A 137632-nucleotide genomic window follows, 5' to 3' on the forward strand; every position below is an offset into this window, starting at 1 on the left:
CACTGACTGGTGTCTCTCAGTCCCCTCACTCTCAGGGAGATATCTGTACACTGACTGGTGTCTCTCAGTCCCCTCTGTCAGGGAGATATCTGTACACTGACTGCTGTCTCTCAGTCCCCACTCTCTCAGGGAGATATCTGTACACTGATTGGTGTCTCTCAGTCCCCTCTCTCTCGGGGAGATATCTGTACACTGACTGGTGTCTCTCAGTCCCCTCTCTCTCAGGGAGATATCTGTACACTGACTGGTGTCTCTCAGTCCTCTCTCTCTCAGGGAGATATCTGTACACTGACTGGTGTCTCTCAGTCCCCTCTCTCTCAGGGAGATATCTGTACACTGACTGGTGTCTCTCAGTCCCTCTCTCTCGGGGAGATATCTGTACACTGACTGGTGTCTCAGTCCCTGTCCCTCAGGGAGATCTCTGTACACTGACTGGTGTCTCAGTCCCCTCTCTCTCAGGGAGATATCTGTACACTGACTGATGTCTCAGTCCCCTCTCTCTCAGGGAGATATCTGTACACTGACTGGTGTCTCTCAGTCCCCTCTCTCTCAGGGAGATATCTGTACACTGACTGGTGTCTCTCAGTCCCCTCTCTCTCAGGGAGATATCTGTACACTGACTGGTGTCTCTCAGTCCCCCCTCTCTCTCAGGGAGATATCTGTACACTGACTGGTGTCTCTCAGTCCCCTCTCTCTCAGGGAGATATCTGTACACTGACTGGTGTCTCTCAGTCTCCTCTCTCTCAGTGAGATATCTGTACACTGACTGGTGTCTCTCAGTCCCCTCTCTCAGTGAGATACCTGTACACTGACTGGTGTCTCTCAGTCCCCTCTCTCTCAGGGAGATCTCTGTTCACGGACTGGTGTCTCTCAGTACCTGCTCTCTCAGGGAGATATCTGTACACTGACTGGTGTCTCTCAGTCCTCTCTCTCTCAGGGAGATATATGTATACTGACTGGTGTCTCTCAGTCCCCTCTCTCTCAGGGAGATATCTGTACACTCACTGGTGTCTCTCAGTCCCCTCTCTCTCAAGAAGATATCTGTACACTGACTGGTGTCTCAGTCCCCTCTCTCTCAGGGAGATATCTGTACGCTGACTGGTGTCTCTCAGTCCCCCCTCTCTCTCAGGGAGATATCTGTACACTGACTGGTGTCTCTCAGTCCCCTCTCTCTCTCAGGGAGATATCTGTACACTGACTGGTGTCTCTCAGTCCCTCTCTCTCAGGGAGATATCTGTACACTGACTGGTGTCTCTCAGTCCCTCTCTCTCAGGGAGATATCTGTACACTGACTGGTGTCTCTCAGTCCCCTCTCTCTCAGGGAGATATCTGTACACTGACTGGTGTCTCTCAGTCCCTCTCTCTCAGGGAGATATCTGTACACTTACTAGTGTCTCTCAGTCCCCCCTCTCTCTCAGGGAGATATCTGTACACTGACTGGTGTCTCTCAGTCCACTCTCTCTCAGGGAGATATCTGTACACTGAGTGGTGTCTCTCAGTCCCCCCTCTCTCTCAGGGAGATATCTGTACACTGACTGGTGTCTCTCAGTCCCCTCTCTCTCAGGGAGATATCTGTACACTGACTGGTGTCTCTCAGTCCTCTCTCTCTCAGGGAGATATCTGTACACTGACTGGTGTCTCTCAGTCCCCTCTCTCTCAGGGAGATATCAGTACACTGACTGGTGTCTCTCAGTCCCCTCTCTCTCAAGGAGATATCTGTACACTGACTGGTGTCTCAGTCCTCTCTCTCAGGGAGATATCTGTACACTGACTGTTGTCTCTCAGTCCCCTCTCTCTCAGGGAGATATCTGTACACTGACTGGTGTCTCTCAGTCCCTCTCTCTCAGGGAGATATCTGAACACTGACTGGTGTCTCTCAGTCCCTCTCTCTCAGGGAGATATCTGTACACTGACTGGTGTCTCTCAGTCCCTCTCTCTCAGGGAGATATCTGCAAACTGACTGGTGTCTCTCAGTCCCTCTCTCTCAGGGAGATATCTGTACACTGACTGGTGTCTCTCAGTCCCCTCTCTCTCAGGGAGATATCTGTACACTGATTGGTGTCTCTCAGTCCCCTCTCTCTCAGGGAGATATCTGTGCACTGATTGGTGTCTCTCAGTCCCTCTCTCTCAGGGAGATATCTGTACACTGACTGGTGTCTCAGTCCCTCTCTCTCAGGGAGATATCTGTACACTGACTGGTGTCTCTCAGTCCCTCTCTCTCAGGGAGATATCTGAACACTGATTGGTGTCTCTCAGTCCCTCTCTCTCAGGGAGATATCTGAACACTGACTGGTGTCTCTCAGTCCCTCTCTCTCAGGGAGATATCTGAACACTGACTGGTGTCTCTCAGTCCCTCTCTCTCAGGGACATATCTGTACACTGACTGGTGTCCCTCAGTCCCCTCTCCCTCAGGGACATACCTGTACACTGACTTGTGTCTCTCAGTCCCTCTCTCTCAGGGAGATATCTGTACACTGACTGGTGTCTCTCAGTCCCCTCTGTCAGGGAGATATCTGTACACTGACTGGTGTCTCTCAGTCCCTCTCTCTCAGGGAGATATCTGTACACTGACTGGTGTCTCTCAGTCCCCTCTGTCAGGGAGATATCTGTACACTGACTGCTGTCTCTCAGTCCCCTCTCTCTCAGGGAGATATCTGTACACTGACTGGTGTCTCTCAGTCCCCTCTCTCTCGGGGAGATATCTGTAAACTGACTGGTGTCTCTCAGTCCCCTCTCTCTCAGGGAGATATCTGTACACTGACTGGTGTCTCTCAGTCCTCTCTCTCTCAGGGAGATATCTGTACACTGACTGGTGTCTCTCAGTCCCCTCTCTCTCAGGGAGATATCTGTACACTGACTGGTGTCTCTCAGTCACTCTCTCTCAGGGAGATATCTGTACACTGACTGGTGTCTCTCAGTCCCTCTCTCTCAGGGAGATATCTGTACACTGATTGGTGTCTCTCAGTCCCCTCTCTCTCAGGGAGATATCTGTACAATGACTGGTGTCTCTCAGTCCCCTCTCTCTCAGGGACATATCTGTACACTGACTGGTGTCTCTCAGTCCCCTCACTCTCAGGGACATATCTGTACACTGACTGGTGTCTCTCAGTCCCCTCTGTCAGGGAGATATCTGTACACTGACTGCTGTCTCTCAGTCCCCACTCTCTCAGGGAGATATCTGTACACTGACTGGGGTCTCTCAGTCCCCTCTCTCTCGGGGAGATATCTGTACACTGACTGGTGTCTCTCAGTCCCCTCTCTCTCAGGGAGATATCTGTACACTGACTGGTGTCTCTCAGTCCTCTCTCTCTCAGGGAGATATCTGTACACTGACTGGTGTCTCTCAGTCCCCTCTCTCTCAGGGAGATATCTGTACACTGACTGGTGTCTCTCAGTCCCTCTCTCTCGGGGAGATATCTGTACACTGACTGGTGTCTCAGTCCCTGTCCCTCAGGGAGATCTCTGTACACTGACTGGTGTCTCAGTCCCCTCTCTCTCAGGGAGATATCTGTACACTGACTGATGTCTCAGTCCCCTCTCTCTCAGGGAGATATCTGTACACTGACTGGTGTCTCTCAGTCCCCTCTCTCTCAGGGAGATATCTGTACACTGACTGCTGTCTCTCAGTCCCTCTCTCTCAGGGAGATATCTGTAACTGACTAGTGTCTCTCAGTCCCCTCTCTCTCAGGGAGATATCTGTTCACTGACTCGTGTCTCTCAGTCCCCTCTCTCTCAGGGAGATATCTGTACACTGACTGGTGTCTCTTAGTACCCTCTCTCTCAGGGAGATATCTGTACACTGACTGGTGTCTCTCAGTCCCCTCTCTCTCAGGGAGATATCTGTACACTGACTGGTGTCTCTCAGTCCCCCCTCTCTCTCAGGGAGATATCTGTACACTGACTGGTGTCTCTCAGTCCCCTCTCTCTCAGGGAGATATCTGTACACTGACTGGTGTCTCTCAGTCTCCTCTCTCTCAGTGAGATAGCTGTACACTGACTGGTGTCTCTCAGGCCCCTCTCTCTCAGGGAGATATCTGTACACTGACTGGTGTCTCTCAGCCCCTCTCCCTCAGGGAGATATCTGTACACTGACTGGTGTCTCTCAGTCCCTCTCTCTGAGGGAGATATCTGTACACTGACTGGTGTCTCTCAGTCCCCTCTCTCTCGGGGAGATATCTGTGCACTGACTGGTGTCTCTCAGTCCACACTCTCTCAGGGAGATATCTGTACACTGACTGGTGTCTCTCAGTCCCCTCTCTCTCAGGGAGATATCTGTACACAGACTGGTATCTCTCAGTCCCCCTCTCAGGGAGATATCTGTACTCTGACTGGTGTCTCTCAGTCCCTCTCTCTCAGGGATATATCTGTACACTGACTGGCGTCTCTCAGTCCCTCTCTCTCAGGGAGCTATCTGTACACTGACTGGTGTCTCTCAGTCCCCTCTCTCAGGGAGATATCTGTACACTGACTGGCGTCTCTCAGTCCCTCTCTCTCAGGGAGATATCTGTACACTGACTGGTGTCTCTCAGTCCCCCTCTCAGGGAGATATCTGTACTCTGACTGGTGTCTCTCAGTCCCTCTCTCTCAGGGAGATATCTGTACACTGACTGGTGTCTCTCAGTCCCTCGCTCTCAGGGAGATATCTACACTGACTGGTGTCTCTCAGTCCCCTCTCTCAGGGAGATATCTGTACACTGACTGGTGACTCTCAGTCCCTCTCTCTCAGGGAGATATCTGTACATTGACTGGTGTCTCTCAGTCCCTCTCTCTCAGGGAGATATCTGTACACTGACTGGTGTCTCTCAGTCCCCTCTCTCTCAGGGATATATCGGTACACTGACTGGTGTCTCTCAGTCCCACTCTCTCAGGGAGATATCTGTACACTGATTGGTGTCTCTCAGTCCCCTCTCTCAGGGAGATATCTGTACACTGACTGGCGTCTCTCAGTCCCTCTCTCTCAGGGAGATATCTGTACACTGACTGGTGTCTCTCAGTCCCCCTCTCAGGGAGATATCTGTACTCTGACTGGTGTCTCTCAGTCCCTCTCTCTCAGGGAGATATCTGTACACTGATTGGTGTCTCTCAGTCCCTCTCTCTCAGGGAGATATCGGTACACTGACTGGTGTCTCTCAGTCCCTCTCTCTCAGGGAGATATCTGTACACTGACTGGTGTCTCTCAGTCCCCCTCTCAGGGAGATATCTGTACACTGACTGGTGTCTCTCAGTCCCCTCTCTCTCAGGGAGATATCTGTACGCTGACTGGTGTCTCAGTTCCTGTCCCTCAGGGAGATATCTGTACACTGACTGATGTCTCTCAGTCCCCTCTCTCTCAGTGAGATATCTGTACACTGACTGGTGTCTCTCAGTTCCTCTCTCTCTCAGGGAGATATCTGTACACTGACTGGTGTCTCTCAGTCCCCTCTCTCTCAGGGAGATATCTGTACACTGGCTGGTGTCTCTCAGTCCCTCTCTCAGGGAGATATCTGTACACTGACTGGTGTCTCTCAGGCCCCTCTCTCTCAGGGAGATATCTGTACACTGACTGGTGTCCCTCAGTCCCTCTCCCTCAGGGAGATATCTGTACACTGACTGGTGTCTCTCAGTCCCCTCTCTCTCAGGGAGATATCTGTACACTGACTGGTGTCTCTCAGGCCCCTCTCTCTCAGGGAGATATCTGTACACTGACTGGTGTCTCTCAGTCCCTCTCCCTCAGGGAGATATCTGTACACTGACTGGTGTCTCTCAGGCCCCTCTCTCTCAGGGAGATATCTGTACTCTGACTGGTGTCTCTCAGTCCCTCTCCCTCAGGGAGATACCTGTACACTGACTGGTGTCTCTCAGTCTCCTCTCTCTCAGGGAGATATCTGTACACTGACTCCTGTCTCTCAGGCCCCTCTCATTCAGGGAGATATCTGTACACTGACTGGTGTCTCTCAATCCCTCTCTCTCGGGGAGATATCTGTACACTGACTGCTGTCTCTCAGTCCCCTCTCTCTCTCAGAGAGATATCTGTACACTGACTGGTGTCTCTTAGTCTATCTGTCTCAAGGCTCTCGCAATGGTAGTACACAGTTGATGGGAAATAACCTGAGTTCATGGTTTTGTTTAATTATTAATGAATTTAATTTAAATTTTTCGTGATGTTTCACTGCTCAGAGTCTTCACAAGACGTCCCGAAACTTCACCGAGCTTTGTCCCATCTGACTCTCATAATCTTCATCGAAAGCTTCATTCTGTGCAACAGTGAAATGGTTCTTCCAGTCTCCGACCTCACCTGGGAGACGGAGTGAGGGATGGAGAGAGAGAGAGAGTGAGTGAGTGAGTGAGTGTGAGAGAGAGAGAGTGAGAGAAGTGAGACAGAGTGAGAGAAGTGAGAGTGAAAGAGAGTGAGAGCGAGAGTGAGAATGAGAGAGAGAGATCGATGGAGAGAGAGCGTGAGTGAGTGAGAGTGAGTGAGTGAGAGAGTGAGAGAAAATTCAACACATCAAGAAACATATTATTCAACAAGCTAAGCCAAACAACCCCAGATTTCAAGGAATTGGATGATCTGTCAAAATTGAGATTAGTCCTAGGAGAAGGAGACAGACCATACCTTGGGGCTAAATATGTAACAACATGTCACAACCTGAGGACTGTTTAAAAGTAAGACTGTTTAAAATTAATATTGAACGTACCAAATGAAGTAGAAAGACTGTTTAAAATTAATATTGTTTAAAAGTAATATTGTATATACCCAACAAATGTCAAATCGATTGACACCTACAGAATGTTGGAAAACTGTACCTTTTTGCTATGTAAGCTTTGGCAATATGGTTCTCTGTAAACTTTCATGCCAATAAAGCATTTGAACTGAACTGAACTGAACTGAGTGAGAGAGAGAGAGTGAAAGAGATAGACAGAGAGAGAGACAGAGAGAGTGAGAGAAGTTAGAGTGAGAGAAGTGAGAGTGAGAGAGAGTGAGAGTGAGAATGAGAAAGAGAAAGAGTTAGACAGAGAGAGACAGAGAGAGAGTGAGAGAATGAGAGAGAGCAAGAGTGAGAATGAGAAAAAGCGAGAGAGATAGACAGAGAGAGTGAGAGTGAGAGAGAAAGAGAGAGTGAGTGAGAGTGAGAGCGAGTGAGAGAGAGAGAGTGAGAGTGAGAGTGAGATTGAGAGAGAGAGAGAGAGATAGACAGAGAGAGAGTGAGAGTGATGGAGAGAGCGAGTTTGAGTGTGTGAGATGGCGAGAGAGTGAGAGATGGAGAGATGGGGAGATGGAGAGGGAGAGACAGAGAGAGAGAGTGAGAGAGAGAGAGAATGAGAGAGAGTGAGACAGAGAGAGAGAGAAAGTGTGAGAGAGAGTGAGAGAGAGTGAGAGACGGAGAGAGAGAGAGTGAGGGGCGATGCGGAGACAGAGCGAGAGAGAGAGACAAGGTAAGTACATATCACGGGTAAGTGCAATGACTGTGGGGGTGAGCGGAACTCCTTCCCCCTCCCCTCCCTCGGGAAATATCAGTCTCCCAGTGGGGGGAGTAACAAATTCCACAGGTCGCGGCACTGTCTAGCGGGTGGGCGGACGAACGGGGGTTTCCCGGGAGAGGGATCACTTTCACCCAAGAAGCCCTGCCCTGCCATGTGAGGAGCTCATGGATTTCTTTGTCTCTAAGATTGAGACCATCCATTCAGCTGCCTCTGCCACTTCCCTTCCTTCCCCTAGCCCACTGGGCCAAACTTCCTCAAAGGTTCCCCCCTGCCCTAGCCCTGAACTCACATCTTTCTCCAGTTTCTCTCCGATCTCTCCTCATGACATCTCTGCGCTAATCTTGTCCATGTGACCCACCTCTTGCTCCCTCGACCCTATCCCCACCAAACTGCTGACCACCCAACTTCCTTTTCTGGCTCCTATGTTAGCTGATACTGTTAACGGTTCTCTCTCCTCAGGTACTGTCCCCCTCTCCCTCAAATCTGCCATCATCTCCCCTCTCCTCAAAAAAACAACCCTTGATCCCTCCGTCCTTGCAAACTACCGCCCCATCTCCAACCTCCCATTCCTCTCCAAAGTCCTTGAACGTGTTGTCGCCTCCCAAATCCGTGCCATCTTTCAGCAGCTCCATGTTTGAATCCCTCCAATCAGGTTTCCATTCCTTGCCACAGTACTGAAACGGCTCTCATCAAAGTCACAAATGATATCCTTTGTGACTGTGACAAAGGTAAACTATCCCTCCTCGTCCTTCTTGACTTGTCTGCAGCTTTTGACATGGTTGACCACTCCATCCTTCTCCAACGCCTCTCTACCGTTGCTCAGCTGGGTGGGACTGCACTCGCCTGGTTCCATTCTTATCTATCTAATCGTAACCAGAGAATCACCTGCAATGGCTTCTCTTCCCGCTCCCGCATCGTTACCTCTGGTGTCCCCCAAGGATCTATCCTCGGCCCCCCTCCTATTTCTCATCCACATGTTGCTGCTTGGTGACATCATCAGAAGACACAGTGTCAGTTTCCACGTGTACACTGATGTCACCCAGCTCTACCTCACCACCACCTCTCTCAACCCCTCCAATGCCTCTAAATTGTCAGACTGCTTGTCCGCCATCCAGTTCTGGATGAGCAGAAATTTCCTCCAACTGAACATTGGGAAGACTGAAGCCATTGTCTTCGGTCCCCGCCACCAACTCCGTTCCCCAGCCACCATTTCCCTCCATCTCCCTGACCACGCTCTGAGACTGAACCAGACTGTTCGTAACCCTGGTGTTGTGTTTGAGCCCGAGATGAGTTTCCGACCACATATCCGCTCCATCGCCAAGATCGCTTACTTCCACCTCCATAACATCGCCCGTCTCCGCCCCCTGCCTCAGCTCATCCACTGCTGAAGACCTCATCCATGCCTTTGTTACCTCCAGACTTGGCTATTCCAATGCACTCTTGGCCGGCCTCCCACGTTCTACCCTAAGTAAACTTGAGGTCATCCAAAACTCGGCTGCCCGTGTCCTAACTCGCACCAAATCCCGTTCACCCATCACCCTCTGTGCTCGCTGTCCTACATTGGCTCCCGGTCCGGCAACGCCTCGATTTCAAAATTCTCATCTTGGTGTTCAAATCCTTCCATGGCCTCCTCGCCCCTCCCTATCTCTGTAACCTCCTCCAGCCCCACAACCCTCCGAGATCTCTGCGCTCCTCCAATTCTGGCCTCTTGAGCATCTCCCGACTTCCATCGCTCCAGCATTGGCGGCCGTGCCTTCAGCCGCCTGGGCCCAAAGCTCTGGAACTCCCTCTCTGAACCTCTCCGCTGCTCTCTCCCCCTTTACGATGCTACTTAAAATCATCCTCTTTGACCAAACCTTTGGTCATTTTTCCAGATATTTCCTTTTACAGCTCGGTGTCAAAAATGTTTTTATTGATATCGCTCCTGTGAAGTGCCTTGGGGCGTTTTACTACGATAAATGCACTATATAAATGCAAGTTGTTGTTGAAGGGCCCAGTGTGTTCTAGAACCATATGGCACAGAAGGAGGCCATTCTGCCCATCGTGCCTGTGCCGACTCTTTGAAAGAGCTCTCCAATTAATCCCACTTCCCCCCTGCTCTTTCTTCATAGCCCTGCAAATTTTTCTCCCTTCAAGTAGTTATCCAATTCCCTTTTGAAAGTTATTATTGAATCTGCTTCCACTGCCCTTTCAGGCAGCGCATTCCAGATCACAACAACTCGCTGTGTTTCCTCATCTCCCCTCTGGTTCTTTTGCAAATTATCTTCAATCTGTGTCCTCTGGTTACCCACCCTCCTGCCACTGGAAACAGTTTCTCCTTATTTACTCTATCAAAACCCTTCATGATTTTGATCACCTCTATCAAATCTCCCCTTAACCTTCTCTGCTCTAAGGAGAACAATCCCAGCTTCTCCAGTCTCTCCACATAACTGAAGTCCCTCATCCCTGGTACCATTCTGGTCAATCTCCCCTTTAACCTTCTCTGCTCTAAGTAGATCAATCCCAGCTTCTCCAGTCTCTCCACATAACTGAAGTCCCTCATCCCTGGTACCATTCTGGTCAATCTCCCCTTTAACCTGCTTTGCTCTAAGGAGAACAATCCCAGCTTCTCCAGTCTCTCCACATAACTGAAGTCCCTCATCCCTGGTACCATTCTGGTCAATCTCCCCTTAACCTCTGCTCTAAGGAGAACAATCCCAGCTTCTCCAGTCTCTCCACATAACTGAAGTCCCTCATCCCTGGTACCATTCTGGTCAATCTCCCCTTTAACCTTCTCTGCTCTCAGTAGATCAATCCCAGCTTCTCCAGTCTCTCCACATAACTGAAGTCCCTCATCCCTGGTACCATTCTGGTCAAATTTCCCCTTAACCATCTCTGCTCTAAGGAGAACAATCCCAGCTTCTCCAGTCTCTCCACATAACTGAAGTCCCTCATCCCTGGTACCATTCTGGTCAATCTCCCCTTAACTTTCTCTGCTCTAAGGAGAACAATCCCAGCTTCTCCAGGCTCTCAACAACAACAACTTGTATTTATATAGCGCCTTTAACGTAGTAAAACGTCCCAAGGCGCTGCACAGGTGTGTTATAAGGCAAAAGATTTGACACTGATCCACATAAGAATAAATTAGGGCAGGTGACCAAAAGCTTGGCCAAAGAGGTAGGTTTTCAGGAGCGTCTTAAAGGAGGAAAGAGAGGTAGCGAGGCAGAGAGGTTTTGGAAGGGAATTCCAGCACTTAGGGCCTAGGCAACAGAAGGCATGGCCACCAATGGTGGAGCGATTATAATCAGGGATGCTAAAGAGGCCAAAATTAGAGGAGATATCTCGGGCGGTTGTGGGGCTGAAGGAGATTACAGAGATAGGGAGGGGGCGAGGTCCACGTAGGGATTTGGAAACAAGGATGAGAATTTTGAAACATAGAAACATAGAAGATAGGAGCAGGAGTAGGCCATTCGGCCCCTCGAGCCTGCTCCACCATTCAATGAGATCATGGCTGATCATCCAAACTCAGTACCTTCTCCCCACCTTCTCCCCATCGAGGCCCTGCTTAACCGGGAGCCAATGTAGGTCAGCGAGCACAGGGGTGATGGGCGAACGGGACTTGGTGCGAATTAGGACAGGGGCAGCCGAGTTTTTGAAGGACCTCAAGTTTACAAAGTCCCTCATCGCTGGTACCATTCTAGTCTCCTCTGCACCCTCTCTGAGGCCTTGACATTCCTCTTAAAGTGCGGTGCCCAGAATTGGACACAATATTCCAGCTAGGGCCTAACCAGTGTTTTATAAAAGTTTAACATAACTTCCTTGCTTTTGTACTCTATGCCTCTATCTATATAGCCAAGGATCCCGTGTGCTTTTTAACAGCCTTCTCAACCTGTCCTGCCACCTTCAAAGATTAGTGTACACATATACCCCCAGGTCTCTCTGTTCCTGCACCCCCTTTAACATTGTACCATTTAGTTTATATTGCCTCTTCTCATTCTTCCTTCCAAAATGTATCACTTCACACATCTCTGTGTTAAATTTCATCTGCCATGTGTCTGCCCATTTCACCAGCCTATCTGTGTCCTCCTGAAGTCTGTTCCTGTCCTCCTCACTGTTTACTACATTTCCAAGTTTCGTATGACCTGAACTTATGCCTGGCGTTCCCAAGTCCAGGTCATTAATGTAGATCAGAAATAGCTGGATTGTCGAAGTCCAGTTACTCAATTCCCGCATGCTATCCATCAGGATTCTCTGGCTTGAGGCCAGGAGCAGGAGCCCTGGCTGATGGTGAGCTCCTCGCCCCCACCCCCCCCCCCACCCAGGGGTACTGAGGGAAAATGTGGCTCGCTGTCACCGCGGCTAACTCAGCACAGGCCGGGGATGGAGCCTGGGCCTTTCCTGCTCTGTGTGTGTGTGGGGGGCTCAGGACTTCCCTCCAGGCCACTTGATATGTATTTTCCATTTTCAATGTTTGAATCTTTGGCCCCCAAGCCGGACACGTGTGCAGTTGAGGGGTCGGGTAACACGGGCTGGTCCCGGGCTACTGGGAAGCCCCTGGTTACCTGGGCCCGAGGAGAGCTCAGAGACCAGGTCCCAGAAGGGTGAAAGCTCAGTGTCTTACCCACTGCCCCACACAGTTGCCCCCCTCCCACCTCACAGAGAGAGGAGCCCTTCACCCCCTCTGTCTGGGGCCGGATTGACACCCAGGTCCGAGCAGGTGAAAGGTCAGTGCCTGACCCCTCCGCCCTCTCGCCATTGACCCTTCGAACTTACCCTTCCTCATGAAGCTGGAGATGCTCTGATCGAAGATGCTCTTTGGGAGGGTGGAGTAGTTGGCCATCGGGTTGTCCTTCATCACACTGAAGGAGGAAAGTTCAACCACCTTCTCGATGACGTCCTCTTCCAGAACCTTCTCCATGAACTTTGCCACCTTCAGGATCTCGCGTCTGGGGTTCTAGGGTGAGAATGCTGGCATTAGAGTCGCCCTGGACCAGCTCCCTCTCTGTCTCTCTCTCCTGTCTCTCTCTCCCTCTCTCTCTCTCTCTTTCTCTCTCGCTGTATATCTCCCACTCTCTCTGTCTCTGTCTCTCTCTCCCTCTCTGACTCTCTCTCTCTCCCTGTCTCCCTCTCTCTCTCTGTCTCTCACTGTCCCTCTCTCTCTCTCTGTCTCTCTCTCTCTTTTGCTGTCTCTCTGTATATCTCCCACTCTCTCTCTCTCTGTCTCTGTCTCTCTCTGTCTCTCCCTCTCTGACTCTCTCTCTCTCCCTGTCTCTCTCTTTCTCCCCCTCTCTCTGTCTCCCTCTCTGTGTGTGTCTCTCTCTCACTGTCTCTCTCTCTGTCTCTCTCTCTCTATCTCTGTCTCTCTCTCTGTCTCACTCTCTCTCTGTCTCACTCTCTCTCTCTGTCTCTCTCTTGCTGTCTCTCTCTTTCACTCTCTCTCTGTCTCTCTCTGTCTTTCTCCCTAAGTCTCTCTCTCTGTCTCTCTCTCTTTCTGTCTCTGTCTCTAACTTTCTGTCTCTCTCTGTCTCTCTCTCTCTTTCTGTCTCTCCCTCTCTCTTTCTGTCTCTCCCTCTCTCTCTTTCTGTCTATTTCTCTGTCTCTCTCTCTCTCTCTGTCTCTATATCTGTCTCTCTCTCTGTCTGTCTCTCTGTCTCTGTCCCTCTCTATCTCTCTCTCTCTCTGTCTCTCTGTCCCTCTGTCTCTCTCGATCCTCAATTCACTGTGTGTCCTACGCCCCTGACACACGTCTGCCTTTGCGCTCTGTGCCTCACTTCTCCATTACCTCCTTCATGTCTTCATAGAAGAGGTAGAGAATCTGACGTTTATCTTTCACTTCCCACCATCCTTTCACGTGGTCGTACCAGGAACCCCAGGCCACTGAAACCGAGAAAGTTCATACACAGTAAGATCCCAGTGAGCTTCTCCCTGCTTCCCAACTCCAGGATCGCTGGGACTGGATTAGATGCTAAACTGGAGCAATGTAGAGGGAGCTTTACTCTGTATCTAACCCAAGCTGTACCTGCTCTGGGAGTGTTTGATGGGTCACTGTAGAGGGAGCTTTACTCTGTATCTAACCCGTGCTGTACCTGCCGTGGGAGTGTTTGAAGGGACAGTGTAGAGGGAGCTTTACTCTGTATCTAACCCGTGCTGTACCTGCCCTGGGAGTGTTTGATGGGACAGTGTAGAGAGTGCTTTACTCTGTATCTAACTCATGCTGCACCTGCCCTGGGAGTGTTTGGTGGGACAGTGTAGAGGGAGCTTTACTCTGTATCTAACCCGTGCTGTACCTGCCTTGGGAGTGTTTGATGGGACAGTGTAGAGGGAGCTTTACTCTGTATCTAACCCGTGCTGTACCTGCCCTGGGAGTGTTTGATGGGACAGTGTAGAGAGAGCTTTACTCTGTATCTAACTCATGCTGTACCTGCCCTGGGAGTGTTTGATGGGACAGTGTAGAGGGAGCTTTACTCTGTATCTAACCCGTGCTGCACCTGCCCTGGGAGTGTTTGCTGGGACAGTGTAGAGAGAGCTTTACTCTGTATCTAACCCGTGCTGTACCTGTCCTGGGAGTGTTTGATGGGACAGTGTAGAGGGAGCTTTACTCTGTATCTAACCCGTGCTGTACCTGCCCTGGGAGTGTTTGATGGGACATTGTAGAGAGAGCTTTACTCTGTATCTAACCCGTGCTGTACCTGCCCTAGGAGTGTTTGATGGGACAGTGTAGAGAGAGCTTTACTCTGTATCTAACTCATGCTGTACCTGCCCTGGGAGTGTTTGGTGAGAGGTTCTGATTGGAGTTTGATTCTCACCTTGTCCAATCACGAAGTTTTGTAGAAATTCCTGCCAGGTTCCAGGCTCCGGCATAGCTTGGTTCATGTGAAGGAAGTGAAAGTAGGAGACTAGATTATCCTTGGCATTGCGAGCCACCACGATCACCTGGTAATAGGGCAGAAATGTACATGATAAAGTTCTCAGTGCCCTCTATACCAGGCTCAGATAACCTTCCTATAATGGTTTGCTTATCTACTGCTGATCCGTCAGTTCCCCTCAGTCTCTCTTCTTCGCCCGACTGTTAACTCTTCCTCTTGTAACTTTCCTTGAACTCTTCTTTGTCCAAAGATGTCATACTTCACGATTCTCCCATTGAACTGTATCTGCCACCTGTCTGCCCACTCTGATAACCTGTGGATATATTCACTACCCACAATCCTCATAGTTCCTTCAGCGCCTCTCTTGGATGGTACCATCTGAAGAGCTCGATGTCCACTGCCCTTGCAGCTCCGGTGACATGGAGTGTGTTAGCTGTGGCTCAGTAGGCAACATGCTCGCCTCTAAATCAGAAGTTCATGGGCTGGAGGTCAGGCAGGGCCGGGGGACGATGTTAATGAATGCCTAGTTGGGCTTTTAAAAGTCTGTAGGTTGTAGATGGAAGGGATGAAAGCAGTTGAGGTGTCCCATGGTTTGAGGGGAGTCTGAGGGAGGGGAGCAGTCCCACATTTTAGAGATTGAGGGAGGGGAGGAGTCCCACAGTTTGGAGATTGAGGGAGGGGAGGAGTCCCACAGTTTGGAGATTGAGGGAGTGGAGGAGTCCCACAGTTTGGAGATTGAGGGAGGGGAGGAGTCCCACAGTTTGGAGATTGAGGGAGGGGAGGAGTCCCACAGTTTGGAGATTGAGGGAGGGGAGGAGTCCCACAGTTTGGAGATTGAGGGAGGGGAGGAGTCCCACAGTTTGGAGATTGAGGGAGTGGAGGAGTCCCACAGTTTGGAGATTGAGGGAGGGGAGGAGTCCCACAGTTTGGAGATTGAGGGAGGGGAGGAGTCCCACAGTTTGGAGATTGAGGGAGGGGAGGAGTCCCACAGTTTGGAGATTGAGGGAGGGGAGGAGTCCCACAGTTTGGAGATTGAGGGAGGGGAGGAGTCTCACGGTTTGGAGATTGAGGGAGGGGAGGAGTCCCACAGTTTGGAGATTGAGGGAGGGAGGAGTCCCACAATTTGGAGATTGAGGGAGGGGAGGAGCTCCACAGTTTAAAGGTTGAGGGGGGGAAGGAGTCCTAGAGTTTGGTGACTGAGGGAGGGGAGGTCCCCTAATGTTTGGAGATTGAGTCAGGGGAGCTTTCCCACAGATTGGAGATTGAGGGAGGGGAGGATTCCCACAGTTTGGAGACTAAGGGAGGGGAGCTATCCCACAGTTTGGAGATTGAGGGAGGGGAGGAGCCCCACAGTTTGGAGATTGAGGGAGGGGAGGAGTCCCAAAGTTTGGAGATTGAGAGAGGGGAGGAGTCACACAGTTTGGAGTCCAAGGGAGGCGAGGAGTCCCACAGTTTGGAGATTGAGGGAGGGGACGAGTCCCACAGTATGGAGATTGAGGGAGGGAGGAGTCCCACAGTTTGGAGACAGAGGGTGGGGAGGAGTCCCACAGTTTGGAGACTGAGGGAGGGGAAGAAATCCACACTATTGAGTTTGAGGGAGGGGAGGAGTCCCACAGATTGGAGATTGAGGGAGGGGAGGAGTCCCACAGTTTGGAGTTTGAGGGAAGGGAGGAGACCCACAGATTGGAGATTGAGGGAGGGGAGGTGTCCCACAGTTTAGAGATTGAGGGAGGGGAGGTGTCGCACAGTTTGGAGATTGAGGAGGGGTGGAGACGCACCTTTGGAGATTGAGGGAGGGGAGGAGACCCACAGTTCGGAGATTGAGGGAGGGGAGGAGATGAACAGTTTGGAGATTGAGAGAGGGGAGGAGTCCCACAGTTTGGAGATTGAGGGAGGGGAGGAATCCCACAGTTTGGTGATTGAGGGAGGGGAGGAGTGCCAAAGTTTGCAGATTGAGGGAGGGGAGGAGTCCCACAGTTTGGAGATTGAGGGAGGGGAGGAGACGCACAGTTTGGTGATTGAGGGACGGGAGAAGTCCGACAGTTTGGAGATCGAGGGAGGGGAGGTGTCCCGCAGTTTGGAAACAGAGGGAAGGGAGGAATCCCACAGTTTGGAGATTGAGTGAAGGGAGGAGTCCCACAGTTTGGAGATTGAGGGAGGGGAGGAGTCCCACAGTTTGGAGATTGAGGGAGGGGAGGAGACCCACAGTTTGGAGATTGAGGGAGGGGAGGAATCCCACAATATGAAGACTGAGGGAGGGGAGGAGTCCAAGAGTTTGGAGATTGAGGGAGGGGAAGAAACCCACAGTTTGGAGATTGAGGGAGGGGAGGATTCCCACAGTTTAGAGATTGAGGGAGCGGAGGAATCCCACAGTTTGGAGATTGAAGGAGGGGAGGAGTCCCACAGTTTAGAGATTGAGGGAGCGGAGGAATCCCACAGTTTGGAGATTGAGGGAGCGGAGGAATCCCACAGTTTGGAGATTGAGGGAGGGGAGGAGTCCCACAGTTTGGAGATTGAGGGAGGGGAGGAGTCCCACAGTTTGGAGATTGAGGGAGGGGAGGAGTCCCTCAGTTGGAAATTGAGGGAGGGGAGGAGTCCCACAGTTTGGAGATTGAGGGAGGGCAGGAGTCCCACAGTTTGGAGATTGAGGGAGGGGAGGAGTCCCACTGTTTGGAGATTGAGGGAGGGGTGGAGTCCCTCAGTTTGGAGATTGAGGGAGGGGAGGAGTCCCACAGTTTGGAGATTGAGGGAGGGGAGGAGTCGCACAATTTGGAGATTGAGGAAGGGGAGGAGTCGCACAGTTTGGTGATTGCGGGAGGGGAGGAGTCCCAAATTTTGGAGACTGTGGGAGGGGAAGAGACCTACAGTTTGAGACTGAGGGATGGGAGGAGTCCCACAGTTTGGAGACAGAAGGAAGGGAGGTGTCCCACAGTTTGGAGACTGATGGAGGGGAGGAATCCCACAGTTTGGAGATTGAGGGAAGGGAAGAATCCTACAATTTGGAGATTGAGGGAGGGGAGGAGTCCCACAGTTTGGAGACTGAGGGCGGGGAGTGTTAGATCCGTGGTTCAGTGGATAAAGAATTACACGGATGCTGGACATAAACAAACAACAGGTCTTTACTGGAGGAGGGTCATCTTTAGACTGGAGTACAGAGGCATGCGCACAGCTTATATACCGGTGTGGTTACTGCTGGTACTACAGTATACAGGAGCTGTAAAAAGTAGTTCTAACTTAAAGCACATACACTATAATTCCTCCCTTTTTAGATTAATAATACCCCCTTAATATTCAAATAACAATTACATTTTTACATGTACACCCAATAACAAAAAGTCCATTTATAGATTCAGTCTTTGGGGCGGCTTCCTGACCCTTTCGGGATATCGCCTTTCCGGAGGTTCTTGTTCTTGGTGCAGAGGCGATTCTGACCCCTTTTCATCGGGTAGTTCATCGGGTTCCACTGCTACTGGGTCTGAAGTAGATGCTTCAATCTGCAAACTTTGGCACTCCTCCCCTCCCTCAATCACCAAACTGTGGGATTCCTCCCCTCCCTCAATCTCCAAACTGTGGGACTCCTCCCCTCTCTCAATCTCCAAACTGTTCATCTCCTCCCCTCCCTCAATCTCCGAACTGTGGGTCTCCTCCCCTCCCTCAATCTCCAAAGGTGCGTCTCCACCCCTCCTCAATCTTCAATGTCGGATTATGTCGGATTCATCCCCAGGTACTCGAGACATGGGGTTGACGCCTTCCTGTGACGCTAAGATCTGATCGACGTGGTGTCTCACAACGTTCTCCCCGACATCCACTGTGTACATTAATGGCCCCTGCCTTGTACATATCGTTCCGGGTTGCCACTTCTATGTTCGATAGTCACGGGCCAAGACTGGTTGCCCTACATTAAAGCTCCTTGTCGGCTTCTCATTGATGTGCTGGAATTGTTTGCCCTCAACATTTCTTCGCACATTTGGTCTGAGCAAGTCCAGACGAGATCTCAACCTTCGGTTAAAGAACATCATGGCCGGGGTCTGGTTGGTAACTGCATGTGTCGCGTTTCGGTAGGCTAATAAGAAATTGTCCATCTTATGCTGTAGTGGAATTTCCTCATTGCACATGGCCTTTATCGCCTCCTTAAAGGTTTGTACAAACCTCTCAGCCAATCCATTGGTGGCTGGATGATACGGGGCGGATGTGTAATGCCTTACCCCATTCCTTTTCATGAATTTTTGGAACTCGTCGGACACAAACTGTGGTCCATTATCAGAGCAGATCTGCTCTGGCAAACCATTTCTGGCAAATATGGTCCGTAAGACTGCAATCGTTTTCTCTGTAGTGATTGAAGACATCTTTATCACCTCAGGCCTCTTTGAATGAGCATCCACTGCTATTAAGAACATTGAGTCCATGAATGGACCAGCGAAATCAATGTGCACCCTTTGCCATGGAGAGGAGGGCCACTCCCATGGGTGTAGAGGGGCATGTGGTGGTGCATTTTGGACCTTCTGGCATCCTAAGCAGCTCTTAGTTAGGTCTTCGATTTGTTGATCGATTCCCGGCCACCACACATAAGCCCTAGCAAGGCTTTTCATTTTCACTCCCTCCAGATGACCATCATGTAGCTCCTTTAGCACTCTCTCCCTTAACTTGGGTGGAATCACCACTCTGGATCCACACATCACTGTCCCCTGGCATACTGACAGCTGTTCTCTTCTGGATGAGAATGCTGGCAACAGTGAGTCGCCATGTGTTGGCCATCCCCTCACCGTCAATTCATATACCCGTGACAGCGTCGGGTCATTGCGGGTCTCCTTCTCTATATCCGCGTTTGTTACTGGCAATCGTTCAATTATCGACGAATAAAATATCTCGATAGGGCCCACTGCTGGTGCTTCCTCCACCGTAGGCAGTGGCAGGCGCGATAGCCCATCAGCGTTCCCATGCTGTTTCGTGCCTTTACATTCTATTTCATATTGATTCGCCCCTCGAAACAGGGACCATCTTTGTAACCACTGTGCAGTCATTACTGGCACGCCCTTCTTAGGATTAAAGATGGAGACAAGTGGTTGGTGGTCAGTCAGCAAGGTGAACTTCTGCCCATGCAGATAATGGTTGAATTTTTTTACTCCCCATACTAGGCTGAGGGCCTCCCTGTCAATCTGGGCATAGTTGCGCTCGGCTGAGGTTAGTGACCGAGATGCAAAGGCCACTGGCCTCTCCAACCCGTCTGGGAATTTGTGCGACAGCACCGCTCCAATGCCGTAGGGTGATGCATCACATGCCAAACGAATTGGTAGTGCTGGGTTGAAATGGGCCAACACCTCTTTTGATGTGATCAATTCTTTACACTTCTGGAAAGCTCGTCTACGTTCGTCATCCCACTTCCATGGTACCCCTGTTTGCAGTAGGGTGTTCAGCGGGTGTAATACCGTAGACAAATTTGGTAAGAACTTGTGGTAATAGTTTACCAGCCCGAGGAACGACCTCAGTTGTGACACATTTTCCGGTGCTGGAGCCTTGACTACTGCCTCAATCTTGTCAGAGGACTTATGTAACCCCTCTTCATCGATGAAGTGGCTGCAATACGAGATCTGTTTCTGGAAAAACTCGCACTTGTGGCGATTAGCTCGTAGCCCATATTCCTTTAATCTGGCGAACACCTTCTCCGAGGTGATCACCGTCATTTTTGCCCGTGACCAAGATGTCGTCCAAATAACACTGGGTCCCTGGAATCCCTTGCAGGACCTGATCCATCGCCCTTTGCCAGATAGCCGGAGCCGAGGCTACTCCAAACACCAGCCGGTTGTATTGATGGAGACCTTTATGGGTGTTGATCGTAAGGTAATGTTTCGAAGCTTCTTCTACCTCCATTTGCAAGTACGCCTGGGCTAGATCAATTTTGGTGAAGCGTTTGCCACCAGATAGCGAGGCGAAAATATCCTCAATTCGTGGAAGTGGATATTGCACCGTGTGAAGGACTGGGTTCACTGTCACCTTAAAATCCCCACAAATGCGGATCTTTTTTGGTTCCCCAGGCATATTACTCAACGACCTCTTCATTACAGGGACGATGGGTGTAGCCCACTCGCTCCAGTCCACTTTGGACAGTACTCCTGAACGTTCCAACCCTTCCAGCTCTGCTTCAACCGCTGGTCTGATCGCCTAAGGCACTGGTCTGGCCTTCAGAAACTTTGGGCTTGCATTATCCTCTATTTTAATTGTTGCTGTTATTCCTTTTAGTGTTCCTAGTCCCTCCTGGAACACTTCTTTTGTGTCAGTTAGCATTTTTGACAGTCGTCCAGGTGTGACGTCGTCATCCTTTTTGGCCTCCACCTTCAATGCCTGTATGGAATGCCAATCTAAATGTATCTTCCGGATCCACTCACGTCCTAGCAGTGGTGATCCTCCATTTGGCAATACATATATATCCATTTTAGGTATTTCCTGACCTTTATATGTCACTTTCACCCTTATTTTTCCTTTGGGGTAGACTTATTGCCCCGTATACATCTTCAAAACAATCTCTGTAGCTTTCAAGGGTATGTGTGAAAATAGCCGCTTGTAGTCTCTTTGATTTATGACTGTTGAGCTGACCCTGTGTCCGATTCCATTTCCACTTGGACTCCGTCTATCTTGAGTGTAACCCAGATAGTCAGGTGATCCTCTATTTCGGTTACATTATGTAGTTTCAGACAACCCAGCTCCTTGCTTCCGGAGTCTGTGTCACTTTTCTGTTCGTCTGAACCACTGTCCATCACCTGGTGTACCTTTTTGTACTTCTCCTGTGGAGATTTCTTACTGTTGGTTTTCTTCCCAGACCTGCAGACTCTTGCTATGTGTCCTGCTTTCCCACACTGTCTGCACACTTGGTCCTTGAACCAACAATCTTTCTGGTCATGTGTTGTTCTGCCGCAGCGATAGCACTTCCCTGTTCCATAGGTCATTTCGTTGGTGCCGTATTCTTGCGGTCTCCGTTGTATCTCTGCAGCACCCCTTGCGGCTGCTTCGTGTGATACTGCCATACTGAAAGCTTTGTCCAGCCTAAGGTCCTTTTCTGATAGAAGCCGTTTCTGGGTTCCTTCACTTTGTAGCCCACACACAAACTTGTCCCTTAACGTGTCTGCTAGTCCCGCTCCAAACTGGCAGTATTTCGATAGCTTGCGCAGTTCCGTTAGGTACTCAGCATTGCTTCCGTATTTGTGTTGGTTCCTTTTATGGAACTTAAATCGTTCTGCTATCAGCAGCGGTGTGGGGCTTAAGTGGTCCTGTAGGATTTCTACTATGCTTCCAAAATCCTTGTTTACCGGCTTCTCTGGGGTTATTAGATTCCGCCGTAACCCATAAGTTTTTGCACCCATGGAATTTAACAGATCCAGTGCTTTATTAGCATCTGGCACTTCATTCGCCCAGCAGTACACCTCAATACGTTCCACATATGTCGCCCAATCTTCGACTTCATTGTCGAACGTAGAGATACTGCCACTCTTCGGCATCCTTGGTTATGCGTTAACTATCCCCAATGGCGCCTCCCGCGCTTCCCCTTCTTCTCCGCTGGCACAAAATGGCGTCTCCCGCGCTTTCCTTCCTTCCCGCGCTCGCCCGTCTTCTCCGCTGCGGCTTCGCAAAATGGCGTCTCCCGCGCTCTTCCTTCTCAAAGGCGCCTCCCGCGCTCTCCCTGCTTCTCCGCAGCTCAATGGCGTCTCCCGCGCTCTCCCTGCTTCTCCGTGGCTCAATGGCGTCTCCCCTTGCTTCGCCCCGTGGACCCTGATCAGCCCGTGATCCCTGGTTGTGCTCTGCGCGTTCTTCTCTTGATATTTGTCGACGCCGCTCGGTCTAGAACCCGGCTGTTTCTTACCCTCTCTCTCTCCGGTTTTGCAGTATTTTTCCACGACGCCGCTCGGTGATCAACCCCCGGCTGCGCCCTGCTCTCTTCACCCTTTTTCTTACCCCGTCGACGCTGCCCGGCTCTCTCTCTCTGCCGTCGGTCGGCTCCAGCCGCCGCTGCTCGGGAAGGGTCTGCTCAGGACCTGTCGTCGGTCTCTTACTGCTCGTTGTGGCTGGGGAACCAAGCCCGGCTCTCCACAGCCTCCCCAGCGAAGTTGGATCTCTGCCTGACTGCTGGGCGGTTGCTGGCGGTCGACGCCCGTGTTCCTGGACTCGACTATTTTTTTGTTTTTTTTGTTTAATGTTGCAGGTAGATTCGCATCAACACTCGTCGCCACTGTTAGATCCGTGGTTCAGTGGATAAAGAATTACACGGATGCTGGACAGAAACAAACAACAGGTCTTTACTGGAGGAGGGTCATCTCTAGACTGGAGTACAGAGGCATGCGCACAGCTTATATACCGGTGTGGTTACTGCCGGTACTACAGTATACAGGAGCTGTAAAAAGTAGTTCTAACTTAAAGCACATACACTACAGGGAGGAATCCCACAGTTTGGAGACTGATGGAGGGGAGGAGTCACACAGTTTGGAGATTGAGAGAGGGGAGGAGTCGCACAGTTTGGAGTCCAAGGGAGGCGAGGTGTCCCACAGTTTGGAGATTGAGGGAGGGGACGAGTCTCACAATTTGGAGATTGAGGGAGGGGAAGAAATCCACAGATTGGAGTTTGAGGGAAAGGAGGAGTCGCACAGTTTTGGGATTGAGGGAGGCGAGCAGTCCACAGTTTGGAGATTGTGGGAGGGGAGGAGATGCACCGTTTGGAGATTGAGGGAGGGGAGACGTCGCACAGTTTGGAGATTGAGGGAGGGGAGGAGTCCCAAAGTTTGCAGATTGAGGGAGGGGAGGAGTCCCACAGTTTGGAGATTGAGGGAGGGGAGGGGATGCAGAGTTTGGTGATTGAGGGAGGGGAGAAGTCCCACAGTTTGGAGATCGAGGGAGGAGAGGTGTCCCATGGTTTGGAAACAGAGGGAAGGGAGGAGACCCACAGTTTGGACATTGAGGGAGGGGAGGAATCTGTTAAGTCTGTGTGTCCCAGTTATGCTTATTATAAATCACTGGACACAGACCACAAGAATAACTTTAACAGGTCTTTACTATTCGGAGGTCAGGGCTGAACTGCCCAGCAAATCCCTGAACAACACTTATATACCGGTGTGGTCACCACCGGTATCACAGTATACAGCAGCCAAGAGAAAGTAGTACATCTCTTAAGGTAGTTCTCTTAAGGTGGAACAGGTTACATACACCACAATCCTCCCTTTTTAGCTTAACAGTTATATCCCCATTTAACATAACATAATAACATATATATATACAACTTCATGCAAAACAGTTCAAAGATTCAGTCTCTGAGGAGGCCTCCTGATTTGAGTTGGATAACGCCTTTCAGGGGTCTCTGATTCTCGTTGCTGGGGTGACTCATCTAGTTGGTCTCTTATGGATTGGACAGCATCATCAGGTACATTCACTTCTGAGGTAGATGCTTCAGGTTCACTAACTTCTTCCACGGTTGTCTCTGCCGTAACCATGGGTTCGACCCTTGTTCTCGATTCTACCAGTTGGTCAGCATGACGCCGTATTACATTTTCACGAATATCTACCGTGTACATCAGGGGTCCTTGTCTGGCCCGAATTGTTCCAGATTGCCATTTCTCGTTTTTATAGTCCCGGGCTAACACTGGTTGTCCTATTTCGAAACTCCGAGTTGTCTTGTTATTTATATGCTGGAACTGTTTGTTTTCAACTTCCCTCCGCACATTTGGTTTTAACAAGTCCAACCTGGACCGCAACCTCCTGTTATAGAACAGCATGGCAGGACTTCGGTTTGTCACTGCATGAGTGGCGTTTCGATATGCCAGTAGGAATTTGTCCACCTTGTGTTGTAGTGGAATCTGATCTTCGCTCATGGCCTTTATTGCTTTTTTGAACATTTGTACAAATCTCTCGGCCAACCCGTTTGTAGCCGGATGATATGGGGCAGAGGTATAATGTTTCACCCCATTCTTCTTCATGAATTTCTGGAATTCTTCTGACACGAACTGCGGTCCGTTGTCTGAACATATTTGTTCTGGCAATCCATTTCTTGCAAATATCGTTCTTAGCACCGCGATCGTCTTTTCCGAGGTAGTGGTAGTCATCTTAATCACTTCTGGCCATTTAGAATGTGCGTCCACCGCAATTAAAAACATGGAGTCCATGAATGGACCAGCAAAGTCAATATGTACACGTTGCCATGGGGTTGAAGGCCATTCCCATGGATGCAGCGGTGCAATCGGAGGTGCATTTTGCACTTTTTGGCACCCTGAGCAGCTTTTCGTCAGATCCTCTATCTGTTGGTCGATACCCGGCCACCACACATAAGCCCTAGCAAGGCTTTTCATCTTGACTCCCCCCAGATGACCTTCATGCAGTTCCTTTAGAACTCTCTCTCTTAACTTAGGAGGAATAATCACCCTTGTTCCATACATCAATGTTCCTTGACAGACGGACAGCTGTTCTCGTCTTGCTGAGAATGCCGGTAACAGTGGATCACCATGTGCTGGCCATCCCTTCACTGTCACTTCGTAGACCCGGGACAGTGTCGGGTTGTTCCTGGTTTCTCTTTCAATACTTGCATTGGTGACTGGTAAACATTCGATGATGGTCGAGTGAAATAACTCAACAGGGTCAACCGTCGGTGCCTCCTCCTCTGTAGGTAGTGGCAGGCGCGACAGCCCATCAGCATTACCATGCTGCTTTGTACCTTTGAATTCGATCTGATATTGATGTGCCCCTAGGAAAAGGGACCATCTCTGGAGTCTCTGTGCTGTCATCACCGAAACACCCTTCTTAGGGTTAAAAATGGATACCAACGGCTGGTGGTCTGTCAGAAGCGTAAACTTTTGGCCCTGCAGGTAATGATTAAACTTCTTTACTCCCCACACAAGGCTGAGAGCCTCCCTATCTATCTGAGCATAGTTGCGCTCAGCGGAGGTCAATGATCTGGATGCGAACGCAACTGGCCTCTCCAGGCCATTTGGCAACTTCTGTGAGAGTACTGCCCCAATATCATATGGAGAAGCATCACAAGCCAAACGAATAGGCAGCGTTGGGTTGAAGTGAGCCAACACTTCCTCTGAGGTGATCAATGCCTTGCTTTTGCGAAAGGCCCTCTTACAGTCCTCACTCCACTTCCATGGTACCCCCTTCTGCAAAAGAGCGTTCAGCGGGTGCAGCACCGTGGATAAATTTGGCAGAAACTTATGGTAATAGTTAATCAACCCTCGGAACGACCTCAACTGGGATACGTTATCCGGAGCGGGAGCCTTCACAACAGCTTCGATCTTGTCAGGAGACTTATGAAGCCCCTCCTGGTCAATGACATGACCACAGTACGAGATCCGCTTCTGAAAGAACTCACATTTCTGGCGATTAACTCGAAGTCCATATTCTTTCAATCTGGTGAGCACCAGTTCCAAATTTGCAAGGTGTTCCTCGTCATCATCTCCTGTAATCAGAATATCGTCCAGGTAACATTGTGTGCCTGGAATTCCCTGTAATACCTGCTCCATGGCCCTCTGCCAAATTGCTGGAGCCGATGCCACTCCAAAAACAAGTCTATTATACCGGTACATGCCTCTATGCGTGTTGATCCTGAGATACTGTCATGACTCTTCCTCAACTTCCATCTCTAAGTACGCCTGCGCCAGGTCTATCTTGGTGAAGTGTTTCCCGCCAGACAACGAAGCGAAGATATCCTCAATCCGCGGAAGCGGATACTGCACCATGTGAAGCACCGGACTAACAGTGATCTTGAAATCTCCACAGATGCGAACCTTCCCCGGTTCCCCCGGCTTGTTGCTCGATGAACGCTTCATGACGGGGACAATGGGCGTGGCCCACTCACTCCAGTCTACCTTAGACAGTACTCCTGAACGTTCTAGCCCTTCCAGCTCAGCTTCCACAGCAGGTCGTATCGCATAAGGTACCGGTCTGGCTTTGAAAAATTTTGGGTTTGCATGTTCTTCAACCTTGATGTTTGCCGTAATTCCTCTCAGTGTTCCCAGTCCCTGTTGGAACACCTCTTTAGCATCGTCCAATATTCTGGACAATCGTTTAGGTTTGACATCTTTTTTACCGGAATCTACCGTTAGTGCTTTTAAGGAATGCCAGTCCATATTTATTTTCCTAATCCAGTCCCGTCCCAGTAGTGGTGGACCTCCCTCAGGTAGCACATATAAGTCCATTCCTCGGCTTTCTTTGCCCTTGTGGACCACCTTTACCTCTATCTTCCTGATGGGGTATACTCTTTGCCCTGTGTATGTTTTCAATACAATCTCCGTATCCCGTAGGGGAATATGTGGGAATAACCTTTTGTAATCTTGCTTATTCATGACCGTCAATGCCGATCCAGTGTCCAATTCCATCTTCACTTGGACTCCTGCTATCTGAAGTGTGACCCAAATTGTTTGGAGGTCTGCTTCATTACTAACATTGTGTACTCTTAGACTACCCAGTTCATTACTGCTGGAGTCTGAATTTGACTTCTGTTCGTTCGAACTGTTCTCTGTCACCTTGTGTACCTTTCTGTACTTTTCCTGCGGTGACTTTTTGTTGCTGGTCTTCTTTCCTGACCGGCATACTTTAGCTATGTGACCAAGCTTGCCACATTTTCTGCATTCCTGATTTTTGAAACAGCACTGGTTCTGATCGTGCGTTGTCTTTCCACAACGATAACATTTTACTGTACCCAAGACCATTTGATTGGTGCTGAGTTCTGGTGACCGTAGCTGCATTTCCGCAGTGCCTCTCGCTGCGGCTTCGTCCGATGCTGCAATAGTGACAGCTTTATCAAGCGTAAGATCATTCTTCTCAAGCAGTCGCTTTTGTGTTCCTTCTTTTAACAATCCACACACAAATTTATCTCTCAGCGCATCTGCTAGTCCTGTTCCAAACTGACAGTACTTTGATAGCTTATGCAGTTCAATTAAAAATTCAGCGTTGCTTTCGTCTTTCAGCTGCGTTCTTCTGTAAAATTTAAATCGTTCCGCTATCATCAGCGGCGTGGGGTTTAAATGATTTGTCAGGACAGTAACAATATTCGCGAAAGTCTGATCTGCCGGTTTATCTGGTGACAGAAGGTGCTTCAATAGCCCGTATGTCTTCGCACCCATTGAGCTTAAAAAGGTTAGTGCTTTCTCATCATCTGGTACCTTATTTGCTTTACAATAAACTTCCATGCGTTCTACATACGTGGTCCAATCTTCGATATCGCTATCAAAGGTATTAATGTTCCCATGTTTAGGCATCCTTGCAAGTTTTTAAATTTTTCTTTTTCTCAAAATGGCGGCTTCCCGCGCTTGTCTTCTTCCCCCGCCTACTAAAATGGCGGCTTCCCGTGCTTGGCGGTCTTTCCCGCGCTCGTCTACTTCCCCCGCCGACTACAATGGCGGATTCCCGCGTTTGCCTTCTTCCCCCGCTGGCTGCAATGGCGATTGCCGTGCTGCTGCCGTTCTCGCCTCCCCAGCGGTTCTCAATTCCCCGACGCTGCGGCGCCTCTCAGCCCCACATGCAGCCCGGTCCTTTACACTGGCTGCGTTTGAGTTCTCCGCGGCTCTCGCGCCTTAAGCTGCCCCAGTCGCTGCGCCTCTCGGCCTCGATTGCAGCCCAGCCCTTTTCACCGGCCGTAGTCGAGTTCTCCGCCCTTTTTCCTCCGTTTTCCCTCCCCCACTCCACAGTCAACGCGGCCGACTTTCTGCTCGTGTCGCTGATTGGCTTACCCACAACCATGGTAGAAGGGATGATCACTGCCTGTCGCTGATGGAGGGCTTCGTGGTCAGAATTTTTTCTTTTTAACCCGGGTTCTCGATGCCTCCCGTGCGATGGTGCTCAGCAGGATGATGAGGGCGGATGCCTCTTCTCGACGCCCGTTCTGAGGACGAAGCTGCCTTGGATGTAAAACTGCCGCAGGGTAAGATCGGACTCGTCGCCACTGTTAAGTCTGTGTGTCCCAGTTATGCTTATTATAAATCACTGGACACAGACCACAAGAATAACTTTAACAGGTCTTTACGATTCGGAGGTCAGGGCTGAACTGCCCAGCAAATCCCTGCACAACACTTATATACCGGTGTGGTGACCACCGGTATTACAGTATACAGCAGCCAAGAGAAAGTAGTACATCTCTGAAGGTAGTTCTCTTAAGGTGGAACAGGTTAAATACACCACAGAATCCCACAGTTTGGAGATTGAGTGAAGGGAGGAGTCCCAAAGTTTGGAGATTGAGGGAGGGGAGGAGACCCACAGTTTGGAGATTGAGGGAGGGGAGGAATCCCACAATATGAAGACTGAAGGAGGGGAAGAGTCCAAGAGTTTGGAGATTGAGGGAGGGGAAGAAACCCACAGTTTCGGGTTCGAGGGACGGGAGGAGTCCCACAGTTTGGAGATTGAGGGAGGGGAGGATTGCCACAGTTTGGAGATTGAGGGAGGGGAGGAGTCCCACAGTTTGGAGATTGAGGGAAGGGAAGAAACCCAGAGTTTGGCGTTCGAGGGAGGGGATGAGTTCCACAGTTTGGAGATTGAGGGAGGGGAGGAATTCCACAGTTTGGAGATTGAGTGAAGGGAGGAGTCCCAAAATTTGGAGATTGAGGGAGGGGAGGGTTCCCACAGCTTAGAGATTGAGGGAGGGGAGGAATCCCACAGTTTGGAGATTGAGGGAGGGGAGGAGTCCCACAGTTGGGAGATTGAGGGAGGGGAGGAGTCCCACAGTTTGGAGATTGAGGGAAGGGAGGAGTCCCTCAGTTTGGAGATTGAGGGAGGGGAGGAGTCCTACAGTTTGGAGACAGAGGAAGGGGAGGAGTCCCACAGCTTGGAGATTGAGGGAAGGAAGGAGTCGCAGAGTTTGCAGACTGAGGGAGGGGAGGAGTCCCAAAGTTTGGAGACTGTGGGAGGGGAAGAGTCCTACAGTTTGAGACTGAGGGATGGGAGTAGTCCCACAGTTTGGAAACAGAGGGAGGGGAGGAATCCCACAGTTTGGAGACCGAGGGAAGGGAAGAAATCCACAGATTTGAGTTCGAGGGAGGGGAGGAGCCCCACAGATTGGAGATTGAGGGAGGGGAGGTGTCGCACAGTTTGGAGACAGAGGGAAGGGAGGAGTCGCATAATTTGGAGATTGAGGGAGGGGAGGTGTCCCACAGTTTGGAGATTGAGGGAGGGGAGGAGTCCCATAGTTTAGAGATTGAGGAAGGGGAGGAGACTCACAGTTTGGAGATTGAGGGAGGGGCGGAGACGCACCTTTGGAGATTGAGGGAGGGGAGGAGTCCCACAGTTCGGAGATTGAGGGAGGGGAGGAGACACACAGTTTGGAGATTAAGGGAGGGGAGGAGACACACAGTTTGGAGATTGAGGGAGGGGAGGAGTCCCACAGTTTGGAGATTGAGGGAGGGGAGGAGTCCCACAGTTTGGTGATTAAGGGAGGGGAGAAGTCCCAAAGTTTGCAGATTGAGGGAGGGGAGGAGACGCACAGTTTGGTGATTAAGGGAGGGGAGAAGTCCCACAGTTTGGAGATCGATAGAGGGGAGGTGTCCCGCAGTTTGGAAACAGAGGGAAGGGAGGAGACCCACAGTTTGGACATTGAGGGAGGGGAGGAATCCCACAGTTTGGAGATTGAGTGAAGGGAGGAGTCCCACAGTTTGGACATTGAGGGAGGGGAGGAGACCCAGAGTTTGGAGTTCGAGGGAGGGGAGGAGTCCCACAGTTTGGAGATTGAGGGAGGGGAGGATTGCCACAGTTTGGAGATTGAGGGAGGGGAGGAGTCCCACAATTTGGAGATTCAGGAAAGGGAGGTGTCCCACAGTTTGGAGATTGAGGGATGGGAGGAGTCCCATAGTTTGGAGACTGAGGGAGGGGAGGAATCCCACAGTTTGGAGATTGAGGGAGGGGAGGAATCCCACAGTTTGGAGATTGAGGTAAGGGAGGAGTGTGGTAAACCACTGTTTGTATTCCTGTTTGTCCTGTTTGTATTCCACTGTGTACATGCCTGGACATGCCTCGGCTGACTCCTCCCACAGGTCCTAGTATAAAGGTGACTGCTCCCCAGCCCTTTGTATCCGGGACCGGTCGACCACTCGAGGCAGACCTCCATTCTGTTGTTAATAAAAGCCTTTAGTTACTCTTCTAACTCTCAGTCTTTTATGAGTAATTGATAGCGCATCAAGGAGTCCCACAATTTGGAGACTGAGGGCGGGGAGGAGTCCAACTGTTTGGAGATTGAGGGAGGGGAAGAAACCCAGAGTTTGGCGTTCGAGGGAGGGGATGAGTCCCACAGTTTGGAGATTGAGGGAGGGGAGGATTCCCACAGTTTAGAGATTGAGGGAGGGGAGGAATCCCACAGTTTGGAGATTGAGGGAGGGGAGGAGTCCCACAGTTTGGAGATTGAGGGAGGGGAGGAATCCCACAGTTTGGAGATTGAGGGAGGGGAGGATTCCCACAGTTTGGAAATTGAGGAGGGGAGGAGTCCCACAGTTTGGAGATTGAGGGAAGGGAGGAGTCCCACAGTTTGGAGATTGAGGGAGGGGAGGAGTCCCATAGTTTGGAGATTGAGGGAGGGGAGGAGTCGCACAATTTGGAGATTGAGGAAGGGGAGGAGTCGCACAGTTTGGTGATTGAGGGAGGGGAGGAATCCCACAGTTTGGAGTCCGAGGGAGGGAGGAGACCCAGAGTTTGGAGATTGAGGAAGGGGAGGATTTCCACAGATTGGAGACTGAGGGAGGGGAGGAATCCCACAGATTGGAGACTGAGGGAAGGGAGGAGTCCCAGAGTTTGGAGACAGAGGGAGGGGAGGAGTTCCACAGATTCGACATTGAGGGAGGGGAGGAGTCCCAAATTTTGGAGACTGTGGGAGGGGAGGAGTCCCACAGTTTGGAGATTGAGGGAAAGGAAGAAATCCACAGATTTGAGTTCGAGGGAGGGGAGGAGTCCCACAGATTTGAGATTGAGGGAGGGGAGGACTCCCACAGTTTGGAGATTGAGGGAGGGGAGGTGTCGCCCAGTTTGGAGACAGAGGGAAGGGAGGTGTCGCACAGTTTGTGTTGTGTATGTACCTTTAAGAGAATAACTGGTCTCAGACTGCAGTACCGGCAGTCACCACCCCTGTATAAAAGGCGCTAGAGAGCCTCTGTTTTTTTAGTTTCACTGTTGACTTCCACCAGTAAAGACTTGTTTGTTTTCACTCCTGCTGGTCCGTGTCTCAATCATTCACGGACTTAACACTGGCGACGAGTAAGAAATGAACTTACCTGCAACTCGGCAGCACCTCAGACGGCGTTGTTGAAGGTCGAAGCCAGAAGAAAGAAAAAAAAAATAGAGTCCAAAGAAACTCGAGAAACGGGCGTCGACCGTCAATCATCGGGTTGAAAACTTGCAGGAGAGACTGTCAAGAGCCAGGTTCGGTTCACTAGTCTGTGTTTTCCCAGCCAGTCGGGCTGGTGGCAGGTAGTGCACTGATCCTTCCTGGGCTGCGGCAGGCTAGACCTCGATCGGGTGGTTCTGCAACAGGGCCGGGCAGCGAGTCGGGAGGCAGAGAGAGAGAGAGGGTGGAGCACACAGGGCACGGCCGGTGCATCGCAGCCAGGTAGCGTTCGGACCTAAGAAGAGGGAGGGAAGTGTCCCAGAGGGTCCGCTCCACAACGGGAAAATAATAAAAGAAAAAAAATCAATATTAAACGCGCAAAAAACCGTGGAAAGCAGTGCTAACAATAGCGGGGAAGAAGGCAAAGCGCGGGAGGCGCCATTTTGTTAAATCAGGGAAGAAGGCAAAGCGCGGGAGGCGCCATTTTAGGTTTGCAAGATGCCGAAGACTGGCTGTATCACTGCTTTTGATAATACATTAGAGGACTGGACCACGTATGTGGAAAGAGTCGAGGTATATTTCGAGGCAAACAAAATAGCGGAGGGGAAAAAGGCATCGATATTGCTAAACTTAATGGACGCTAGAACGTACGGCCTATTGCGGGAACTGATTACTCCAGCCAAACCGAAGGCGAAGAGTTTTAACGAAATTGTTGCTGTCCTACAGGAACACTTAAACCCTGTTGATAGCAGAAACATTTAAATTCCACAGGAGAACTCAGCACAAAGATGAGAGCAATGCTGAGTATCTTATGGAACTGCGCAAGCTATCAAAGCACTGCCAGTTCGGAGCAGGACTGGCAGATACCCTACGGGACAAATTTGTCTGTGGACTCCTGAGTGAAGGAACACAGAAGAAGTTACTCTCAGAGAAAGAGCTGACGCTAGATAAGGCTTTCAGCGTGGCAGTATCGTATAAAGCAGCAGCCAGGGGAGCTGCAGAAATTCAACAAAAACCACAGGAATACGGCACCCACGAAATGACACGGGGATTTGCAAAATGTTATCGCTGCGGCAGAACTAACCATGACCAGAAGGACTGCTGGTCCAAAGACAAAATATGCAGACAATGCGGGAAGATTGGACACATTGCACGAGTTTGCAGGTCTGGGAAGAAGACCAACGACAACAAAAAGGCTACTAAGGAACCGTACAAAAAAGTACAAAAGATGATGGACAGTAGTTCCGAAGACCAGATGAGCGATAGTGAATCCGAGAACAGGAGACTAAGCTGTCTCAAACTTTACAATGTAATCGCAAAAGAGGATCACCGAACCATTTGGGTCACCCTCACGATAGCAGGGTCCCAAGTTAAAATGGAATTGGATACAGGATCAGCGCTAACCGTCATGAATCGACGAGACTACGAGCGGCTATTTTCACACATACCCTTGAGAGAGACATCCATCATCTTGACGACGTATACGGGGCAAAAAGTATACCCCAGAGGAAAATTAAGGGTGCCTGTCGAATACAATGGCAAGAAAATACGGAAATTGTATCTCTACATACTGCCAAATGGTGGACCACCGTTATTGGGATGGGAATGGATCAGGAAGATAAACTTAGATTGGCATTCCATTCATGCAATGACGGTGGACGGTAAAAAAGATGAAGACGTCACTCCTGGACGATTGTCAACAATCTTAGCTAACGCCAAAGAGGTATTTCAACAAGAACTGGGCACGCTTAAAGGCGTAACCGCCTCGATAAAAATAGAAGAGAATGCAGTTCCCAAGATTTTCAAAGCAAGACCGGTACCATATGCAATTCGCCCAGCCGTCGAGGCAGAGCTGGTGAATCTGGAGAAGGCGGGCGTGTTGTCTAAGGTCGACTGGAGCGAGTGGGCGACACCCATCGTTCCTGTTATGAAGAAAACGTTAAGCAATAAGTCTGGAGAGCCAAGGAAGATTCGCATCTGTGGGGATTTCAAGGTGACGGTGAACCCAGTCCTTCACACAGTACAATATCCTCTTCCAAGGATAGAAGACATCTTCGCCTCACTGTCTGGAGGGAAGCATTTTACAAAAATTGACCTAGCACAAGCATATTTGCAGATGGAGGTTGAAGAGTCCTCTAGGAAGTATCTCACGATAAACACTCACAAAGGTCTTTACCAGTATCATCGATTGGTATTCGGAGTAGCATCGGCTCCGGCGATATGGCAAAGAGCGATGGAACAAGTCCTGCAAGGGATTCCGGGGACTCAGTGTTACTTGGACGACATCCTTGTAACAGGTGAAGATGACAGTGAACACCTGAACAACCTAGAACAGGTGCTCACTAGACTACGGGAACATGGGCTGCGAGCCAACCGCCACAAGTGCGAATTTTTTAAGAAACAGATATCGTATTGTGGCCACGTGATTGATGAAGAGGGGTTACATAAGTCCCCTGACAAAATTGAAGCGGTTGTTAAAGCCCCAGCGCCTGAAAATATGTCGCGACTGAGGTAATTCCTCGGATTGGTGAATTACTATCATAAGTTTTTGCCGAATTTGTCGACAATTCTGCACCCACTGAACGCCCTGCTACGAATGGGGGTAGCATGGAAATGGAGCGATGATTGTAAGCGTGCTTTTCAGAAGAGTAAGGACTTAATCACTTCAAGGGAAGTATTGGCTCACTACAACCCAGCACTGCCAATCAGGCTGGCGTGTGATGCGTCTCCTTATGGCACTGGGGCGGTACTGTCACATAAATTCCTTGATGGTTTAGAGAGGCCGATAGCTTTTGCGTCACGCTCGTTAACTTCTGCCGAGCGTAACTATGCCCAGATTGACAGAGAGGCCCTCAGCCTAGTGTGGGGGGTGAAGAAGTTCAATCACTACCTGCACGGTCAAAAATTTACTCTACTAACCGATCATCAACCTCTTGTTTCCATTTTCAACCCTCAGAAGGGCGTACCGATAATGACAGCACAACGGCTGCAGAGATGGTCCCTTTTCCTAGGGGCACACCAATATGACATCGAGTACAAAGGAACTAAACAGCATGGAAATGCTGATGGATTGTCACGCCTACCGTTGCCGACGGTGGAAGAAGAAGACCTTGCAGTGGATCCAATGGAGTTATTCCACTCGACCATAGTCGAATGTCTCCCTGTGACGAATGCAAACATAGAAAAGGAAACACGGAATGACCCGACACTATCACGGGTCTATGATTTAACGGTGAAGGGATGGCCAGCACATGGCGAACCACTGCTGCCAGCATTCTCGCCGAGAAGAGAACAGCTGTCAGTGTGCAGAGGAACCTTGATGTGTGGATCCAGAGTAGTAATTCCACCTAAGTTGACGGATAGAGTGCTCAATTAGCTTCATGAGGGTCATCTGGGTGGGGTAAAAATGAAGAACTTAGCCAGAGCGTTTGTGTGGTGGCCGGGAATCGATAGAGAAATCGAAGAGATGACCAAGAGGTGTGCAGGATGCCAGAAGGTCCAAAACGCCCCACCACAAGCTCCTCTGCATCCATGGGAGTGGCCCTCATCTCCATGGCAAAGGGTGCACATTGATTTTGCTGGTCCCTTCATGGACTCGATGTTTTTAATTGCGGTGGATGCACATTCAAAGTGGCCAGAGGTAATATGAATGTCCTCAACCACCACGGAAAAAACTATCACAGTTTTACGAACCATATTTGCCAGGAATGGGCTGTCTGAACAGATTTGCTCTGACAATGGACCACAGTTTGTGTCTGAAGAGTTCCGGAGGTTCTTAAAGAACAATGGTGTTAAGCATTACACATCTGCCCCATATCATCCAGCCACTAATGGATTGGCTGAGAGGTTTGTCCAAACATTCAAGAAGGCTATCAAGGCAATGTGTAATGAAGATATACTCCTACAACACAAGGTGGACAACTTCTTGTTTGCCTACCGGAATGCGACACATGCGGTTACCAACCAAACTCCAGCCATGATGTTCTTCAATCGAAGACTACGATGCCGCTTGGATTTGGTTAAGCCAAACGTCCGAAGAGATGTGGAGAACAGGCAGATTCAGAATATGAATGAAAGGCCGACCAGGAGTTTTAAGATAGGTCAACCAGTTTTGGCCCGGGACTACCGCACTGAGAAATGGCAGCCAGGAACGATTTGTACACGACAAGGACCTCTCATGTATACCATGGACGTTGGGGAGAGCATTGTAAGACGCCATGCTGACCAGATTCTAGAGTCACTGAAAAGCGTCAACTCCACACCATGATCTGATACACCTGTTAATGAAATCGACGTTCCAATTGCAGCTACCGCAGAACCAGTAATATTGGAAGCAGATGAACCAAACAACGACATTGATCCCGACTCAACATTGCCAGAAGAACCTGATGCCCCAAAGAGGCGTTATCCAGACAGAATCAGGAAGCCTCCTCAAAGACTGAACTTATAATTGCTTAAACTTAACCAATGTATCTAGCAACAGTAATTGTGATTGTAATTAGTTATCATTTAGTTCTTAAATGAATGTTATGTACTGTTTATCTAAAAGGGGAGGAATTGTTGTGTATGTACCTTTAAGAGAATAACTGGTCTCAGACTGCAGTACCGGCAGTCACCACCCCTATATAAAAGGCACTAGAGAGCCTCTGTTTTTTTAGTTTCACTATTGACTACCACCAGTAAAGACTTGTTTGTTTTCACTCCTGCTGGTCCGTGTCTCAATCATTCACGGACTTAACAGTTTGGAGATTGAGGAGGGGCGGAGACGCACCTTTGGAGATTGAGGGGGGGGAGGAGTCCCACAGTTTGGAGATTGAGGGAGGGGAGGAGATGTACAGTTTGGAGATTGAGGGAGGGGAGGAGTCCCACAGTTTGGAGACTGAGGGAGGGGAGGTGTCCCAAAGTTTGCAAATTGAGGGAGGGGAGGAGTCGCACAGTTTGGAGATTGAGGGAGGGGGGGAGATGCACAGTTTGGAGATTGAGGGAGGGGAGAAATCCCACAGTTTGGAGATCGAGGGAGGGGAGGTGTCCCACAGTTTGGAAACAGAGGGAAGGGAGGAGACCCACAGTTTGGACATTGAGGGAGTGGAGGAATCCTACAGTTTGGAGATTGAGTGAAGGGAGGAGTCCCACAGTTTGGAGATTGAGGGAGGGGAGGAGACCCAGAGTTTGGAGATTGAGGGAGGGGAGGATTCCCACAGATTAGAGATTGAGTGAAGGGAGGAGTCCCACAGTTTGGAGATTGAGGGAGGGGAGGAGTCCCACAATATGAAGACTGAGGGAGGGGCAGAGTCCAAGAGTTCGGAGATTGAGGCAGGGGAAGAAACCCACAGTTTGGAGTTCGAGGAAGGGGAGGAGTCCCACAGTTTGGAGATTGAGGGAGGGGAGGAATCCCACAGTTTGGAGATTGAGGGAAGGGAGGAGTCCCACAGTTTGGAGATTGAGGGAGGGGAGAAGTCCCACAGTTTAGAGATTGAGGGAGGGGAGGATTCCCACAGTTTAGAGATTGAGGGAGTGGAGGATTCCCACAGTTTAGAGATTGAGGGAGGGGAGGAGTCCCACAGTTTGGAGATTGAGGGAGGGGAGCAGTCCCACAGTTTGGAGATTGAGGAAGGGGAGGAGTCCCTCAGTTTGGAGATTGAGGGAAGGGAGGAGTCCCACAATTTGGAGATTGAGGGAGGGGAGGAGTCCCACAGATTGGAGACAGAGGGAGGGGAGGATTCCCACAGTTTGGAGATTGAGGAAGGGGAGGAGTCCCTCAGTTTGGAGATTGAGGGAGGGGAGGAGACGCACAGTTTGGTGATTGAGGGAGGAGAGAAGTCCCACAGTTTGGAGATCGAGGGAGGGGAGGTGTCCCACGGATTGGAAACAGAGGGAAGGGAGGAGACCCACAGTTTGGACATTGAGGGAGGGGTGGAATCCCACAGTTTGGAGATTGAGGGAGGGGAGGAGTCCAAGAGTTTGGAGATTGAGGGAGGGGAATAAACCCACAGTTTGGAGTTTGAGGGAGGGGAGGAGTCCCACAGTTTGGAGATTGAGGGAGGGGAGGATTGCCACAGTTTGGAGATTGAGGGAGGGGAGGAATCCCACAGTTTGGAGACTGAGGGAGGGGAGGAATCCCACAGTTTGGAGATTGAGGGAGGGGAGGAGTCCCACATTTTGGAGACAGAGGGAGGGAAGGAGTCCCACAGCTTGGAGATTGAGGGGGGGGAGGAGACCCACAGTTTGGAGACTGAGGGATGGGAGGAGTCCCACAGTTTGGAGATTGAGGGAGGGGAGGAGTCCCAAAGTTTGGAGATTGAGGGAGGGAAGGAGTCCCACAGTTTGGAGATTGAGGGAGGGGTGGAGTCCCACAGTTTGGAGATTGAGGGAGGGGAGGAGTCCCACAGTTGGGAGATTGGGGAGGGAAGGAGTTCCAGAGTTTGGAGATTGAGGTAGTGGAGGAGTCCCACAGTTTGGAGATTGAGCGAGGGGAGGACTCGCAGAGTTTGGAGTTTGAGGGAGGGGAGGAGTCCCACAGTTTGGAGATTGAGGGAGGGGAGGAGTCCCACAGTTCGGAGACTGTGGGAGGGGAGGAGTCCCACAGCTTGGAGACTGAGGGAGGGGAGGAGTCCCAAAATTTGGAGATTGAGGGAGGGAAGGAGTCCCACAGTTTGGAGATTGAGGGAGGGGAGGAGTCCCACAGTTTGGAGATTGAGGGAGGGGAGGAGTCCCATAGTTTGGAGATTGAGGAGGGGAGGAGTCCCACATTTTACACATTGAGGGAGGGGAGGAGTCCCACATTTTGGAGATTGAGGGAGGGGAGGAGTCGCACAATTTGGAGATTGAGGGAGGGGAGGAGTCCCACAGTTTGGAGATTGAGGGAGCGGAGGAGTCCCACAGTTCGGAGACTGAGGGAGGGGAGGAGTCCCACAGCTTGGAGACTGAGGGAGGGGAGGAGTCCCAAAATTTGGAGATTGAGGGAGGGAAGGAGTCCCACAGTTTGCAGATTGAGGGAGGGGAGGAGTCCCACAGTTTGGAGATTGAGGGAGGGGAGGAGTCCCATAGTTTGGAGATTGAGGAGGGGAGGAGTCCCACATTTTGGAGATTGAGGGAGGGGAGGAGTCGCACAATTTGGAGATTGAGGGAGGGGAGGAGTCCCACATTTTGGAGATTGAGGGAGGGGAGGAGTCGCACAGTTTGGAGATTGAGGGAGAGGAGGAGTCCCACAGTTTGGGGATTGAGCGAGGGCAGGAGTCCCAAAGTTTGGAGATTGAGGGAGGGCAGGAGTCCCACAGTTTGGAGATTGAGGCAGGGGAGGAGTCCCACAGATCGGAGACTGAGGGAGGGGAGGACTCCCACAGTTTGGAGATTGAGGGAGGGGAGGAGTCCCACAGTTTGGAGTTTGAGGGAGGGGTGGAGTCCCATACTTTGGAGATTGAGGAGGGGAGGAGTCCCACAGTTTGGAGATTGAGGGAGGGGAGGAGTCACACAATTTGGAGATTGAGGGAGGGGAGGAGTCCCACAGTTTGGAGACTAAGGGAGGGGAGGAGTCCCACAGCTTGGAGATTCAGCGAGGGAATGAGTCCCACAGTTTGGAGACTGAGGGAGGGGAGGAGTCGCACAGTTTGGAGATTGAGGGAGGGGAGGAGTCCCACAGTTTGGAGATTGAGGGAGGGGAGGAGTCGCACAATTTCGAGATTGAGGGAGGGGAGGAGTCGCACAGTTTGGAGACAGAGGAGGGAAGAGTCCCACAGTTTGGAGATTGAGGGAGGGGAGGAGTCCCAGAATTTAGAGATTGAGGGAGGGGAGTAGTCCCATTGTTTGGAGATTGAGGGAGGGAAGGAGTTGCACAGTTTGGAGATTGAGGGAGGGGAGGAGTCCCACAGTTTGGAGATTGAGGGAGGGGAGGAGTCCCACAGTTTGGAGATTGAGGGAGGGGAGGAGTCCCATAGTTTGGAGATTGAGGAGGGGAGGAGTCCCACATTTTGGAGATTGAGGGAGGGGAGGAGTCCCACAGTTTGGAGATTGAGGGAGGGGAGGACTCCCACAGTTTGGAGACTGAGGGGGGGGAGGAGTCCCACAGCTTGGAGACTGAGGGAGGGGAGGAGTCCCACAGTTTGGAGATTGAGGGAGGGGAGGAGTCGCACAGTTTGGAGATTGAGGGAGTGGAGGAGTCGCACAGTTTGGAGATTGAGGGAGGGGAGGAGTCCGACAGTTTGGAGATTGAGGGAGGGGAGGAGTCCCACAGTTTGGTGATTGAGGGAGGGGAGAAGTCCCACAGTTTGGAGATTGAGGGAGGGGAGGAGTCCCACAGTTTGGAGATTGAGGGAGGGGAGGAGTCCCACAGTTTGGAGATTGAGGGAGGGGAGGAGACGCCGTGTTTGGAGACTGAGGGAGGGGAGGAGTCCCACAGTTTGGAGATTGAGGGAGGGGAGGATTCCCACAGTTTGGAGATTGAGGGAGGGGAGGAGTCCCACAGTTTGGAGATCGAGGGAGGGGAGGAGTCGCACAGTTTGGAGTTTGAGGGAGGGGAGGAGTCGCACAGTTTGGAGTTTGAGGGAGGGGAGGAGTCCCACAGTTTGGAGATTGAGGAGGGGAGGAGTCCCACAGTTTGGATACTGAGGGAGGGGTGGAGTCCCACAGTTTAGAGACTGAGGGAGGGGAGGAGTCCCACAGTATGGAGATTGAGGGAGGGGAGGAGACGCAGAGTTTGGAGATTGAGGGAGGGGAGGAGTCCCACAGTTTGGAGACTGAGGGAGGGGAGGAGTCCCACTGTATGGAGACTGAGAGTGGAGATGTCGCACAGTTTGGAGATTGAGGGAGGGACTGAGTCCCAATGTTTGGAGATTGAGGGAGGGGAGGAGTCCCACAGTTTGGAGGTTGAGGGAGGGGAGGAGTCCCACAGTTTGGCGACTGAGGGAGGGGAGAAGTCCCACATTTTGGAGATTGAGGGAGGGGAGGAGTCCCACAGTTTGGAGATTGAGGGAGGGGAGGAGTCCCACAGTTTGGAGATTGAGGGAGGGGAGGAGTCCCACAGTTTGTAGGTTGAGGGAGGGGAGGAGTCCCACAGTTTGGAAATTGAGGAGGGGAGGAGTCCCACAGTTTGGAGAATGATGAGAGGTGGGAATCCCATAGTTTGGAGATTTAGGGATGGGAGGATTCCCAGAGTTTGGAGGTTGAGGGAGGGGAGAAGTCCCACATTTTGGAGATTGAGGGAGGGGAGGTGTCCCGCAGTTTGGAAACAGAGGGAGGGAAGGAGACCCACAGTTCGGAGATTGAGGGAGGGGAGGAGATGCACAGTTTGAAGATTGAGGGAGGGGAGGAGTCCCACAGTTTGGAGATTGAGGGAGGGGAGGAGTCCCACAGTTTGGTGATTGAGGGAGGGGAGGAGTCCCACAGTTTGGTGATTGAGGGGGGCGAGGAGTCCCACAGTTTGGTGATTGAGGGAGGGGAGGAGTCCCACAGTTTGGTGATTGAGGAGGGGAGGAGACCCACAGTTTGGTGAATGATGAGAGGAGGGAATCCCATAGTTTGGAGATTTAGGGATGGGAGGATTCCCACAGTTTGTAGTTTGAGGAGGGGAGTAGTCCCACAGTTTGCAGATTGAGGGAGGGGAGGAGTCGCACAGTTTGGAGATTGAGGGAGGGGAGGGAATCTCACAGTTTGGAGATTGAGGGAGGGGAGGTGTCCCACAGTTTGGAGACTGAGAGTGGAGGAGTCCCACAGTTTGGATACTGAGGGAGGGGAGGAGTCCCACAGTTTGGAGATTGAGGTAGGGGAGGAGTCCCACAGTTTGGGTACTGAGGGAGGGGAAGAGTCCCACAATTTGGAGGTTGAGGGAGTGGAGGAATCCCACAGCTTGGAGATTGAGGGAGGGGAGGAGTCCCACAGTTTGGATACTGAGGGAGTGGAGGAGTCCCACAGTTTGGAGTTTGAGGGAGGGGAGGAGTCCCACAGTTTGGCGATTGAGGGAGGGGAGGAGTCCCACAGTTTGGATACTGAGGGAGGGGAGGAGTCCCACAGTTTGGAGATTGAGGTAGGGGAGGAGTCCCACAGTTTGGATGCTGAGGGAGGGGAGGAGTCCCACAGTTTGGAGATTGAGGGAGGGGAGGAGTCCCACAGTTTGGAGATTGAGGGAGGCGAGGACTCCCACAGTTTGGAGATTGAGGGAGGGGAGGAGTCGCACAGTTTGGAGATTGAGGGAGGTCCTGAGTCCCAATGTTTGGAGATTGAGGGAGGGGAGGAGTCCCACAGTTTGGAGATTGAGGTAGGGGAGGAGTCCCACAGTTTGGATACTGAGGGAGGGGAGGAATCACACAGTTTGGAGATTGAGGGAGGGGAGGAGTCCCACAATTTGGAGACTGCGGGAGGGGAGGAATCACACAGTTTGGAGGTTGAGGGAGGGGAGGAGTCGCACAGTTTGGAGATTGAGGGAGGGGAGGGAATCTCACAGTTTGGCGATTGAGGGAGGGGAGGTTTCCCACAGTTTGGAGACTGAGAGTGGAGGAGTCCCACAGTTTGGATACTGAGGGAGGGGAGGAGTCCCACAGTTTGGAGATTGAGGTAGGGGAGGAGTCCCACAGTTTGGATACTGAGGGAGGGGAGGAGTCCCACAATTTGGAGGTTGAGGGAGTGGAGGAATCCCACAGCTTGGAGATTGAGGGAGGGGAGGAGTCCCACAGTTTGGATACTGAGGGAGGGGAGGAGTCCCACAGTTTGGAGTTTGAGGGAGGGGAGGAGTCCCACAGTTTGGATACTGAGGGAGGGGAGGAGTCCCACAGTTTGGAGATTGAGGTAGGGGAGGAGTCCCACAGTTTGGAGATTGAGGGAGGGGAGGAGTCCCTCAGTTTGGATACTGAGGGAGGGGAGGAGTCCCACAGTTTGGAGATTGAGGTAGGGGAGGAGTCCCACAGTTTGGATACTGAGGGAGGGGAGGAGTCCCACAATTTGGAGGTTGAGGGAGTGGAGGAATCCCACAGCTTGGAGATTGAGGAGGGGAGGAGTCCCACAGTTTGGATACTGAGGGAGGGGAGGAGTCCCACAGTTTGGAGTTTGAGGGAGGGGAGGAGTCCCACAGTTTGGATACTGAGGGAGGGGAGGAGTCCCACAGTTTGGAGTTTGAGGGAGGGGAGGAGTCCCACAGTTTCGCGATTGAGGAGGGGAGGAGTCCCACAGTTTGGATACTGAGGGAGGGGAGGAGTCCCACAGTTTGGAGATTGAGGTAGGGGAGGAGTCCCACAGTTTGGATACTGAGGGAGGGGAGGAGTCCCACAGTTTGGAGATTGAGGGAGGGGAGGAGTCCCACAGTTTGGAGATTGAGGGAGGGGAGGACTCCCACAGTTTGGAGATTGAGGGAGGGGAGGAGTCGCACAGTTTGGAGATTGAGGGAGGTCCTGAGTCCCAATGTTTGGAGATTGAGGGAGGGGAGGAGTCCCACAGTTTGGAGATTGAGGTAGGGGAGGAGTCGCACAGTTTGGAGATTGAGGTAGGGGAGGAGTCCCACAGTTTGGAGATTGAGGTAGGGGAGGAGTCCCACAGTTTGGAGATTGAGGTAGGGGAGGAGTCCCACAGTTTGGATACTGAGGGAGGGGAGGAGTCCCACAGTTTGGAGATTGAGGCAGGGGAGAAGTCCCACATTTTGGAGATTGAGGGAGGGAAGGAGTCCCACAGTTTGGAGTTTGAGGGAGGGGAGGAGTCCCACAGTTTGGAGATTGAGGGAGGGGAGGAGTCCCACATTTTGGAGATTGAGGGAGGGGAGGAGTCCCACAGTTTGGATACTGAGGGAGGGGAGGAGCCCCACAGTTTGGAGATTGAGGGAGGGGAGGAGTCCCACAGTTTGGAGACTGAGGCAGGGGAGAAGTCCCACATTTTGGAGATTGAGGGAGGGAAGGAGTCCCACAGTTTGGAGTTTGAGGGAGGGGAGGAGTCCCACAGTTTGGAGGCAGAGGTGGAGATGGTGCGATGAGTCTGGAGTTGAAAATGATGAGGCTGAAGAGTGTACAGGGCGGGTGGACTGGTAGAATCTGCGTCTCTTGGGCACCGTACCTTGCAATCCTGCTCCCAGAATGATTTGGGGATGAGTTGGATCGGGAGGTGGGTTTTAATGATCCTTGGAGACAGCATTTTCTCAATCAGCTCAAGACCTGAAATCACATGGAGACCTTATCAGTTCCCAGCATTCTTGGGCTCTTCCAGCCCTGCTCCCGGGTACAAATATCCGTCTCCACATTGTACATCTGATAGCCCCTCCAACACTCCCCGGGTTACGCATCCCCACGGCCACTGATTCTCATCGGGGTACGGGTCCACACTGGCACCGTCACTCCCCGGGGTACGGGTCCACACTGGCACCGTCACTCCCCGGGGTACGGGTCCACACGGGCACCGACACTCCCCGGGGTACAGGTCCACACTGGCACCAACTCTCCCCGGGGTATGGGTCCACACGGGCACCGACACTCCCCGGGGTACGGGTCCACACGGGCACCGACACTCCCCGGGGTACGGGTCCACACGGGCACCGACTCTCCCCGGGGTACGGGTCCACACTGGCACCGTCACTCCCCGGGGTACGGGTCCACACGGGCACCGACACTCCCCGGGGTACTGGTCCACCCAGGCACCGTCACTCCCCGGGGTACTGGTCCACACTGGCACCGACACTCCCCAGGGTACTGGTCCACACGGGCACCGACACTCCCCGGGGTACTGGTCCACCCAGGCACCGTCACTCCCCGGGGTACGGGTCCACACTGGCACCGACACTCCCCGGGGTACTGGTCCACACGGGCACCGACTCTCCCCGGGGTACTGGTCCACACGGGCACCGACTCTCCCCGGGGTACTGGTCCACACGGGCACCGACACTCCCCTGGGTACGGGTCCACACGGGCACCGACACTCCCCGGGGTACGGGTCCACACTGGCACCGTCACTCCCCGGGGTACGGGTCCAAACTGCACCGTCACTCCCCGGGGTACTGGTCCACACGGGCACCGACTCTCCCCGGGGTACTGGTCCACACGGGCACCGACACTCCCCGGGCTACGGGTCCACACGGGCACCGACACTCCCCGGGGTACTGGTCCACACGGGCACCGACTCTCCCCGGGGTACGGGTCCCCACGGGCACCAACCTTCCCCCGGGTACAGGTCCCCACAGGCACCAACTCTCCCCCGGGTACAGGTCCCACGGGCAACGACTCTCCCCCGGGTAGTGGTCCACACGGGTACCGACTCTCCCCGGGGTACCGGTCCACACGGGCACCGACTCTCCCCGGGGTACTGGTCCACACGGGCACCGACTCTCCCCGGGGTACGGGTCCACACGGGCACCGACTCTCCCCGGGGTACTGGTCCACACGGGCACCGACTCTCCCCGGGGTACTGGTCCACACGGGCACCGACACTCCCCGAGGTACTGGTCCACCCGGGCACCGACTCTCCCCGGGGTACTGGTCCACACGGGCACCGACTCTCCCCGGGGTACGGGTCCGCACGGGCACCGACTCTCCCCGGGGTACTGGTCCACACGGGCACCAAATCTTCCCGGGGTACTGGTCCACACGGGCACCGACTCTCCCCCGGGTACGGGTCCCCACGGGCACTGACTCTCTCCAGGTTACTGGTCCACACGGGTACCGACTCTCCCCAGGTTACGGTCCACACGGGCCGGATATCTGCTGACTAGTTGGTTTAATTTGATGTCGTCTCTCACCAGATGGCAACCCATCTCGAAATAATTCAAGGAAGGGGATCCTCTCGTAGACGGGGGCTCGTTTACACATCTCTGCATCACCGTTGCAGTTGATGAGATCCACAATCTCCTGCATCCAAGTGGTCCCTGTGGAGAGAGAGAGAGTAATCACAAGGGAGAGAGACACACAATGGGAAAGAGAGGGAGAGACAGAGCGAGAGAGAAAGAGACAAAGAAACAGAGACAGAGAGAGAGAGAGACAGAGAGAGCGAGAAAGAGGGAAAGACTCAGAGAGAGGGGGAGAGAGACACAGAGAGAGAGAGAGAGAGACAGAGTGAGGGAGACAGAGAGAGAGTGAAGGAGACAGAGAGAGAGTGAAGGAGACAGAAAGAGAGGGAGAGACACAGAGTGATGGAGACAGAGAGAGAGGGAGAGACACAGAGTGAGGGAGACAGAGAGAGAGGGAGAGACACAGAGTGAGGGAGACCGAGAGAGAGGGAGAGGCACAGAGTGAGGGAAACAGAGAGAGAGGGAGAGACACAGAGTGAGGGAAACAGAGAGAGAGGGAGAGACACAGAGTGAGGGAGACCGAGAGAGAGGGAGAGGCACAGAGTGAGGGAAACAGAGAGAGAGGGAGAGACACAGAGTGAGGGAAACAGAGAGAGAGGGAGAGACACAGAGTGAGGGAGACCGAGAGAGAGGGAGAGACACAGAGTGAGGGAGACAGAGAGTGAGGGAGACAGAGAGTGAGGGAGACAGAGAGAGAGGGAGAGACACAGAGTGAGGGAGACAGAGAGTGAGGGAGACAGAGAGAGAGGGAGAGACACAGAGTGAGGGAGACAGAGAGAGAGGGAGAGACACAGAGTGAGGGAAACAGAGAGTGAGGGAGAGACACAGAGTGCGGGAGACAGAGAGAGAGGGAGAGACACAGAGTGAGGGAGACAGAGAGAGAGGGAGAGACACAGAGTGCGGGAGACAGAGAGAGAGGGAGAGACACAGAGTGAGGGAGACAGAGAGAGAGGGAGAGACACAGAGTGAGGGAGACAGAGAGTGAGGGAGACAGAGAGAGAGGGAGAGACACAGAGTGAGGGAGAGACAGAGAGTGAGGGAGACAGAGAGAGAGGGAGAGACACAGAGTGAGGGAGACAGAGAGAGAGGGAGAGACACAGAGTGCGGGAGACAGAGAGAGAGGGAGAGACACAGAGTGAGGGAGACAGAGAGAGAGGGAGAGACACAGAGTGAGGGAGACAGAGAGAGAGGGAGAGACACAGAGTGAGGGAGACAGAGAGAGAGGGAGAGACACAGAGTGAGGGAGACAGAGAGAGAGGGAGAGACACAGAGTGAGGGAGACAGAGAGAGAGGGAGAGACACAGAGTGAGGGAGACAGAGAACACAGTTACCCAGTAAATATCACCATGTGTCGCAGACATAACCCTGGTTTGGGAAGGGGCTGATGGTCCTTCTCGAGCAGAATAGAAAAACCTGCAACAAGAGGTCGCCAACGTCACACCGTTTCACCCCCCGCTCCTCACAGGCCCTTCCCCTGGCGTTCTGCACCGTAGGGCCTCGACCCTTCCCCTGGTGTCCTGCACCATGGGACCTCAGCCCTTTCCCTACACCGTGGGGCCTCGGCCCTTTCCCTGCACCGTGGGGCCTCGCTCCTTCCGCTGCACCGTGGGGACTCGGCCCTTCCCCTGCACCGTGGGGACTCGGCCCTTCCCCTGCATCGTGGGGCCTTGGCCCTTCCCCTGCACCGTGGGGCCTCAGCCGTTTCCCTGCACCGTGGGGCCCTGGCCCTTACCCTGGTGTCCTGCTTCATGGGGGCTCAGCCCTTCCCTGCACCGTGGAGCTGCGGCCCTTTCCCTGCACCGTGGGGCCTCGGCCTGTTGCGTTTGCAAAGATAATCCAAAGACAGCATGTAGAAATCAACTCATGTCGTTTTTAATGGTCGATCCAACTGCTCTTACAGGCCAAGGCAATCGAGTACCTATCACCAATGTCAGACATGATATATCGAAAGCAGCACTATCAAACTTCATGTGCTCGCAATCTGTAGTGTATGTACCTTTAAGGGGAGAACTACTTTTTACAGCTCCTGTATACTGTAGTACTGGCAGTGACCACACCTGTATATAAACCCTGAGTAGGGATCTGTATGTTCAGTTTTAAAGTAACGCTCATCTAGTAAATACCTGTTGATTGTTCCTGCAGTCTCGTGTCTAGTTATTGAAGGACACACTGCATCAAAAATACACGGATCTAACAGTGGCGACGAGGCAGATTCGAACCTACCTGCAACTCTGCATTACCTCCCAGGGATTCGCTCCTGGAGAACAGTGGAAGAAAGTTGAGGCCAGAAGTACGGGCGTCGACCACGAGCAACCGCCCAGTCATCCAGCAGAGATTGAGCATCGCAGGGGAGGCTGTTGAGAGCTGGGCTTGGTTCTCCAGTCACGGTGGTCCAGCGAAACGGGCTGGCAACAGGTATGGCGCAGACCCTTCCCGGACAGCGGCAGCTAGAGCCGACCGACGGCATAGAAAAGGCCGAGCAGCGTCGACGGGAGAAAAGAGAGGGTGGAGCGTACAGGGCGCAGCTGGTGTTCAGGACCGAACGGCGTCGACGGGAGAAGAGAGAGAGGCGCGAAAGAAAACGCGCAGAGCGCAGATGGTGTTCAAGGGACGAGCAGTCGCAGCGGAGAAGAAGGGAGAGCGCGGGAAAATGCCATTTTGAGCCGCAGCGGAGAAGAAGGGAGAGCGCGGGAAAACGCCATTTTGAGCCGCAGCGGAGAAGAAGGGAGAGCGCGGGAAAACACCATTTTGAGCCGCAGCGGAGAAGAAGGGAAGCGCAGGAAAACGCCATTTTGAGCCAGTCTAACCACACCCAGGGATGCCGAAGAGTGACAGTATCACAGCGTTCGACAATGAAGTCGAAGATTGGACGACATATGTCGAACGCATAGAAATGTACTGCAAGGCGAATTAAGTGCCAGATGAGAGGAAAGTGCTGGTATTGTTGAATTCCATGGGTGCAAAAACGTATGGCTTACTGCGAAACCTAGTAACCCCAGAGAAGCCAGTGGACAAGGATTTTGGAAACATAGTGTCAACCCTACAGAACCACTTGAACCCCACACCGCTGCTGATAGCAGAAAGATTTAAGTTTCACAAAATGAACCAGCATAACGATGAAAGTAATGCTGAGTATTTAACGGAACTGCGTAAGCTATCGAAACACTGCCAGTTTAGAGCGGGACTGGCAGATACCTTAAGGGACAAGTTTGTGTGTGGGCTTCAAAGTGAAGGAAACCAGAAACGGCTTTTATCTGAAAAGGACCTTACGCTGGAAAAGGCTTTCAGCATGGCAGTATCACACGAAGCATGGGGCGCTGCAGAGATACAACGGAGACTGCAAGAATATGGCACAAATGAAATGTCATACGGAACAGTGAAGTGTTATTGCTGCGGCAGAACAACACACGACCATAATGATTGCTGGTTTAAGGACAAAGTGTGCAGACAGTGTGGAAAAGTAGGACACACAGCAAGAGCCTGCAGGTCGGGAAAGAAAACCAGCAGCAAGAAATCTCCACAGGAGAAGTACAAGAAGGTACATAAGGTGACGGAGAGTAGTTCAGACGAACAGAAAAGTGATACAGACTCCAGAAGCAAGGAGCTGGGTTGTCTGAAACGACATAAGGTGATCCAAATGGAGGATTATCAAACTATCTGGGTCACGCTCAAGATAGACGGAGTCCAAGTGAAAATGGAATTGGACACAGGATCAGCCCTAACAGTCATAAGCCGAAGGGACTACAAGCGGCTATTCTCACATATACCCTTGAGAGATACAGAGATTGTCTTGAAGACGTACACGGGGCAAAAAGTCTACCCCAAAGGAAAAATAAGGGTGAACGTTGTATATAACGGCAAGGAAACACCAAAAATGGACCTATATGTATTGCCAGATGGAGGACCACCACTACTAGGACGTGAATGGATCCGGAAGATACAGCTAGATTGGCATTCCATACAAGCAGTGACTGTAGATGCCAAAAAGGATGACGACGCCACACCTGGACGACTGTCAAAAATGCTAACTGATGCACAAGAAGTGTTCCAGAAGGGACTTGGAACACTAAAAGGCATAACAGCGATGATCAAAATAGAGGAAAATGCAAGCCCAAAGTTTTTTAAGGCCAGACCGGTGCCTTATGCGATCCGCCCAGCCGTCGAAGTAAAGCTGGAAGGTTTGGAACGTTCAGGAGTACTGTCCAAAGTGGACTGGAGCGAGTGGGCCACACCCATCGTTCCTTTAATGAAGAGGTCGTTGAGTAATACGCCTGGAGAACCAACGAAAGTTTGCATCTGTGAGGACTTTAAGGTGACAGTGAACCCAGTCCTTCACACGGTACAATATCCGATTCCGCGGATTGAAGATACTTTCGCCTCACTATCTGGAGGGAAACGCTTCACTAAGATTGGTCTGGCCCAGGCGTACCTGCAAATGGAGGTAGATGAAGCCTCGAAACAGTACCTCACGATCAACACTCAAAGATCTCTACCAATACAACCGGCTGGTGTTCGCGGCAGCATCAGCTCCGGCTATTTGGCAAAGGGCAATGGATTAAGTCCTGCAAGGGATTCCAGGGACCCAGTGTTATTTGGGCGACATCCTGGTCACGGGCGAAAATGACAGTGATCACCTTGCCAACCTGGAGCAGGTGCTCACTAGATTGAAGGAATATGGGCTCCGAGCAAATCGCCACAAATGCGAGTTTTTCCAGAAGCAGATCTCGTATTGTGGCCACGTTATTGATGAAAAGGGGTTCATTAAGCCCCCTGAAAAGATTGAGGCAGTAGTCAAGGCTCCAGCACCGGAAAATGTGTCACAACTGAGGTCGTTCCTCGGCCTGGTGAACTACTACCATAAGTTCTTGCCGAATTTTTCTACAGTATTACACCCACTGAACACCCTACTGCAAACGGGGGTACCATGGAAGTGGAATGACGAATGTAAACGAGCTTTCCAGAAGTGCAAAGAATTGATCACATCAAAAGAGGTGTTGGCTCATTTCAACCCAGCACTACCAATTCGGTTGGCGTGTGATGCATCACCCTATGGCATTGGAGCGGTGCTGTCGCACAAGTTTCCGGACGGCTCGGAGAGGCCGGTAGCCTTTGCGTCTCGGTCACTAACCTCAGCCGAGCGTAACTATGCCCAGATTGACAGGGAGGCCCTCAGCCTAGTGTGGGGAGTGAAAAAGTTCAACCACTATCTGCACGGGTAGAAGTTCACCTTGCTGACGGACCACCAACCACTTGTCTCCATCTTTAATCCAAAGAAGGGCGTGCCGGTGATGACTGCGCAACGGCTACAAAGATGGCCACTTTTTCTAGGGGCGAACCAATATGAAATCAAGTATAAGGGCATGAAACAGCATGGAAACGCTGATGGGCTATCACGCCTGCCACTGCCTACTGTGGAGGAAGCACCAGCAGTGGACCCTGTCGAAATATTTCACTCGACTATAATTGAACGCTTGCCAGTAACTAACGCTGATATAGAGAAGGAGACCCGAAATGACCCGACACCGTTTTGGGTATATGACTTGACGGTGAAGGGATGGCCAACACATGCCGACTCACTGTTGCCAGCATTCTCATCCAGAAGAGAACAGCTGTCAGTATGCCAGGGGACCTTGATGTGTGGATCCCGAGTGGTAATTCCACCCAAGTTAAGGGAGAGAGTGCTCAATGAGCTTCACGAAGGCCATCTGGGAGGGGTAAAAATGAAAAGCCTTGCTAGGGCTTATGTGTGGTGGCCGGGGATCGATCAGCAAATCGAGGACCTGACAAAGAGCTGCTCAGGATGCCAGAAGGTCCAAAATGCACCACCACATGCCCCTCTACACCCATGGGAGTGGCCCTCATCTCCATGGCAATGGGTGCATATTGATTTTGCCAGTCCATTCATGGACCCAATGTTTGTAAGAGCCGTGGATGCGCACTCAAAATGGCCTGAGGTGATCAAAATGTCGTCCACCACCACGGAGATAACTATTGCAGTCCTACGGATCATATTTGCCAGGAACGGCTTGCCAGAGCAGATTTGCTCTGATAACGGACCACAGTTTGTGTCCGAAGAGTTTCGAAGATTCATGAAAAGGAATGGGGTAAGGCATTACACATCCGCCCCGTATCATCCAGCCACAAATGGATTGGCTGAGAGGTTCGTACAAACCTTTAAGAAAGCCGTAAGGGCCATGTGCGATGACGACATTCCACTGCAGCATGAGGTGGACAATTTCCTGTTAGCCTACAGAAATGCGACACATGCAGTCACCAACCAAACCCCGGCTATGATGTTCTTTAACCGAAGGTTGAGATCTTGTCTGGATTTGCTCAGACCAAATGTACGAAGAGATGTTGAGAATAAGCAATTCCAGCACATCAATGAGAAGCCGACAAGTAGCTTCAATGTAGGGCAACCAGTCTTGGCCCGCGACTACCGAACAGAGAAATGGCAAACAGGAACGATATGCACACGGCAGGGGCCACTAATGTACACAGTGGATGTTGGGGAGAACGTTGTGAGACGCCATGTCGACCAGATCCTAGAGTCACAGGAACGAGTCAACCCCATGGCTCGCGCACCTGGTGATGAACCCGACATACAGGTAGCATCTACCCCAGAAACAGTAGCATCGGAAGCTGATGAACCAACTGACGACAAGGGGCCTCCGCACCAAGAACAAGACACTCAGGAAAGGCGCTATCCAGATAGGATCAGGAAGCCGCCCCAAAGACTGAATTTATAAATGGACTATTTTTAGTTAATGTGCATGTTAAAAGTGTTAATTGTTAAATGAATGTTATGGTACTGTCAATCTAAAAGGGGAGGAATTGTAGTGTATGTACCTTTAAGGGGAGAACTACTTTTTACAGCTCCTGTATACTGTAGTACCGGCAGTGACCACACCTGTATATAAACGCTGAGTAGGGATCTGTACGTTTAGTTTTAAAGTAACCCTCATCCAGTAAATACCTGTTGATTGTTCCTACAGTCTCGTGTCTAGTTATTGAAGGACACACTACATCAAAAATACACGGATCTAACACAATCATCAGACATAATATAATGGTGACAGCACTATCAAACTTCCTGTGCTAGAGTAACTCTAATGCATCACTGTAACCCAGTGTGCAGACATAACACGGCCCTTCCCCTGCACCATGGGGCTCGGCCCTTCCCCTGCTCCATGGGTCCTCAGTCCTTTCCCTGCACCGTGGGTGTCGTGTATTGATTGCGAGTTTGACACCAGTCAATATGGTAATGTAATGTGCGAGTTTAACACCAGTAAATACGGTAATGTAATATGCATTGCATTATGGGAATTACCCGGGAACGCTGCAGTCGACCATTTTACCAATAAAGAGAAGATCGCAGTTAGAAGCCTGTCTGCCTGACTCTGATTTAATTCGACGTATCTACATGCTTGATTGAACGCATTAAAGCATAGATACAACATTGGCGATGAGGATAACGAAGGGAATCATCTTAAATAGGTAGTTGCCCAAGTTTTAGTTAGCTAGGATGGAGAAGACCGGCATTCAAAATTTTGCATGCTTCGCCGAGCCAGCCACGTTGGGTCCAAGATGGACGAGGTGGTTAACGTCTTTTGAGCTTCATGCTGATGGCAAAGGACTCATCATCGACGATACCTCTACAGGTGCCACAAAGCAGAGGAGAAGAGCTCTACTTCTACACCTAGCAGGACCAGATGTCCAGGATATCTTTTCGACTCTACCGGACACAGGAGAGCCAGCAGACTACACGGCGGTGGTTAGTGCTTTGAATCACTACTTTGTGCCCCAGGTCAATGCAGCATTTGCTAGACAGACTTTTCATAAGTTGTCCCAGAAGGCAGGTGAGACTGTGCAACAATTTGCTACTCACTTGCGGCAGGCTGCTAAAGACTGTGCTTTTGGGGGGGAATGCGGATAATCAAATAAGAGATGCTATCCTGAGTAGGTGCACGTCAGCCTATGTGCGGAGGAAATTGCTAGAGGAAGGGCATGGTCTAACACTCGCCCGCACGTTACAATTGGCCTCACAATGTGAAAATGTCGAGGAGCAGATGTCAGCCATGTCATGTACAGAGAAGGCGGAGACATATACTGTTCGTTGTGTTACACAGAAAAGAGGGTGTTATGCGAAAAGCTCGACAGAGAAACCAAAGGGAAATGGCGATAGGAACAAAAGGAAATGTTACAGATGTGGACACACAGACCACATGGGCAGAGATCCGAAGTGCCCAGCACGCGGACAAACGTGTCATAAGTGCAAGGGAAAGGATCATTTCTTCAAAGTATGCCGCACAAAGGGTACAAAGAAACAGTGTGAACAATGTAGAGGAACAAAATGACTTTGCATTGGCTGTTACTGGAAATAACGTGACAGAGAGACTTACCTTTTGTGTGGGGGGAGTAAACCTGAGAATGTTAATTGATTCGGGTGCAACTAGTAATGTGATAGATGAGAATACATGGGAAGGATTAAAGTCAGAACACATTAAGTGTCAGTCACATGTCCCTAAGACAGAGAGAAAGTTATTCTCTTATGCTTCTAGCCGACCACTGTCAGTTAAAGGTATATTCACATGTGGGATTACAATAGGTAAGAGAACTGAGCAGGCGGAGTTCATTGTGATTAAAGGCCACGGAGAGCCGTTGCTAGGAAGGGAGACAGCCATGAAACTGGGAGTTTTAAAAATAGGCGCAGATGTCTCAGCTGTGGTAGATGTAAGACAGCTACTAGAACAGCGGTATCCAAAGGTATTCCAGGGAGTAGGAAGGCTGAACACAAAATAGATCAGTTTGTATATCAACCCACAAGTGAAGCCTGTGGCCCAGCCACTCAGGCGTATACCATTCAACTTAAGGGGGGCAGTAGAAGCCAAAATAAAACAACTGAGGGACATGGACATTATCGAACCTGTAACTAGTCCCACCCCATGGGTAAATCCTGTGGTTATTATACCAAAAGCGGATAAGGATGTAAGGTTATGCCTAGACATGAGATGAGCAAACCAGTCAATAGTGAGGGAACGATATCCAATCCCCACCGTTGATGAGATACTCCAAGGTATGAACGGCCCGACAGTGTTTAGTAAGCTAGACCTGAAATGGGGTTATCACCAGTTAGAACTGACCCGAGTCACAAGAAATCACAACGTTTGCAGTACATAACGGAGTATACAGGTACAAGAGGCTGATATTCGGTGTATCTTCAGCTAGTGAGCAATATCAGCACGAGATAGCTAATGCCTTAGCTGGAATAGAGGGTGTTGAAAACATCTCAGACGACATTATCGTGCATGCACACGACCAGGAAACGCACGACAGACGCCTGCACGCTGTCATGACCAGATTAATGGAAAGTGGACTGACACTAAACTCAGAGAAGTGTCAATTCAACATGGACCGATTGATTTTCATGGGAATCCTGTTGTCTGAAAAGGGCATCGGACCAACAGCAGAGAGAGTGCGAGCGGTGGCAGGTGCTCGGGAACCAGAGAATGCTACAGAGGTGAGGAGTTTCTTGGGACTCGTTGGGTATAGTAGCAAATTCATCCGCAGTTTGCAACGCTATCAGAGCCACTGCGACGCCTGACGAGAAAAGACACACCATTTAAATTTGGATCACAACAGAGACAGTCATTCAGTCCACTCAAGGAAGAGTTGGCCAGAGCCGGCACTTTAGCATATTTTGATAAGGACGCACCAACCAAGGTGATAGCAGATGCCAGTCCTGTAGGTTTAGGCGCAGTACTAGTTCAGGACCAACATGGACAAGAGGTGCCAATATGCTATGTAAGTCGTTGTTTAACAGACTGTGAGAGGAAATACTCTCAAACAGAGAGAGAGGCCTTAGCTCTTGTATGGGCTTGTGAGAGGCTGCATCCATATGTGTATGGCCGAAAATTTAACTTGGCAACTGACCATAGGCCATTACAAGTGATATACGGCCCACATTGTAAACCCTGTGCCCGTATAGAGAGATGGGTACTTAGATTACAGCCGTATGATTTTAAGGTGATACACATTCCAGGCAAACAAAACATTGCAGACCCACTGTCACGATTGCTGGGGGAGACAGCAAAACAGGAGAGACATTCTCATGGCTCAGATGAATACGTGAGATTTGTAGCTGTGAGTGCGACACCAAAAGCACTCACTACTAGAGAGGTGGAGGAAGCCTCTGCTACCGGCCCAGAGCTGATTGAGGTATGGAAGGCAATCACAAACGGACATTTTGAGAACTGTAAAGCTTATGCAGCAATTGTAAACGAGCTGTGCGTAGTGGGGTACCTAGTTCTTCGGGGAACACGCATCGTGCTACCCACAGTGTTACACGCACAAGCCCTGTTGTTAGCACATGAAGGACACTTGGGAATAGTTGGAACAAAGCAACATCTCAGAACCAAGGTTTGGTGGCCTGGCATGGACAAGGCAGCTGAAAAACACCGTAAAGCGTGCCACGGCTGTCAGATAGTAGCCAGACCCAACCCACCTGAACCGTTGACACCAACACCATTACCGGAGGGCCCCTGGCAGGATGTAGCTATAGACTTACTGGGACCCTTGCCATCCAACCACTCCATTCTTGTGGTAGTTGATTATTATAGTCACTACTATGAATACGGCATCATGACCTCCACAACAACAGAGAAGGTTATTGATAGTTTAGAGTCAATTTTCAGCCGTCATGGTTTGCCAATCACCTGCAAACCTGATAAAGGTCCCCAATTCAGATCTGAATTATTCAAAAAATACTGTGAAAACAACGGGATCAAACACCTGAAAAGGACAGCAAAATGGGCTCAGGCTAAGGGAGAAGTCGAGCGCCAGAATGCATCGCTGATGAAGAGAATCAGAATTGCTCAGTCAGAAGGACTAGATTGGAAACGTGAACTTGGAAAATATGTGACTGTATACAGGAGCATTGACCATGCCACGACAGGAAAGAGCCCGGCAGAGCTGCTCGTTAAACGGAAAATGAGAGGAAAGCTGCCAGACATCACAGAGTCGCGCGCAGACATGGAAGTACGTGACCGGGACGTAGAACAGAAAGGCAAGTCCAAACTGTACACAGATGAACAGCGGAGAACACAATACTCAGAGGTGGAAGTCGGCGACACGGTGCTGGTACGGCAGGACAAAGTGGACAAGTTCACCACTCCTTTTAATGCCACACCGCACAAAGTTTTGAGTAAAACAGGGAGTCAGGTAGTAGTGGAATCTCCAGAAGGAGCACACTACTCGAGAAACACTACGTTTGTGAAGAAATACAGAACCAATGGACCAAAGGAGACACTCCATGAGCAGAAGGAAACACAAGGGACTGAGGACAGTATAGTAGACCCTGACACACATACCACTGTGACACAGGCAATACCCACTGACACCAACATGTCAGACATACCCAATACAACCAGACCTCAAAGGGTTAAAAGAAAACCCCAAAGACTGTCTGATTATGTCACAACATAAACTGTGCGAGAACTGCATGGGTGATGTTAAATGTTTAAATGCGGGAATTATTTAGTTGCGTGGTCAGACACAAGTTTGTAAAAAGTTTATAAATCAAATAAGTTATGCAGTGTTATTGTAAGCAACTGTTTGTAAACTGCAAGTTTGTTTCCAAGGAAAAGGGGGATGTCGTGTATTGATTGCGAGTTTGACACCAGTCAATACGGTAATGTAATGTGCGAGTTTAACACCAGTTAATACGGTAATGTAATGTGCATGGCATTATGGGAATTACCCGGGAAAGCTGCAGTCAGCCATTTTACCAATAAAGTAAAGATCACAGTTAGAAGCCTGTCTGCCTGACTCTGATTTAATTCGACGTATCTACATGCTTGATTGAACACATTAAAGCATAGATATAACAATGGGGCCTCGGCCCTTTCCCTGCACCGTGGGGCCTCGGCCCTTCCCCTGGTGTCCTGCACCGTGGGGCCTCGGCCCTTACCCTGGTGTCCTGCACCGTGGGGCTTTGCACCTTTCCATGCACCGTGGGGCCTCGGCCCTTCCCAGGACCATGGGGCCTCGCTCCTTCCCTTGCACCGTGGGGCCTCGCTCCTTCCCCGGCACCGTGGGGCCTCGGTCATTCCCCTGCACCATGGGGCCTCGGCCCTTCCCCTGCACCGTGGGGCCTCGGCCCTTCCCCTGCACCGTGGGGCCTCGGCCCTTCCCCTGGGCCACTCACCTGCTTTGGGATAAGTAGCGATGAGTAGGTCATCTGACTTTGCCTGGCAGAGTTCCACTTTCGCCCAGTTGTCTGTCACCCAATCAGTCATGGGCACACCTTGAACGGGTTTTATCTGCGGCCGAGTAATTTTGACCTCCAGGAGACCAGGGTGATAATTTTGCGACATCTTAAGTCTCCTGAAACTGTGCATCCAGATGTTAAAGGACTTCGAAGCTCAATTATCCAGAGACACATCTGCTCCTCCCTTTATCCACTGACCCTCGCCCACAGGGACCCAGAGGCTTCTGTCTCAATCAGTACCCACTGATCCTTGCCCACAGAGACCAAGAGGCTCCTGTCTCCCTCAGTACCCACTGACCCTCGCCCACAGTGACCGAGAGGCTCCTGTCTCCCTCAGTACCCACTGATCCTTGCCCACAGAGACCAAGAGGCTCCTGTCTCCCTCAGTACCCACTGACCCTCGCCCACAGGGACCGAGAGGCTCCTGTCTCCCTCAGTACCTACTGATCCTCACCCACAGAGACCGAGAGACTCCTGTCTCCCTCAGTGCCCACTGACCCTCGCCCACAGGGACCGAGAGGCTCCTGTCTCCCTCAGTACCCACTGACCCTCGTCCACAGGGACTGAGATGCCCCTGTCGCCCTCAGTGCCCACTGATCCTCGCCGACAGGGACCGAGAGGCTGCTGTATCCATCAGTACCAACTGACACTCGCCCACAGGGACCGAGAGGCTCCTGTCTCCATCACTAACCACTGACCTTCACCCACAGGGAACGGGAGGTGCCTGTCTCCCTCAATACCCACTGACGCTCACCCACAGGGACCGAGAGGCTCCTGTCTCACTCAGTACCCACTGACTCACCCACAAGGACCGAGAGGCTCCTGTCTGCCTCAGTACCCACTGAAGCTCACCCACAGGGACCGAGAGGCTCCTGTCTTCCTCAGTACGCACTGAAACTCACCCACAGGGATCGAAAGGCTACTGTCTCCATCAGTACCCACTGACACTCACCCACAGGGACCAAGAGCTCCTGTCTCCCTCAGTAGCGACTGACCCTCGCACACAGCGATCGAAAGGCTCCTGTCTCCCTCAGTACCCACTGACCCTCACCCACAGGGACCTGGAGGCTCCTGTCTCCCTCAGTACCCACTGAAGCTCACCCACAGGGAACGAGAGGATCCTGTCTCCCTCAGTACACACTGACTATCACTCAAAGGGACCGAGAGGCTCCAGTCTCCCACAGTACCCACTGACATTCGCCCACAGGGACCGAGAGGCTCCAGTCTCACTCAGAACCCACTGACCCTCGCCCACAGGGACCGAGAGGCTCCTGTCTCCATCACTAAACACTGACCTTCCCCCACAGGGACCGAGAGACTCCTGTCTCCATCACTAAACACTGACCTTCCCCCACAGGGACCGAGAGGCTCCTGTCTCCATCACTAAACACTGACCTTCCCCCACAGGGACCGAGAGACTCCTGTCTCCCTCAGTACTCACTGAAGCTCACCCACAGGGACCGAGAGGCTCCTGTCTCCATCAGTACCCACTGACCCTCACCCACAGTGACCGAGAGGCTCCTGTCTCCCTCAGTGCCCACTGACCGTCACCCACAGGGACCGAGACGCTCCTGTCTCCCTCAGTACCCACTGACACTCACCCACAGGGACCGAGAGGCTCCTGTCTCCCTCAGTTCCAACTGACCCTCACCCACAGGCACCGGGAGGCTCCTGTCTCCCTCAGTACCCACTGACACTCGCCCACAGGGACCGAGAGGCTCCTGTCTCCCTCAGTACCCACTGAAGCTCACCCACAGGGACCGAGAGGCTCCTGTCTCCCTCAGTACCCACTGAAGCTCACCCACAGGGACCGAGAGGCTACTGTCTCCATCAGTACCCACTGACCCTCACCCACAGTGACCGAGAGGCTCCTGTCTCCCTCAGTATCCACTGACCATCACCCACAGGGACCGAGAGGCTCCTGTCTCCCTCAGTATCCACTGACCGTCACCCACAGGGACCGAGAGGCTCCTGTCTCCCTCAGTACCATCTGACCCTTGCCCACTGGGACCGAGAGGCTCTGGTCTTACTCAGTACCCACTGACACTCATTCCCAGGGACCGAGAGGTTCCTGTCTCTCTCCGTACCCACTGACACTCATCCACAGGGATCGAGAGGTTCCTGTCTCTCTCAGTACCCACTGACACTCATCCGCAGGTACCGAGAGGCTCCTGTCTCTCTCAGTACCCACTGACCCTCGCCCACAGTGACCGAGAGGCTCCTGTCTCCCTCAGTGCCCACTGACCCACACCCACAGTGACCGAGAGGCTCCTGTCTCCTCAGTGCCCACTGACCCTCACCCACAGGGACCAAGAGGCTCCTGTCTCCCTCAGTGGCCATTGACCCTCGCCCACAGGGACCGAGAGTCTCTGACCCTCGCCCACAGGGACTGAGAGGCTCTGACCCTCGCCCACAGGGACCGAGAGGATCCTATCTCCCTCAGTACTCACTGACACTCGCCCACAGGGACTGAGGGGCTCCAGTCTCCCTCAGTACCCACAGACCCTCGCCCACAAGGACCGAGAGGCTCCAGTCTCTCTCAGTACCCACTGACCCTCACCCACAGGGAACGGGAGTCTTCCTGTCTCCCTCAGTACCCACTGACCCTCACCCACAGGGAACGAGTGTCTCCTGACTCCCTCAGTGCCCACTGACCCTCGCCCACAGGGACCGAGAGGCTCCTGTCTCCCTCAGTAACCACTGACACACCCACAGGGACAGAGAGGCTCCTGTCTCCCTCAGTAACCACTGACACACCCACAGGGACAGAGAGGCTCCTGTCTCCCTTAATACTGACTGACCCTCGCCCACAGGGACCGAGATGCTCCTGCCTCCCTCAGTATCCACTGACCGTCACCCACAGGGACCGAGAAGCTCCAGCCTCCCACAGTACCATCTGACCCTTGCCCACTGGGACCGAGAGGCTCTGGTCTCACTCAGTACCCACTGCCCCTCACCCACAGGGACCGAGAGATACCTGTCTCCCTCAGTACCCACTGACCCTCACCCACAGGGACCGAGAGGCTCCTGTCTCCCTCAGTGCCCACTGACCCTCACCCACAGTGACCGAGGGGCTCCTGTCTCCCTCAGTGCCCACTGACCCTCACCCACAGTGACCGAGGGGCTCCTGTCTCCCTCAGTGCCCACTGACCCTCACCCACAGTGACCGAGGGGCTCCTGTCTCCCTCAGTGCCCACTGACCCTCAGCCACAGGGACCGAGATTCCTGTGTCCCTCAGTACCCACTGACACACCCACAGGGGCTGAGAGGCTCCTGTCTCCCTCAGTGGCGATTGACCCCCGCCCACAGGGACCGAGAGGCTCTGACCCTCGCCTACAGGGACCGAGAGGCTCCTATCTCCCTCAGTACTCACTGACACACCCATAGGGACAGAGAGGCTCCTGTCTCCCTTAGTACCGACTGACCCTCGCCCACAGGGACCGAGATGCTCCTGTCTCCCTCAGTACCCACTGACACTCGCCCACAGTGATCGAGAAGCTCCTGTATCCCTCAGTATCCACTGACCCTCGCCCACAGGGACCGAGAGGCTCCTGTCTCCCTCAGTACCCACTGACCTTCGCCCACAGGGACCGGGAGGCTATTGTCTCCCTCAGTACCCACTGACCCTCACCCACAGGGACCGGGAGTCTTCCTGTCTCCCTCAGTACCCACTGACCCTCACCCACAGGGAACGAGCACCTCCTGACTCCTTCAGTGCCCACTGACCCTCGCCCACAGGTACCGAAAGGCTCCTGTCTCCCTCAGTATCCACTGACACACCCACAGGGACAGAGAGGCTCCTGTCTCCCTTAGTACCAACTGACCCTCGCCCAAAGGGACCGAGGTGCTCCTGCCTCCCTCAGTACCCACTGAAACTCACCCACAGCGACCGAGAGGCTCCTGACTTCCTCAGTACCAACTGACACTCACCCACAGTGACCGAGAGACTATTGTCTCCATCAGTACCCACTGACCCTTGCCCACAGTGACCGAGAGGCTCCTGACTCCCTCAGTATCCACTGACCGTCACCCACAGGGACCGAGAGGCTCCTGACTCCCTCAGTATCCACTGACCGTCACCCACAGGGACCGAGAGGCTCCTGTCTCCCTCAGTATCCACTGACCCTCGCCCACAGGGACTGAGAGGCTCCTGCCTCCCTCAGTACTCACTGACCCTTGCCCACAGGGACCGAGAGGCTCCTGTCTCCCTCAGTACTCACTGACCCTTGCCCACAGGGACCGAGAGGCTCCTGTCTCCCTCAGCACTCACTGGCCCTCGCCCACTGGGACCGGGATTCTATTGTCTCCCTCAGTACCCAATGACCCTCGCCTATAGGGACTGAGAGATTCCAGTGTCCCTCAGTGCCCACTGACACTCGCCCACAGTGATCGAGAGGCTCCTGTCTCCATCAGTACCCACTGACCCTCGCCCACAGGGACCAAGAGGCTCCTGTCTCCCTCAGTATCCACTGACCCTTGCCCACAGGGACCGAGAGGCTCCTGTCTCCCTCAGTTCCAACTGACCCTCACCCACAGGCACCGGGAGGCTCCTGTCTCCCTCAGTACCCACTGACACTCGCCCACAGGGACCGAGAGGCTCCTGTCTCCCTCAGTACCCACTGAAGCTCACCCACAGGGACCGAGAGGCTCCTGTCTCCCTCAGTACCCACTGAAGCTCACCCACAGGGACCGAGAGGCTACTGTCTCCATCAGTACCCACTGACCCTCACCCACAGTGACCGAGAGGCTCCTGTCTCCCTCAGTATCCACTGACCATCACCCACAGGGACCGAGAGGCTCCTGTCTCCCTCAGTATCCACTGACCGTCACCCACAGGGACCGAGAGGCTCCTGTCTCCCTCAGTACCATCTGACCCTTGCCCACTGGGACCGAGAGGCTCTGGTCTTACTCAGTACCCACTGACACTCATTCCCAGGGACCGAGAGGTTCCTGTCTCTCTCCGTACCCACTGACACTCATCCACAGGGATCGAGAGGTTCCTGTCTCTCTCAGTACCCACTGACACTCATCCGCAGGTACCGAGAGGCTCCTGTCTCTCTCAGTACCCACTGACCCTCGCCCACAGTGACCGAGAGGCTCCTGTCTCCCTCAGTGCCCACTGACCCACACCCACAGTGACCGAGAGGCTCCTGTCTCCTCAGTGCCCACTGACCCTCACCCACAGGGACCGAGGTTCCTGTCTCCCTCAGTACCCACTGACACACCCACAGGGACCAAGAGGCTCCTGTCTCCCTCAGTGGCCATTGACCCTCGCCCACAGGGACCGAGAGTCTCTGACCCTCGCCCACAGGGACTGAGAGGCTCTGACCCTCGCCCACAGGGACCGAGAGGATCCTATCTCCCTCAGTACTCACTGACACTCGCCCACAGGGACTGAGGGGCTCCAGTCTCCCTCAGTACCCACAGACCCTCGCCCACAAGGACCGAGAGGCTCCAGTCTCTCTCAGTACCCACTGACCCTCACCCACAGGGAACGGGAGTCTTCCTGTCTCCCTCAGTACCCACTGACCCTCACCCACAGGGAACGAGTGTCTCCTGACTCCCTCAGTGCCCACTGACCCTCGCCCACAGGGACCGAGAGGCTCCTGTCTCCCTCAGTAACCACTGACACACCCACAGGGACAGAGAGGCTCCTGTCTCCCTCAGTAACCACTGACACACCCACAGGGACAGAGAGGCTCCTGTCTCCCTTAATACTGACTGACCCTCGCCCACAGGGACCGAGATGCTCCTGCCTCCCTCAGTATCCATTGACCGTCACCCACAGGGACCGAGAAGCTCCAGCCTCCCACAGTACCATCTGACCCTTGCCCACTGGGACCGAGAGGCTCTGGTCTCACTCAGTACCCACTGCCCCTCACCCACAGGGACCGAGAGATACCTGTCTCCCTCAGTACCCACTGACCCTCACCCACAGGGACCGAGAGGCTCCTGTCTCCCTCAGTGCCCACTGACCCTCACCCACAGTGACCGAGGGGCTCCTGTCTCCCTCAGTGCCCACTGACCCTCACCCACAGTGACCGAGGTGCTCCTGCCTCCCTCAGTACCCACTGAAACTCACCCACAGGGACCGAGAGGCTCCTGACTTCCTCAGTACCAACTGACACTCACCCACAGTGACCGAGAGACTATTGTCTCCATCAGTACCCACTGACCCTTGCCCACAGTGACTGAGAGGCTCCTGACTTCCTCAGTACCAACTGACACTCACCCACAGTGACCGAGAGACTATTGTCTCCATCAGTACCCACTGACCCTTGCCCACAGTGACTGAGAGGCTCCTGACTCCCTCAGTATCCACTGACCATCACCCACAGGGACCGAGAGGCTCCAGTCTCCCACAGTACCCACTGACCCTCGCCCACAGGGACCGAGAGGCTCCGGTCTCCCTCAGTACCCACTGACCCTCGCCAGAGAGACCGAGGGGCTATTGTCTCCCACAGTACCAACTGACCCTTGCCCACAGGGACCAAGAGGCTCTGGTCTCACTCAATACCCACTGACACTCATCCACAGGGACCGAGAGGCTCCTGTCTCTCTCAGTACCCACTGCCCCTCACCCACAGGGACCGAGAGATACCTGTCTCCCTCAGTACCCACTGCCCCTCACCCACAGGGACCGAGAGGCTGCTGTCTCCCTCAGTACACACTGACCCTCACCCACAGGGACCGAGAGGCTCCTGTCTCCCACAGTGCCCACTGACCCTCACCCACAGTGACCGAGAGGCTCCTGTCTCCCTCAGTGCCCACTGACCCTCACCCACAGGGACCGAGGTTCCTGTCTCCCTCAGAACCAGCTGACACACCCACAGGGACCGAGAGGCTCCAGTCTCCCTCAGTGGCTATTGACCCTCGTTCACAGGGACCGAGAGGCTCTGACCCTCGCCCACAGGGACCGAGAGGCTCTGACCCTTGCCCACAGGGACCGAGAGGCTCCTATCTCCCTCAGTACTCACTGACCCTCGCCCACAGGGACTGAGGGGCTCCAGTCTCCCTCAGTACCCACTGACCCTCGCCTACAAGGACCGAGAGGCTCCAGTCCCTCTCAGTACCCACTGACCCTCGCCCACAGGGAACGGGAGTCTTCCTGTCTCCCTCAGTACCCACTGACCCTCACCCACAGGGAACGAGCGTCTCCTGACTCCCTCAGTGCCCACTGACCTTCGCCCACAGGGACCGAGAGGCTCCTATCTCCCTCAGTATCCACTGACACACCCACAGGGACAGAGAGGCTCCTGTCTCCCTTAGTACCGAATGACCCTCGCCCACAGGGACCAAGAGGCTCCTGTCTCCCTCAGTACCCACTGACACTCGCCCACAGGGACCGAGAGGCTCCTGTCTCCCTCAGTACTCACTGACCCTCGCCCACAGGGACCGGGAGGCTATTGTCTCCCTCAGTGCCCACTGACCCTCGCCCACAGGGACAGGGAGGCTATTGTCTCCCTCAGTACCCAATGAACCTCGCCCATAGGGACCGAGAGGTTCCAGTGTCCCTCAGTACCCACTGACCCTCGCCCACAGTGATCGAGATGCTCCTGTCTGCCTCAGTACCCAATGACCCTTGCCTATAGCGACCGAGAGGTTCCAGTGTCCCTCAGTACCCACTGACCCTCGCCCACAGTGATCGAGAGGCTCCTGTCTCCCTCAGTACTCACTGACCTTCGCCCACAGGGACCGGGAGGCTCCAGGCTCCCTCAATACCCACTGACCCTCGCCCACAGAAAGCGAGAGGCTATTGTCTCCCTCAGTGCCCACTGACACTCATCCACAGGGACAGAGAGGCTATTGTCTCCCTCAGTACCCAATGACCCTCGCCCATAGGGACCGAGAGGTTCCAGTGCCCCTCAGTGCCCACTGACCCTTGCCCACAGGGACCTAGAGGCTCCTGTCTGCCTCAGTACTCACTGACTCTTGCCCACAGAAACCGAGAGGCTCCTGTCTCCCTCAGTACCCACTGCCCCGCACCCACAGCGACCGAGAGGCTCCTGTCTCTCTCAGTACCCACTGACCCACGCCCACAGCGATCGAGAGGCTCCTGCCTCCCTCAGTACCCACTGACCATCACCCACAGCGACCGAGAGGCTCCTGTCTCCCTCAGTACCCAATGACCATCACCCACAGGGACCGAGAGGCTTCAGTCTCCCACAGGACCCACTGACTCTCGCTCACAGGGACCGAGAGGCTCCAGAATCCCTCAGTACCCACTGATCGTCGCCAGAGAGAGCGAGGGGCTATTGTCTCCCTCAGTACCTTCTGACCCTTGCCCACTGGGACAGAGAGGCTCTGGCCTCCCTCAGTACCCACTGACCCTCGCCCACAGGGACCAAGAGGCTCCTGTCTCCCTCAATACCCACTGACCCTCACCCACAGGGACCTAGAGACACCAGTCTCCCTCAGTACCCACTGCCCCTCACCCACAGGGACCGAGAGGCTGCTGTCTCCCTCTGTACCCACTGACCCTCACCCACAGGGACCGAGAGGCTCCTGTCTCCCTCTGTACTCACTGACCCTCACCACAGGGAACGAGCGTCTCCTGACTCCCTCAGTGTCCCCTGACCCTCGCCCACAGGGATCGAGAGGCTCCTGTTTCCCTCAGTAACAACTGACCCTCCCCCACAGGGATCGAGAGGCTCCTGTCTCCCTCAGTATCCACTGACACTCACCCACAGGGAGCTGGAGGCTCCAGTCTCCCTCCGTACCCACTGAAGCTCACCCACAGGGAACGAGAGGCTCCTGTCTCCCTCAGTACTCACTGACCGTCACCCACAGTGATCGAGAGGCTCCAGTCTACCACAGTACCACTGACGCTCGCCCACAGGGACCGAGAGGCTCCTGTCTCCCTCAGTACCCACTGACCCTCGCCCACAGGGACTGAGAGGCTCCTGTCTCCCTCAGTGCCCACTGACCGTCGCCCACAGGGACCCAGAGGTGCCTGTCTCACTCAGTACCCACTGACCCTCACCCACAGGGACCGAGAGGCTCCTGTCTCACACAGTACCCACTGAAGATCATCCACAGGGACCGAGAGGCTCCTGTCTTCCTCAGTATCCACTGACACTCACCCACAGTGACCGAGAGACTATTGTCTCCATCAGTACCCACTGACCCTCACCCACAGGGACCGAGAGGCTCCTGTCTCCCTCCGTACCCACTGACCCTCACCCACAGGGACCGAAAGGCTCCTGTCTCCCACAGTACCGACTGACCCTCGCCCACAGGGACCGAGAGGCTCTGGTCTCCCTCAGTACCCACTGACACTCATCCACAGGGACCGAGAGGCTCCTGTCTCCCTCAGTACCCACTGCCCCTCACCCACAGGGACCGAGAGACACTTGTCTCCCTCAGTACCCACTGCCCCTCACCCACAGTGACCGAGAGGCTGCTGTCTCCCTCAGTACCCACTGACCCTCACCCACAGGGACCGAGAGGCTCCTGTCTCCCTCAGTGCCCACTAACCCTCACCCACAGTGACCGACAGGCTCCTGTCTCCCTCAGTGCCCACTGACCCTCACCCACAGGGACCGAGTTTCCTGTCTCCCTCAGTACCCACTGACACACCCACAGGGACCGAGAGGCTCCTGTCTCCCTCACTGGACACTGACGCTCGCCCACAGGGACCGAGAGGCTCTGACCCTTGCCCACAGGGACCAAGAGGCCCCTGTCTCCCTCAGTAACCACTGACCCTCGCCCACAGTGACCAAGAGGCTCCTATCTCCCTCAGTACTCACTGACGCTCGCCCACAGGGACTGAGAGGCTCCCGTCTCTCTCAGTACCCACTGAATCTCACTCATAGGGATCGGGAGTCTTCCTGTCTCCCTCAGAACCCACTGACCCTCGCCCACAGGGACCAAGAGGCTCCTGTCTCCCTCAGTATTCACTGACACACCCACAGGGTCAGAGAGACTCCTGCCTCCCTTAGTACCGACTGACCCTCGCCCACAGGGACCGAGATGATCCTGCCTCCCTCCGTACCCACTGAAGCACACCCACAGGGACCGAGAGGCTCCTGTCTCACTCAGTACCCACTGACACTCGCCCACAGTGACCGAGAGGCTCCTGTCTCCCTCAGTATCCACTGACCCTCGCCCACAGGGACTGAGAGGCTCCTGCCTCCCTCAGTACTCACTGACCCTTGCCCACAGGGACCGAGAGGCTCCTGTCTCCCTCAGTACTCACTGACCCTCGCCCACAGGGACCGAGAGGCTCCTGTCTCCCTCAGCACTCACTGGCCCTCGCCCACTGGGACCGGGATTCTATTGTCTCCCTCAGTACCCAATGACCCTCGCCTATAGGGACTGAGAGATTCCAGTGTCCCTCAGTGCCCACTGACACTCGCCCACAGTGATCGAGAGGCTCCTGTCTCCATCAGTACCCACTGACCCTCGCCCACAGGGACCAAGAGGCTCCTGTCTCCCTCAGTATCCACTGACCCTTGCCCACAGGGACCGAGAGGCTCCTGTCTCCCTCAGTTCCAACTGACCCTCACCCACAGGCACCGGGAGGCTCCTGTCTCCCTCAGTACCCACTGACACTCGCCCACAGGGACCGAGAGGCTCCTGTCTCCCTCAGTACCCACTGAAGCTCACCCACAGGGACCGAGAGGCTCCTGTCTCCCTCAGTACCCACTGAAGCTCACCCACAGGGACCGAGAGGCTACTGTCTCCATCAGTACCCACTGACCCTCACCCACAGTGACCGAGAGGCTCCTGTCTCCCTCAGTATCCACTGACCATCACCCACAGGGACCGAGAGGCTCCTGTCTCCCTCAGTATCCACTGACCGTCACCCACAGGGACCGAGAGGCTCCTGTCTCCCTCAGTACCATCTGACCCTTGCCCACTGGGACCGAGAGGCTCTGGTCTTACTCAGTACCCACTGACACTCATTCCCAGGGACCGAGAGGTTCCTGTCTCTCTCCGTACCCACTGACACTCATCCACAGGGATCGAGAGGTTCCTGTCTCTCTCAGTACCCACTGACACTCATCCGCAGGTACCGAGAGGCTCCTGTCTCTCTCAGTACCCACTGACCCTCGCCCACAGTGACCGAGAGGCTCCTGTCTCCCTCAGTGCCCACTGACCCACACCCACAGTGACCGAGAGGCTCCTGTCTCCTCAGTGCCCACTGACCCTCACCCACAGGGACCGAGGTTCCTGTCTCCCTCAGTACCCACTGACACACCCACAGGGACCAAGAGGCTCCTGTCTCCCTCAGTGGCCATTGACCCTCGCCCACAGGGACCGAGAGTCTCTGACCCTCGCCCACAGGGACTGAGAGGCTCTGACCCTCGCCCACAGGGACCGAGAGGATCCTATCTCCCTCAGTACTCACTGACACTCGCCCACAGGGACTGAGGGGCTCCAGTCTCCCTCAGTACCCACAGACCCTCGCCCACAAGGACCGAGAGGCTCCAGTCTCTCTCAGTACCCACTGACCCTCACCCACAGGGAACGGGAGTCTTCCTGTCTCCCTCAGTACCCACTGACCCTCACCCACAGGGAACGAGTGTCTCCTGACTCCCTCAGTGCCCACTGACCCTCGCCCACAGGGACCGAGAGGCTCCTGTCTCCCTCAGTAACCACTGACACACCCACAGGGACAGAGAGGCTCCTGTCTCCCTCAGTAACCACTGACACACCCACAGGGACAGAGAGGCTCCTGTCTCCCTTAATACTGACTGACCCTCGCCCACAGGGACCGAGATGCTCCTGCCTCCCTCAGTATCCATTGACCGTCACCCACAGGGACCGAGAAGCTCCAGCCTCCCACAGTACCATCTGACCCTTGCCCACTGGGACCGAGAGGCTCTGGTCTCACTCAGTACCCACTGCCCCTCACCCACAGGGACCGAGAGATACCTGTCTCCCTCAGTACCCACTGACCCTCACCCACAGGGACCGAGAGGCTCCTGTCTCCCTCAGTGCCCACTGACCCTCACCCACAGTGACCGAGGGGCTCCTGTCTCCCTCAGTGCCCACTGACCCTCACCCACAGTGACCGAGGTGCTCCTGCCTCCCTCAGTACCCACTGAAACTCACCCACAGGGACCGAGAGGCTCCTGACTTCCTCAGTACCAACTGACACTCACCCACAGTGACCGAGAGACTATTGTCTCCATCAGTACCCACTGACCCTTGCCCACAGTGACTGAGAGGCTCCTGACTTCCTCAGTACCAACTGACACTCACCCACAGTGACCGAGAGACTATTGTCTCCATCAGTACCCACTGACCCTTGCCCACAGTGACTGAGAGGCTCCTGACTCCCTCAGTATCCACTGACCATCACCCACAGGGACCGAGAGGCTCCAGTCTCCCACAGTACCCACTGACCCTCGCCCACAGGGACCGAGAGGCTCCGGTCTCCCTCAGTACCCACTGACCCTCGCCAGAGAGACCGAGGGGCTCCTGTCTCCCACAGTACCAACTGACCCTTGCCCACTGGGACCAAGAGGCTCTGGTCTCACTCAATACCCACTGCCCCTCACCCACAGGGACCGAGAGATACCTGTCTCCCTCAGTACCCACTGCCCCTCACCCACAGGGACCGAGAGGCTGCTGTCTCCCTCAGTACACACTGACCCTCACCCACAGGGACCGAGAGGCTCCTGTCTCCCACAGTGCCCACTGACCCTCACCCACAGTGACCGAGAGGCTCCTGTCTCCCTCAGTGCCCACTGACCCTCACCCACAGGGACCGAGGTTCCTGTCTCCCTCAGAACCAGCTGACACACCCACAGGGACCGAGAGGCTCCAGTCTCCCTCAGTGGCTATTGACCCTCGTTCACAGGGACCGAGAGGCTCTGACCCTCGCCCACAGGGACCGAGAGGCTCTGACCCTTGCCCACAGGGACCGAGAGGCTCCTATCTCCCTCAGTACTCACTGACCCTCGCCCACAGGGACTGAGGGGCTCCAGTCTCCCTCAGTACCCACTGACCCTCGCCTACAAGGACCGAGAGGCTCCAGTCCCTCTCAGTACCCACTGACCCTCGCCCACAGGGAACGGGAGTCTTCCTGTCTCCCTCAGTACCCACTGACCCTCACCCACAGGGAACGAGCGTCTCCTGACTCCCTCAGTGCCCACTGACCTTCGCCCACAGGGACCGAGAGGCTCCTATCTCCCTCAGTATCCACTGACACACCCACAGGGACAGAGAGGCTCCTGTCTCCCTTAGTACCGAATGACCCTCGCCCACAGGGACCAAGAGGCTCCTGTCTCCCTCAGTACCCACTGACACTCGCCCACAGGGACCGAGAGGCTCCTGTCTCCCTCAGTACTCACTGACCCTCGCCCACAGGGACCGGGAGGCTATTGTCTCCCTCAGTGCCCACTGACCCTCGCCCACAGGGACAGGGAGGCTATTGTCTCCCTCAGTACCCAATGAACCTCGCCCATAGGGACCGAGAGGTTCCAGTGTCCCTCAGTACCCACTGACCCTCGCCCACAGTGATCGAGATGCTCCTGTCTGCCTCAGTACCCAATGACCCTTGCCTATAGCGACCGAGAGGTTCCAGTGTCCCTCAGTACCCACTGACCCTCGCCCACAGTGATCGAGAGGCTCCTGTCTCCCTCAGTACTCACTGACCTTCGCCCACAGGGACCGGGAGGCTCCAGGCTCCCTCAATACCCACTGACCCTCGCCCACAGAAAGCGAGAGGCTATTGTCTCCCTCAGTGCCCACTGACACTCATCCACAGGGACAGAGAGGCTATTGTCTCCCTCAGTACCCAATGACCCTCGCCCATAGGGACCGAGAGGTTCCAGTGCCCCTCAGTGCCCACTGACCCTTGCCCACAGGGACCTAGAGGCTCCTGTCTGCCTCAGTACTCACTGACTCTTGCCCACAGAAACCGAGAGGCTCCTGTCTCCCTCAGTACCCACTGCCCCGCACCCACAGCGACCGAGAGGCTCCTGTCTCTCTCAGTACCCACTGACCCACGCCCACAGCGATCGAGAGGCTCCTGCCTCCCTCAGTACCCACTGACCATCACCCACAGCGACCGAGAGGCTCCTGTCTCCCTCAGTACCCAATGACCATCACCCACAGGGACCGAGAGGCTTCAGTCTCCCACAGGACCCACTGACTCTCGCTCACAGGGACCGAGAGGCTCCAGAATCCCTCAGTACCCACTGATCGTCGCCAGAGAGAGCGAGGGGCTATTGTCTCCCTCAGTACCTTCTGACCCTTGCCCACTGGGACAGAGAGGCTCTGGCCTCCCTCAGTACCCACTGACCCTCGCCCACAGGGACCAAGAGGCTCCTGTCTCCCTCAATACCCACTGACCCTCACCCACAGGGACCTAGAGACACCAGTCTCCCTCAGTACCCACTGCCCCTCACCCACAGGGACCGAGAGGCTGCTGTCTCCCTCTGTACCCACTGACCCTCACCCACAGGGACCGAGAGGCTCCTGTCTCCCTCTGTACTCACTGACCCTCACCACAGGGAACGAGCGTCTCCTGACTCCCTCAGTGTCCCCTGACCCTCGCCCACAGGGATCGAGAGGCTCCTGTTTCCCTCAGTAACAACTGACCCTCCCCCACAGGGATCGAGAGGCTCCTGTCTCCCTCAGTATCCACTGACACTCACCCACAGGGAGCTGGAGGCTCCAGTCTCCCTCCGTACCCACTGAAGCTCACCCACAGGGAACGAGAGGCTCCTGTCTCCCTCAGTACTCACTGACCGTCACCCACAGTGATCGAGAGGCTCCAGTCTACCACAGTACCACTGACGCTCGCCCACAGGGACCGAGAGGCTCCTGTCTCCCTCAGTACCCACTGACCCTCGCCCACAGGGACTGAGAGGCTCCTGTCTCCCTCAGTGCCCACTGACCGTCGCCCACAGGGACCCAGAGGTGCCTGTCTCACTCAGTACCCACTGACCCTCACCCACAGGGACCGAGAGGCTCCTGTCTCACACAGTACCCACTGAAGATCATCCACAGGGACCGAGAGGCTCCTGTCTTCCTCAGTATCCACTGACACTCACCCACAGTGACCGAGAGACTATTGTCTCCATCAGTACCCACTGACCCTCACCCACAGGGACCGAGAGGCTCCTGTCTCCCTCCGTACCCACTGACCCTCACCCACAGGGACCGAAAGGCTCCTGTCTCCCACAGTACCGACTGACCCTCGCCCACAGGGACCGAGAGGCTCTGGTCTCCCTCAGTACCCACTGACACTCATCCACAGGGACCGAGAGGCTCCTGTCTCCCTCAGTACCCACTGCCCCTCACCCACAGGGACCGAGAGACACTTGTCTCCCTCAGTACCCACTGCCCCTCACCCACAGTGACCGAGAGGCTGCTGTCTCCCTCAGTACCCACTGACCCTCACCCACAGGGACCGAGAGGCTCCTGTCTCCCTCAGTGCCCACTAACCCTCACCCACAGTGACCGACAGGCTCCTGTCTCCCTCAGTGCCCACTGACCCTCACCCACAGGGACCGAGTTTCCTGTCTCCCTCAGTACCCACTGACACACCCACAGGGACCGAGAGGCTCCTGTCTCCCTCACTGGACACTGACGCTCGCCCACAGGGACCGAGAGGCTCTGACCCTTGCCCACAGGGACCAAGAGGCCCCTGTCTCCCTCAGTAACCACTGACCCTCGCCCACAGTGACCAAGAGGCTCCTATCTCCCTCAGTACTCACTGACGCTCGCCCACAGGGACTGAGAGGCTCCCGTCTCTCTCAGTACCCACTGAATCTCACTCATAGGGATCGGGAGTCTTCCTGTCTCCCTCAGAACCCACTGACCCTCGCCCACAGGGACCAAGAGGCTCCTGTCTCCCTCAGTATTCACTGACACACCCACAGGGTCAGAGAGACTCCTGCCTCCCTTAGTACCGACTGACCCTCGCCCACAGGGACCGAGATGATCCTGCCTCCCTCCGTACCCACTGAAGCACACCCACAGGGACCGAGAGGCTCCTGTCTCACTCAGTACCCACTGACACTCGCCCACAGTGACCGAGAGGCTCCTGTCTCCCTCAGTATCCACTGACCCTCGCCCACAGGGACTGAGAGGCTCCTGCCTCCCTCAGTACTCACTGACCCTTGCCCACAGGGACCGAGAGGCTCCTGTCTCCCTCAGTACTCACTGACCCTCGCCCAAAGGGACCGAGGTGCTCCTGCCTCCCTCAGTACCCACTGAAACTCACCCACAGCGACCGAGAGGCTCCTGACTTCCTCAGTACCAACTGACACTCACCCACAGTGACCGAGAGACTATTGTCTCCATCAGTACCCACTGACCCTTGCCCACAGTGACCGAGAGGCTCCTGACTCCCTCAGTATCCACTGACCGTCACCCACAGGGACCGAGAGGCTCCTGACTCCCTCAGTATCCACTGACCGTCACCCACAGGGACCGAGAGGCTCCTGTCTCCCTCAGTATCCACTGACCCTCGCCCACAGGGACTGAGAGGCTCCTGCCTCCCTCAGTACTCACTGACCCTTGCCCACAGGGACCGAGAGGCTCCTGTCTCCCTCAGTACTCACTGACCCTTGCCCACAGGGACCGAGAGGCTCCTGTCTCCCTCAGCACTCACTGGCCCTCACCCACAGGGACCTAGAGACACCAGTCTCCCTCAGTACCCACTGCCCCTCACCCACAGGGACCGAGAGGCTGCTGTCTCCCTCTGTACCCACTGACCCTCACCCACAGGGACCGAGAGGCTCCTGTCTCCCTCTGTACTCACTGACCCTCACCACAGGGAACGAGCGTCTCCTGACTCCCTCAGTGTCCCCTGACCCTCGCCCACAGGGATCGAGAGGCTCCTGTTTCCCTCAGTAACAACTGACCCTCCCCCACAGGGATCGAGAGGCTCCTGTCTCCCTCAGTATCCACTGACACTCACCCACAGGGAGCTGGAGGCTCCAGTCTCCCTCCGTACCCACTGAAGCTCACCCACAGGGAACGAGAGGCTCCTGTCTCCCTCAGTACTCACTGACCGTCACCCACAGTGATCGAGAGGCTCCAGTCTACCACAGTACCACTGACGCTCGCCCACAGGGACCGAGAGGCTCCTGTCTCCCTCAGTACCCACTGACCCTCGCCCACAGGGACTGAGAGGCTCCTGTCTCCCTCAGTGCCCACTGACCGTCGCCCACAGGGACCCAGAGGTGCCTGTCTCACTCAGTACCCACTGACCCTCACCCACAGGGACCGAGAGGCTCCTGTCTCACACAGTACCCACTGAAGATCATCCACAGGGACCGAGAGGCTCCTGTCTTCCTCAGTATCCACTGACACTCACCCACAGTGACCGAGAGACTATTGTCTCCATCAGTACCCACTGACCCTCACCCACAGGGACCGAGAGGCTCCTGTCTCCCTCCGTACCCACTGACCCTCACCCACAGGGACCGAAAGGCTCCTGTCTCCCACAGTACCGACTGACCCTCGCCCACAGGGACCGAGAGGCTCTGGTCTCCCTCAGTACCCACTGACACTCATCCACAGGGACCGAGAGGCTCCTGTCTCCCTCAGTACCCACTGCCCCTCACCCACAGGGACCGAGAGACACTTGTCTCCCTCAGTACCCACTGCCCCTCACCCACAGTGACCGAGAGGCTGCTGTCTCCCTCAGTACCCACTGACCCTCACCCACAGGGACCGAGAGGCTCCTGTCTCCCTCAGTGCCCACTAACCCTCACCCACAGTGACCGACAGGCTCCTGTCTCCCTCAGTGCCCACTGACCCTCACCCACAGGGACCGAGTTTCCTGTCTCCCTCAGTACCCACTGACACACCCACAGGGACCGAGAGGCTCCTGTCTCCCTCACTGGACACTGACGCTCGCCCACAGGGACCGAGAGGCTCTGACCCTTGCCCACAGGGACCAAGAGGCCCCTGTCTCCCTCAGTAACCACTGACCCTCGCCCACAGTGACCAAGAGGCTCCTATCTCCCTCAGTACTCACTGACGCTCGCCCACAGGGACTGAGAGGCTCCCGTCTCTCTCAGTACCCACTGAATCTCACTCATAGGGATCGGGAGTCTTCCTGTCTCCCTCAGAACCCACTGACCCTCGCCCACAGGGACCAAGAGGCTCCTGTCTCCCTCAGTATTCACTGACACACCCACAGGGTCAGAGAGACTCCTGCCTCCCTTAGTACCGACTGACCCTCGCCCACAGGGACCGAGATGATCCTGCCTCCCTCCGTACCCACTGAAGCACACCCACAGGGACCGAGAGGCTCCTGTCTCACTCAGTACCCACTGACACTCGCCCACAGTGACCGAGAGGCTCCTGTCTCCCTCAGTATCCACTGACCCTCGCCCACAGGGACTGAGAGGCTCCTGCCTCCCTCAGTACTCACTGACCCTTGCCCACAGGGACCGAGAGGCTCCTGTCTCCCTCAGTACTCACTGACCCTCGCCCAAAGGGACCGAGGTGCTCCTGCCTCCCTCAGTACCCACTGAAACTCACCCACAGCGACCGAGAGGCTCCTGACTTCCTCAGTACCAACTGACACTCACCCACAGTGACCGAGAGACTATTGTCTCCATCAGTACCCACTGACCCTTGCCCACAGTGACCGAGAGGCTCCTGACTCCCTCAGTATCCACTGACCGTCACCCACAGGGACCGAGAGGCTCCTGACTCCCTCAGTATCCACTGACCGTCACCCACAGGGACCGAGAGGCTCCTGTCTCCCTCAGTATCCACTGACCCTCGCCCACAGGGACTGAGAGGCTCCTGCCTCCCTCAGTACTCACTGACCCTTGCCCACAGGGACCGAGAGGCTCCTGTCTCCCTCAGTACTCACTGACCCTTGCCCACAGGGACCGAGAGGCTCCTGTCTCCCTCAGCACTCACTGGCCCTCGCCCACTGGGACCGGGATTCTATTGTCTCCCTCAGTACCCAATGACCCTCGCCTATAGGGACTGAGAGATTCCAGTGTCCCTCAGTGCCCACTGACACTCGCCCACAGTGATCGAGAGGCTCCTGTCTCCATCAGTACCCACTGACCCTCGCCCACAGGGACCAAGAGGCTCCTGTCTCCCTCAGTATCCACTGACCCTTGCCCACAGGGACCGAGAGGCTCCTGTCTCCCTCAGTTCCAACTGACCCTCACCCACAGGCACCGGGAGGCTCCTGTCTCCCTCAGTACCCACTGACACTCGCCCACAGGGACCGAGAGGCTCCTGTCTCCCTCAGTACCCACTGAAGCTCACCCACAGGGACCGAGAGGCTCCTGTCTCCCTCAGTACCCACTGAAGCTCACCCACAGGGACCGAGAGGCTACTGTCTCCATCAGTACCCACTGACCCTCACCCACAGTGACCGAGAGGCTCCTGTCTCCCTCAGTATCCACTGACCATCACCCACAGGGACCGAGAGGCTCCTGTCTCCCTCAGTATCCACTGACCGTCACCCACAGGGACCGAGAGGCTCCTGTCTCCCTCAGTACCATCTGACCCTTGCCCACTGGGACCGAGAGGCTCTGGTCTTACTCAGTACCCACTGACACTCATTCCCAGGGACCGAGAGGTTCCTGTCTCTCTCCGTACCCACTGACACTCATCCACAGGGATCGAGAGGTTCCTGTCTCTCTCAGTACCCACTGACACTCATCCGCAGGTACCGAGAGGCTCCTGTCTCTCTCAGTACCCACTGACCCTCGCCCACAGTGACCGAGAGGCTCCTGTCTCCCTCAGTGCCCACTGACCCACACCCACAGTGACCGAGAGGCTCCTGTCTCCTCAGTGCCCACTGACCCTCACCCACAGGGACCGAGGTTCCTGTCTCCCTCAGTACCCACTGACACACCCACAGGGACCAAGAGGCTCCTGTCTCCCTCAGTGGCCATTGACCCTCGCCCACAGGGACCGAGAGTCTCTGACCCTCGCCCACAGGGACTGAGAGGCTCTGACCCTCGCCCACAGGGACCGAGAGGATCCTATCTCCCTCAGTACTCACTGACACTCGCCCACAGGGACTGAGGGGCTCCAGTCTCCCTCAGTACCCACAGACCCTCGCCCACAAGGACCGAGAGGCTCCAGTCTCTCTCAGTACCCACTGACCCTCACCCACAGGGAACGGGAGTCTTCCTGTCTCCCTCAGTACCCACTGACCCTCACCCACAGGGAACGAGTGTCTCCTGACTCCCTCAGTGCCCACTGACCCTCGCCCACAGGGACCGAGAGGCTCCTGTCTCCCTCAGTAACCACTGACACACCCACAGGGACAGAGAGGCTCCTGTCTCCCTCAGTAACCACTGACACACCCACAGGGACAGAGAGGCTCCTGTCTCCCTTAATACTGACTGACCCTCGCCCACAGGGACCGAGATGCTCCTGCCTCCCTCAGTATCCATTGACCGTCACCCACAGGGACCGAGAAGCTCCAGCCTCCCACAGTACCATCTGACCCTTGCCCACTGGGACCGAGAGGCTCTGGTCTCACTCAGTACCCACTGCCCCTCACCCACAGGGACCGAGAGATACCTGTCTCCCTCAGTACCCACTGACCCTCACCCACAGGGACCGAGAGGCTCCTGTCTCCCTCAGTGCCCACTGACCCTCACCCACAGTGACCGAGGGGCTCCTGTCTCCCTCAGTGCCCACTGACCCTCACCCACAGTGACCGAGGGGCTCCTGTCTCCCTCAGTGCCCACTGAACCTCACCCACAGTGACCGAGGGGCTCCTGTCTCCCTCAGTGCCCACTGACCCTCACCCACAGGGACCGAGATTCCTGTGTCCCTCAGTACCCACTGACACACCCACAGGGGCTGAGAGGCTCCTGTCTCCCTCAGTGGCGATTGACCCCCGCCCACAGGGACCGAGAGGCTCTGACCCTCGCCTACAGGGACCGAGAGGCTCCTATCTCCCTCAGTACTCACTGACACACCCATAGGGACAGAGAGGCTCCTGTCTCCCTTAGTACCGACTGACCCTCGCCCACAGGGACCGAGATGCTCCTGTCTCCCTCAGTACCCACTGACACTCGCCCACAGTGATCGAGAAGCTCCTGTATCCCTCAGTATCCACTGACCCTCGCCCACAGGGACCGAGAGGCTCCTGTCTCCCTCAGTACCCACTGACCTTCGCCCACAGGGACCGGGAGGCTATTGTCTCCCTCAGTACCCACTGACCCTCACCCACAGGGACCGGGAGTCTTCCTGTCTCCCTCAGTACCCACTGACCCTCACCCACAGGGAACGAGCACCTCCTGACTCCTTCAGTGCCCACTGACCCTCGCCCACAGGTACCGAAAGGCTCCTGTCTCCCTCAGTATCCACTGACACACCCACAGGGACAGAGAGGCTCCTGTCTCCCTTAGTACCAACTGACCCTCGCCCAAAGGGACCGAGGTGCTCCTGCCTCCCTCAGTACCCACTGAAACTCACCCACAGGGACCGAGAGGCTCCTGACTTCCTCAGTACCAACTGACACTCACCCACAGTGACCGAGAGACTATTGTCTCCATCAGTACCCACTGACCCTTGCCCACAGTGACCGAGAGGCTCCTGACTCCCTCAGTATCCACTGACCGTCACCCACAGGGACCGAGAGGCTCCTGACTCCCTCAGTATCCACTGACCGTCACCCACAGGGACCGAGAGGCTCCAGTCTCCCACAGTACCCACTGACCCTCGCCCACAGGGACCGAGAGGCTCCGGTCTCCCTCAGTACCCATTGACCCTCGCCAGAGAGACCGAGGGGCTATTGTCTCCCACAGTACCAACTGACCCTCGCCCAAAGGGACCGAGGTGCTCCTGCCTCCCTCAGTACCCACTGAAACTCACCCACAGGGACCGAGAGGCTCCTGACTTCCTCAGTACCAACTGACACTCACCCACAGTGACCGAGAGACTATTGTCTCCATCAGTACCCACTGACCCTTGCCCACAGTGACCGAGAGGCTCCTGACTCCCTCAGTATCCACTGACCGTCACCCACAGGGACCGAGAGGCTCCTGACTCCCTCAGTATCCACTGACCGTCACCCACAGGGACCGAGAGGCTCCTGACTCCCTCAGTATCCACTGACCGTCATCCACAGGGACCGAGAGGCTCCTGTCTCTCTCAGTACCCACTGCCCCTCACCCACAGGGACCGAGAGATACCTGTCTCCCTCAGTACCCACTGCCCCTCACCCACAGGGACCGAGAGGCTGCTGTCTCCCTCAGTACACACTGACCCTCACCCACAGGGACCGAGAGGCTCCTGTCTCCCACAGTGCCCACTGACCCTCACCCACAGTGACCGAGAGGCTCCTGTCTCCCTCAGTGCCCACTGACCCTCACCCACAGGGACCGAGGTTCCTGTCTCCCTCAGAACCAGCTGACACACCCACAGGGACCGAGAGGCTCCAGTCTCCCTCAGTGGCTATTGACCCTCGTTCACAGGGACCGAGAGGCTCTGACCCTCGCCCACAGGGACCGAGAGGCTCTGACCCTTGCCCACAGGGACCGAGAGGCTCCTATCTCCCTCAGTACTCACTGACCCTCGCCCACAGGGACTGAGGGGCTCCAGTCTCCCTCAGTACCCACTGACCCTCGCCTACAAGGACCGAGAGGCTCCAGTCCCTCTCAGTACCCACTGACCCTCGCCCACAGGGAACGGGAGTCTTCCTGTCTCCCTCAGTACCCACTGACCCTCACCCACAGGGAACGAGCGTCTCCTGACTCCCTCAGTGCCCACTGACCTTCGCCCACAGGGACCGAGAGGCTCCTATCTCCCTCAGTATCCACTGACACACCCACAGGGACAGAGAGGCTCCTGTCTCCCTTAGTACCGAATGACCCTCGCCCACAGGGACCAAGAGGCTCCTGTCTCACTCAGTACCCACTGACACTCGCCCACAGGGACCGAGAGGCTCCTGTCTCCCTCAGTACTCACTGACCCTCGCCCACAGGGACCGGGAGGCTATTGTCTCCCTCAGTGCCCACTGACCCTCGCCCACAGGGACAGGGAGGCTATTGTCTCCCTCAGTACCCAATGAACCTCGCCCATAGGGACCGAGAGGTTCCAGTGTCCCTCAGTACCCACTGACCCTCGCCCACAGTGATCGAGATGCTCCTGTCTGCCTCAGTACCCAATGACCCTTGCCTATAGCGACCGAGAGGTTCCAGTGTCCCTCAGTACCCACTGACCCTCGCCCACAGTGATCGAGAGGCTCCTGTCTCCCTCAGTACTCACTGACCTTCGCCCACAGGGACCGGGAGGCTCCAGGCTCCCTCAATACCCACTGACCCTCGCCCACAGAAAGCGAGAGGCTATTGTCTCCCTCAGTGCCCACTGACACTCATCCACAGGGACAGAGAGGCTATTGTCTCCCTCAGTACCCAATGACCCTCGCCCATAGGGACCGAGAGGTTCCAGTGCCCCTCAGTGCCCACTGACCCTTGCCCACAGGGACCTAGAGGCTCCTGTCTGCCTCAGTACTCACTGACTCTTGCCCACAGAAACCGAGAGGCTCCTGTCTCCCTCAGTACCCACTGCCCCGCACCCACAGCGACTGAGAGGCTCCTGTCTCTCTCAGTACCCACTGACCCTCGCCCACAGCGATCGAGAGGCTCCTGCCTCCCTCAGTACCCACTGACCATCACCCACAGCGACCGAGAGGCTCCTGTCTCCCTCAGTACCCAATGACCATCACCCACAGGGACCGAGAGGCTTCAGTCTCCCACAGGACCCACTGACTCTCGCTCACAGGGACCGAGAGGCTCCAGAATCCCTCAGTACCCACTGATCGTCGCCAGAGAGAGCGAGGGGCTATTGTCACCCTCAGTACCTTCTGACCCTTGCCCACTGGGACAGAGAGGCTCTGGCCTCCCTCAGTACCCACTGACCCTCGCCCACAGGGACCAAGAGGCTCCTGTCTCCCTCAATACCCACTGACCCTCACCCACAGGGACCTAGAGACACCAGTCTCCCTCAGTACCCACTGCCCCTCACCCACAGGGACCGAGAGGCTCCTGTCTCCCTCTGTACTCACTGACCCTCACCACAGGGAACGAGCTTCTCCTGACTCCCTCAGTGTCCCCTGACCCTCGCCCACAGGGATCGAGAGGCTCCTGTTTCCCTCAGTAACAACTGACCCTCCCCCACAGGGATCGAGAGGCTCCTGTCTCCCTCAGTATCCACTGACACTCACCCACAGGGAGCTGGAGGCTCCAGTCTCCCTCCGTACCCACTGAAGCTCACCCACAGGGAACGAGAGGCTCCTGTCTCCCTCAGTACTCACTGACCGTCACCCACAGTGATCGAGAGGCTCCAGTCTACCACAGTACCACTGACGCTCGCCCACAGGGACCGAGAGGCTCCTGTCTCCCTCAGTACCCACTGACCCTCGCCCACAGGGACTGAGAGGCTCCTGTCTCCCTCAGTGCCCACTGACCGTCGCCCACAGGGACCCAGAGGTGCCTGTCTCACTCAGTACCCACTGACCCTCACCCACAGGGACCGAGAGGCTCCTGTCTCACACAGTACCCACTGAAGATCATCCACAGGGACCGAGAGGCTCCTGTCTTCCTCAGTATCCACTGACACTCACCCACAGTGACCGAGAGACTATTGTCTCCATCAGTACCCACTGACCCTCACCCACAGGGACCGAGAGGCTCCTGTCTCCCTCCGTACCCACTGACCCTCACCCACAGGGACCGAAAGGCTCCTGTCTCCCACAGTACCGACTGACCCTCGCCCACAGGGACCGAGAGGCTCTGGTCTCCCTCAGTACCCACTGACACTCATCCACAGGGACCGAGAGGCTCCTGTCTCCCTCAGTACCCACTGCCCCTCACCCACAGGGACCGAGAGACACTTGTCTCCCTCAGTACCCACTGCCCCTCACCCACAGGGACCGAGAGGCTGCTGTCTCCCTCAGTACCCACTGACCCTCACCCACAGGGACCGAGAGGCTCCTGTCTCCCTCAGTGCCCACTAACCCTCACCCACAGTGACCGACAGGCTCCTGTCTCCCTCAGTGCCCACTGACCCTCACCCACAGGGACCGAGTTTCCTGTCTCCCTCAGTACCCACTGACACACCCACAGGGACCGAGAGGCTCCTGTCTCCCTCACTGGACACTGACGCTCGCCCACAGGGACCAAGAGGCTCCTATCTCCCTCAGTACTCACTGACGCTCGCCCACAGGGACTGAGAGGCTCCCGTCTCTCTCAGTACCCACTGAATCTCACTCATAGGGATCGGGAGTCTTCCTGTCTCCCTCAGAACCCACTGACCCTCGCCCACAGGGACCAAGAGGCCCCTGTCTCCCTCAGTAACCACTGACCCTCGCCCACAGCGACCAAGAGGCTCCTATCTCCCTCAGTACTCACTGACGCTCGCCCACAGGGACTGAGAGGCTCCCGTCTCTCTCAGTACCCACTGAATCTCACTCATAGGGATCGGGAGTCTTCCTGTCTCCCTCAGAACCCACTGACCCTCGCCCACAGGGACCAAGAGGCTCCTGTCTCCCTCAGTATTCACTGACACACCCACAGGGTCAGAGAGACTCCTGCCTCCCTTAGTACCGACTGACCCTCGCCCACAGGGACCGAGATGATCCTGCCTCCCTCCGTACCCACTGAAGCGCACCCACAGGGACCGAGAGGCTCCTGTCTCACTCAGTACCCACTGACACTCGCCCACAGTGACCGAGAGGCTCCTGTCTCCCTCAGTATCCACTGACCCTCGCCCACAGGGACTGAGAGGCTCCTGCCTCCCTCAGTACTCACTGACCCTTGCCCACAGGGACCGAGAGGCTCCTGTCTCCCTCAGTACTCACTGACCCTTGCCCACAGGGACCGAGAGGCTCCTGTCTCCCTCAGCACTCACTGGCCCTCGCCCACTGGGACCGGGATTCTATTGTCTCCCTCAGTACCCAATGACCCTCGCCTATAGGGACTGAGAGATTCCAGTGTCCCTCAGTGCCCACTGACACTCGCCCACAGTGATCGAGAGGCTCCTGTCTCCATCAGTACCCACTGACCCTCGCCCACAGGGACCAAGAGGCTCCTGTCTCCCTCAGTATCCACTGACCCTTGCCCACAGGGACCGAGAGGCTCCTGTCTCCCTCAGTACTCACTGACCCTCGCCCACAGGGACCGTGAGGCTCCAGGCTCCCTCAATACCCACTGACCCTCGCCCACAGCAACTGAGAGGCTATTCTCTCCCTCAGTACCCACTGACACTCGTCCACAGAAACTGAGAGGCTATTGTCTCCCTCAGTACCCAATGACCCTCGCCCATAGGGACCGAGAGGTTCCAGTGTCCCTCAGTGCCCACTGACCCTCGCCCACAGGGACCTAGAGGCCCCTTTCTCCCTCAGTACTCACTGACTCTCACCCACAGAATCCGAGAAGCTCCTAGCTCCCTCAGTACCCACTGCCCCGCACCCACAGCGACCGAGAGGCTCCTGTCTCACACAGTACGCACTGACCCTCGCCCACAGCGATCGAGAGGCTCCTGCCTCCCTCAGTACCCACTGACCATCACCCACAGGGGCCGAGAGGCTCCTGTCTCCCTCAGTACCCAATGACCATCACCCACAGGGACCGAGAGGCTTCAGTCTCCCACAGTACCCACTGACCCTCGCTCACAGGGACCGAGAGGCTCCAGACTCCCTCAGCACCCACTGCCCCTCGTCCACAGAGACCGAGAGGCTATTGTCTCCCTCAGTACCCTCTGACCCTTGCCCACTGGGACTGAGAGGCTCTGGCCTCCCTCAGTACACACTGACCCTCGCCCACAGGGACCAAAAGACACCTGTCTCCCTCAGTACCCACTGACCCTCACCCACAGGGACCGAGAGGCTCCTGTCTCCCTCCGTACCCACTGACCCTCACCCACAGGGACCGAAAGACACCTGTCTCCCTCAGTACCCACTGACCCTCACCCACAGAGACCGAAAGACACCTGTCTCCCTCAGTACCCACTGACCCTCACCCACAGGGACCGAGAGGCTCCTGTCTCCCTCCGTACCCACTGCCCCTCACCCACAGGGAACAAGAGGCTCCTGTCTCCCTCAGTGCCAACTGACCCTCACCCACAGGGACTGAGAGGTTCCTGTCTCCCTCAGTACCCACTGACACTCGCCCACAGGGACTGAGAGGTTCCTGTCTCCCTCAGTACCCACTGACCCTCGCCCACAGGGACCGAGAGGCTCTGACCCTCACCTACAGGGACCGAGAGGCCCCTGTCTCCCTCAGTACCCACTGACTCTCGCCCACAGGGACCGAGAGACTCCTGTCTCCCTCAGTACCCACTGACACTCGCCCACAGGGACTGAGAGGTTCCTGTCTCCCTCAGTACCCACTGACCCTCGCCCACAGGGACCGAGAGGCTCTGACCCTCACCTACAGGGACCGAGAGGCCCCTGTCTCCCTCAGTACCCACTGACTCTCGCCCACAGGGACCGAGAGACTCCTGTCTCCCTCATTACTCACTGACCCTCGTCCCCAGGGACTGAGAGTCTCCAATCTCTCTCAGTACCCACTGACCCTCACCCTCAGAGACCGAGAGGATCCTGTCACCCTCAGTACCCACTGCCCCTCACCCACATGGACTGAGAGGCTCCAGTCTCCCTCAGTACCCACTGCCCCTCACCCACATGGACTGAGAGGCTCCAGTCTCCCTCAGTACCCACTGACCCTCACCCACAGGGAACGAGCATCTCCTGACTCCCTCAGTACCCACTGACCCTCACCCACAGGGACCGAGAGACTCCTGTCTCCCTCAGTACCCACTGACACACCCAGAGGGACCGAGATGCTCCTGCCTCCCTCAGTCCCCACTGAAGCTCACCCACAGGGACCGAGAGGCTCCTGTCTCACTCAGTTCCCACTGACCCTCGCCCACAGTGATCGAGAGGCTCCTGTCTCCCTCAGTATCCACTGACCCTCGCCCGCAGGGATCGAGAGGGTCCTGTCTCCCTCAGTACTCACTGACCCTCGCCCACAGGGACCGAGAGGCTCCAGGCTCCCTCAGTACCCACTGACCCTCGCCCACAGAAACCGAGAGGCTATTGTCTCCCTCAGTACCCACTGACCCTGACCCACAGGGACCAAGAGACGATTGTCTCCCTCAGTACCCACTGAAACTCGCCCACAGGGACCGAGAGGCTCCTGCCTCCCTCAGTACCCACTGACCCTCACCCACAGGGACCAAGAGGCTATTGTCTCCTTCAGTACCCACTGACACTCGCCCACAGGGACCGAGAGGCTCCAGGCTCCCTCTGTACCCACTGACCCTTGCCCGCAGAAACCGAGAGGCTATTGTCTCCCTCAGTACCAAATGACCCTCACCCACAGGGAACGAGAGACTCCAGTGTCCCCCAGTGCCCACTGACCCTCGCCCACAGGGACCGAGAGGCTCCTGTCTACCTCAGTGCCCACTGACCCGTGCCCACAGGGACCGAGAGGATCCTGTCTCCCTCAGTACCCACTGACCCTCGCCCTCAAAGTCCGAGAGGCTCCTGTCTCCCTCAGTACCCACTGACCCTCGCCCACAGAAACCGAGAGGCTATTGTCTCCCTCAGTACCCACTGACCCTCGCCCACAGGGACCGAGAGGCTCCTGTCTCCCTCATTACCCACTAACCTCAGCCACAGGGACCGAGAGGTTCCTGTCTCCCTCAGTACCCACTGACCCTCACCCACAGGGACCGAGAGGCTCCTGTCTCCCTCATTACCCACTAACCTCAGCCACAGGGACCGAGAGGCTATTGTTTCCCTCAGTACCCACTGACCCTCACCCACAGGGACCGAGAGGTTCCTGTCTCCCTCAGTATCCACTGACCCTCGCCCACAGGGACCGAGAGGCTCCTGTCTCCCTCATTACCCACTAACCTCAGCCACAGGGACCGAGAGGCTATTGTTTCCCTCAGTACCCACTGACCCTCACCCACAGGGAACGAGAGGCTCCTGTCTCCCTCAGTACCCACTGACCCTCACCCACAAGGACCGAGAGGTTCCTGTCTTCCTCAGTACCCACTCACCCACATATCAGAACAACTCGCTGCGTAATAATAATTCTCCTCATCTCCGCTCTGGTTCTTTTGCCAATGAGCCCAATCCTGTGTCCTCTGGTTACCGACCCTCCTGCCATTGGAAACAGTTTCTCCTGATTAACGCCATCAAAACTCTTCATGATTTTGAACTTTTCTAACGTCCACCATCAACATCCTGGGGATCATCATTGACCAGAATCTTAACTGGACCAGTCACACAAATACTGTGGCAACAAGAGCAGGTCAGAGGCTAGGTATTCTGCGGTGAGTGTCTCATCTCCTGACTCCCCAAAGCCTTGCCACCATCTACAAGGCACAAGTCAGGAGTGTGATGGAATACTCTCCACTTGCCTGGATGAGTGCAGCTCCAACAACACTCAAGAAGCTCGACACCATCCAGGACAAAGCAGCCCGCTTGATCGGCACCCCGTCCAACACCTTAAACATTCCCTCCCTCCACCACCGACATACCGTGGCTGCAGTGTGTACCATCTACAAGATGCACTGCAGCAACTCGCCAAGGCTTCTTCGGCAGCACCTCCCAAACCCGCGGCCTCTTCCACCTGGAAGGACAAGGGCAGCAGGCGCATGGGAACACCACCACCTCCAAGTTACACACCAAACTGACTATCAGCCATTTTTTCATTGTCACTGGGTCAAAATACTGGATTTCCTACCTAACAGCGCCGTGTGACTGCATAAACCACACCTACTGCAGCCTTTCAGGGAGGCGGATCACCATCACCCTCTCAAGGGCAATAAGGGATGGGCAATAAATGATGAAATTGCCAGCGACACCCACAAGCGGGGGGCGAGTAAATCAGAACCAGATTAAACATTAACCAGTCTTGTGTGAATGGAAAATCACTTGCCCAGTTAACCCTGAGAGGGATAGCTTGGGAAAAATCTGCACACTGCCTGAAATCTCTCATTCCCTCTCTCGCAGGGTGATATCTGTACACTGACTGGTGTCTCTCAGTCCTCTCTCTCAGGGAGATATCTGTACACTGACTGGTGTCTCTCAGTCCTCTCTCTCAGGGAGATATCTGTGCACTGACTGGTGTCTCCCAGTCCCCTCCCTCTCAGGGAGATATCTGTACACTGACTGGTGTCTCTCAGTCCCCTCTCTCAGGGAGATATCTGTACACTGACTGGTGTCTCTCAGTCCCCTCTCTCTCAGGGAGATATCTGCACACTGACTGGTGTCTCTCAGTCCCCTCTCTCAGGGAGATATCTGTACACTGACTGGTGTCTCTCAGTCTCCGCTCTTTCTCTCAGGGAGATATCTGTACACTGACTGATGTCTCTCAGTCCCCTCTCTCTCAGGGAGATATCTGTACACTGACTGGTGTCTCTCAGTCCCCTCTCTCAGGGAGATATCTGTACACTGACTGGTATCTCTCAGTCCCCTCTCTCAGGGTGATATCTGTACACTGACTGGTGTCTCTCAGTCCCCTCTCTCTCAGGGAGATATCTGTACACTGACTGGTGTCTCTCAGTCCCTCTCTCTCAGGGAGATATCTGTACACTGACTGGTGTCTCTCCGTCCCCTCTCTCTCAGGGAGATATCTGTACACTGACTGGTGTCTCTCCGTCCCCTCTCACTCAGGGAGATATCTGTACACTGACTGGTGTCTCTCAGTCCCCTCTCTCTCGGAGATATCTGTACACTGACTGGTGTCTCTCAGTCCCCTCTCCCTCAGGGAGATATCTGTACACTGACTGGTGTCTCTCAGTCCCTCTCTCTCAGGGAGATATCTGTACACTGACTGGTGTCTCTCCGTCCCCTCTCTCTCAGGGAGATATCTGTACACTGACTGGTGTCTCTCAGCCCCTCTCTCTCGGAGATATCTGTACACTGACTGGTGTCTCTCAGTCCCCTCTCTCTCAGGGAGATATCTGTACACTGACTGGTGTCTCTCATTCCCTCTCTCTCAGGGAGATATCTGTACACTGACTGGTGTCTCTCAGTCCCCTCTCTCTCAGGGAGATATCTGTACACTGACTGGTGTCTCTCAGTCCACTCTCTCAGGGAGATATCTGTACACTGACTGGTGTCTCTCAGTCCCCTCTCTCTCAGGGAGATATCTCTACACTGACTGGTGTCTCTCAGTCCACTCTCTCAGGGAGATATCTGTACACTGACTGGTGTCTCTCAGTCCCTCTCTCCCAGGGAGATATCTGTACACTGACTGGTGTCTCTCAGTCCCTCTCTCTCAGGGAGATATCTGTACACTGACTGGTGTCTCTCAGTCCCCTCTCCCTCAGGGAGATATCTGTACACTGACTGGTGTCTCTCAGTCCCTCTCTCTCAGGGAGATATCTGTACACTGACTGGTGTCTCTCAGTCCCCACTCTCTCAGGGAGATATCTGTACAATGACTGGTGTCTCTCAGTCCCCTCTTTCTCAGGGAGATATCTGTACACTGACTGGTGTCTCTCAGTCCCCTCTTTCTCAGGGAGATATCTGTACACTGACTGGTGTCTCTCAGACCCCTCTCTCTCAGGGAGATATCTGTACACTGACTGTTGTCTCTCAGCCCCCACTCTCTCAGGGAGATATCTGTACACTGACTGTTGTCTCTCAGTCCCCTCTTTCTCAGGGAGATATCTGTACACTGACTGTTGTCTCTCAGTCCCCTCTTTCTCAGGGAGATATCTGTACACTGACTGTTGTCTCTCAGCCCCCACTCTCTCAGGGAGATATCTGTACACTGACTGGTGTCTCTCATTCCCTCTCTCTCAGGGAGATATCTGTACACTGACTGGTGTCTCTCAGTCCCCACTCTCTCAGGGAGATATCTGTACACTGACTGGTGTCTCTCAGTCCCTCTCTCTCAGGGAGATATCTGTACACTGACTGGTGTCTCCCAGTCCCCTCTCTCTCAGGGAGATATCTGTACGCTGACTGGTGTCTCTCAGTCCCCTCTCTCTCAGGGAGATATCTGTACACTGACTGGTGTCTCTCAGTCCCTCTCTCTCAGGGAGATATCTGTACACTGACTGGTGTCTCTCAGTCCCCTCTCCCTCAGGGAGATATCTGTACACTGACTGGTGTCTCTCAGTCTCTCTCTCTCAGGGAGATATCTGTACACTGACTGGTGTCTCTCAGGCCCCTCTCTCTCAGGGAGATATCTGTACACTGACTGGTGTCTCAGTCCCTCTCTCTCAGGGAGGTATCTGTACACTGACTGGTGTCTCTCAGTCCCCTCTCTCTCAGGGAGATATCTGTACACTGACTGGTGTCTCTCAGTCCCTCTCTCTCAGGGAGATATCTGTACACTGACTGGTGTCTCTCAGTCTCTCTCTCTCAGGGAGATATCTGTACATTGACTGGTGTCTCTCAGTCCCCACTCTCTCAGGGAGATATCTGTACACTGACTGGTGTCTCTCAGTCCCTCTCTCTCAGGGAGATATCTGTACACTGGCTGGTGTCCCTCAGTCCCTCTCTCTCAGGGAGATATCTGAACACTGACTGGTGTCTCTCAGTCCCCTCTCTCTCAGGGAGATATCTGTACACTGACTGGTGTCTCTCAGTCCCTCTCTCTCAGGGAGATATCTGTACACTGACTGGTGTCTCTCAGTCCCCACTCTCTCAGGGAGATATCTGTACACTGACTGGTGTCTCTCAGTCCCCTCTCTCTCAGGGAGATATCTGTACACTGACTGGTGTCTCTCAGTCCCTCTCTCTCAGGGAGATATCTGTACACTGACTGGTGTCTATCAGTCCCTCTCTCTCAGGGAGATACCTGTACACTGACTGGTGTCTCTCAGTCCTCTCTCTCTCAGGGAGATATCTGTACACTGACTGGTATCTCTCAGTCCCCACTCTCTCAGGGAGATATCTGTACACTGACTGGTGTCTCTCAGTCCCCTCTTTCTCAGGGAGATATCTGTACACTGACTGGTGTCTCAGTCCCTCCCTCTCAGGGAGATACCTGTACACTGACGGGTGTCTCTCAGGCCCCTCTCTCTCAGGGAGATATTTGTAAACTGACTGGTGTCTCTCAGACCCCTCTCTCTCAGGGAGATATCTGTACACTGATTGGTGTCTCTCAGGCCCCTCTGTCTCAGGGAGATATCTGTACACTGACTGGTGTCTCTCAGTCCCCTCTGTCTCAGGGAGATATCTGTACACTGACTGGTGTCTCTCAGTCCCCTCTCTCTCAGGGAGATATGTGTACACTGATTGGTGTCTCTCAGGCCCCTCTCTCTCAGGGAGATATCTGTACACTGATTGGTGTCTCTCAGTCCCCTCTTTCTCAGGGAGATATCTGAACACTGACTGGTGTCTCTCAGTCCCCCCTCTCTCAGGGAGATATCTGTACACTGACTGGTGTCTCTCAGGCCCCTCTCTCTCAGGGAGATATCTGTACACTGACTGGTGTCTCTCAGTCTCCTCTCTCTCAGGGAGATATCTGTACACTGACTGGTGTCTCTCAGTCCATAAGGGCACAGCAGTCATCATGGGTGACTTTAATCTACATATAGATTGGGCCAACCAAATGAGTAACAATACTGTGGAGGAGGAATTCCTGGAGTGTTTACGGGATGGTTTCCTGGACCAATATGTCGAGGAAGCAACCAGAGATCAGGCCATCTTAGACTGGGTATTATGTAACGAGAAAGGATTAATTAGCAATCTTGTTGTAAGAGGCCCCTTGGGTCGGAGCGATCATAATATGATCGAATTCTTCATTAAGATGGAGAATGAAGTAGTTGACTCGGAGACTAGGGTCCTCAATTTAAATAAAGGAAACTATGATGGTCTGAGGAGCGAGTTGGGTAGGATTGATTGGGGAATGGCACTCAAAGGGTTGACGGTGGATAGGCAATTGCAAACATTCAAAGACCGAATGGATGAACTACAGAATTTGTTCATCCCAGTTTGGCATAAAAATGAAACAAAAATGGTGACCCAACCGTGGCTAACAAGGGAAATTAGGGATAGCATAAGGTCCAAGGAGAGGACATATGGTGGGAAATATAGAGATGGCTAAAACACTGAATGAATATTTTGTATCAGTCTTTACAGTAGAAGTCACTAAGAATATCCCAACACTGGACAAACAGGGGGCTAAAGGGGGGGAGGAGCTAAACACGATCAAAATCACTAAGGAAGTGGTACTCGGTAAAATAATGGGACTCAAGGCGGATAAATCACCTGGACCTGATGGCTTCCATCCTTGGGTCTTGAGGGAAGTGGCGGTAGGGATTGTGGATGCATTGGTAATAATTTTCCAAAACTCCCTGGACTCGGCAAAGGTCCCGGCAGACTGGAAAACTGCTAATGTAACACCGTTATTTAAAAAGGGCAGAGACAGAAGGCTGGAAACTATAGACCGGTTAGCCTAACATCTGTGGTCGGTAAAATTTTGGAGTCCATTATTAAGGAGACAGTAACAGGACATTTGGATAATCATAATTTAATAGGACAAAGTCAGCATGGTTTTATGAAGGGGAAGTCATGTTTGACAAATTTGCTGGAGTTCTTTGAGGAAGTAACGTATAGGGTGGATAAAGGGGAACCAGTGGACGTAGTGTATTTAGACTTCCAAAAGGCATTTGACAAGGTGCCACACAAAAGATTATTGCTTAAGATAAAAAATCACTGGATTGGGGGTAATATTCTGGCATGGATAGAGGATTGGCTATCTAACAGAAGGCAGAGAGTTGAGATAAATGGTTCATTCTCAGACTGGCAATCAGTAACTAGTGGTGTTCCGCAGGGGTCAGTGCTGGGTCCCCAACTCTTTACAATCTATATTAACGATTCGGAGGAGGGGACCGAGTGTAACATATCAAAGTTTGCAGATGATACTAAGATGGGAGGGAAAGTAATGAGTGAGGAGGACATAAAAAACCTGCAAGGGGGCATCGACAGGCTAAGTAAGTGGGCAGAGATTTGGCAGATGGAATACAATACTGGAAAGTGTGAGGTTATGCACTTTGGCAGGAAAAACCGTAGAGCAAGTTATTATCTTAATGGCAAGAAACTGGAAAGTACAGAAGTACAAAGGGATCTGGGGGTCCTGGTGCACGAAACTCAAAAGGTTCGTATGCAGGTGCAGCAAGTGATTAAGAAGGCCAATGGAATGTTGGCTTTCATTGCTAGGGGGATAGAATATAAAAATAGGGAGGTATTGCTTCAGTTGTACAAGGTATTGGTGAGACCGCACCTGGAATACTGCATACAGTTTTGGTGTCCATACTTAAGAAAAGACATACTTGCTCTCGAGTCAGCACAAAGAAGGTTCACTCGGTTAATCCCGGGGATGAGGGGATGGACATATGAGGAGAGGTTGAGTAGATTGGGACTCTACTCATTGGAGTTCAGAAGAATGAGAGGCGATCTTATTGAAACATATAAGATTGTGAAGGGGTTGGATCGGGTGGATGCGGGGAAGATGTTCCCGATGATGGGTGAAACTAGAACTAGGGGGCATAGTCTTAGAATAAGGGGCTGCTCTTTCAAAACTGAGATGAGGAGGAACTACTTCACTCAGAGGGTGGTAGGTCCATGGAATATGCTGCCCCAAAAAGCTGTAGAAGCTACATCATTACATAAATTTAAAACAGAAACAGACAGTTTCCTAGAAGTAAAGGGAATTAAGGGTTACGGGGAGCGGGCAGGAATTTGGACATGAGTCTAGGTTCAGATCGGTCATGGCCCGGTGGGTAGCGGAGCGGGCCCAGGGGCCGTGTAGCCTGATCCTGCTCCTAGTTCGTGTGTCTAATTCTGTTAGAATCAGGAGATGGTTCTGTGATAGTGGATTGGCGGTTAGGATCAGATCAGCCATGATCTTATTGAATGGCGGAGCAGGCTCGAGGGGCCGATTGGCCTACTCCTGCTCCTATTTCTTATCTTCTTATGTTCTTATAAATTGGCCAGAAAAAGCAATAATCCTGAGGATTGGGAGCAGTTTAGGATTCAACAAAGGAGGACAAAGGGATTAATTAAGAAAGGGAAAATAGAATATGAGAGTAAGCTTGCAGAGAACATAAAAACTGACTGTAAAAGCTTTAATAGATATGTGAAGAGAAAAAGATTGGTGAAGTCAAGCGTAGGTCCCTTGCAGTCAGAATCGGGGGAATTTATAATGGGGAACAAAGAAATGGCAGACCAATCAATACATACTTTGGTTCTGTCTTCACAAAGGAGGACAAAAATAACCTCCCAGAGATGCCGGGGAACATAGGGTCTGATGAAAGGGTGGAACTGAAAGAAATCAGTATTCATAGGGAAATGGTGTAATGAAAATTGATGGGACTGAAGGCCGATAAATCCCCAGGACCTGATAATCTACATCCCAGGGTACTTAAGGAAGTGGCCCTGGAAATAGTAGATGCATTGCTGGTCATCTTCCAGAATTCGATAGACTCTGGAACAGTACCCATGGATTGGAGGATAGCTAATGTTACCCCACTATTCAAAAAAGGTTGTAGAGAAAAGGCGGGGAATTATAGACCGGTAAGCTTGACATCGGTAGTGGGGAAAATGCTAGAGTCCATTATAAAAGATGTAATAGCAGAGCACTTGGAAAGCAGTGACTGGATCGGACAAAGTCAACATGGATTTACAAAAGGTAAATCATGCTTGACTAATCTACTGGAATTTTTTGAGGATATAACTGGTAAAATAGATAAGGGAGAACCAGTGGATGTGGTGTATTTGGACTTTCAGAAGGCTTTCGATAAGGTCCCGCATAAGAGATTAGCGTGCAAAATAGAGGCACATGGGATTGGGGGCAAGGTATTGACTTGGATAGAGAACTGGTTGGCAGACAGAAAGCAAAGAGTTGGAAATAAACAGGTCATTTTCTGAGTGGCAGGCAGTGACTAGTGGGGTACCGCAAGGATCGGTCTTAGGACCCCAGCTGTTCACAATATATATTAATGATCTGGATGAGGGAATTGGATGTAATATCTCCAAATTTGCAGACGACACAAAGCTGGCGGGGAGGATATGCTGTGAGGAAGATGTCGTGAAACTCCAGCACGATTTGGACAGGTTGGGTGATTGGGCAGAAACATGGCAAATGCACTATAATGTGTATAAATGTGAGGTTATCCACTTTGGTGGCAAAAACAGGAAGACAGATTAATATTTGAATGGTAATAGATTGGGAGAAGGGGAAGTGCAAAGAGACCTGGGTGTTCTTGTATACCAGTCGCTGAAGGTAAGCATGCAGGTGCAGCAGGCGGTTAAGAAGGCAAATGGTATGTTGGCCTTCGTAGCAAGAGGGTTCGAGTACAAGAACAAGGAGGTCTTGCTGCAGTTGTACAGGGCCTTGGTGAGACCACACCTTGAGTATTGTGTGCAGTTTTGGTCGCCTTACCTGAGGAAGGACGTTCTTGCCATGGAAGGAGTGCAGCGAAGATTCACCAGACTGATACCTGGGATGGCAGGAATGACGTATGATGAGAGATTGTGTCGATTCGGCTTATACTCACTGGAGTTTAGAAGATTGAGAGGGGATCTCATCGAAACCTATAAAATTCTGTCAGGCCTGGACAGACTAGATGCAGGAAGGATGTTTCTGATGGCCGGGGAGTCCAGAACCAGGGGTCATAGTCTAAGGATAAGGGGTAAGCCATTTAGGACTGAAATGAGGAGGAATTTCTTCACCCAGAAAGTGGTGAACCTGTGGAATTCTCTGCCACAGAGGGCGGTGGAGGCCAGTTCATTAAGTATATTCAAGAAAGAGTTGGATATATTTCTTAAGGCTAAAGGGATCAAGGGATATGGGGAGAAGGCAGGGACCGGGTACTGAATTTGGATGATCAGCCATGATCTCATTGAATGGCGGAGCAGGCTCGAAGGGCCGAATGGCCTACTCCTGCTCCTATCTTCTATGTATCTATGTCCCCTCTCTCAGGGAGATATCTGTACTCTGTACACTGACTGGTGTCTCTCAGTCCCTCTCTCTCAGGGAGATATCTGTACACTGACTGGTGTCTCTCAGTCCCCCCTCTCCCTCAGGGAGATATCTGTGCACTGACTGGTGTCTCTCAGTCCCCTCTCTCTCAGGGAAATATCTGTACACTGACTGGTGTCTCTCAGTCCCCTCTTTCTCAGGGAGATATCTGTACAATGACTGGTGTCTCTCAGTCCCCTCTTTCTCAGGGGGATATCTGTGCACTGACTGGTGTCTCTCAGTCCCCTCTTTCTCAGGGAGATATCTGTACACTGACTGGTGTCTCTCAGTCCCCTCTGTCTCAGGGGGATATCTGTACACTGACTGGTGTCTCTCAATCCCTCTCTCTCAGGGAGATATCTGTACACTGACTGGTGTCTCTCAGTCCCTCTCTCTCTCAGGGAGATATCTGTACACTGACTGGTGTCTCTCAGTCCCCTCTCTCTCAGGGAGATATCTGTACACTGACTGGTGTCTCTCAGTCCCTCTCTCTCAGGGAGATATCTGTACACTGACTGCTGTCTCTCAATCCCTCTCTCTCAGGGAGATATCTGTACACTGACTGGTGTCTCTCAGTCCATAAGGGCACAGCAGTCATCATGGGTGACTTTAATCTACATATAGATTGGGCCAACCAAATGAGTAACAATACTGTGGAGGAGGAATTCCTGGAGTGTTTACGGGATGGTTTCCTGGACCAATATGTCGAGGAAGCAATCAGAGATCAGGCCATCTTAGACTGGGTATTATGTAACGAGAAAGGATTAATTAGCAATCTTGTTGTAAGAGGCCCCTTGGGTCGGAGCGATCATAATATGATCGAATTCTTCATTAAGATGGAGAATGAAGTAGTTGACTCGGAGACTAGGGTCCTCAATTTAAATAAAGGAAACTATGATGGTCTGAGGAGCGAGTTGGGTAGGATTGATTGGGGAATGGCACTCAAAGGGTTGACGGTGGATAGGCAATTGCAAACATTCAAAGACCGAATGGATGAACTACAGAATTTGTTCATCCCAGTTTGGCATAAAAATGAAACAAAAATGGTGACCCAACCGTGGCTAACAAGGGAAATTAGGGATAGCATAAGGTCCAAGGAGAGGACATATGGTGGGAAATATAGAGATGGCTAAAACACTGAATGAATATTTTGTATCAGTCTTTACAGTAGAAGTCACTAAGAATATCCCAACACTGGACAAACAGGGGGCTAAAGGGGGGGAGGAGCTAAACACGATCAAAATCACTAAGGAAGTGGTACTCGGTAAAATAATGGGACTCAAGGCGGATAAATCACCTGGACCTGATGGCTTCCATCCTTGGGTCTTGAGGGAAGTGGCGGTAGGGATTGTGGATGCATTGGTAATAATTTTCCAAAACTCCCTGGACTCGGCAAAGGTCCCGGCAGACTGGAAAACTGCTAATGTAACACCGTTATTTAAAAAGGGCAGAGACAGAAGGCTGGAAACTATAGACCGGTTAGCCTAACATCTGTGGTCGGTAAAATTTTGGAGTCCATTATTAAGGAGACAGTAACAGGACATTTGGATAATCATAATTTAATAGGACAAAGTCAGCATGGTTTTATGAAGGGGAAGTCATGTTTGACAAATTTGCTGGAGTTCTTTGAGGAAGTAACGTATAGGGTGGATAAAGGGGAACCAGTGGACGTAGTGTATTTAGACTTCCAAAAGGCATTTGACAAGGTGCCACACAAAAGATTATTGCTTAAGATAAAAAATCACTGGATTGGGGGTAATATTCTGGCATGGATAGAGGATTGGCTATCTAACAGAAGGCAGAGAGTTGAGATAAATGGTTCATTCTCAGACTGGCAATCAGTAACTAGTGGTGTTCCGCAGGGGTCAGTGCTGGGTCCCCAACTCTTTACAATCTATATTAACGATTCGGAGGAGGGGACCGAGTGTAACATATCAAAGTTTGCAGATGATACTAAGATGGGAGGGAAAGTAATGAGTGAGGAGGACATAAAAAACCTGCAAGGGGGCATCGACAGGCTAAGTAAGTGGGCAGAGATTTGGCAGATGGAATACAATACTGGAAAGTGTGAGGTTATGCACTTTGGCAGGAAAAACCGTAGAGCAAGTTATTATCTTAATGGCAAGAAACTGGAAAGTACAGAAGTACAAAGGGATCTGGGGGTCCTGGTGCACGAAACTCAAAAGGTTCGTATGCAGGTGCAGCAAGTGATTAAGAAGGCCAATGGAATGTTGGCTTTCATTGCTAGGGGGATAGAATATAAAAATAGGGAGGTATTGCTTCAGTTGTACAAGGTATTGGTGAGACCGCACCTGGAATACTGCATACAGTTTTGGTGTCCATACTTAAGAAAAGACATACTTGCTCTCGAGTCAGCACAAAGAAGGTTCACTCGGTTAATCCCGGGGATGAGGGGATGGACATATGAGGAGAGGTTGAGTAGATTGGGACTCTACTCATTGGAGTTCAGAAGAATGAGAGGCGATCTTATTGAAACATATAAGATTGTGAAGGGGTTGGATCGGGTGGATGCGGGGAAGATATTCCCGATGATGGGTGAAACTAGAACTAGGGGGCATAGTCTTAGAATAAGGGGCTGCTCTTTCAAAACTGAGATGAGGAGGAACTACTTCACTCAGAGGGTGGTAGGTCCATGGAATATGCTGCCCCAAAAAGCTGTAGAAGCTACATCATTACATAAATTTAAAACAGAAACAGACAGTTTCCTAGAAGTAAAGGGAATTAAGGGTTACGGGGAGCGGGCAGGAATTTGGACATGAGTCTAGGTTCAGATCGGTCATGGCCCGGTGGGTAGCGGAGCGGGCCCAGGGGCCGTGTAGCCTGATCCTGCTCCTAGTTCGTGTGTCTAATTCTGTTAGAATCAGGAGATGGTTCTGTGATAGTGGATTGGCGGTTAGGATCAGATCAGCCATGATCTTATTGAATGGCGGAGCAGGCTCGAGGGGCCGATTGGCCTACTCCTGCTCCTATTTCTTATCTTCTTATGTTCTTATAAATTGGCCAGAAAAAGCAATAATCCTGAGGATTGGGAGCAGTTTAGGATTCAACAAAGGAGGACAAAGGGATTAATTAAGAAAGGGAAAATAGAATATGAGAGTAAGCTTGCAGAGAACATAAAAACTGACTGTAAAAGCTTTAATAGATATGTGAAGAGAAAAAGATTGGTGAAGTCAAGCGTAGGTCCCTTGCAGTCAGAATCGGGGGAATTTATAATGGGGAACAAAGAAATGGCAGACCAATCAATACATACTTTGGTTCTGTCTTCACAAAGGAGGACAAAAATAACCTCCCAGAGATGCCGGGGAACATAGGGTCTGATGAAAGGGTGGAACTGAAAGAAATCAGTATTCATAGGGAAATGGTGTAACGAAAATTGATGGGACTGAAGGCCGATAAATCCCCAGGACCTGATAATCTACATCCCAGGGTACTTAAGGAAGTGGCCCTGGAAATAGTAGATGCATTGCTGGTCATCTTCCAGAATTCGATAGACTCTGGAACAGTACCCATGGATTGGAGGATAGCTAATGTTACCCCACTATTCAAAAAAGGTTGTAGAGAAAAGGCGGGGAATTATAGACCGGTAAGCTTGACATCGGTAGTGGGGAAAATGCTAGAGTCCATTATAAAAGATGTAATAGCAGAGCACTTGGAAAGCAGTGACTGGATCGGACAAAGTCAACATGGATTTACAAAAGGTAAATCATGCTTGACTAATCTACTGGAATTTTTTGAGGATATAACTGGTAAAATAGATAAGGGAGAACCAGTGGATGTGGTGTATTTGGACTTTCAGAAGGCTTTCGATAAGGTCCCGCATAAGAGATTAGCGTGCAAAATAGAGGCACATGGGATTGGGGGCAAGGTATTGACTTGGATAGAGAACTGGTTGGCAGACAGAAAGCAAAGAGTTGGAAATAAACAGGTCATTTTCTGAGTGGCAGGCAGTGACTAGTGGGGTACCGCAAGGATCGGTCTTAGGACCCCAGCTGTTCACAATATATATTAATGATCTGGATGAGGGAATTGGATGTAATATCTCCAAATTTGCAGACGACACAAAGCTGGCGGGGAGGATATGCTGTGAGGAAGATGTCGTGAAACTCCAGCACGATTTGGACAGGTTGGGTGATTGGGCAGAAACATGGCAAATGCACTATAATGTGTATAAATGTGAGGTTATCCACTTTGGTGGCAAAAACAGGAAGACAGATTAATATTTGAATGGTAATAGATTGGGAGAAGGGGAAGTGCAAAGAGACCTGGGTGTTCTTGTATACCAGTCGCTGAAGGTAAGCATGCAGGTGCAGCAGGCGGTTAAGAAGGCAAATGGTATGTTGGCCTTCGTAGCAAGAGGGTTCGAGTACAAGAACAAGGAGGTCTTGCTGCAGTTGTACAGGGCCTTGGTGAGACCACACCTTGAGTATTGTGTGCAGTTTTGGTCGCCTTACCTGAGGAAGGACGTTCTTGCCATGGAAGGAGTGCAGCGAAGATTCACCAGACTGATACCTGGGATGGCAGGAATGACGTATGATGAGAGATTGTGTCGATTCGGCTTATACTCACTGGAGTTTAGAAGATTGAGAGGGGATCTCATCGAAACCTATAAAATTCTGTCAGGCCTGGACAGACTAGATGCAGGAAGGATGTTTCTGATGGCCGGGGAGTCCAGAACCAGGGGTCATAGTCTAAGGATAAGGGGTAAGCCATTTAGGACTGAAATGAGGAGGAATTTCTTCACCCAGAAAGTGGTGAACCTGTGGAATTCTCTGCCACAGAGGGCGGTGGAGGCCAGTTCATTAAGTATATTCAAGAAAGAGTTGGATATATTTCTTAAGGCTAAAGGGATCAAGGGATATGGGGAGAAGGCAGGGACCGGGTACTGAATTTGGATGATCAGCCATGATCTCATTGAATGGCGGAGCAGGCTCGAAGGGCCGAATGGCCTACTCCTGCTCCTATCTTCTATGTATCTATGTCCCCTCTCTCAGGGAGATATCTGTACTCTGTACACTGACTGGTGTCTCTCAGTCCCTCTCTCTCAGGGAGATATCTGTACACTGACTGGTGTCTCTCAGTCCCCTCTCTCTCAGGGAAATATCTGTACACTGACTGGTGTCTCTCAGTCCCCTCTTTCTCAGGGAGATATCTGTACAATGACTGGTGTCTCTCAGTCCCCTCTTTCTCAGGGGGATATCTGTGCACTGACTGGTGTCTCTCAGTCCCCTCTTTCTCAGGGAGATATCTGTACACTGACTGGTGTCTCTCAGTCCCCTCTGTCTCAGGGGGATATCTGTACACTGACTGGTGTCTCTCAATCCCTCTCTCTCAGGGAGATATCTGTACACTGACTGGTGTCTCTCAGTCCCTCTCTCTCTCAGGGAGATATCTGTACACTGACTGGTGTCTCTCAGTCCCCTCTCTCTCAGGGAGATATCTGTACACTGACTGGTGTCTCTCAGTCCCTCTCTCTCAGGGAGATATCTGTACACTGACTGCTGTCTCTCAATCCCTCTCTCTCAGGGAGATATCTGTACACTGACTGGTGTCTCTCAATCCCCTCTTTCTCAGGGAGATATCTGTACACTGACTGGTGTCTCTCAGTCCCCTCTGTTATGTTCATTAATAACTAGACATTCTTATTATGAACCCAGCTGGCTTCTAGCTTGTCATTTATTCAGTACACGTTCTCTAGGTACAGTATCTGTAGAGGCTTCCATGTGTGCTCCTGTGTGCAGGCTGCCATCTTGACTGTTGCCTTGTGGCTAGCCTAGCCTCATGGGTAATGTTGTCTTAATATATATACAGCTGCGTAGTGTAATCTTATACATACACCTATATACAGCTCTACGGCTCCACCTAGTGTCCACTATAGAATGACATGTTATTGATCATTACATCCCCCTTTCTTTGAGGTTTAACAAAATCAATATCAATCAACTTTCAAGAAAACAATAAAGATATTATCAGTAACACTTTTGTTAATGCTCTATAAACATAAACATTTTCAAAACAGTCAACACATTTTCAAAGCTTTACATTGTACTGAAAGATTAAGTCTATCAGGCTCTTTTACTTCACGTGTGGATCTTCTCAACACGGGTAAGTCTGATGTGTCTTCATGAGATTGTTCTGGCGGTGAATGACAAGATGCAGTTGCGGCATTGTCATCAATCTGCTCTTGTATAGATCGAGGTCTCCTTGCGATCTTTGCTTGGAGAGGGTTTCAGTGTTTCCTTCACTCTTCATGCCATAACTCTCAATGTAGTCAATGCACTCTCGAAAAACTGCTGGCAGCTGGATCCCATCATACAGCATAGTCCTCTCAGCAGCCTCGGCTAATGGAACACTAAAGATTGGCCTGAGGGAAGAAGGAGTATCCACCGGAACATCTTCCTGCTCTGGTGCAGGTTTCTTCTTTTTCTTTTTCTCTTTCCACTGCTTAACAACATCTGCTGCGGTTATATCTTTGGACTTTTTCTCCTTGTGTATTTCCTCTTTGTGCTTTTCTTTGACCTTAAAGTCTTTTTCTTTCTTCTTGGAGAAACTAGGCTTTTTGAAGACATGGATACTCTTTGGCCTTTTCATCCTTGATAGGCTCTCTGCTTCATCACCTGAGGCATTTGGTCTGCTTATGGCACAGTTTATATGGTAGACTCTCTTGACCAGTTCTAAGTCTTCACAAGCTTTGTCACCTAGTATCGAATCAAGCCTTTCAGCCACAACAGAAAACATGAGATGATGCACTTTGTCTTTGACTGTCACTTTAAGTCTGCATACACCTAAGCTATCTATTTATTGTCCATTATAGTCCTTCAGTAGTACTGACTTTTTCTGTATTTTGGGCTTTTCTTTCATATTGTTAATGTCACTCATACTGATTAAGTTTGCTTTTGCCCCAGTGTCCAGTTTCAATGTAACTAATGCTCCATTTATCTGCAGTGGGATCATCCATTTGTCCTCTTTTACTGCATTAACTTTATGTTCAGCATTGTCTATTTCTGAGGGCTGCACATTTTCTGTACCTTTTTTGATATCATCACATGACACCATTCCTACAAAAAATGTCTCACTTAAATCAGTGTCCTCAATCACATTAACTCGTTGCCCTTTCGTCATTTTTACTTTTGAAAAGCATTGTTTGGCAAAGTGATTCTTTCCATTACACTTTGTGCACATTTTTCCAAACGCTGGGCATTGTCTTAACTGGTGTTTGTAACCACAGCATTTACAATTAAAAATTTCATCCTCCGATTGCTTTTCATTTCTGTTCTGCCCACGTTTCTTCCCCTTGTAGGACACAGCACCGACAGCAGCATTATCACTCGTTACAATCGCATCATTATTGATTTCACTGAAAGTCTTCGCGTGCTTTCGAGCTAGCTCGCTGGCTTGGCATATTTTCACCGCATTTTCTAAATTTAGTTCGGTTTCTCTCAACAGACGTTCCCTGACTTTTTTATCATGAATACCAAACACAGTCTGATCACGAATCATGGATGCTTTGAGCTCAGAGAAATTACATGTCTGTGCTTTCAGTTTCAGATCAGTTATAAAGCTATCAAAAGTCTCATTTTGCTGCTGTGTCCGAGAACAGAAGATGTATCTTTCATACGTCTCATTCTTTTTGGGAGAGCAATGTGCATCAAATTTTTTTAGCACATCTTCTAATTATTCTCTGTTCTCCACTGGATTAAATACAAATGTATTAAATACCTCTATCGACTGTGGGCCTGCAACCGTAAGCAGCAATGCTATCTTCCTTGCGTCTGGCTTTGTACCGAATCTGATGGCTGCAATGTAGAGTTCGAATTGTTGTTTAAAACCTGCCAGTTGTAGTCGGTGTTTCCTGTGAGTTTCAAACGCTCTAGTGGCTTCAAATTCTCCATGTCGCTTTTCACAATTTTCAGCAGATCTTCACCACCCTGGTACCATCTTATGTTCATTAATAAATAGACATTCTTATTATGAACACAGCTAGCTTAGAGCTAGTCATTTATTCAGTACACGTTCTCTAGGTACATTATCTGTAGAGATGCAGCATGTGTGCTCCTGTGTGCAGGCTGCCATCTTGACTGTTGCCTTGTGGGTAGCCAAGCCTCATGGGTAATGTAGTCTTAATATATATACAGCTGGGTAGTGTAGTCTTATACATACAGCTATATACAGCTCTACAGAGCTCTACGGCTCCACCTAGTGTCCACTATAGAATGACATGTTATTGAACATTACACCCTCTCTCTCAGGGAGATATCTGTACACTGACTGGTGTCTCTCAGGCCCCTCTCTCTCAGGGAGATATCTGTACACTGACTGGTGTCTCTCAGTCCCCTCTTTCTCAGGGAGATATCTGTACACTGACTGGTGTCTCTCAGTCCCCTCTCTCTCAGGGAGATACCTGTACACTGACTGGTGTCTCTCAGTCTCCTCTCTCTCAGGGCGATATCTGCACACTGACTTGTGTCTCTCAGTCCCCTCTCTCTCAGGGAGATATCTGTATACTGACTAGTGTCTCAGTCCCCTCTCTCTCAGGGAGATATCTGTACACTGACTGGTGTCACTCAGTCTCCTCTCTCAGGGAGATATCTGTACACTGGCTGGTGTCTCTCAGTCTCCTCTCTCTCTCAGGGAGATATATGTACACTGACTTGTTGGATCCGTGATTCAGAGGATATGCTGTTCTTAAATAATCACACGGATGCTGTACATTAACAATAAACAGGTCTTTACTGGAGGAGGGTAGTCTCAAGACAGGGGGTACAGAGGCATGCGCAAAACTTATATACCGGTGTGGTCACTGCCAGTACTGCAGTATACAGGAGCTGTAGAAGTAGTTCTTACTTAAAGGCACATACACTACAATTCCTCCCCTTTTAGATTAGTAGTACCCCTAATATTCAAATAACAATTAACATTTCAACATGTACATTAAACAACAAAAGTCCATTTATAGATTCAGTCTTTGGGGCGGCTTCCTGACCCTTTCGGGATAGCGCCTTTCCGAAGGTTCTTGTTCTTGGTGCAGAGGCGATTCTGACCCCTTTTCATTGGGTAGTTCATCAGGTTCCACTGCTACTGGGTCTGAAGTAGATGCTACCGGTATGTCGGGTTCATCCCCAGGTACTCGAGACATGGGGTTGATGCGTTCCTGCGACGCTAAGATCTGATCGACGTGGTGTCTCACAATGTTCTCCCCGACATCCACTGTGTACATTAATGGCCCCTGCCTTGTACATATCGTTCCGGGTTGCCATTTATCTGTTCGATAGTCACGGGCCAAGACTGGTTGCCCTGCATTGAAGCTCCTTGTCGGCTTCTCGTTGATGTGCTGGAATTGTTTGTCCTCAACATTTCTTCGCACATTTGGTCTGAGCAAGTCCAGACGAGATCTCAACCTTCGGTTAAAGAACACCATGGCCAGGGTCTGGTTGGTAACTGCATGTGTCGCGTTTCGGTAGGCTAATAAGAAATTGTCCATCTTATGCTGTAGTGGAATTTCATCGTCGCACATGGCCTTTATCGCCTTCTTAAAGGTTTGTACGAACCTCTCAGCCAATTCATTTGTGGCTGGATGATAAGGGGTGGATGTGTAATGCCTTACCCCATTCCTTCTCATAAATTTTTGGAACTCGTCGGACACAATCTGTGGTCCATTATCAGAGCAAATCTGCTCTGGCAACCCGTTTCTGGAATATATGGTCCGTAGGACTGCAATCGTTTTCTCTGTAGTGGTTGAAGAAATTTTTATCACCTCAGGCCACTTTGAATGAGCATCCACTGCTATTAAGAACATTGAGTCCATGAATGGACCAGCGAAATTATAATGCACCCGTTGCCATGGAGAGGAGGGCCACTCCCATGGGTGTAGAGGGGCATGTGGTGGTGCATTTTGGACCTTCTGGCATCCTAAGCAGCTCTTAGTTAGGTCTTCGGTTTGTTGATCGATTCCCGGCCACCACACATAAGCCCTAGCAAGGCTTTTCATTTTCACTCCCCCCAGATGACCTTCATGTAGCTCATTTAGCACTCTCTCCCATAACTTGGGTGGAATCACCACTCTGGATCCACACATCACTGTCCCCTGGCATACTGACAGCTGTTCTCTTCTGGATGAGAATGCTGGCAACAGTGAGTCGCCATGTGTTGGCCATACCCTCACCGTCAATTCATATGCCGGCGACAGCGTCGGATCATTGCGGGTCTCCTTCTCTATATCCGCATTTGTTACTGGCAATCATTCAATTATTGACGAATAAAATATCTCGATCGGGTCCACTGCTGGTGCTTCCTCCACAGTAGGCAGTGGCAGGCGCGATAGCCCATCAGCGTTCCCATGCTGTTTCGTGCTTTTATATTCTATTTCATATTGATTCGCCCCTAGAAACAGGGACCATCTTTGTAACCGCTGTGCAGTCATCACTGGAACGCCCTTCTTAGGATTAAAGATGGAGACAAGTGGTTGGTGGTCAATCAGCAAGGTGAACTTCTGCCCATGCAGATAGTGGTTGAATTTTTTTACTCCCCATACTAGGCTGAGGGCCTCCCTGTCAATCTGGGCGTAGTTGCGTTCGGCTGAGGTTAGTGACCGAGACACAAAGGCTACTGGCCTCTCCAACCCGTCTGGGAATTTGTGCGACAGCACCGCTCCAATACCATAGGGTGATGCATCACATGCCAAACGAATTGGTAGTGCTGGGTTGAAATGGGCCAACACCTCTTTTGATGTGATCAATTCTTTACACTTCTGGAAAGCTCGTCTACGTTCGTCATTCCACTTCCATGGTACCCCTGTTTGCAATAGGGTGTTCAGTGGGTGTAATGCTGCAGACAAATTTGGTAAGAACTTGTGGTAGTAATTCACCAGCCCGAGGAATTACCTCAGTTGTGACACATTTTCCGGTGCTGGACCCTTGACTACTGCCTCAATCTTGTCAGGGGACTTATGTAACCCCTCTTCATCGATGATGTGGCCACAATACGAGATCTGTTTCTGGAAAAACTCGCACTTGTGGCGATTAGCTCGTAGCCCATACTCCTTTAATCTGGTGAGCACCTTCTCCAAGTTGGCGAGAAGATCACCGTCATTTTCACCCATGACCAAGATGTCGTCAAAATAACACTGGGTCCCTGGAATCCCTTGCAGGACTTGATCCATTGCCCTTTGCCAAATAGCCAGAGCTGATGCTACTCCAAACACCAGCCGGTTGTATTGATGGACACCTTTATGAGTGTTGATCGTAAGGTATTGTTTCGAAGCTTCTTCTACCTCCATTTGCAAGTACGCCTAGACTAGATCAATTTTGGTGAAGCGTTTCCCTCCAGATAGCGAGGCGAAAATATCCTCAATTCGTGGAAGTGGATATTGTACCGTGTGTAGGACTGGGTTCACTGTCACCTTAAAATCCCCACAGATGCGGACCTTCTTTGGTTCCCCAGGCGTACTACTCAACGACCTCTTCATTACAGGAACGATGGGTGTAGCCCACTCGCTCCAGTCCACTTTGGACAGTACTCCTGAATGTTCCAACCCTTCCAGCTGTGCTTCAACAGCTGGTGTGATCGCATAAGGCACTGGTCTGGCCTTCAGAAACTTTGTGCTTCCATTTTCCTCTATTTTAATCATTGCTGTTATTCCTTTTAGTGTTCCTAGTCCCTCCTGGAACACTTCTTTTGCATCAGTTAGCATTTTTCACAGTCGTCCAGGTGTGATGTCGTCATCCTTTTTGGCCTCAACCTTCAGTGCCTGTATGGAATGCCAATCTAATTGTATCTTCCGGATCCATTCACGTCCTAGCAGTGGTGGTTCTCCATCTGGCAATACATATATATCCATTTTAGGTATTTCCTGGCCTTTATATGTCACTTTCACTTATTTTTCCTTTGGGGTAGACTTTTTGCCCCGTATACGTCTTCAAGACAATCTCTGTAGCTTTCAAGGGTATGTGTGAAAATAGCCGCTTGTAGTCTCTTTGATTTATGACTGTTAGAGCTGACCCTGTGTCCAATTCCATTTTCACTTGGACTCCGTCTATCTTGAAGGTAACCCAGATAGTCTGGTGATCCTCCATTTTGGTTACCTTATGTAATTTCAGACAACCCAGCTCCTTGCTTCCAGAGTCTGTGTCACTTTTCTGTTCGTCTGAACCACTGTCCATCACCTGGTGTACCTTTTTGTACTTCTCCTGTGGAGATTTCTTACTGTTGGTTTTCTTCCCAGACCTGCAGACTCTTGCTATGTGTCCTGATTTCCCACACTGTCTGCACACTTGGTCCTTGAACCAACAATCTTTCTGGTCATGTGTTGTTCTGCCGCAGCGATAGCACCTCCCTGTTCCATAGGACATTTCATTGGTGCCATATTCTTGCGGTCTCCGTTGTATCTCTGCAGCGCCCCTTGCGGCTGCTTCATGTGATACTGCCATACTGAAAGCTTTGTCCAGCGTAAGATCCTTTTCCGACAGGAGCCGTTTCTGGGTTCCTTCACTCTGTAGCCCACGCACAAACTTGTCCCTTAACGTATCTGCTAGTCCCGCTCCAAACTGGCAGTGTTTCGATAGCTTGCGCAGTTCCGTTAGGTACTCAGCATTGCTTTCGTCTTTGTGTTGGTTCCTTTTATGGAACTTAAATCGTTCTGCTATCAGCAGCGGTGTGGGGTTTAAGTGGTCCTGTAGGATTTCTACTATGCTTTCAAAATTCTTGTTTACCGGCTTCTCTGGGGTTATTCGATTTTGCAGTAACCCATAAGTTTTTGCACCAATGGAATTTAACAGAACCAGTGCTTTATTAGCATCTGGCACTTCATTCGCCCTGCAGTACACCTCAATACGTTCCACATATGTCGCCCAATCTTCGACTTCTTTGTCGAATGTAGAGATACTGCCACTCTTCGGCATCCTTGGGTGTGAGTTAACTGTCAAAAATGGTGCCTCCCCACTTCCCCTTCTTCTCCGCTGGCACAAAATGGCGTCTCCCGCACTTTCATTCCTTCCCGCGCTCGCCCTTCTTCTCCACTGCGGCTTCTAAAAATGGCGTCTCCCGCACTCTTCCTTCTTCTCCACGGCTCAATGGCGTCTCCTGCGCTCCCCTTTCTTCGCCCTGTGGACCCTGTTCAGCCCGTGAGCCCTGGTTGTGCTCTGCGTGTTCTTCTTCTTATATTTTTCGACGCCGCTCAGTCTAGAACCCGACTGTTTCTTTACCCTCTCTCTCTCCGGTTTGTTTTCTTTTTCTCAACGCTGCTCGGTGTTCAACCCCCGGCTGCGCCCTGCGCTCTTCACCCTCTGTCTTACCCTGTCGATGCTGCTTGGCTTTCTCTCCGCCGTCGGTCGGCTCCAGCCGCCGCTGCTCGGGAAAGGTCTGCGCTGGACCTGTCGTCGGTCTCTTGCTGCTCGTCGTGGCTGGGGAACCAAGCCCGGCTCTCCACAGCCTCCCCTGCGAAGTTCAATCTCTGCCTGACGGCTGGGTGGTTGCTCGTGGTCAACGTCTGTGTTCCTGGCCTCGACTATTTTTTTTTTATGTTACAGGTAGATTCGAATCGACACTCGTCGCCACTGTTGGATCCGTGATTCAGTGGATATGCTGTTATTAAATAATCACACGGATGCTGTACATTAACAATAAACAGGTCTTTACTGGAGGAGGGTAGTCTCAAGACAGGGGGTACAGAGGCATGTGCAAAGCTTATATACCGGTGTGGTCACTGCCGGTACTGCAGTATACAGGAGCTGTAAAAGTAGTTCTGACTTAAAGGCACATACACTACATGACTGGTGTCTCTCAGTCTCCTCTCTCTCAGGGAGATATCTGTACACTGTCTGGTGTCTCTCAGTCCCCTCTCTCTCGGAGATATCTGTGCACTGACTGGTGTCTCTCAGTCACCTCTCTCTCATGGTGTGGAGATGCCGGAGTTGGACTGGGGTGGACAAATGTAAGAAGTCACACAACACCAGGTTATAGTCCAACAGCTTTATTTGAAATCACAAGCTTTCAGAGCGCTGCTCCTTCATCAGGTGAAGTGGAGAGATGCATAAAGACACAGCTTATATAGTCAGAAAATAATGCCAGATGCTTACAGGTAATCTTTCTAACTGCCATTTATCACACCTTGGCAGAGAGATAATCACAGCAATCAAAGTTGTGAATGGTGTCCAAACAGGTCAGTCAGGAAAACATTACATCAAAGAACAATGAGGTGGGGTCACAAGGGGTCAAATGTTGCAGATGCTGGGGTCTGTATGAAAAACAAAAAACAGACAAAAAAACATTTTTTTTGCTGGAAATCACAGCAGGTCCGGCCGCATCTGTGTAGAGAGAACAAGCCAATGTCGACTCGAGTCTGGATGACCCTGCATCAGGTGGGGTTACATGTAGCGTGATGATTGGACACCGCGCAACAATCACCAGGCAGGAGTGTTCCCTCCCAGTCGGGGAATATTTCAGCAGTCAAGGACATTCAGCCTCCGATCTTCGGGTAAGCATTCTCCAAAGCGGCCTTCGAGACACACAACAACGCAAAATCGTCGAGCAGAAACTGATAGCCAAGTTCCGCACACATGAGGATGGCCTCAACTGGGATCTTGGGTTCATGTCACGCTACGTGTAACCCCACCTGACGTAGGGTCATCCAGACTCAAGTCAACATTGGCTTGTTCTCTCTACACAGATGCGGCCGGACCTGCTGTGATTTCCAGCAAAAAAAATGTTTTTTTGTCTGTTTTTTGTTTTTCATACAGACCCCAGCATCTGCAACATTTGACCCCTTGTAACCCCACCTCATTGTTGTTTGATGTAATGTTTTCCTGACTGACCTGTTTGGACACCATTCACACCTTTGATCGCTGTGATTAGCTCTCTGCTGAGGTGTGATAAATGGCAGTTAGAAAGACTACCTGTAATCATCTGGCATTATTCTCTGACTATATAATCTGTGTCTATAGGCATCTCTCCACTTCACCTGACGAAGGAGCAGCGCTCCGAAAGCTTGTGATTTCAAATAAAACTGTTGGACTATAACCTGGTGTTGTGTGACTTCTTACATTTGCCCTCTCTCTCCGGGTGATACCTGTACACTGACTGGTGTCTCTCAGTCCCCCCTCTCTCTCAGGGAGATATCTGTACATTGACTGGTGTCTCTCAGTCCCTCTCTTTCAGGGAGATATCTGTACACTGACTGGTGTCTCTCAGTCCCTCTCTCTCAGGGAGATATCTGTACACTGACTGATGTCTCCCAGTCCCCCTCTCTCAGAGATATCTGTACACTGACTGGTGTCCCTCAGTCCCCCTCTCTCAGGGAGATATCTGTACACTGACTGGTGTCTCTCAATCCCTCTCTCTCAGGGAGATATCTGTACACTGACTGGTGTCTCTCAGTCCCTCTCTTTCAGGGAGATATCTGTACACTGACTGATGTCTCCCAGTCCCCCTCTCTCGGAGATATCTGTACACTGACTGGTGTCTCTCAGTCCCTCTCTTTCAGGGAGATATCTGTACACTGACTGGTGTCTCTCATTCCCTCTCTCTCAGGGAGATATCTGTACACTGACTGCTGTCTCTCAGTCCCTCTCTTTCAGGGAGATATCTGTACACTGACTGGTGTCTCTCCGTCCCCTCTCTCAGGGAGATATCTGTACACTGACTGGTGTCTCTCATTCCCCTCTCTCAGGGAGATATCTGTACACTGACTGGTGTCTCTCAGTCCCTCTCTCTCAGGGAGGTATCTGCACACTGACTGGTGACTCTCAGCCCCTCTCTCTCAGGGAGATATCTGTACACTGACTGATGTCTCCCAGTCCCCCTCTCTCGGAGATATCTGTACACTGACTGGTGTCTCTCAGTCCCTCTCTTTCAGGGAGATATCTGTACACTGACTGGTGTCTCTCAATCCCTCTCTCTCAGGGAGATATCTGTACACGGACTGGTGTCTCTCAGTCCCTCTCTCTCAGGGAGGTATCTGTACACAGACTTTTGTCTCTCAGTCTCTCTCTCTCAGGGAGATATCTGTACACTGAATGGTGTCTCTCAGTCCCTCTCTCTCAGGGAGATACCTGTACACTGACTGGTGTCTCTCAGTCCCCCCTCTCTCATTCAGGGAGATACCTGTACACTGACTGGTGTCTCTCAGTCCCCCCTCTCTCTCAGGGAGATACCTGTACACTGACTGGTGTCTGTCAGTCCCCCCTCTCTCTCAGGGAGATATCTGTGCACTGACTGCTGTCTCTCAGGCCCCTCTCATTCAGGGAGATATATGTACACTGATTGGTGTCTCTCAGTCCCTCTCCCTCAGGGAGATATCTGTACACTGACTGGTGTCTCTCAGGCCCCCTTCTCTCATTCAGGGAGATATCTGTACACTGACTGCTGTCTCTCAGTCCCTGCTCTCTCAGGGAGATATCTGTACACTGACTGGTGTCTCTCAGTCCCCTCTCTCTCAGGGAGAAATCTGTACACTGACTGATGTCTCTTCGTCCCTCTCTCTCAGGGAGATATCTGTACACTGACTGATGCCTCTCAGTCCCTCTCTCTCAGGGAGATATCTGTACACTGACTGGTGTCTCTCAGTCCCTCTCTCTCAGGGAGGTATCTGTATAGTGACTGATGCCTCTCAGTCCCTCTCTCTCAGGGAGATATCTGTACAGTGACAACATTAGACCAGCAGTCAGAGGCTAGAGATAAGACAATACAGAGCCCGACTGAACAGCTGCACTCCCACACTGAACAACAGCAGCAGACACACAATACAAGGGGTGCCACACAGACCGAACAGCATACTGAAGCTCAGTCTTCCCCCACCACTGTGGAACCACAGGCGAGCCGCTCACAAGAGGAGCGCACACACCAGACACGACCACCCCAGTCCAACACACATGCTATGAGTCCAGGTGAAAGCCACCAGACAGTAAACACAAACAAGGCTGACATCGTAATACTCATAGACTCAAATGGGAAATTTCTATGGGAGAAAAAGCTCTTCCCTAGAAGTAAAGTAGAAAAGATCTGGTGCCCAACAACAGACAGAGCCCTGGAATGGCTAACCAAAGCCCGATTAGGCTCCCCCCAACACATAATAATACACATGGGCACAAATGACCTAAAGGCCCAGCCGAAAGGGGTAGCAACATCGCTCAGAGCAGTGATTAAGAAGGCAAGCAGTACATTTCCAAACACTAGAATCACTGTTTCCACAATATTGCCGAGAACAGACTTTAACAACAACACAATTCATGAGATAAATGCCAGCATAGCAAGAGACTGTGAATTAAAACACAACGTGCACCTGGCCCAACACCCCACCCTCGATGTGGAATGTCTTTACGACCGCGTCACATCCACAGGAAACGAATATCGATCTTTGCTAAAGCCCTGAAGGACGTCGCTTTTAACCGGGTCCATACCCAGACTCCAGGAGGACCCCCCCGACCACCAGAGATCAGCGGGGTACATACCAGGACTACTACAGAGACCACCACACCAACCGGGACCAGAGAGGATCCCCATGCACAACAACATCAGACCTGCACCACTCCTGTCCTACAGGGGAACAGGACCGCTCCCAGCCAGACAGAGGGAGAGATGCACAGGACGTACGCAATACCTCAGACAGAGACAATCCATTAAGAGACACTAAGCAGACGTGCAGCAGCATCTACCTCCGCCTTATGGACCAGAAAATGAAAAAAATCAAGGACTAATTAATAGGAAGAATTGTAACCAAGTAGTATTAGCATTGATAGACAATTGAGATGATCTTTTTCCCCCCCCATTTAGACACGACAAACACATATCATTCTTTAACATATCATAGTAAAAGATCAAACTTAACATGAAATCCTTATATATTTCGACCTGGAATATCCAAGGTCTACGCTCTTTGGTGCTCGACGTGAAGAGTAGGACCCCAGAGTTCATAGATGAAACTAAAGATCTAGATATTATCATTTTACAGGAAACTTGGTATAAAGGAAAAGGACACACTGGCCATCCCCAAGGGTACACAGAGCTGGTGGTCCCCTCCAATAAATTACCAGGAGTAACCCAAGGTAGAGACTCCGGCAGCATACTGATTTGGTTTAAAACAGAGCTTAAGAATTGCATCAAATTTATAAAAAAGGGCGAAAACCACATGTGGCTCAAAATTGAGAGGGGGATTATCTCTAACACCCAAGATGTTTTCATTTGCGCACTCTATATCCCCCCAATGGAATCCCCATACTTTAAAGAGGACACCTTCTCCAACATTGAGAGGGAAGTTATCCAATTCCAGGCCCAGGGGAAAGTGTTGATCTGTGGTGACCTCAATTCAAGAACTGGCGAAGAACCAGACTTCACCAATAATCAGGGAAACAATTACATATTCGGGAATAACCACTTCGATATCCCTTCCCTTCCATACAGGCATAACTGCGACAAGCAGACAAATACCAACGGAAAACAGCTCCTGCAGCTCTGTTGAAGCTTGGGTCTGCACATTGTCAATGGTAGGTTCATGGGAGACCTCCTAGGAAGATCGACCTATTGCTCACCTCTTGGCTGCAGCACCGTAGACTATATGATTACGGATTTGGACCCATCCTCTTTCAGAGCATTCACAGTCAAACCACAAACAACACTGTCAGACCACAGTCAAATTACTATGTATCTTAAAAAGACAGAAACAACCAACACAGAAACACAACCCAGTAAGCTGTACAACACCAAAAAATCGTACAGATGGGCCAAAAACAGCACGGAAAAATACCAGAAAGCAATTAGCAATGAATCAACTCAAGCTCTCTTGGACACCTTTCTGGATAACACATACACTCACAATAAAGAAGGCGTAAACCGGGCAGTGAATAACCTAAACAATATTTTTGATAATTTGGCAAAAAGGTCAAACTTGAAAGCTCGCAAGAACAAACCCAAAACAAAACACTATGAAAAATGGTTTGACCCAGATTGCCATAACATGAGGAAAAAACTTAGAATAATATCAAACCAAAAACACAGACATCCAGAAAACGAGGAATTACACCTTACTTATTGTCAGACACTAACACAATACAGAAACACACTCAGAACCAAAAAAGAGCAGTATATTAAGAATACACTCAGCTCTATTGAGGAATCCATTGATTCCAATTGTTTCTGGGACAACTGGAATACATTACACAAAAAACAACATGATGAATTGGCCATTCAAAATGGAGACACATGGGAAAACCACTTTGAAAAATTATACCAGAAAAACACACTAAGGCCAGAGCAACACCAAATATGCAAAAAACTGGAAAAGCTCGAAATGGCCATAAAAGATAACCAAAACCCACTAGACTCCATAATAACAGAAAAAGAACTATTTGAAAAACTCAAGGACCTGCGACCAGGAAAAGCTTGCGGGGCAGACGGAATACTAAGCGAGATGATTAAACACACAGACGATAAAATGAAACTGGCTATCCTAAAACTCTTCAACTTGGTTCTGAGTGTCGGTTACTTCCCTGATATCTGGAACAAAGGACTCATAACGCCCATATACAAAAGTGGGGACAAAGTCGACCCAAATAACTATCGAGGCATCTGTGTAAACAGTAACCTGGGGAAGGTATTCTGTAGTATCATAAACAAAAGACTTATAAACTTCCTTGAGGAGCACAATGTCTTGAGTAAAAGCCAAATTGGATTCCTGCCAAACTATAGAACATCAGATCATATCTTCACCCGACAGACCCTAATTGACAAACACGTTCATCAAAACAAAAGCAAAATCTACGCATGCTTTATAGATTTCCAGAAGGCTTTCAATTCCATCTGGCACGACGGTTTATTCCTGAAACTTATCGAAAGCGGGGTAGGGGGAAAAACATATGATGTAATTAAATCAATGTATACAAACAACAAATGTGCAGTTAAAATTGGAGGCAAACAAACAAAATACTTCCCACAGGGGCGGGGGTGATGCAAGGCTCGCCAATCTCACCGACACTCTTTAATATTTACATAAATGAATTGGCAAAACTACTTGAACAATCTACAGCACCCGGCCTCACCCTATATGAATCCAAGGTTAAATACCTCCTCTATGCAGATGACCTGGTTCTGCTGTCACCAACTAAGGAGGGTCTACAGCAGAACCTGGGTCTGCTGGAGTCATACTGCCAGACTTGGGCCCTGACAATAAATCACCAAAAAACCAAAGTCCTTGTGTTCCAGCAAAGATCCAGACATCAGGGACCCAAAATAAATTTCACACTAGGAACAACCAAAATTGAACAAACCACTAACTACACATACTTGGGCTTAAAAATCAGTTCGACGGGAAATTTCCATCTGGCTGTGAATGAACTGAAAGAGAAAGCAAGAAGGGCTTTCTATGCCATTAAAAAATCAATCCAAATAGAAATCCCAATTAGCATTTGGCACAAAATTTTCAAATCAGTAATTGAACCAATTGCACTCTATGGCAGTGAGGTGTGGGGACCGCTAACACAACAAGATTTTGCAAAATGGGACAAAGACCCAATTGAGATCCTACATGCAGAATTCTGTAAAAGTATCCTCCGGACTCAAAGGAAAACCGTAAACAATGCATGCAGGGCAGAACTAGGCCAATATCCATTAATAATCACTATCCAAAAAAGAGCCACCAAATTTTGGAAACACCTCGAAATGAGCAACCCCCAATGCTATCATTACGAAGCCCTGAAATGCCAAGAGAGGACCATAAAGAAGAATACCCTCAGTCAACTAGTCCTGGGACTCAGTGAAGTAACTACTAATGCTACTAACAATAACCAGCCCCAGGACAGTGACAGCGTAACACAAAGAATTCGACCCAACACAATCGTCGCTAAGCAAAAGGAAAAATATCTGTCATATTGGGCAGAAACAACAAAAACCCAAAGCAAATTCAATTGCTACTTGGCCCTAAACAGACAATACAACATGGCTGATGACCTGACCATGGTAAAGGATAGCAAACTGAGAAAAACCTTGACAATGTACAGGCTTAGTGAACATAGCCTGGCGATCGAAAAAGGTAGACACAGGCAGGCCCGGCTACCAAGAGAGGACAGGATATGCTCTCACTGCAGTCAGGGAGTGGTGGAGACAGAGATGCACTTCCTCACAGCTTGTAGAAAATATCAGGGCGTAAGGGAGAATTTCTACCCAAAATTCACAAAAATATGCCCGGAAGTCAGAAATTTGAATGACGACCAAAAATTCCCATACCAACTAGGGGAAGAGAGAAATTTTGTAACCTTAGCGGCACACTATGTTACAGCTTGCCATAAACAGAGGGACAACCACTAAATATAAGAAGAGTGTATACAAATTATATGAATGTATATTTATACACTCAGGGATATATCTGTTTATACACTGTATGGATAGATCTGTATTTTTATGTACAACCATGAATGTTTTTCGATGCTTTGGCAACATAAGATGTAGCTTGTCATGCCAATAAAGCAATTTGAATTGAATTGTTTTGAATTGACTGGTGTCTCTCAGTCCCTCTCTCTCAGGGAGATATCTGTACACTGACTGGTGTCTCTCAGTCTCTCTCTCAGGGAGATATCTGTACACTGACTGGTGTCTCTCAGTCCCTCTCTCTCAGGGAGATATCTGTACACTGACTGGTGTCTCTCAGTCCCTCTCTCTCAGGGAGATATCTGTACACTGACTGATGTCTCTCAGTCCCTCTCTCTCAGGGAGATATCTGTACAGTGACTGATGTCTCTCAGTCCCTCTCTCTCAGGGAGATATTTGTACACTGACTGGTGTCTCTCAGACCCCTCTCTCTCAGGGAGATATCTGTACACTGACTGGTGTCTCTCAGTCCCTCTCTCTCAGGAAGATATCTGTACACTGACTGGTGTCTCTCAGTCCCTCTCTCTCAGGGAGATATCTGTACACTGACTGGTGTCTCTCAGTCCCTCTCTCTCAGGGAGATATCTGTACACTGACTGGTGTCTCTCAGTCCTCTCTCTCAGGGAGATATCTGTACACTGACTGGTGTCTCTCAGTCCCCTCTCTCTCAGGGAGATATCTGTACACTGACTGGTGTCTCTCAGTCCCCTCTCTCTCAGGAAGATATCTGTACACTGACAGGTGTCTCTCAGTCCTCTTTCTCAGGGAGATATCTGTACACTGACTGGTGTCTCTCAGTCCCCTCTCTCTCAGGGAGATATCTGTACACTGACAGGTGTCTCTCAGTCCCCTCTCTCTCAGGGAGATATCTGTACACTGACTGGTGTCTCTCAGTCCCCTCTCTCTCAGGGAGATATCTGTACACTGACTGGTGTCTCTCAGTCCCTCTCTCTCAGGGAGATATTTGTACACTGACTGGTGTCTCTCAGTCCCCTCTCTCTCAGGGAGATATCTGTACACTGACTGGTGTCTCTCAGTCCTCTCTCTCAGGGAGATATCTGTACACTGACTGGTGTCTCTCAGTCCCCTCTCTCTCAGGGAGATATCTGTACACTGACAGGTGTCTCTCAGTCCCCTCTCTCTCAGGGAGATATCTGTACACTGACTGGTGTCTCTCAGTCCCCTCTCTCTCAGGAAGATATCTGTACACTGACAGGTGTCTCTCAGTCCTCTTTCTCAGGGAGATATCTGTACACTGACTGGTGTCTCTCAGTCCCCTCTCTCTCAGGGAGATATCTGTACACTGACAGGTGTCTCTCAGTCCCCTCTCTCTCAGGGAGATATCTGTACACTGACAGGTGTCTCTCAGTCCCCTCCCTCTCAGGGAGATATCTGTACACTGACTGGTGTCTCTCAGTCCCCTCTCTCTCAGGGAGATATCTGTACACTGACAGGTGTCTCTCAGTCCTCTTTCTCAGGGAGATATCTATACACTGACTGGTGTCTCTCAGTCCCTCTCAGGCCCTAACAACTGGAAATCCCTGCTTAAACCCCTCCGCCTCTCTCTAGCAGCAAAAATTATTTTGCTGATTAAGATTGGCTGTCATTTTGCTTGACCGAAGGCCACGTGACTGGGCAAATTCCGTAATCAACGATCGAACATTTGCGGCTCCAAGCTATTTACAGATAAGGGAGTAGAAAATGAGGTGTTACAAAGCTACAATCAAGATATCCTGAAAGGAGGCCTTGAAGACAGACCACAAGTCAATGAGCTTTGCACAACACATATTGTGTTGCTGATCGCATCTGCAAATTTTGCAACCCTCTCACACATTGTTTACGTGGCCTTGAGTCTGATAAGAAGATAAAGACGTTAATAACTGACAATAGCCAGTGGACTCAGGACACAATGGAAGAATGCCAACTCGACCAACTCCTCCCACATACCGGAGAAAGAAGGGAACGGCCCTTAGCAGCACCCGGACTGATTTACTGAGAAGAATAAAAGACAATGACCAAAAATATATCTTCAGTGCAGTGGGAAGAGGTGGCTCGGCCAATCACCTTCCTAAACACCTGCTGCAGTGGGAAGAGGAGGCTCCGCCAATCATCTCGCCTACGAGGATCTCCTGCAGTGGGAAGGAGGTTCGGCCAATCATTTCGCCTACAAGGACCTGCTGCATTGGGAAGAGGAGGCTCCGCCAATCATCTCACCTACGAGGATCTGCTGCAGTGGGAAGGAGGTTCGGCCAATCATCTCGCCTACGAGGAGCTGCTGCAGTGGGTAGAGGGGTGTGACTTGCTCAGTTGGCCCAAGGAACCTACAATCAACATGAACTGACCATCTGTGGGTGATCGCATGTATATTCTCTCCACAACATTTGTTCGTGGTGAAGGGCATTGCATTGCAACAAGTTTAGTTTTGACATTGTATTGTACCCTTTGATCTCTGTGGTCTCAATAAAGTTAGGTCAGAATCCACGTTTGTGTCAATCACTCACTTATAATTCTCGGGTCAGAATCTTAAACCTGTGATGTCCCGAAAAGAAAAGTCTGACACTCTCCTCCTTTCAGACGCTCCTTAAAACCAGCTCTTTGACCATAGAAACATAGAAGATAGGAGCAGGAGTAGGCCATTCGACCCTTCGAGCCTGCTCCGCCATTCAATGAGATCATGGCTGATCATCCAAATTCAGTACCCTGTCCCTGCCTTCTCCCCATATCCCTTGATCCCTTTAGCCTTAAGAAATATATCCAACTCTTTCCTGAATATATTTAATGAACTGGCCTCCACTGCCCTCTGTGGCAGAGAATTCCACAGGTTCACCACTCTCGGTGAAGAAATTCCTCCTCATTTCAGTCCTAAATGGCTTACCCCTTATCCTTAGACTATGACCCCTGGTTCTGGACTCCTCAGTCATCAGAAACATCCTTTCTGCATCTAGTCTGTCCAGGCCTGACAGAATTTTATAGGTTTCGATGAGATCCTCTCTCAATCTTCTAAACTCCAGTGAGTATAAGCCAATCGACACAATCTCTCCTCATACGTCATTCCTGCCATCCCAGGTATCAGCCTGGTGAATCTTCGCTGCACTTCTTCCATGGCAAGAACATCCTTCCTCAGGTTAAGGCGACCAAAACTGCACACAATACTCAAGGTGCGGTCTCACCAAGGCCCTGTACAACTGTAGCAAGACATCCTTGTTCCTGTACTCAAACCCTCTCGCTACGAAGGCCAACATACCATTTGCCTTCTTAACCGCCTGCTGCACCTGCATGCTTACCTTCAGCGACTGGTGCACAAGGACACCCAGGTCTCGTTGCACTTCCCCTGCTCCCAATCTATTGCCATTCAAATAATAATCTGCCTTCCTGTTTTTGCCACCAAAGTGGATAACCTCACATTTATCCACATTATAGTGCATTTGCCATGTTTCTGCCCAATCACACAACCTGTCCAAATCGTACTGGAGTTTCACGACATCCTCCTCACAGCTTACCCTCCCACCCAGCTTTGTGTCGTCTGCAAATTTGGAGATATTACATCCAATTCCCTCGTCCAGATCATTCATATATATTGTGAACAGCTGGAGTCCTAGGACCGATCCTTGCGGTACCCCACTAGTTACTGCCTGCCACTCGGAAAACGACCCGTTTATTCCAACTCTTTGCTTTCTGTCCGCCAACCAGTTCTCTGTCCAAGTCAATACCTTGCCCCCAATCCCATGTGCCTTAATTTTGCACGCTAATCTCTTATGCGGGACCTTATCGAAAGCCTTCTGAAAGTCCAAATACACCAAATCCACTGGTTCTCCCTTATCTATTTTCCCAGTTACATCCTCAAAAAATTCCAGTAGATTAGTCACGCATGATTTACCTTTTGTAAATCCATGTTGACTTTGTCCGATCCAGTCACTGTTTTCCAAGTGCTCTGCTATTACATCTTTTATAATGGAATCTAGCATTTTCCCCACTACCGATGTCAGGCTTACCGGTCTATAATTCCCCGCTTTTTCTCTACCACCTTTTTTGAATAGTGGGGTAACATTAGCTACCCTCCAATCCATGGGTACTGTTCCAGAATCTATCGAGTTCTGGAAGATGACCAGCAATGCATCTACTATTTCTAGGGCCACTTCCTTAAGTACCCTGGGATGTAGATTATAAGGCCCTAGGGATTTATCGGCCTCCAGTCCCATCAATTTTCCTAACACCATTTCCCTACAAATACTGATTTCTTTCAGTTCCACCCTTTCATCAGACCCTATGTTCCCCGGCATCTCTGGGAGGTTATTTGTGTCCTCCTTTGTGAAGACAGAACCAAAATATGTATTTAGTTGGTCTGCCATTTCTTTGTTCCCCATTATAAATTCCCCTGATTCTGACTGCAAGGGACCTACGCTTGACTTCACCATTCTTTTTCTCTTCACATTTCTACAAAAGCTTTTACAGTCAGTTTTTATGTTCCCTGGAAGCTTACTCTCACATTCTATTTTCCCTTTCTTAATTAATCCCTTTGTCCTCCTTTGTTGAATCCTAAACTGCTCCCAATCCTCAGGATTATTGCTTTTTCTGGCCAATTTATATGTCCTCTCCTTGGATCTTATGCTATCCCTAATTTCCCTTGTCAGCCACGGTTGAGTCACCTTTTTTGTTTTATTTTTGTCAAACTGGGATGAACAAATTCTGTAGCTCATCCATTCGGTCTTTGAATGTTTGCCATTGCCTATCCACTGTCAACCCTTTGAGTGCCATTCCCCAATCAATCCTACCCAACTCGCTCCTCAGACCATCGTAGTTTCCTTTATTTAAATTGAGGACCCTAGTCTCTGAGTCGACTACTTCATTCTCCATCTTAATGAAGAATTCGATCATATTATGATCGGTCCGACCCAAGGGGCCTCGTACAACAAGATTGCTAATTAATCCTTTCTGGTTACATAATACCCAGTCTAAGATGGCCTGATCTCTGGTTGGTTCCTCGACATATTGGTCCAGGAAACCATCCCGTAAATACTCCAGGAATTCCTCCTCCACAGTATTGTTACTAATTTGGTTAGCCCAATCTATATGTAGATTAAAGTCACCCATGATGACTGCTGTGCCCTTATTGCATGCTTCTTTAATTTCCCTTTTAATGCCATCCCCAACCTCCGCCTTACTGTCTGGAGGTCTATATACCACTCCCACTAACGTTTTTTTCCCCTTAGTATTTCTCAATTCTACCCATACAGATTCCACCTCATCAGAGCTAATATCCTTCATTACAATTGTGTTCATCCCTTCTTTAACTAGTAATGCTACCCCACCTCCCTTTCCTTTTTGCCTATCTTTCCTGAATATCGAATACCCCTGGATGTTGAGTTCCCAGTCTTGGCCATCCTTGAGCCATGTTTCCGTAATCCCAACCAAATCGCATTCGTTTACCTCTATTTGCGCAGCCAATTCATCCACCTTATTACAAATGCTCCTCGCATTAAGACACAAAGCCTCAGGCTTGTTTTTTTAACGCTCTTAGACCTATTGGAATTATTATTTACTGTGGCCACGTTTGATTTAAACCGTTGATTTCTCTGACTGCCACTTTTGTTTTTCTCCTTCCTATCTTTTGCTTTTATCCTTGTTTCCCTTTCCTCTGTCTCCCTGCTCAGGTTCCCAACCCCCTGCCATTTTAGTTTAAACCCTCCCCCACAGCACTAACAAACACTCCCCCTAGGACATCGGTTCCAGCCCTGCCCAGGTGCAAACCGTCCGGTTTGAACTGGTCCCACCTCCCCCAGAACCGGTTCCAATGTCCCTCCCCCTGGCACCATTCCTCTAGCCACGTATTCATCTGAAATGTCCTCCTATTTCTACTCTGACTAGCACGTGGCACTGGTAGCAATCCTGAGATTACTACCTTTGTGGTCCTGTTTTTTAATTTATCTCCTAACTCCCTATATTCCGCTTTTAGGACCTCATCCCGCTTTTTACCTATATTGTTGGTGCCTATATGCACCACGACAACTGGCTGTTCACCCTCCCCTTCCAAGATGTTCTGCAGCCGCTCGGAGACGTCGATGACCCTTGCACCAGGGAGGCAACACACCATCCTGGAGTCTCGTTTGCGGCCGCAGAAACGCCTATCTATTCCTCTTACAATTGAATCCCCTATTACTATAGCTCTACCCCTCTTTTTCCTCCCATTCTGTGCAGCAGAGCCACCCCTGGTGCCAAGAAGTTGGCTGCTGCTGCCTTCCTGTGATAAGCCATCCCCCCCAACAGTACCCAATGTGGTGTACCTTTTTGAGAGGGGGATGTCCACAGGGGAACCCTGCACTCCCTGCCTGCGCCTAGTACTCTGCCTGTTGGTCACCCATTTCCTTTCTTCCTGTCCAACCTCTACCTGCGGTGTGTCCAACTCCGTAAATGTGCTATTCACGCTGTCCTCAGCATCGTGAATGCTCCAGTATGCATCCAATCGCAGCTCCAGTGCCGCAATGCGGTCTGTCAGTAGCTGCAGCTGGATGCACTTCCTGCACATGTAGTTGTCAGGGACACAGGAAGTGTCCCTGAGTTCCCACACACTGCAGGAGGAGCATACAACGGGGCCGGGCTCTCCTGCCGTGACTTACCCTTTAATTAATAGAATTTAAATTAAATCAATCAATCCCACTAATTACACTACAGTTAACTGGTTTACCAACAGTCCCCGATACACCAGAGAGACCTTAGTAACTATAAACCAGAGTTAAACTTTAAAAAAGAGAGAAATACTCACCAACCAATCACTTACCTGCTTCCTGGTGATGTCACACTTTGATTACTTTTTACCTCTCTCCCCTGCTGTTGAATTGGTCGGGCCGCCCCTCACTCACTGCCACCGATGCTGTGTTCCCACGCAGGCCCGCTCTGGTCGGGCTGCCCCTCACTCACTGCCGCCGATTTTAAATTGCCGCCGATGCTCAGTGTTCCCACGCAGGCCCGCTCTGGTCGGGCCGCCCCTCACTCACTGCCACCGATGCTCAGTGTTCCCACGCAGGCCCGCTCTGGTCGGGCCGCCCCTCACTCACTGCCACCGATACTGTGTTCCCACGCAGGCCCGCTCTGGTCGGGCCGCCCCTCACTCACTGCCGCCGATGCTCAGTGTTCCCACGCAGGTCCGCTCTGGTCGGGCCGCCCCTCACTCACTGCCACCGATGCTCAGTGTTCCCACGCAGGCCCGCTCTGGTCGGGCCGCCCCTCACTCACTGCCGCCGATGCTCAGTGTTCCCACGCAGGTCCGCTCTGGTCGGGCCGCCCCTCACTCACGGCCGCCGATGCTCAGTGTTCCCACGCAGGCCCGCTCTGGTCGGGCCGCCCCTCACTCACTGCCGCCGATGCTCAGTGTTCCCACGCAGGCCCGCTCTGGTCGGGCCGCCCCTCACTCACTGCCGCCGATGCTCAGTGTTCCCACGCAGGCCCACTCTGGTCGGGCCGCCCCTCACTCACTGCCGCCGATGTCAAGCTTTTGGTCACCTGACCTAATATCTCCTCTAGGGGTTCGGTGTCAAATTTTGTCTGATTGACGATGCCGTGAAGCACCTTGAGACGTTTTACTTTGTTTAAGGCGCGGAATAAATACCAGTTGCTGTTTTTCAAAGATATGTATGTCAATATGGGAGAGTTTTCAATTAAGTACGCACAGCATATAATTTAATATTTTATATGTGTTCTTCAGGTTGGCATTTATAGAAGTTAAAACATTAATGAATGAAATGGCCCAACTATAACTCACAATATTAGAATTATAAATTCAAGCAATATGTCTAAAATCTAAGGCAGCCTGTGTACAATGTTCCTTGGAGGTGGTGCAACGAAGGTTCACTGGATTGATTCCTGGGATGAGAGGGCTGTCCTATGAGGAGAGATTGTGTAGAATGGGCCTGTACTCTCTGGAGTTTAGAAGAATGAGAGGGGATCTCATTGAGACATACAAGGTTCTGAAGGGGATTGACAGGGTCGATGCTGAGAGGTTGTTTCCCCTGGCTGGTGTGTCTAGAACTAGGGGGCATAGTCTCAGGATAAGGGGTCGGTCATTTAAGACCGAGATGAGAAATTTCTTCACTCAGAGGGTTGTGAATCTTTGGAATTCTCTGCCCCAGAGGGCTGTGGATGCTGAGTTGTTGAGTATCTTCAAGGCTGAGATCGATAGATTTTTGAATATTAAGGGAATCAAGGGATATGGCGATTGGGCGGGAAAGTGGAGTTGAGGTCAATGATCAGCCATGATCTTATTAAATGGCGGAGCAGGCTCGAGGGGCCAAATGGCCGACTCCTGCTCCTAGTTTGTATGTTCTCATGTAACCGGGTATACTTACCGCTCAACAGAGCATATTCCTGCAATATTGTATTGATGAGCTAACATTATTAGTGGAATCTATACATGTGTGTGAGTGTGTTAACGTGCAGGTACAGCAAGCAATTAGGAAAGCAAATGGTATGTTGGCCTTTATTACAAGAGGATTTGAGTATAAGAGTAAAGACGTCTTACTGCAATTATATCGGGCCCTGGTGAGACCACACCTGGAGTATTGTGTACAGTTTTGGTCTCCTTACCTAAGGAAGGATATACTTGCCATAGAGGGAGTGCAGCGAAGGTTCACCAGACTGGTTCCTGGGATGGGGGATTGTCCTATGAGGAGAGATTGAGGAGACTAGGCCTGTATTCTCCAGAGTTTAGAAGAATGAGAGGTGATCTCATTGAAACATACAACATTCTTACAGGGCTTGACAGGGTAGATGCAGGGAGGATGTTTCCCCTGGCTGGAGAGTCTAGAACCAGGGGTCACAGTCTCAGAATTAGGGGTCGGCCATTTAGGACTGAGATGAGCAGAAATTTCTTCACTCAGAGGGTGGTGAATCTTTGGAATTCTCTACCCCAGAGGGCTGTGGGGGCTCCGTCATTGGGTATATTCAAGGCAGAGATCGATAGATTTTTGAATATTAAGGGAATCCAGGGATATGGGGATAGTGCAGGAAAGTGGAGTTGAGGTAGAAGATCAGTCTCGATATTATTGAATGGCGGAGCAGGCTCGAGGGGCCAAATGGCCGACTCCTGCTCCTATTTCTTATGTTCTTAATGCAGCTTATCTATAAATTGAAATGGCATATCTAAAATTTCAGAAAACAAGTCTAACTTTAAACAGTGGATGAATAACTCAAGACTGTGTCTGCAATAAAACGTTTGAACCTATTTAAAGTAGCATTCCTGTACTGGAAGTAGCCATTGTAACTCACCACATCCATCATTTAAACCAGCATGTGCCTATCGATCGATACCATCTCATTTCAAAATACTTGTTCCAGTGTTTCTTCCTCTTTATATGCCCAGGTTCAAGGTCACGGGACACTGACCGGTTCAATGGGAACAGGAGTGAATGGATGATTTTCAAAGATCGCTCTCCTTGGAGCAGAGAAGGTGGAGAGGAGATTTGATAGAGGTGTTCAAAATCAGGAGGGTTCTGGATAGAGTGGATAGAGAGAAACTGTTCCCATTGGCAGAAGGGTACTGAATTTGGATGATCAGCCATGATCGCACTGAATGGCGGAACAGGCTCGAGGGGCCGAATGGCCTCCTCCTGCTCCTATCTTCTATGTTTCTATGTAGAAGGGTCGAGAACCAGAGGACACAGATTTAAGGTGATTGACAGAGGAACCAAAGGCGACTTGAGGCATAACTTTTTTACGCAGCGAGTGGTTAGGGTCTGGAATGCCCTGCCTGAGAGGGTGCTGGAGGCAGATTCAATTGTGGCTTTCAAAAGGGAGTTGGATAAGTACCTGAAGGAAACAAATTGTCAGGGCTACGGGGAAAGGGCGGGGGAGTGGGACTCGCTGAAGTGGTCTTGCAGAGAGCTGGCACGGGCTCGATGGGCCGAATGGCCTCCTTCTGTGCTGTAACCATTCGATGATTCTACAACTATTTATACCCTGGCCAACTTGGACATGATAAGCAATACACTGAGGAATAATTTTTACTGTTAAAATTGAATTTGATAACATATACACAGGGAAACAACAACTGATTGTGAAATGGAACATAGAAATCAACACACCGTGAATAATGTCACCGAGAATTGTGGGATTGGAATGTAGAAATTAACATATATATATGTCCCAAACCCGCGACCTCCACCACCCAGAAGGACAAGGGCAGCAGGCGCATGGGAACACCACCACCTCCAAGTCACATACCACAAGCACGGTGGCACAGTGGTTAGCACTGTTGCCTCACAGCGCCAGGGACCCGGGTTCGAATCCGGCCTTGGGCGACTGTCTGTGTGGAGTTTGCACATTCTCCCCGTGTTTGCGTGGGTTTTCTCCGGGTGCTCCGGTTTCCTCCCACAGTCCAAAGATGTGCGGGTTAGGTTGATTGGCTATGATAAATTGACCCTTAGTGTTAGGGGGATTAAATACGTGGGGTTATGGGGATAGGGTGGAATATGTGTTGGTGTAGGGGTTACGGGGATCGGGTGGGATATGTGTCGGTGCAGGCTCGATGGGCCGAAATGGCCTCTATCTGCACTGTGGGGTTTCTGTGATTCTGTGATCCCGACTTGGAAATATATCAGCCGTTCCTTCATCGTCGCGAGGTCAAAATCCTGGAACTCCCGCCCTAACAGCACTGTGGGAGCAACTTCACCACACGGACTGCAGCGGTTCAAGGTGGCTCACCACCACCTTCTCAAGGGCAGTTAGGGATGGGCAATAAATGCCGGCCTTGCCACCGATGCCCACATCACAGGAATGACTAAAAATATATATATAATTAATACACAGGGAAATGAATCATCACTTGATCCTTAAGTTGGATATGTTAACCAGAACACAGGGGAATAAAGTTACAGTTAATTATTAAATGAAATATGTTACCCAATACACTGGGGAATGAGTTCACTGGGGCCACTCAGTTTCGCTCGCTCAGCCCACGAGCGGACTGGGAATGGGGGGAGGGAGGGGCAAAGTTCGCCCCCTTCTCCCAGTGACCCTGTTGTACTGAGTGGGGGCAGTACTGTCAGAGGGGCACTACTGAGGGAGCGCTGCACTGTCGGAGGGGCACTACTGAGGGAGCGCTGCACTGTCGGAGGGGCAGTACTGAGGGAGAGCTGCACTGTCGGAGGGGCACTACTGAGGGAGCGCTGCACTGTCGGAGGGGCAGTTCTGAGGGAGCGCCGCACTGTCGGAGGGGCAGTACTGAGGGAGCGCTGCACTGTCGGAGGGGCACTACTGAGGGAGCGCTGCACTGTCGGAGGGGCACTACTGAGGGAGCGCTGCACTGTCGGAGGGGCAGTACTGAGGGAGAGCTGCACTGTCGGAGGGGCACTACTGAGGGAGCGCTGCACTGTCGGAGGGGCAGTTCTGAGGGAGCGCCGCACTGTCGGAGGGGCAGTACTGAGGGAGCGCTGCACTGTCGGAGGGGCAGTACTGAGGGAGCGCCGCACTGTCAGAGGGGCAGTACTGAGGGAGCGCTGCACTGTCGGGGGGGCAGTACTGAGGGAGCGCTGCATTGTCGGCAGGTCAATACTGAGGGAGCGCTGCACTGTCGGAGGATCAGTACTCAGGGAGGGACACACTGTCGGAGGGGCAGTATTGAGGGAGTGCCGCAGTGTCGGCGGGTCAGTACTGAGGGAGTGCTGTACTGTCAGAGGGGCAGTCCTGATGGAGTGCTGCACTGTCGGAGGTGCCGTCTTTTGGATGAGACGTTAAACCGAGGCCCGATCGGGTCTCTCAGGTGGACGTAAAAGATCCCATGGCACTATTTAGAAAAAGAGCAGGGGGGGAGTTATCTCCGGTGTTCTGGCCAATATTTATCCCTCAATCAACATCAATGAAACATATTCTCTGGTCATTATCACATTTCTGTTCGTGGGAGCTTGCTGTGCACAAATTGGCTCCCGTGTTTCTTACATTACAACAGTGACTACACTTCAAAAAGTAATTCATTGGCTGTAAAACACTTTGGGATGTCAGGTGGTGGTGAAAGGCGCTATAGAAATGCAAGTCTGTCTTTTTTGTAGTTTTGCAAAAGGGGTTCGGGGAGGGAGAGGCTGTGTAAAAGGGGTTCGGGGAGCGAGACACTGTGTAAAAGGGGTTCGGGGAGGGAGAGACTGTGTAAAAGGGGTTCAGGGAGCGAGAGACTGTGTAAAAGGGGTTCGGGGAGGGAGAGACTGTGTAAAAGGGGTTCAGGGAGCGAGAGACTGTGTAAAAGGGGTTCGGGGAGGGAGAGACTGTGTAAAAGGGGTTCTGGGAGGGAGAGACTGTGTAAAAGGGGTTCGGGGAGGGAGAGGCTGTGTAAAAGGGGTTCGGGGAGGGAGAGGCTGTGTAAAAGGGGTTCGGGGAGCGAGAGACTGTGTAAAAGGGGTTCGGGGAGGGAGAGACTGTGTAAAAGGGGTTCGGGGAGCGAGAGACAGTGTAAAAGGGGTTCGGGGAGGGAGAGACTGTGTAAAAGGGGTTCGGGGAGGGAGAGACTGTGTAAAAGGGGTTCGGGGAGGGAGAGACTGTGTAAAAGGGGTTCGGGGAGCGAGAGACTGTGTACAAGGGGTTTGGGGAGGGAGAGACTGTGTAAAAGGGGTTCGGGGAGCGAGAGACTGTGTAAAAGGGGTTCGGGGAGCGAGAGACTGTGTAAAAGGGGTTCTGGGAGCGAGAGACTGTGTAAAAGGGGTTCTGGGAGCGAGAGACTGTGTAAAAGGGGTTCGGGGAGCGAGAGACTGTGTAAAAGGGGTTCGGGGAGGGAGAGACTGTGTAAAAGGGGTTCTGGGAGCGAGAGACTGTGTAAAAGGGGTTCGGGGAGCGAGAGACTGTGTAAAAGGGGTTCGGGGAGGGAGAGACTGTGTAAAAGGGGTTCGGGGAGCGAGAGACTGTGTAAAAGGGGTTCGGGGAGGGAGAGACTGTGTAAAAGGGGTTCGGGGAGGGAGAGACTGTGTAAAAGGGGTTCGGGGAGCGAGAGACTGTGTAAAAGGGGTTCGGGGAGGGACAAACTGTGTAAAAGGGGTTCGGGGAGCGAGAGACTGTGTAAAAGGGGTTCGGGGAGGGAGAGACTGTGTAAAAGGGGTTCGGGGAGCGAGAGACTGTGTAAAAGGGGTTCGGGGAGTGAGAGACTGTGTAAAAGGGGTTCGGGGAGGGAGAGACTGTGTAAACGGGGTTCGGGGAGGGAGAGACTGTGTAAAAGGGGTTCGGGGAGGGAGAGACTGTGTAAAAGGGGTTCGGGGACCGAGAGGCTGTTTAAAAGCGGTTCGGGGAGGGAGAGACTGTGTAAAAGGGATTCGGGGAGGGAGAGACTGTGTAAACGGGGTTCGGGGAGGGACAGACTGTGTAAAAGGGGTTCGGGGAGCGAGAGACTGTGTAAAAGGGGTTCGGGGAGTGAGAGACTGTGTAAACGGGGTTCGGGGAAGGAGAGACTGTGTAAACGGGGTTCGGGGAGGGAGAGACTGTGTAAAAGGGGTTCGGGGAGCGAGAGACTGTGTAAAAGGGGTTCGGGGAGCGAGAGACTGTGTAAAAGGGGTTCGGGGAGGGAGAGACTGTGTAAAAGGGGTTCGGGGAGGGAGAGACTGTGTAAAAGGGGTTCGGGGAGGGAGAGACTGTGTAAAAGGGGTTCGGGGAGCGAGAGACTGTGTAAAAGGGGTTCGGGGAGGGAGAGACTGTGTATAAGGGGTGCGGGGAGCGAGAGACAGTGTAAAAGGGGTTCGGGGAGGGAGAGACTGTGTAAAAGGGGTTCGGGGAGGAAGAGACTGTGTAAAAGGGGTTCGGGGAGGGAGAGACTGTGTAAAAGGGGTTCGGGGAGGGAGAGACTGTGTAAAAGGGGTTCTGGGAGCGAGAGCCTGTGTAAAAGGGGTTCGGGGAGCGAGAGACTGTGTAAAAGGGGTTCGGGGAGCGAGAGACTGTGTAATAGGGGTTCGGGGAGGGAGAGACTGTGTAAAAGGGGTTCGGGGAGGGAGAGACTGTGTAAAATGGGTTCGGGGAGCGAGAGACTGTGTAAAAGGGGTTCGGGGAGGGAGAGACTGTGTAAAAGGGGTTCGGGGAGCGAGAGGCTGTGTAAAAGGGGTTCGGGGAGCGAGAGGCTGTGTAAAAGGGGTTCGGGGAGCGAGAGACTGTGTAAAAGGGGTTCGGGGAGCGAGAGACTGTGTAAAAGGGGTTCGGGGAGGGAGAGACTGTGTAAAAGGGGTTCGGGGAGCGAGAGACTGTGTAAAAGGGGTTCGGGGAGCGAGAGCCTGTGTAAAAGGTGTTCTGGGAGCGAGAGACTGTGTAAAAGGGGTTCGGGGAGGGAGAGACTGTGTAAAAGGGGTTCGGGGAGGGAGAGCCTGTGTAAAAGGGGTTCGGTGAGGGAGAGACTGTGCAAAAGGGGTTCGGGGAGCGAGAGCCTGTGTAAAAGGGGTTCGGTGAGGGAGAGACTGTGTAAAAGGGGTTCGGGGAGGGAGAGACTGTGTAAAAGGGGTTCGGGGAGCGAGAGACTGTGTAAAAGGGGTTCGGGGAGGGAGAGACTGTGTAAAAGGGGTTCGGGGAGGGAGAGACTGTGTAAAAGGGGTTCGGGGAGGGAGAGACTGTGTAAAAGGGGTTCTGGGAGCGAGAGGCTGTGTAAAAGCGGTTCGGGGAGCGAGAGCCTGTGTAAAAGGGGTTCGGGGAGCGAGAGACTGTGCAAAAGGGGTTCGGGGAGGGAGAGACTGTGCAAAAGTGGTTCGGGGAGGGAGAGACTGTGTAAAAGGGGTTCGGGGAGGGAGAGACTGTGTAAAAGGGGTTCGGGGAGCGAGAGACTGTGTAAAAGGGGTTCGGGGAGGGACAAACTGTGTAAAAGGGGTTCTGGGAGCGAGAGACTGTGTAAAAGGGGTTCGGGGAGGGAGAGACTGTGTAAAAGGGGTTCGGGGAGGGAGAGACTGTGTAAAAGGGGTTCGGGGAGGGAGAGACTGTGTTAAAGGGGTTCTGGGAGCGAAAGACTGTGCAAAAGGGGTTCGGGGAGGGAGAGACTGTGTAAAAGGGGTTCGGGGAGGGAGAGACTGTGTAAAAGGGGTTCGGGGAGGGAGAGACTGTGTAAAAGGGGTTCGGGGAGGGAGAGACTGTGTAAAAGGGGTTCGGGGAGGGAGAGGCTGTGCAAAAGGGGTTCGGGGAGCGAGAGACTGTGTAAAAGGGGTTCGGGGAGGGAGAGACTGTGTAAAAGGGGTTCGGGGACCGAGAGACTGTGTAAAAGGGGTTCGGGGAGCGAGAAACTGTGTAAAAGGGGTTCAGGGAGTGAGAGCCTGTGCAAAAGGTGTTCGGGGAGGGAGAGACTGTTAAAAGGTGGTCGGGGAGCGAGAGCCTGTGTAAAAGGTGTTCGGGGAGCGAGAGACTGTGTAAAAGGGGTTCGGGGAGGGAGAGACTGTGTAAAAGGGCTTCGGGGAGGGAGAGGCTGTGTAAAAGGGGTTCGGGGAGGGAGAGCCTGTGTAAAAGGGGTTCGGGGAGCGAGAGACTGTGTAAAAGGGGTTCGGGGAGCGAGAGACTGTGTAAAAGGCGTTCGGGGAGGGAGAGACTGTGTAAAAGGGGTTCGGGGAGGGAGAGACTGTGTAAAAGGGGTTCGGGGAAGGAGAGACTGTGTAAAAGGGGTTCGGGGAGGGAAGAGACTGTGTAAAAGGGGTTCGGGGAGGGAGAGACTGTGTAAAAGGGGTTCGGGGAGGGAAGAGACTGTGTAAAAGGGGTTCGGGGAGGGAGAGACTGTGTAAAAGGGGTTCGGGGAGCGAGAGACTGTGCAAAAGGGGTTCGGGGAGCGAGAGACTGTGTAAAAGGGGTTCGGGGAGGGAGAGACTCTGTAAAAGGGGTTCGGGGAGAGAGAGGCTGTGTAAAAGGGGTTCGGGGAGCGAGAGACTGTGTAAAATGGTTTCGGGGAGCGAGAGACTGTGTAAAAGGGGTTCGGGGAGGGAGAGACTGTGTAAAAGGGGTTCGGGGAGGGAGAGACTGTGTAAAAGGGGTTCGGGGAGGGAGAGACTGTGTAAAAGGGGTTCGGGGAGCGAGAGACTGTGTAAAAGGGGTTCGGGGAGGGAGAGACTGTGTAAAAGGGGTTCGGGGAGTGACAGCCCCTCCTCTTTAAATCAAGCTGGGAAAAGCAGTGCCCAGAAGCCGGGGTCTCTCAGGAGCTGCGGGGATCTCTGCTCCAGGCACCTCAATGGGGCTGAGGGTTGGGGGAGGGATGCACGCGCAATGATTATTCCCCTTTCTGACAATTGGGTTTGAGGCAAAAGCAGAGTTGGGTTGTTGGAGGGGCGCGGAGGTCTGGGTAGAGGGGAGGGAGACCTGATTCGGGCGCTGGTAATTGGGATGGGGGGAAAGCAGAGGGGCATTCACCCGACAAACCCCCCTGGCTAACGTTTTATGATCAGCTCCCAGGCCCGCTCGACCCTCAGTTTGATCGGACTGTCCCCACTTTTCATTTCCTTCTCCTGTTTGTTTGCTTTGACTGTCCTGCGGCGTCTGATCTCTCCGGGGTTTGGCATTGCCGGTTCCCCATCCCCTCTGCCGCCGCGCGCTCCTCGGCTGTTAGGGGCTGGGGGCATCGGGTTCGGCAGGGCTCCCGCTGGGTCCCGCGTCGTCGTCGCCTTCTTGCAGCATATCCTTGTAGCCTCTCTTGAAAAAGCCAACCTGCAAAGAGAGACAAATAAATAAATAGATCGTCGGAGCTGGGAGAGTGCGTCCTCGCGGCTCCGTCAGATCCTAACGCGGGCGCTGCAGTCCCTCCTCCCAGCCTCACGGAGGCGCTGCAGTCGCTGATCCCAGCCTCACAGAGGCGATGCAGTCCCTCCTCCCAGGCTCATGGGGGTGCTGCAGTCACTGCTCCCAGCCTCATGGAGACGCTGCAGTCCCTCCTCCCAGCCTCACGAGGCGCTGCACACCCTCCTCCCAGCCTCACGGAGGCGCTGCAGTACCTCCTCCCAGACCCAGAGGCGATGCAGTCCCTCCCCTCAGCCTCATGGAGGCGCTGCAGTACCGCCTCCCAGCCTCATGGAGACGCTGCAGTCCCTGCTCCTAGCCTCACGGAGATGCTGCAGTCGCTGATCCCAGCCTCACGGAGGCGCTGCAATCCCTCCTCCCAGCCTCACGGAGGCGCTGCAGTACCTCCTCCCAGCCTCACGGAGGTGCTGCAATCCCTCCTCCCAGCCTCACGGAGGCGCTGCAGTCCCTCCTGCCAGCCTCATGGAGATGCTGCAGTCCCTCCTTCCAGCCTCATGGAGGCACTGCAGGCCCTCCTCCCAGCCTCATGGGGGCGCTGCAGGCCCTCCTCCCAGTCTCACGGAGGCGCTGCAGGCCCTCCTCCCAGCCTCATGGAGGCGCTGCAGGCTGTCCTCCCAGCCTCCCCCTCTCTCTCTCCCCCCAGTCTCACCCACTTACCTTATAAAGGATTCCGGCCATGATAGCCAGTAGGACCAACCCGCCAATCGAACTCCCCACAATGATCGGCAGTGGGTTGAACTCTATCACAATCTCAACCCTTGTGTTGACCTGCAGACAGCAGAGAAAGAGGTCACGTTAGCAGTGGGGGAGGGGGGAGGAGCTGGGTGGGGTTTATCCTCCAGTGGCTCAAGCCACCACTGACCCCGGGGTGTGGCGCCCCGGGACTGCTTCCACCCCCCCAGCGATTTAAAACCATCACGGTTCCCGAGCTGAGCTTCCGAACCCCCCCGCAAGCCAGCACCTCCACCCACCGCACCCGTCACCAAGACCGCCTACTTTCCAAACTCAGGAACATTGCCCGTCTCCGCCCCTGCCTCAGCTCATCTGCTGCTGAAACCCCTCGTCCGTGCATTTGTCCCCTCCAGACTCGACTAGCCCAGTGCTCTCCTGGGCGGCCTCCCACCTTCGAGCCTCCGTAACCATCAGCTCATCTTAATCTCCTATTTGCCCTGTGTCCTAATTCACAGCGAGTCCCATTCACCCATTACCCCCTGTGCTCCCTGAACCTACACTGGCTCCCGGTCCGACAACGCCTCGATTTTAAAATTCTCACCCTTGTTTTCAAATCCCTCCTTGGCCCTCGCCCCCCCACCTCCCCATCTCTGTAACCTCCTCCAGATCTACAACCCTCCGCGATCTCTGCGCTCCTCCAATTCTGGCCTCTTGCGTGTCCCCTGATCTCCATCGCTCCACCATTGCTGGCCGTGCCTTCAGCCACCTGGGCTCCGAGCTCTGGAATTCCCTCCCTAAACCTCTCCGCCTCTCTCTCCTTCCTTAAGACGCTCCTTAAAACCTCCCTCTTTGACCGAGCTTTGGGTCTGATTTCCACTCCGGTGATGCCCCTTGGGAGGTAGTGACCGGGTTAAGGGCGCTGTAATATTGCGAGATGGTTGTCCGCCTGTCGTTCTCCCCGGCGGCTGCTTCCACTCTTCCCGCCTTCTGCCGCGATCGAGGCGCGTGTCTCTGCCTTCACCGAGCACGGAGGTCAAGGGCGCAGGGAGGGGCTGGCCGTTCACGGGGGGGCGGGGAAGGAGTCACTCACCGTGGCCCACTGGAAGCGATTGGTGGCCTGTGAAACGTGGATGTACTTGTTCTCATCGTAACCCACGGCCGCGGAACTCGCCAGCGTGAACTCTTGGGCGCGCGCCTGCAACACAAGAATGTCGGCATGGTAACCCCGCCGGAGACGGGAAAAGAATCGGAGCATCCGACACATGAAAAAATTTCCTTCACCGACTCAGACATCTGCGCCCCATAGCTCGGGAATTGCCTCCATAAACTCCCTGGACCCACCTCCTGACTCCCCAAAGCCTCTCCACCATCTACAAGGCACAAGTAAGCCCGTGCGATAAGGCCTCCAGTAAGGAGTGTGATGGAATACTCTCCACTTGCCTGGATGAGTGCAACAACACTCAAGAAGCTCGACACCATCCAGGACAAAGCAGCCTGCTTGATTGGCACCCCATCCACCACCTTAAACATTCACTCCCTTGTAAGCAGTCAGCTCAGACCCATGGATTTTAAACCCCTATTAAAAATTGGACTGGCTGCTTGGGGTTGGTGGGGGGGTGGGGGAGCAGTGTAAAAACCACTCAAGCTGGTTTTTGACTCATTCGTATGGGAACAAACTGTCCTTGGGAACAACGGCCCGAGAGGCCCACTCCCAAGTCTTGATTAACAAGGCTGATGACTCATTGTTCCAGTCAAGTTGAACTCGTTAAGTTAATCGGCAGGAAGATCGAAAAGAGTTCGAAAACCATTCCCCCAGGCCAGGTGTCCGTTAATACCACAGACAGTGGTCTGTGTATTGGAGGGGTATATCAGAGAGCAATTTGGATATCTCTCTCTCTCCTGCCCTCCACACAATGGAACAGCACGGGGAGCAGAGCCTTGCTCTTCCAACCGAGACGGACTTCGACTGAGGCTGGGACTCACATGCCGCAAGGCCGGTACGGAACCAGGTAGCCGAGACATACGGGAGAAAGCTGCAAGCAAGATCAAAAAGGCAATCTAGGTGAGCATTGCCAAGCCTACACACCCACAAGATCACTTAGCTGTGTGAGGGGATGCCTGTATGTTCCTACCAAACCAGAGGGAGGTTTATCGTTGGAAGGGTCCTGTGATAGTTTAGTTCACAGGAGGGTGTTTCTAGGCCGTGGTAAGTCAGCACGGCAGGGGCTTGTTGGACAAGTCGGGGTTGTACTGTTTTAAACTGTGCTGTTGTGTTCACACCGCTCGTACTGTATGCGAGTGGTGTGGTTTTTGTCAACATTAATGGCCCAGTAATTCGGGTCCCAACACGTGAGTAAGCACCGTGTACTCACGCGTGGGCCCGATGGAAGTGCCGGTTTTCAGCATGCACAGCGCATGCGTGGAAAACCGGCATTTCCTTTCCTCTGAACCAAGGGGTTCAGAGGTGGAACGTGTGCGCGCAGGAGTCTGCGCGTGTGCGCTGAAATTCCTTTTTTTTTTTTTACAGGGTTGCCCGTGCGATAAGGCCTCCAGTTTTTATGTGAGAAAAAAGCAGACGTAAGTACTTAGTTTTAAAAGGTAAGTGGTCTATTAATTAAAGTTAGAAAATATTTTCCACAGGTTTATTATTTTTAAAGACTTTACAGTAAGGTAAGTGTATTTTTAGACCCGATTTTAAAAAAATTATTTTTTTCAAAAACTTGATTAATTGTTTAAATTAGCTTTTTACAGTTATTAACAGTTCATTTAATGAGTGGGATTTTTTACAACTTTTATTTGAAGTTTAAGTACTGTTTTGGGCGCCCGGAGTTTTCATGAGTTTGACAGTTCTTACTATCAAACTCATGAATGAACTTTTGCAACCTCCGATTGGTTGCCCAGTGCTCACGTGATCCCAGCCGGCTCATCGAACTAACTACGCCGCTGGATCACGCAAGCACAGCGCGCCGGGAGCTGAACCGGGCCACTGACAGGAAATCCACGCAGGGCCAGGCTTCAACTGTCGGCGCGCTATGTAAGTGTAGGTCGGGGGCTTGCACCCGCGGGAAGCCCCCGACACCAATTTCTGGGCCAATAAACACTGTACGGGTGAGCCCGAAAACGCCGTCCGTGTTGAAATCTGTCCTCAGTAATCCCTATTGTCCAGAACTTGTAGTAAGTGGGTTTGCGTGCTCGCTACGGGTGGGGCGAAACCACTGACAATAATTGGCGATTGCGGCAGGGGCCATAGGAAATTGGCCACCGCAAAAACCGGTTACATCCTCCACCACCGGCGCACTGTGGCTGCAGTGTGTACCATCTACAAGATGCACTGCAGCAACTCGCCAAGGCTTCTTCGGCAGCACCTCCCAAACCCGCGACCTCTTC

At 52.3% G+C, this 137632-nt stretch overlaps 2 protein-coding genes across 2 annotated transcripts; both read right to left on the minus strand.

Moving 5' to 3' along the window:
• Positions 1-6155: 6155 nt before the first annotated feature.
• Positions 6156-57696, minus strand: LOC147095438 (sulfotransferase 1C2-like). Its single transcript, XM_085974586.1, has 7 exons — positions 57528-57696; positions 45275-45400; positions 43603-43700; positions 14247-14373; positions 13223-13317; positions 12214-12394; positions 6156-6274 (listed from the first exon to the last, which is right to left on the minus strand). The coding sequence occupies exons 1-7, from the start codon at positions 57694-57696 to the stop codon at positions 6162-6164; spliced, it is 909 nt and encodes a 302-aa protein (XP_085830712.1). The 3' UTR covers positions 6156-6161.
• Positions 57697-132847: 75151 nt separating this feature from the next.
• On the minus strand, positions 132848-137609 carry LOC147095439 (integrin alpha-X-like). Its single transcript, XM_085974592.1, has 3 exons — positions 135336-137609; positions 134231-134341; positions 132848-133483 (listed from the first exon to the last, which is right to left on the minus strand). The coding sequence occupies exons 1-3, from the start codon at positions 135507-135509 to the stop codon at positions 133382-133384; spliced, it is 387 nt and encodes a 128-aa protein (XP_085830718.1). The 5' UTR covers positions 135510-137609; the 3' UTR covers positions 132848-133381.
• Positions 137610-137632: the final 23 nt, after the last annotated feature.

The sequence above is a fragment of the Somniosus microcephalus genome, unplaced genomic scaffold (assembly GCF_052327205.1).
Source record: "Somniosus microcephalus isolate GS21.2 unplaced genomic scaffold, FLI_Smic_1.0 unresolved_chr1, whole genome shotgun sequence".
In the NCBI taxonomy this organism is placed as follows: Eukaryota; Metazoa; Chordata; class Chondrichthyes; order Squaliformes; family Somniosidae; genus Somniosus; species Somniosus microcephalus.

Coding starts and splice junctions, on each gene's coding strand:
- LOC147095438 (XM_085974586.1), bottom strand. CDS start 57,696: ATGTCGCAAAATTATCACCCTGGTCTCCTGGAGGTCAAAATTACTCGG. Junction 13,318..14,246: donor AAACTTCGTGATTGGACAAG/GTGAGAATCAAA, acceptor TCTCGGTTTCAG/TGGCCTGGGGTTCCTGGTAC. Junction 6,275..12,213: donor CTCCAGCTTCATGAGGAAGG/GTAAGTTCGAAG, acceptor TCCGTCTCCCAG/GTGAGGTCGGAGACTGGAAG.
- LOC147095439 (XM_085974592.1), bottom strand. CDS start 135,509: ATGTGTCGGATGCTCCGATTCTTTTCCCGTCTCCGGCGGGGTTACCAT. Junction 134,342..135,335: donor ATCGCTTCCAGTGGGCCACG/GTGAGTGACTCC, acceptor TGCTGTCTGCAG/GTCAACACAAGGGTTGAGAT. Junction 133,484..134,230: donor TGGCCGGAATCCTTTATAAG/GTAAGTGGGTGA, acceptor CTCTCTTTGCAG/GTTGGCTTTTTCAAGAGAGG.